The 139,876-nt window shown below is 46.7% G+C and overlaps 4 protein-coding genes, 2 long non-coding RNA genes, 7 other non-coding genes and 1 pseudogene across 25 annotated transcripts; 6 read left to right on the plus strand and 8 right to left on the minus strand.

Annotated features, from left to right (window-relative positions):
• The first annotated feature begins 4,526 nt into the window (after window positions 1-4,526).
• LOC136399852 (regulator of chromosome condensation-like) lies at window positions 4,527-29,060 on the plus strand. Of its 3 annotated transcripts, XM_066375610.1 has the most exons (11): window positions 15,243-15,414; window positions 17,339-18,238; window positions 20,005-20,086; window positions 22,082-22,269; window positions 22,448-22,627; window positions 23,638-23,734; window positions 23,849-23,971; window positions 24,655-24,810; window positions 25,054-25,173; window positions 25,506-25,658; window positions 27,000-29,060. In XM_066375610.1, the coding sequence occupies exons 2-11, from the start codon at window positions 17,882-17,884 to the stop codon at window positions 27,173-27,175; spliced, it is 1,632 nt and encodes a 543-aa protein (XP_066231707.1). In that variant the 5' UTR covers window positions 15,243-15,414; window positions 17,339-17,881; the 3' UTR covers window positions 27,176-29,060. The 3 variants fall into 3 exon arrangements, with proteins under 3 accessions (XP_066231706.1, XP_066231707.1, XP_066231705.1); XM_066375609.1 differs by lacking the exons at window positions 15,243-15,414; window positions 22,448-22,627 and adding an exon at window positions 4,527-4,602; XM_066375608.1 differs by lacking the exon at window positions 22,448-22,627 and having other exon boundaries at window positions 15,244-15,414.
• LOC136397575 (serine/threonine-protein phosphatase 2B catalytic subunit gamma isoform pseudogene) lies at window positions 12,111-13,924 on the minus strand (annotated as a pseudogene).
• On the plus strand, window positions 16,039-16,244 carry LOC136402043 (small nucleolar RNA SNORA73 family). The gene has a single exon (XR_010750941.1). It is a non-coding gene; the product is annotated as a small nucleolar RNA SNORA73 family (small nucleolar RNA).
• Window positions 17,063-17,268, plus strand: LOC136402045 (small nucleolar RNA SNORA73 family). The gene has a single exon (XR_010750943.1). It is a non-coding gene; the product is annotated as a small nucleolar RNA SNORA73 family (small nucleolar RNA).
• Window positions 28,189-31,344, minus strand: LOC136399857 (uncharacterized). Of its 2 annotated transcripts, XR_010750218.1 has the most exons (3): window positions 31,239-31,344; window positions 28,434-30,262; window positions 28,189-28,234 (listed from the first exon to the last, which is right to left on the minus strand). It is a non-coding gene; the product is annotated as an uncharacterized lncRNA (long non-coding RNA). The 2 variants fall into 2 exon arrangements; XR_010750217.1 differs by lacking the exon at window positions 28,189-28,234 and having other exon boundaries at window positions 29,531-30,262; window positions 31,178-31,344.
• A 51-nt stretch (window positions 31,345-31,395) lies between these two features.
• Window positions 31,396-54,197, plus strand: TRNAU1AP (tRNA selenocysteine 1 associated protein 1). Of its 3 annotated transcripts, none has more exons than XM_066375617.1 (9): window positions 31,396-31,492; window positions 32,027-32,124; window positions 38,286-38,385; window positions 38,998-39,050; window positions 41,120-41,251; window positions 42,273-42,392; window positions 47,294-47,456; window positions 47,672-47,705; window positions 53,931-54,197. In XM_066375617.1, exons 1-9 carry the CDS (start codon window positions 31,466-31,468, stop codon window positions 54,065-54,067), a joined length of 864 nt encoding a protein of 287 aa, XP_066231714.1. In that variant the 5' UTR covers window positions 31,396-31,465; the 3' UTR covers window positions 54,068-54,197. The 3 variants fall into 3 exon arrangements, with proteins under 3 accessions (XP_066231714.1, XP_066231716.1, XP_066231717.1); XM_066375619.1 differs by having other exon boundaries at window positions 47,297-47,456; XM_066375620.1 differs by lacking the exon at window positions 31,396-31,492 and adding an exon at window positions 31,503-31,651.
• Window positions 54,198-56,066: 1,869 nt separating this feature from the next.
• Window positions 56,067-58,844, minus strand: LOC136399872 (uncharacterized). Its single transcript, XR_010750223.1, has 5 exons — window positions 58,553-58,844; window positions 57,575-57,681; window positions 57,188-57,268; window positions 56,809-56,858; window positions 56,067-56,308 (listed from the first exon to the last, which is right to left on the minus strand). It is a non-coding gene; the product is annotated as an uncharacterized lncRNA (long non-coding RNA).
• Window positions 56,378-56,451, minus strand: LOC136401673 (small nucleolar RNA SNORD99). Its single transcript, XR_010750687.1, has one exon. It is a non-coding gene; the product is annotated as a small nucleolar RNA SNORD99 (small nucleolar RNA).
• LOC136401609 (small nucleolar RNA SNORA61) lies at window positions 57,028-57,160 on the minus strand. Its single transcript, XR_010750633.1, has one exon. It is a non-coding gene; the product is annotated as a small nucleolar RNA SNORA61 (small nucleolar RNA).
• LOC136401583 (small nucleolar RNA SNORA44) lies at window positions 57,396-57,526 on the minus strand. The gene has a single exon (XR_010750608.1). It is a non-coding gene; the product is annotated as a small nucleolar RNA SNORA44 (small nucleolar RNA).
• On the minus strand, window positions 58,043-58,177 carry LOC136401513 (small nucleolar RNA SNORA16B/SNORA16A family). The gene has a single exon (XR_010750546.1). It is a non-coding gene; the product is annotated as a small nucleolar RNA SNORA16B/SNORA16A family (small nucleolar RNA).
• Window positions 58,845-62,714: 3,870 nt separating the features above from the next.
• RAB42 (RAB42, member RAS oncogene family) lies at window positions 62,715-64,227 on the plus strand. Of its 2 annotated transcripts, none has more exons than XM_066372082.1 (2): window positions 62,715-62,993; window positions 63,696-64,227. In XM_066372082.1, the coding sequence occupies exons 1-2, from the start codon at window positions 62,719-62,721 to the stop codon at window positions 64,117-64,119; spliced, it is 699 nt and encodes a 232-aa protein (XP_066228179.1). In that variant the 5' UTR covers window positions 62,715-62,718; the 3' UTR covers window positions 64,120-64,227. The 2 variants fall into 2 exon arrangements, with proteins under 2 accessions (XP_066228179.1, XP_066228180.1); XM_066372083.1 differs by having other exon boundaries at window positions 62,884-62,993; window positions 63,785-64,227.
• A 21,319-nt stretch (window positions 64,228-85,546) lies between these two features.
• TAF12 (TATA-box binding protein associated factor 12) lies at window positions 85,547-113,664 on the minus strand. Of its 7 annotated transcripts, none has more exons than XM_066375660.1 (7): window positions 113,553-113,647; window positions 104,071-104,155; window positions 103,103-103,354; window positions 99,229-99,306; window positions 92,882-92,996; window positions 87,477-87,565; window positions 85,547-86,010 (listed from the first exon to the last, which is right to left on the minus strand). In XM_066375660.1, the coding sequence occupies exons 2-7, from the start codon at window positions 104,140-104,142 to the stop codon at window positions 85,975-85,977; spliced, it is 642 nt and encodes a 213-aa protein (XP_066231757.1). In that variant the 5' UTR covers window positions 104,143-104,155; window positions 113,553-113,647; the 3' UTR covers window positions 85,547-85,974. The 7 variants fall into 7 exon arrangements, with proteins under 7 accessions (XP_066231757.1, XP_066231759.1, XP_066231758.1 ...); XM_066375662.1 differs by lacking the exon at window positions 104,071-104,155 and adding an exon at window positions 112,769-112,886; XM_066375661.1 differs by lacking the exon at window positions 104,071-104,155 and having other exon boundaries at window positions 113,553-113,664.
• Window positions 113,665-122,991: 9,327 nt separating this feature from the next.
• LOC136401639 (U11 spliceosomal RNA) lies at window positions 122,992-123,125 on the plus strand. The gene has a single exon (XR_010750661.1). It is a non-coding gene; the product is annotated as a U11 spliceosomal RNA (small nuclear RNA).
• The last annotated feature ends 16,751 nt before the right edge of the window (window positions 123,126-139,876 follow it).

The following is a 139,876-nucleotide window of genomic DNA, read 5'->3' on the forward strand; positions in this document are numbered from 1 at the left end:
TTAGAGAGAGGTGAAGGAAGAGAGAAAAACATTGATTTGTTGTTTTCTGCATTCATTGATTTATGTATTCACTGGTTAATTCTTGTATGTGCCTTGACCAGGGATTGAACCTGCAGCCTTGGTGTATCCCGACAAATCTCCAACCAACAAAGCTAACCAACATGGGCCAAGGACCCCGTTCTTAAGAACAGCACTTGTGGATTGGGACTTAAAATGGGCTAGGAAGTGTGCTGAGCACTTGGTAGACAATAATGGCTTGTTTAATCCTCACATTAGCTCTCCTAAGTAGTAATTGCTGCCCCTCAGAACTACCACTGAGAGTTCAAGTCCCTTGACTTGATGTAAGTAAGTCCACAGGCTAGACTGGATCTAAATCAGCCTCTGAACCCAGGACTTCAATTCCCTTTTGTTGTATTGCATGTAAGAGTTATAAAACTCTCTTGGTGCCTTACCTTTATTAAAACAGTGTCAGGCATTGGCCCTGGCTGGCTGGCTCAGTGGTAGGTCCTTGGCTTGGCATGTGGAAGTCCCGGGTTTGATTCCCTATCAGGGCACACAGGAGAAGCACCCATCTGCTTCTCCACCCTTCCCTCTCTCCTTCCTCTCTGTCTCTCTCTTCCCCTCCCGCAACTAAGGCTCCATTGGAGCAAAGTTGGCCCAGGCACTGAGGATGGCTACATGGCCTCTGCCCCAGGCGCTAGAATGGCGCTAGCCACACCCCAGATGGGCAGAGCATCGCCCCCTATTGGGCTTGCCGGGTGGATCCTTGTTGGGCGCATACGGGAGTCTGTCTCTCTGCCTCCCCACTTCTCACTTCAGAAACAAACAAAACAAAAAATAGTGCCAGGCACATAGTAAGTCCTGTGTGTTTGCTATAATGACTATTGCACACTTTTTTATTCCCCCTAGTCAATAATTAATTGCCTTATTTTTCAAGTTTAGGTTTGTTGGTTTGAGTATAATTAATTTAACACCAATGTCCTCATCAGAATTATAAATCTTTTGTGTGTTCAAACACACGAGGTACTCACCATTTTATTTTCCTCCATCCTTCCTCAGCCTAGATTGATTACCACAAAACAAATATAGTATCCCATTGGTTCAGCTACAAATAATACAAAGTCAAAGTCATGTAAATGTTCAATACTGCTTTGACAGAAATTATATGAGAAGATGAAATGTGGCCCTTGCCAGATCCATTGGTTAGAGCATTGTACATAAGTACAGAGTTTGCTGGTTCAATCCACAGTTAGGGCACATACAGAAACATTAATGTTCCTGTACAGAGACCAGCTCGGCATTGGACAACAGGAAGGCGCTGCAGGACTTAAGAAAAAACACACCACATAAAGAAAAGATGGTTACAGGGGACTCCCAGCCTCTAGGGCTGAGAGCCCAGATCTCTGCAGCCTCGTTGTATTTGTTTCTTTTCAGCAAGCATGTTAGCAAGCAGAGACTCAGGAACAGAGAAGGATGATTAACTAAAACCTTGCAGGTATGCAGGAAACAGAAGGGGTCCCTAAACTTCTTACACAGGGGGCCAGTTCACTGTCCCTCAGACGGTTGGAGGGCCGCCACATACAGTGCTCCTCTCACTGACCACCAATGCAAGAGGTGCCCCTTCTGGAAGTGTGGCGGGGGCGGGATAAATGGCCTCATGGTGGGCCAATCGTAGCGCTGTTTGGTTGCACGGTAGAGACCAGGTTGACCAGCACTGCAAAAGTGGGCGGTTTTTATAAAAAGTTTGAAGACCCCTGCAAGTTAGTGCTTGTTGAGGTAGCGTTCTACCCTGCAGGACTTGGCATTCCAAAGTCTGCGCACCTAAGACTTGTTTCAGGGCAGTATTCCAACCTCCAGCCATTTTCCTACATTCTTGTATCCCTCTTAGTAAAATCAATAAATAATTAAAAAAAAAAAAAAGACAAAGAAGAAGTGTGTACATAGGAGGGGCAGGCAGTTGCTTAAAATATTTGAAACAGAGAAAGTTATTTAGAAATATGCAAGTAGATTCTAGGGGAAAGATTAGAAATCATTGTATTGCCCCATTAGAGTGACGGTTGGAGGTAACAAACTGCTCTTCGTCATAAATTTGGCAAATTTTTTTTTTCAGTAAATACATATTCTAAACATTGTAAGAATTGCTTAAAAACAAATGTACAGCCTGACCAGGCGGTGGCGTAGTGGATAGAGTGTCGGACTGGGATGCGGAGGACCCGGGTTCGAGACCCCGAGGTCCCCAGCTTGAGTGCGGGCTCATCTGGTTTGAGGAAAAGCCCACCAGCTTGAACCCAAGTTCGCTAGCTCCAGCAAGGGGTTGTTACTCGGTCTGCTGAAGGCACGTGGTCAAGGCACATATGAGAGGGCAATCAATGAACAACTAAGGTGTTGCAATGCGCAATGAAAAACTGATGATTGATGCTTCTCATCTCTCTCCGTTCCTGTCTGTCCCTGTCTATCCCTCTCTCTGACACACTCTCTGTCTCTGTAAAAAAAAAAAATTAAAAAAAAAAAACCCAAATGTACAGCCTGACCAGGTGGTGGTACAGTGGATAGAGCATCGGACTGGGATGCAGAAGGACCCAGGTTCGAGACCCTGAGATCTCCAGCTTGAGCGCAGGCTCATCTGGTTTCAGTAAAAAAAAAAAAAAGCTCACCAGCTTGGATCCAAGGTCGCTGGCTCGAGCAAGGGGTTAGTCTGTCTGCTGAAGGCCCCCGGTCAAGGCACATATGAGAAAGCAATCAATGAAAAAACAAGGTGTCACAATGAAAAACTAATGATTGATGCTTCTCATCTCTCTCCGTTCCTGTCTGTCCCTATCTATCCCTCTCTCTGACTCTCTCTCTCTGTCTCTGTAAAAAAAAAGAAAAACAAACAAACAAAAAAAAATGTACAGCCTGACCAGGCGGCAGCATAATGAATAGAGCATCTACTGGGATGCAGAGGACCCAGGTTCGAAACCGCAAGGTTGCCACTTGAGCGCGGGGTCACTGCCTTGAGTGTGGGATCATAGACATGATCCCATGGTCACTGGCTTGAAGCCCAAGGTTGCTGGCTTGAGCAAGGGGTCACTTGCTCTGCTGTAGTCTCCCCATTCTGGGCAATGCAAATATGAGAAAGCAATCAATGAACAAGCAATCAACGAACTAAGATGCTGCAAAGAACTGATGCTTCTCTCCGTTCCTGTCTGTCCCTTTCTATTCCTCTTTCAGTCTCTCTCTGTCTCTGTCAAAAAAAAAAAAAAGAAAGAAAGAAAAGAAACAAATAGTAATACAAAAATCCCTGTCTTTTGATGAAGTTTATATTCTAAATTAAAAAATATATATTTTTAAATTTTCCACGTTTTAAAAATAATTAAGCAAAGAGCACAGCAAATAGTACTAATATATATCACTATATATAGGGTTAGCAAATAGTACTAATATATATCACTATCAGTTATAATTTGAAGGTCTCACAACACCCTATGAGGTAAGTCCTGCTGTTATCCACATCAGTCTCAGCGGTTTAATAACTTGCCACAATAATTAATGAGAAGTGAACCAGATTGGTACTCCATTTGTTTGAAATCTGCAGCCAAGCACCCTGCCACTACACGACTATTGCAGTGAGTAGGACAAAGCTGGAAATTTGGCAACTCGGACTTGGATCTCAAGTTTTCAGACCAGTGAATGCTTGACAGCCAAACACTTCGAGCTTAGGGTGGGTAAGGTAAACTGGTGAGAAAGGGCCTCAGTGGCCCATCAGCCCAAGACCCAGAAAGGGAACCTGAAGCATTTGGTGTGAACTTCACTGTTAGAGACAACAGCCACCAAGACAAGCATCCCAGTCAGAAATGGGCACCAAAGTGAGGTGATGGCCTACGACACTGTCAAACTCAGGATTACCCAGTTATCGGAATCGTGTTTACCAGGGGCCGTCTATGTGTATGTATCAGTGTTCTGAGACGGGTTAAAGTTCCTAGTGGTTGGGAGTCGGGTAATGGCTGTGATACCCAGACCGGCCCAGCCTGTGGTGGAGCAGTGGTGCAAAGAGCGCTGATCTAGAAAGGCCAGGTCGCAGGTTCGAAACCTTTAACCATAAATAGAGTGAAGCAACTACTTGTCCCCCTTCCCCCGCCCCCGTTTAGAAGAAAAAAAATAACAGCCTACAAGACTTGGGGACTGAGACAACAGGGTTGCCTCAGTTTACACACTCGTTTACCGCCCTTCCCGTCGGTTCTATTCACGGGAATGAATGATGGAAAAATCCCATTCCAGCAACAGAAAGTTCTTATCTTGCGAACTGGGTGGCGGGGGCAGACCTGTGGCTTGTCCACAGAGTCAGTGGAAGTGGATCGTCAAAACCCACCGGCCTGCGCATGGCGAAGCCCACCCTGCACCACACCACGGGCTCCAATCCGGACTCGCGCTGAGGAATCCTGAACTTCTGCGACCTCCTGAATCGCCGGACTATCCCGAAGCAGCACAGGCGGAGCGTGCGCAGAAGACGTCGTAGGCGCATGCTCCGTGGCGGTCCCGGCCTGGCGGACTGGCGCCAGCGCGGCGCGGCGCGCTAGTTCAGGCCCGGCTGCGGCCATGGCGTCCAGCCTGTGGTTGGGAGACGTGAGTGAGGGTGGCCGTCGGGGTCCGACGAGGAGGAATCTTAGTGTCAGCAAGGTGGAAGGGTCTGAAGGGGAGGGATACCCGGATTCCAAAAGGATGGAAGTGACCAGGTAGGGGAGTTCCTTTGGGTGACACAGGAGGTGAGGGGGCCAGCATGCAGCGGTAGGGGCTGAGCCTCAGGGGGAGGGGTCTTGGTGCCCCGCCGGGCTCATAGATGGGAAAGAGAGGTTTTTGGGAACTTAGAATGGGAGGAATCTCGCCCTGGCCCGTTAGCTCAGTGGTAGAGCATCGGCCTGGCTTGCAGGAGTCCCGGGTTCGATTCCTGGCCAGGGTACACAGGAGAAGCGCCCATCTGCTTCTCCACCCCTCCCGTTCTCCTTCCTCTCTGTCTCTCTCTTCCCCTCCCGCAGCCAAGGCTCCATTGGAGCAAAGTTGGCCTGGGTGCTGAGGATGGCTCCATGGCCTCTGCCTCAGGCACTAGAATGGCTCTGGTTGTAACAGAGCAGCACCCCAGATGGGCAGAGCATCGCCCCTGGTGGGCATGCCAGGTGGATCCCAACCGGGCGCATGCGGGAGTCTGTCTGACTGCCTCCCCATTTCCAACTTCAGAAAAAATACAAAAAAAAAAAGTGGAGTTCCTGTCCTTCACAATCATAATGTATAGAAGAAATGAAAGCCTGATGTATTGTACTTCACGTTTCCCTGATGTACAGAATATTCCTGTAAAATAAGTAATAGCATAGTATATCAGTCTTCCTGCCAATATTAATTATTAAAGCATTTTAGAATTAAAAAAAACTATTCTGGTATGAAGTGTTTTTTATGTTCTACCTTATTCCAAAGATTTAAGCCTGCTTAAAAATGATACCTAGCCTGACCAGGCGCTGTTGCAGTGGATGGAGCGTCAGACTGGGATGCCGAGGACCCAGTTCGAGACCCCGAGGTCGCCAGCTTGAGCGCGTGCTCATCTGATTTGAGCAAAAGTACACCAGCTTGGACCCAAGGTCGCTGGCTCGAGCAAGGGGTTACTCGGTCTGCTGAAGGCCCATGGTCAAGGCACATATGAGAAAGCAATCAATGAACAACTAAGGTGTCGCAATGTGCAACGAAAAACTAATGATTGATACTTCTCATCTTTCTGTTCCTGTTTGTCCCTGTCTATCCCCTCTCTCTGACTCTCTCTCTCTGTAAAAAAAAAAAAAAAAAAAAAAGATACCTAAAATACTGCTAGGCAAGAACATTAAGTGTAGCCAGATGAAAGTCAGTCATGTTTGTGTCTGCCTGTGCACACAGGGAAAAGCAAAGTATGAACCCCATAGTATGTACCAGGTATTGTCCTCAGTCCTTCACGCTGTTATTCCCATTCCGACTCTGGGAGGTAAGTAGAAGTACACCCATATATTTTTTATTTATAGAGACAGAGCGAGAGTCAGAGAGAGGGACAGACGGGAACAGAGACACATGAGAAGCATCAATTATTAGTTTTTCATTGTGACACCTTAGTTGTTCATTGATTGCTTTCTCATATGTGCCTTGACCATGGGCCTTCAGCAGACTGAGTAACCCCTTGCTGAAGTCAGCGACCTTGGATCCAAGCTGGTGAGCTTTTTGCTCAAACCAGATGAGCCCGCGCTCAAGCTGGTGACCTTGGGGTCTCGAACTTGGGTCTTCCGCATCCCAGTCCAACACTCTATCCACTGTGCCACCGCCTGGTCAGGCCGCCCATTTTATCAGTAAAGAGCCTAAGAGGTGTAGTTGCTTCCCCAAGTCAAACCTAATTATGTAATCACTCGTATATACTATTCAAGGACAAGCAATCGTATCCCAGTCTTTCCTACAAGGATTACTCTGTATGGTCCACATATAATTAGACCTCAGGCTGATAGCACAATAAGACAGTTCATATCTCATATACTACTCTCTGTCTAGCAGCCCAGTTTTTTTCCAGGTAGCCACACCAGTGACTCACCTTCTGCTTGTCACTTGAGAGACTGGCCTTGATTAGTGCACCACCGTTTACCAATGGTTAAAGTGACCATGAGTCAGAATTCATGTCATTGGCTTTCAGCTGCTCTCAGATTTTCCTTCTATTAGTCCAAAGAGCCCTCAAATTGCCATAACTCTTTGAGGTTAAGCATTGTCTCCAGAAGGGCATTTTGCAGGTGTGCATTGCCCAGAGTTGGCTGAACCAATGAGTTTAGAGACCTTTGGATTTAGATTACTGTACCCCAGGATAGGGAGAACTGTAATAGAGTGAGTGGTTTGGAAAACCACTATCGAAAAGGAGAAGTCCTGTGGATGTGAAGTGGGAGAGAAGGAGACAGGAAGTGTACTTATAAAAGATGAGAATGTACAACAAAGAAAAGCCAAGCCCTGAAACCAAAACACAGCCAACCACGGTTTCAGTTCCAGCTCTAAGAAGCATGAAGGGAAGAGCAGACCCACCAGTAACCTGGACTGCTTGGTCCTTTGGTCCCTTTTGTAGATACCATTAATTTCTTCCCCCGAGAATTTTTGCCTCCTTCATAAAACATACAGGTCATCTCACAGGAACAAACACTCTCCCTCTATCTGATACTGAGGAAACACGTGTTTTGTTTTGTTTTTTTAACAGAGAGAGAGTCAGAGAGAGGGATAGATAGGGACAGACAGACAGGAACGGAGAGAGATGAAAAGCATCAATCATCACTTTTTCGTTAGGACACCTTAGTTGTTCATTGATTGCTTTCTCATATGTGCCTTGACCATAGGGCTGCAGCAGAGCAAGTGACTCCTTGCTTGAACCAGCGACCTTGGGTCCAAGCTGGTGAGCTTTGCTCAAACCAGATGAGCCCACGCTCAAGCTGGCGACCTCGGGGGTCTCGAACATGGGTCCTCCACATCTCAGTTCGATGCCCCGTCCACTGCACCACTGCCTGGTCAGGCAATGGTTTTTCTTAAAAAAGATTTTATTTACTCATTTTAGAGAGGGAAGAGAGAGAGAAGGGGGTAGGAGCAGGAAGCATCAACTCCCATATGTGCCTTGACTGGGCCAGCCCAGGGTTTCAAACTGGCGACCTCAGAGTTCCAGGTCAATGCTTTATTCACTGCGCCACCTCAGGTCAGGCAGGCCACACATGATTTATTTATTCTTTAATCCCTTTAATGCTTACCTCCTTCCTACCCCCCCAAAAAAAATCTTCCTGTGACCCCATTTTCTCTTCAATCTATGACCCTATCTCCTGCTTTTCCTACACTCCCTTCACATAATCTATTTTTAACATTAAACAACTTAAATTTCTGTACTATCCAAGCAATTGAGCTAACCGAGTGACAAGTGGAGGAGAAAGACCTGATGGAGATGTAACCTGAACAGGCTTCATGACTGGTTATGACCTCTGCTCTCTATGCCCTGTTTTCCTGCTGGCTTCTTCCCTGAGCGTCATTTAAATTATGGGTTTTCATGTCCTCTCATCACTTTCCTTGCTCTCCCAAGGTGACTTCAGGAATTCTGGGTTTTTGTTTTGTTTTGTTTTGTTTTTTACAGAGACAGAGTCAGAGAGGGATAGACAGACAGGAACGGAGAGATGAGAAGCATCAATCATTAGTTTTTCATTGCGCATTGTGACTTCTTAGTTGTTCATTGATTGCTTTCTCATATGTGCCTTGACCATGGGCCTTCAGCAGACTGAGTAACCCCTTGCTGGAGCCAGTGACCCTGGGTCCAAGCTGGTGAGCTTTTTGCTCAAGCCAGATGAGCCCGCACTCAAGCTGGCGACCTTGGGGTCTCGAACCTAGGTCCTTCCACATCCCAGTCCAATGCTCTATCCACTGTGCCACCACCTGGTCAGGCCTGTTTTTGTTTTTTTAGGGTTTTTTTTTAGCGAGAGAGAGAGAGAGAGAGAGAGAGAGACAGAAAGAGAGGAAGGGAGAGAGATGAGAAACATGAACCCATAGGTGCATCATTTTTGTTGTTAATTGATTGCTTCTCCTGTGTGCCCTGATGAGGTATCTGTAAAGCCAGTAGTCTTGGCCACCATCACAGCCGCCTGGCACATGCAGGTTCCCATTTGATTTGGATGGTAATGAAACTGCGGAGCCAAGAACTGGTAGGCCATTACCTTTTATTCTATTGATAGTTCGCACCCAGCAGACGAGTATACACAAACACACTAGGCTCCAAAACCCATTCATTCAGCACTCACAAAGCTACTAACACATCTGAGTGCTCCCATAATCAAAGGCCCCACTAGCTCAGCGGAGCTCACAAAGCCCCTCATCTCTGTTCCCCTTCAGCTCCCTGCCATCTTGCTGCTTGCCTCCTCTGCAACCACCTAGCTCCTCTTTTAAAAGTTTCAGCATGAAAGCCCCTCCTCCAGCACACAGTAGCATAACCAAGCCCCTTCCCAAGCAGAAAGGCAATTAGCCATATCACCTGGGCAATGGCTATTCACGTGGGCAGCGACCATTTTTAATGATAAAAGTGAGCAAATCCAAATAACACAAATTTTACAAACTTATTTGCCCTACAGTATTTAACCTAGAATGTCCACTTGCCAAGCCAATATTTTATCCACTGAGCAAAACAGCCAGGGCTAACATTTTACTTTTTTTTTTTTTAATTTATTCATTTTAGAGAGGAGAGGGAGAGAGAGAGAGAGAGAGAGAGGAGAGACAGAGAGAGAGAAGGGGGAGGAGCTGGAAGCATCAACTCCCATATGTGCCTTGACCAGGTAAGCCCAGGGTTTCGAACCAGTGACCTTAGCATTTCCAGGTCGATGCTTTATCCACTGCGCCACCACAGGTCAGGCATATTTTACATTTTTTGAAATCTCTTAGTGCCCTGGCCAGTGACACAATGGATAGAGCATTGTCCTGAAGCGCCAAGGTCACCAGCTCAGTCCCTGGGTCGCTGGTTTGAGCCCCAGTCAGAGCACATATGAGAAGCAATCAATGGCACAACTAAGTGAAACGACCAGTTAATACTTCTCTCTGTCTCTCTTCCTTCATCTCTCTCAAAAAAAGGAAAAATAAAAAATAAAAATCTCTTAAAATCTGGTTTAACAGAAGACAGCTCAACTCTAATATCCACTTCTGCATTTCGTCTGTTGCTATATTCTGTTTTGGCTTAAGGAATGAAGAAAATCCAGTCTCAGCCGTGGCCAGTGGCTCAGTGGATACAGTGTAGGCTCAGCATATGGACATCTCAGGTTCAATTCCCTGTCAGGGCACACAGGAGAAGTAGCCATATGGTTCTCTCGCCTTCCGTTTTACCCTTCTCTCCCTCTTCCCTTCTGGCAGCCAGTGGCTCAATTGGTTCAAGCATCTGCCTCCGGTGCTGATGCTTGGCTGGTCTGAGCACGTCAGCTTCAGGTACTAAAAATAGCTCAATTGTTTGAAGTATCAGCCCTAGACAGGGGTTGCTGGGTGGACCACAGTCAAGGAGCATGCAGGAGTCTATCTCACTATCACCCCTCCTCTCATATTAAAAAAAAAAAAATCCAGTCTCCACAGATATACAGTTGGGAATAATGTCTGCTGTACTTTCAAGTAAAATAGTATTCCATGAAAAATACGGCAATTTCACCTGACAATTCAATCGCGTAAGTTCTTTTCCTGGAGATAACCACTGTATTGTATTTTTGTTGTTGTTGTTCTTTTTTATTTTTTTATTTTTTTGTATTTTTCTGAAGCTGGAAACGGGGAGAGACAGTCAGACAGACTCCCGCATGCGCCCGACCGGGATCCACCCGGCATGCCCACCAGGGGCGACGCTCTGCCCACCAGGGGGCGATGCTCTGCCCCTCAGGGGGGTCGTTCTGCCGAGACCAGAGCCACTCTAGCGCCTGGGGCAGAGGCCAAGAAGCCATCCACAGCGCCCGGGCCATCTTTGCTCCAATGGAGCCTTGGCTGCGGAAGGGGAAGAGAGAGACAGAGAGGAAGGAGGGGGGGTGGAGAAGCAAATGGGTGCTTCTCCTATGTGCCCTGGCCGGGAATTGAACCCGGGTCCCCTGCACGCTAGGCCGACGCTCTACCGCTGAACCAACCGGCCAGGGCCTTTTTTTTTTTTTTTTTTTTACAGAGACAGAGAGAGTCAGAGAGAAGGATAGACAGGGACAGACAGACAGGAACGGAGAGATGAGAAGCATCAATCATTAGTTTTTCGGTGAGCATTGCAACACCTTAGTTGTTCATTGATTGCTATCGCATATGTGCCTTGACTGTGGGCCTTCAGTAGATCAAGTAACCCCTTGCTCGAGCCAGTGACTCTGGGCTCAAGCTGGTGAGCTTTTGCTCAAACCAGATGAGCCTGAGCTCAAGCTGGCGACCTTGGGAGTTTTGAACCTGGGTCTTCCGCATCCCAGTCCGACGCTCTATCCACTGCGCCACCACCTGGTCAGGTACCACTATGTTTTAGTATGCAGCAAAAGCACTTTGTGTATATTTCTCACTTTGTCACTCAATATTAAAAAGATGCATACTCAGCCTGACCAGACGGTGGCATAGTGAATAGAGCATCAGACTGGGATGCGGAGGACCCGGGTTCGAGACATTGAGGTCGCCGCCAGCTTGAGCTTGGGCTCATCTGGTTTGAGCAAAGCTCACTAGCTTAGACCCAAGGTCGCTGGCTTGAGCAAGGGGTTACTCAGTCTGCTGAAGGCCCACAGTCAAGGCGCATATGAGAAAACAATCAATGTACAACTAAGGTGTTGCAACGAAAAAGTGATGATTGATGCTTCTCAACTCTCTCCATTCCAGTCTGTCTGTCCCTATCTATCCCCCTCTCTGACTCTCTCTCTGTCTCTGTAAAAAAAAAAAAAAGCATACTCAAAAGTCAAGATAATATTAATGATTATTACTTCATCAAGGAATTCTTAGGTGAACATGACTTATTAAAAAACTAAGTTTATGGCCTGACCTGTGGTGGCGCAGTGGATCCAGCATCGACTTGGAACGCTGAGGTTGCTGGTTCAAAACCCTGGGCTTGCCTGGTCAAGGCACATATGGGAGGCAGTTGATGCTTTCTACTCCTCCCCCCTTCTCTCTCTCTTTCTCTGTCTCCTCTAAAATAAATAAAAAGTAAAAATAATTTTAAAAATTATTTAAAAAAACCCCACTAAGTTTAATTTTATTTTTTTGTATTTTTCTGAAGCTGGAAACGGGGAGGCAGTCAGACTCCCGCATGTGCCCGACCGGGATCCACCCAGCATGCCCACCATGGGGCGATGCTCTGCCCATCTGGGGCGTCACTCTGTTGCAACCAGAGCCATTCTAGCCCCTGAGGCAGAGGCCATAGAGCCAACCTCAGTGCCTGGGCCAACTTTGCTCTAGTGGAGCCTCAGCTGTGGGAGGGGAAGAGAGAGACAGAGAATAAGGAGAGGGGAGGAATGGAGAAGCAGATGGGCACTTCTCCTGTGTGCCCTGGCTGGGAATAGAACCCGGGACTCCTGCACGCCAGGCTGACGCTCTACCACTGATCTAACCGGCCAGGGCCAATTCCTAAAATATTAAGAAAATAAAAGGGAAAAACAAAACAGATGTACTTCTTATATATATGTTAAATATAAATTAAAAGAATTTATAAAATGGTCATCTTTCTAACAGAATGCAGAGTGTATTATGAATGCACCCCCAAGTTTAAGTTGTTTAAGTTGGTTTGTTTTGTTTTCCAATAATAAATAAATTAAATTTGTTCTTAAGTGTTGGATCCACCTGTGCCACCGCAGGGCTCTGAGTCACTGTTGGCTTTCCTTCCCTTGTTGCTCCTGTGCGTGGCATTTGGTTGTACAGAGACTGCCGTTTTCTGTGGCCTGTCGGAGTATTGGTTATCTTTTCGGGGTGGCATCCGCTCATTAATTCGGTCTAGACCTCGGGCTTCTTCAAAACTCCGGATCCTGTGCTGAAGGGAAAACCCTCTGATGGCTTCCCCGGCCTCTACCGCTTCTACTGTGGCTGTCTCAATAGTCTGCTTTCCTCCTGAGAGGACACCCAGAGGGAGTGTACCTGTAGGAGTCAGGCCCTTGAGAGTCAGCACACTCTCACTTTCTTCCCAAAGGATTGAAAAGGCCTGTGAGGTCTTCCCAATGGCTCTGATTTTATTCTTGATGATCTCCTTTCGAACTGTAGTGCCTCCTTCAATTTCTTCTTCGGAAATCAATTCATCATCAGAGCATATGTTGAGAATGTTAACCAGCATCTCTGTGACTTTTTCCCCAACAAAAGGCAAAGACCACGTGAAAACATCCATAAAGTTTGGAAGCCAGTAGGGATGTGGAGAAGAGTTAAACTGCCTGATATTCATGACATTGTTTTCGTATTTTAACACAGCAGCTTTATTGTTATAGACATCTAGGTAATTGGGAGCAGAGAAAATTGTAATGAGTGACGGAAAGCCTGTTGTTTGGCTCTTCCTGTACATTCGATACCCAGCATCTTGGGCTTCATGGGCTCTGATTATTGATAACAAATTATTATTCTGCAAAAATTCACAAACTGCAGGGTAACTGTAGAAGTAAGAGCACCCACGGACGGTGTTGTGAGTGTAGTGCTCCAGGGTCTTCTCACTGCCGTAGTCCTCTGAGGGGTCAGCCCACAGCATGTCACACAAGGGTCCAAAGGCCGGTGGCTCCTTAAACCTGTCTAATTTCCTAATGTCATCTAAAGAAGTGATTTCAGGTGACATACCTCCATGGACACACAGAAACCGCTGATTTAAGAGGGCAGCGAGAGGAAGACAGTCAAATGTGTCCATACATGCATCATACACCTGTTCAGAATATTTGATTTGACATTCCTGTTTGAAGGTGAAATATTCTGTAAGATGCCTGCATTCATGATTTCCCCGAAGCAGAAACAATGTTTTGGGATGATTAATCTTTAAACTCCATAAAAACAGTACACACTCTATACTGAAATAGCCTCTGTCCACATAGTCACCCAGAAAGAGGTAGCGTGTGTTACTAGGTGATCCTCCAACTTCAAACAAGTTCATCAGGTCAAAGAATTGTCCATGAATGTCACCACACACTGTGATTGGGGCGTCTACTTCTATCATTGTCTTCTCTTGTCTCAGGATGGTAGTCCCATCATTGATTATCTTTAAGGCTACTTCCTCTTCCACTCTCCCTTCCTTCACCAAATGGTTTTTCAAGACATCAATTTTAGGTTTCCCATTCTCAAACACTTCCTTCAAAGTAAGTCGTTGGGTTGGAGGAAATGGGACAGCTTTGATGACGCGATCAGTGGTGGAGAGGTGGAGGTTCCTCACGGACATGGTCCCCCCGGCCTCGTCCAGGCGCCTGGAGCCCTCCAGAGTATGCCCCCGCCTGCGTCCGGACGCTCTCGGCTCCCGGGGCCAGCCAGCCTGCCGCGCCCCAGCCCAGGCTCTTCAGGGCGGCCGCGGCAGCCCGGCCTCGAATCCCGCTGACAGGACGCAGGCCCACTGGCCGCTCCTTCCCGAGGAGCCCAGTCGCGAGTACTGGCGACCGCGGATCAGGGAAGCAACCGGGGCTGCCGCGGCTGCTCGCGGCCCGGCCCGCGTGTGCGCGCCTATCTTCAGAATTCTTTACTTGCCTAATACTGTTTTAACTGAATTTTATTGGAGTGACACTGATTAATAAAATGTTAGGTGTAAAATTCTATAATACATCGTCTGTATACTGTATTGTGTTCACTTCCCAAATCAAGTCTCCTTCCATCACCATTTATCCCCCCTTCACCTTCTTTATTTTTTCAAAAAAAATTTTTTTTGTGACAGAGAGAGACAGAGAGAGTCAGAGAGAGGGACAGATAGGAGAGAGATGAGAAGCATCAATTCTTCCTTGCAGCACCTTAGTTGTTCATTGATTGCTTTCTCACATATGCCTTGACTGTGGGGGCTCCAGCAGACCGAATGACGCCTTGCTGGAGCTAGAGACCTTGGGCTCAAGCTGGTGAGCTTTGCTCAGACCACCTACGCCCGCGCTCAACCTGGCGACCTTGGGGTCTGGAACCTGGGTTCTCCACGTCCAGGTCTGACGCGCTATCCCCTCCGCGTCCAGGTCTACGCCACCGCCTGGTCAGGCCCTCCCACTTCCTCCTCTCTCCTCCCTCCTCCCTTCATCCTCTTCTATTATACTTAACCCACTCACCTTCCTTCTTGCCTAATTCTGCATATAAGGGTGTGTGTGTGTGTGTGTGTGTTAAAATATACTTAACATAAACTTTACCAGAAAAAGATTCAAAAAAGCAGAAAAAAAATTTACCATTTCAATCATTTACCGATTTGTAAATATACAGTTCAGTAGTATTGTACATTCACATTGTTGTGCATAGGAGGCTTATAATTTTATCCAATTCGGGTAGAAGTTTGTCTTACTATTTACGCATTTATCGAACGTTTATTTCATACATGACAAGGTTGATTCAACAATCCCTTTGAGACTTTTCGTATTTTTCTAAATGTCTTATATTTTGTACATTTATACCAAAGTTATTTTTGGCGAGTTTATTTAACAGCACATTCTAAAGATTCGGTGAACAAAAGAAGTAAATATGTTATTAGAAACGACCGTATCCACCTGCTTACCTAAACTCGCTTCCGGTAACTTACATTTCCTCGTCAAAGCCGCGCGCGAAAGCTGTTGTGTCGCGAGATTCGTCTGGGCCAGGTAGGGGTGGGTTTAGCCGGCGGTAGATTCCTTAGCATTCTTAGCGAATTTCTGATTCCCTAACTGCGCATGGCGGAGCGCAGGCGCAGTAGATATATCCGCTGGCTTCAAAAGAGATATAGGTGTGCTTTGGGATCGTTTTATCTTTTCGGAGAAGAAACTTGCTCCGAAGTCGTCGTATAGGGTGAGTGATTTTATCCCCCTGATTTGTCAGTTCTAGGTCTGGTGCCCGGGCCTGTCAAGCAGCCTTTCCTGTGGAGATCATACGGCTTAGAAGGATTGCTTTCAGCGGTATTGTTCTAACTGCACTTAGCTACTGTGCTGGGGCTGGATCTATCAGGGGCTGTGAAGGTCTCGCGATTCGCGGGTGACGGCCTTAACCAGGGAGCGTTCGCAAAGACGCTAAAAACTCAGCCCTCTCTCGGCCTGACCTGTGGTGGCGCAGTGGATAAAGCGTCGACCTGGAAATGCTGAGGTCGCCGGTCGGAAACCTTGGGCTAGCCTGGTCAAGGCACATACGGGAGTTGATGCTTCCAGCTCCTCCCCCTTTCTCTCTCTCTCTCTCTCTCTCTGTCTCTCCTCTCTGAAATGAATAAATCATAAAAAATAAAGATAGGAAGATTAACTGCTATGTAAATGTCTGCATTTACCACTTCTTTGAGTTTCTAAATGTTTGTGGTGCCTGGCTGAAAGTTAATTTAGTCTTGAACTCGAGTTTTGTTGACTTTTGAGGGAACTAGGATATTCCTGTGAGCTCACTGTTGTCTCGATGAAATTTCTAGTACAATAGTTTGAATTAAATGAGTGACCAATGTGGATATCCCCTGGAGGTCACTCTCCTCGGGGCTCTGTCCAGGTGGCGAAGGGGAGCATAGGGCTCTGCCCCATGATGTACAGTCCCTTTCCACAACATTGGAGAGAAAGCTGGGCCCTGAGTCTGCGCCTGCATATTCCTACAGCTTCTCAGAGTCCTGTGGACAATGACTGAGGAGGTAAACCATGCAGGAAACATTCTTCTAGAGCACCCTATCTGGATATATACTGCTCACAAAATTTAGGGGATATTTCAAAATGAATATGAAGTAATAAAATATCCCCTAATTTTTGTTAGAAGAATTGAGACATTTCAAAATGAATATGAAGCAATAAAATGTCCCCTAATTTTTGTAAGCAGTTGAGAAAGGAAGTGAAAAGAAAGTTTAATCAGTTGTACTGTTCTGCTGAATTAAGCTCTGTACCTACCTTGTTTTGCAGCCTTCAGTCAAGATTATAAATACATAACTTGATTTGGGGTAAGTAAATCTATGAATTGTTTTTGGCTTTTCAGTGTTTTCTTGTCACCATTTTGCATGAAATATTTAATCATTGTGACTCAGGCCCCATTCCTGAGCTTGCTGTTCCTGGTTAATAGACTCAGACAGAAACTTTGCTACGTTTTTGTGGTCATGTTGGCAATATCTTAGGTGTATGTTCATGTTCTGGGAAGTTAACCTTTATTTTCCCTAGCAAAACTACTAAGATTTTCACATTTTAATTCTCATATGATAGGAGAAATTTCTACTTAGCAAATAAAAAAATCTTGTGATAGCTTGAATTGACTTCACTAGTCACAGAAAAACAGCGAAGATTAAGTAGTTAAACCGTGAAGTATTGGATCGTAATGATTGGTTTGGAGTTGATTAAATATATTTCCTAATCAACAGACACTCCCCACACTCTACATGTGTACTGTGGGTTGAAGAAAAGTGAGATATCTTTAAAAGGTTTTGAAGGGTAATGCTATTCAGCAGTATTATATTGAGTTCCTCCAGTTTGTGATGAATCAAGCACTCGCAACTTGGATACCCCTGGGTGGTCACTCTTCCTGGGGCTCTGTCCACGTGGCAAAAGGGAGCATAGGGCTCTGCCCCATGATGTACAGTCCCTTTCCACAACGTTGGAGAGAAAGCCGGGCCCTGAGTCTGCGCCTGCATATTCCTACAGCTTCTCAGAGTCCTATGGACAGTGACTGAGGAGACAAACCATGCAGGAGACATCTACTAACGTTTAAATCTTATAAATTTAAGATTCTAAATATGGGCCTAATCCTTTGTTCTGTTTTTATTCAGGAGAGAAGAGGATCGTCACCTTACTTTGAAGCAGTCGACAATGTTATTTGAGTCCTATTTGACAGAGTTGGTAATGGTGGTACTGTTTTTGGTGGATAATTAACTGCCCTTGGGAGTAAAAAATAGGAACAGGAGGACAGAAATGCAGATTCTCAGGCATAGCCCCAGAACCTCCCATTGACCAAGTGACCCACTAAATTATTTTTTTTTAAGTCTGATTTACTGATTTTAGAGCAGAGAGAGATAAATGCAGGGGGTGGGGGAGCAGGAAGCATCAACTCATAGTACATTGCTCACAAATGAAGGGATATTTCAAAATGAGTATGAAACGATAAAAAGAGAAACATTTGATTTTTTTATTAAACAAGAACATCAGAAAGCAAATCATAAGTCAAAGAAAGTTGTTCGATTGAGGAAATTAGTTGTAAAACCAACTTTTATTTCATTGGTGAAAATGCACTATACAAAAGACTGAAAGTATTGGAGTATCTGCACGATCCCTGATCTTGAAAGTGTACATCCTGCAATTTCTCAGCCCTTGCAATGCCCCTGCAACACGATTTGCCTGAATGCGAAGCCTGGAGAGCCATAGGATGTCTTGAAGCTGGTCAAACGCAGAGGGCAGTGGCAACAGCACTTGGAACATCCCAAAGTGTGATTAGTAGACTCTGGAAACGCTTTCAGGAGACTGGCACAGTACGAAGAAGACGAGGGCAGGGTCGCCCATCTGCCACAACAGCAAAAGATGACCACTTCTTGACCTTATTGGCAAGAATGAATAGGCACAGCAATGCAACAGAGCTGCAGGGACAATTTCTTGCTGCCACTAGACGACGGATATGCACCCAGACCATACGAAATCGGCTCAATGGTGTTAGACTGCAAGCAGGGCGACCAATGGTATGTAGTCTTATTTATTTATTTTTTTTGTATTTTCTGAAGCTGGAAACAGGGAGAGACAGTCAGACAGACTCCCGCATGCGCCCGACCGGGATCCACCCGGCACGCCCACCAGGGGGCGATGCTCTGCCCCGACCAGAGCACTCTAGCGCCTGGGGCAGAGGCCAAGGAGCCACCCCCAGCGCCCGGGCCATCTTTGCTCCAATGGAGCCTTGGCTGCGGGAGGGGAAGAGAGAGACAGAGAGGAAGGAGGGGGGGGGGTGGAGAAGCAAATGGGTGCCTCTACTATGTGCCCTGGCCGGGAATCGAACCCGGGTCCCCCGCACGCCAGGCTGATGCTCTACCACTGAGCCAACCGGCTATGTAGTCTTATGTAGTTAACTATTAGTTACAAAGTTAGAGGTGACTATCTCCAGTTGATGCAATCATGAGGGGTACTTAATGTTCTTTAGTATTTTAAATTTTTATAATACAAATATGTAATGCTCCTTGTTAAACATGTTAGATAATACAGGAACAATGGAAAAAGTAAAAGTTGTCCACAATCCCATTTTCCAGAGGTCAGCATTGTTAATAATGGATATATTTCCTCCTGCACATTTTCTACTTTTACATGTGGGCAAACATTTATATTTAAAAAGTGGGGTGGACTGTTTTTCAATCTATGTTTATTATTTTGGTGATAGTAAACATCTTTCTGTTAAAAAAATCTCTGAAACTATCACTTTTGGTGGCTTCATACTGTTCTATCATAAATATACGACATATTATCTAGCCAGTCCCCTACTGTTGAGCATGGGTTACTCCATTTTTTAAAGTGTTATAAAGAATACAGTAGAGCCTGACCAGTTGGTGGCACAGTAGATAGAGTGTCAGACTGGGATGTGGAGGACCCAGGTTCGAGACCCCGAGGTCACCACATTGAGCGCAGGCTCATCTGGTTTGAGCAAAGCTCACCGACTTGGACCCAAGGTCACTGGCTTGAGCAAGGGGTTACTCGGTCTGCTGAAGGCCCACAGTCAAGACACATATGGTGTCCCCGAAATACTGCCCCATGGGCCGCGTGTGGCCCCCTGAGGCCATTTATCCGGCCCCCGCCGCACTTCCAGAACGGGCACCTCTTTCATTGGTGGTCAGTGCGAGGAGCACTGTATGTGGTGGCCCTCCAACGGTCTGAGGGACAGTGAACTGGGCCCCTGTGTAAAAAGTTTGGGGACCCCTGAAAGGTGTCACAATGAAAAAGCGATGATTGATGCTTTTCATCTCTCTCCGTTCCTGTCTGTCTGTCCCTGTTTATCCCTCTCTGACTCTCTCTCTGTCTCTATAAAAAAAAAAGGAAAGAAAAAGAATACAGTAGAAAATATTTGTGGAACGTAATCCCTGGGTGTATTTTTTTGTTCTTGTGCTTAGATCAATTCTGAAAAGTGAAATTGCTAGGCAGTTCCTCTCTCTTGCCTGTTTTCAGAGTTTCTTTTCTTTAAAATTATTTTTATTATTTTTTATTGATTTTAGAGTGTGAGGAAGGAGGAGAGAGAGAGATAAACATTGATTGGTTGTTCCACTCATTTATGCATTCATTGGTTGATTCCTGTATATGTCCTGACTGGGGATGAAACCTGCCACCTTGGTATATTGGGAAGGTGCTCTAACCAATCGAATTACCTGGCCAGGGCTCGCCCTCTCTCTCTCTCTCTTTAAACATTACCTAATTACAGCAGGAAAATGATTTTCATTTCTGATACGGAGTATTTGCCTGGGTTTTTCAGGACAGGAAGATGCCACCAAAGCATACGGCTAAGAAAAGGTCACCCCCAGAAGATGCCCTCCCCAAAAGCAAGAAGGTAAAGGGTAAGTTGGCTTTTATCTTCATGGGTGTCCTCTTGAAGCCTGAAAAATCTGGGACTGGGCTTCTTCCCCCTAACGTTTGAAGCTGAGGGTCTTGGAAAGCCAGGAACACTACTCAGGTGGAGTGTTTCCTATAGGTGATTGATCCCACGTTCCAAGAATCATAAAGGCACAGAGACTTGTTTAAAAGTACTCAGGTAGGATTAGCAAAAATCTAGACCCAAAGGCTTGCCCCAGACAGTAAATAAAGGGTTAAGGTTTGGACTAATGACTTTCAGATGTGGGTTCAAGGCCTGGCTCTGCTACTTCTAGATGTATAGCTTTGGGCAAGTATCATAATCTCGCTGAGCTTGGATTACTCCTTTCTTATAATAAGAGGCGAGAACAGTACCAACTTCACTGGACTGTTGAGAGGAAAATGAGATAATGTCCTGGTAGCATTTGAGGGAGGTGGCTGTGGTTTCCTCTTTCCTGGAACCCTGAAGGGATACAGGGAGGAGAGATTCACCCTCTCTGGAAAGGGGGCCTGTGGGCCCACATTCAGACTTTTTCTGTCTTTTTCTTTTATTTATTTATTTATTTATTTAAATTTATTCTGTTTACATAGATTAACGTGTCCCACTGAGTACATCCCCCCACCTCTGTGTTCCCCTCAATCTCACCCTTGCCCACCTCCTCCCCTTCTCCCTCCCCCCATCCCTCTAGGATTTGCTTTCCTGCTCTCTATAATGCTGTGATGTGTATAATATAATTTCACCAATCTCTTTCCCTTCTCTGATCCCATCCTCTCAACACCTATTTCTTTGTCCGCTTTCCCTCTGGTCCCTTAGACAGTGTCTGTCTTTTGCAGTCCCTTGTAACCAGGCAGTGAGGGCCATTGCCTCCCACCGTGTTCCAGGCGACCACCAAGTACGAGGTGCCTGCGTGCTGAGCCCTCCTGACCAGAAAACCTGACCAGGTGGCTCCCTGCGGAATGTACCCTCTGCACACCTGTAGCCCACCCCGGGGAGGGGCTGGATACCATTGGCTGTCTGGAGCCATGGGCAGTTGCAGTTGGCCAGCAGATGGCATGTGTCAGCTCTTACTGCTATGCCTTCCTCTTCAGCTGTCCCTGGGTCTGTCCCCATAGGAATGGAGGGTGTCAGTGAGAATATATTCAGAAGTTCAGTCACTCCCTGAGGATGGAGGTTAGGGAACGTGCTCAGATCCATGTAGGCTCCCTTGGTTTCAGTGCAAACACTGTTACTTATTGGCTCTGTTAACCTCTGAGGCTCTGGCCCCTTTCCTGTAAAATGGGATCTTAAATATGGAGGGTTATAGTATAATTTGTAGGACTACAATGCAAATTAACATTAATAGAGTTAGCAGTCAGTAAAGGGTAGGCATTATTACTTGAGCCCTATCTGTTGGCTCCATGGTGCCTAATCAAGAACTGACTGCTCGCCTGACCAGTGGGTAGCACAGTAGATAAAGCTTCAGTGCAGACCTGGATGGGTAGCTCAGTTCATTAGAGCATCGTCCTGACATACAAAGGTTGCAGGTTCAATCCTCAGTCAGGGCACATATAGAAGCAGATTGATGTTTCTGCCTCTCTCTCTCCCCACCCTTCTCTCCCCCTTTCTTTCTTTCTAAAATAAATCAATAATTTAAAAAGAAAAAGAAAAAACAAGGAATTAATAGCTAATCAGGAAAACTTTTCTTGCGTACTCACTGTTCTGCGCACCGAGATCCATTTCACAGTATTGTCTCCTAGTTTCCATTTCCTTCCTCTCACATTAGTAATGTGCTCAATTTTTTATCTTTACACAAACCCTATGATATAGATACTTTTGTTATCCCCATTTCATAAATTAGGAAACTTGGGCTCAGAAAGGTCACTCTAATGGTCTGTGGTGAGCAGGGGCTTGAACTGAGGTCTGTGGGATCCCAGATCCTATGCAGTGATGGCTCCTTCTCCCGTCATCCTCCACACTCAGGGGCTATCTTCTTTACTCTTAGTCTCGCATAGGTCCCACAGAACAGAACCAGGCTTGGTGCTTACACTGGGCCAGGGTGACGTGGGCCAGCTGGGGCTGGGCAACAATGTGATGGAGAAGAAGAAGCCAGCCCTAGTACCCATTCCGGAAGACATTGTACAGGCCGAGGCTGGAGGTGTGCACACCGTGTGTCTAAGCAAAAGTGGCCAGGTAGGTTGCGGGGTGGCATGGGATAGGACAGGGTCTAGGGTTGGGGGCTTGGAGAAGGAGCTTTGCACCACATGCGTTTCTCGATGGAGGTGGAGCTGGCTAGCTGAGCAGGGGGTGGTCTGAACAAGAATGGACTGAAAGGCCGGAACTTGCACTAATGGGGGAATCCTGGGCACAGGTCTACTCCTTCGGCTGCAATGATGAGGGTGCCCTGGGAAGGGACACATCAGTGGAGGGGTCAGAGATGGTACCCGGGAAGGTGGAACTGCAAGAGAAGGTTGTACAAGTGTCAGCAGGAGACAGTCACACAGCGGCCCTCACCGAGGATGGCCGTGTCTTCCTCTGGGGCTCCTTCCAGGTAAGCTGGTGTGGAAGACCGCATGGGGGCTGCCAGGCAGAATTAACTGGTTGGGACCCCAAGGATAACCCATCTCCATGTCACTGCTGTACATACTAGTGGGGACATCAAGTCCCAGAGGTAGAGCTTGAGCCCAGACACAGGTCACTGGCATATTCATTCAGGACTGTCCATACCACTGGCTGTGTCCTTGAATCTGATGTTATCAAGTCTGTGTTTTGGGAAGGGGGTTGGTCAAGGATGTCTTTGGGCTGCTGCTGATCCAGAAAGCCTGTTGTGCTCACCCATCTCCCTGCCTTCAACCTCGCCTCTCTCCTTTCCAGCTGCTTCCATACTTCTCACGGGTATTGGAGGGTTTGGGGAGAAAATTGTCACATCTCAGAATTTCCAAGGAATGGGAATGAAGTTTAAAAAGTACATTTAGCTCTGGCCAGATAGCAGAGTTCGTTAGAGCATTGTCCCAAAGTGCTGTTTGCCGGTTCGATCCCCTCTCAGGGCACATACAGAAATGGTCCCTGTCTTTCTCTTTTCTTATCAGTCTGACTAAAATCAATACATAAAAATTTAAAAATATAAAAAATAAAAAGCAGATCAGCCTTAAAATTGTTTTTGGTACTTTGATATTTTGTTTAGAAATATAAAGAAATGATGAGGTGTTTCCTCATCAGAACTATTTTAAAATTTTTTATGGAGAATTTCAAACACAGAAATAATCAGAATAACTTATTGGATACCCCTCTATTATTCTTAAAAATTATTAACTTTTGGCCAAATTTGTTTTCTTTCTATTCCATGCACTCACCCTCTCCTTTGTTATTTTAATGCAACTCACAGAATGTGTGATTTCATTCATAAGTATTTCACAATGTGGCCTGATTCCTCCCCACCTCTCCATCCCCATCTGGCACCACTGCCCCTTACCAGACAGCTCTGTGGCTGCTGCAATCCTGGATCTGGCTTGTATGGGGCATACAGGATTAGCTGATAAGTGCTGTGCCCGTACCTTCCAGGACAATATTGGTGTGATTCGGCTTTTGGAACCCATGAAGAATAGCATGGTACCTGTGCAAGTGCAGCTGAGTGAGACTGTGGTGAAGGTGGCCTCAGGTGAGTCTGATATTATTTGCTGTGGGCAGGAGTTGGAGAACCTCATTTTGGTGCTGGCCCAGCCGTGGGCTTTACAAACAAGCCCTGTATCTCCTGCCTTCCTCTCACCCTCAGGAAACAACCACTTGGTGATGCTGACAACTGATGGTGACCTCTACACTTTGGGCTGTGGGGAGCAGGGCCAGCTGGGCCGTGTGCCTGAATTATTTGCCAGCACTGATAGCCGGCAGGGCCTTGGTAGGTGGCTTAGGTTCCTCTGCCAGGACAGTGTGGACTTAGGTGATAGGCAGGGAGGATTCTCTGTGCATGTTTAGGCTTATATCACAGAGACTTGTGGAGGTAGTTAAGAGCTTACTCTAAGCCTGACTTGTGGTGGTGCATGGATAAAGCCTTGACTTGGAACGCTCAGTTACCCATTTTGAAACACTGGGCTTGCTCAGTCAAGACACATATCGGATATAATACTTCCTATTCTGCTCCCCCTTCTCTCTCTTTCTTTTTCTCTCTCTCTCTCTCTCCCCCTCCCTTTCTAAAATGAATAAAGTCTTAAAAAAATAAATTAAAAAAGATAGTACTTTTATGCTAGAGCCAAGCTACCCTAGGTCGAATCCTGGTTCTCCACCTATTGTCTAAGGGACCCTGGACATACCCCGTGGGGTTGTCGTGAGGTTAAATGAGTTCAGAAGGAAGAATTGCTGGTACCTGGTAAGTTCCATGTAAATATGACCTGTTGGTGCTTGTGAGTCTGGTTGAGGCACTTATACTCTCTTGGCCTCACTTACCTCTTCTGTATAATAGGGAGAAGTGTTCCTGCTTAGTCTCCCAATGAGGGTTTTGGCCATGTGGGAGAAACCAACACTGGGCCAAGAGGAGGGGCTGTGTGTATCTACCACTGACCCTGGCTGCATCTCTGCCTGCAGAACGACTCCTGGTCCCCAAATGTGTGCTGTTGAAATCCAGGGGAACCCGGGGCCATGTGAGATTCCAGGATGCCTTCTGTTGCGCCTACTTCACCTTTGCCATCTCCATTGAGGGCCATGTTTATGGCTTTGGACTTTCAAACTACCATCAGCTTGGTGAGTCCATACCCAGCATCCAGCGTAGTCTGAAGTGACCTGGGTTACAATCCTGGCTCTACTGCTCATTGTACACCCTCAGTGGGGTCACCCATCAGAGAGTTTTTTCATCTGTAAAGTGCAAATATCTATATGCTGGTGGGGGGTAGGGTGGCCTCAGATTGACAGGTGGGGTGGTGGTGAAGAAGGACAACTCCTTGAACACTTGTACCGCTGACTACTCTATCTTGGCCTTCCCTCCAGGGACACCAGGGACAGAATCTTGCTTTGTACCTCAGAACCTGACATCCTTCAAGAACTCTACTAAGTCCTGGGTGGGCTTCTCTGGTGGCCAGCACCATACCGTCTGTGTGGATTCAGAAGGTGGGATCTTAGGATCGAAAGTCCCCTGTTCCCTTGGTTGAAGCCTGGCCTGACTACTGAAACCATGGCCTTGGGAACCTGAGTCTGCTCCATGGGTTGGGCCTAATGTGGGTCCATGAGGGTTATACCCATCCCCCAGAGTCCTGGTGCTCTTCCAAGTAGTTCAGTGGGGACCTATGGAGGTTCTCCCAGGCCTCCCCAAATCGGGAAGAGACACTGCAGACTTTGTTACCACCCTGGGAATGGGGCCCAGCTCCCATTGATACAGGAACTCACTGGCCGACCTGGAACACACCCTCTGCTATTCCTTCTCTCTCTCCGTGCTCCCACAGGAAAAGCATACAGCCTGGGCCGAGCTGAGTATGGCAGGCTGGGCCTTGGTGAGGGTGCTGAGGAGAATAGCATCCCCACCCTCATCTCCAGGCTGCCCGCCGTCTCCTCAGTGGCTTGTGGGGCTTCTGTGGGGTATGCTGTGACCAAGGACGGTGAGTAGGGCTGCCCACACTTGGTGTGGTTGGGGAGTGGGCGTTGTGATTCTTGCCAGACTGTCCAGCAGACTGATGTCTACCGTTAGATGCAGCTGTGATGCAGGGTGGTGTTGATAACATTCTTTTTATCCCGGTTGTCAAAAACTCTGGCTTCGATGAACTCCAAATGAATAAATGAATTATCTTTTTTTTTCTTTTTTTTTTTGTATTTTTCCGAAGCTAGAAACGGGAATAGACAGTCAGACAGACTCCTGCATTCACCCGACTGGGATCCACCCGGCACACCCACCAGGGGGCGATGCTCTGCCCCTCCAGGGCGTCGCTCTGTTGCGACCAGAGCCACTCTAGCGCCTGCGGCAGAGGCCAAGGAGCCATACCCAGCGCCCAGGCCATCTTTGCTCCAATGAAGCCTCGCTGCGGAAGGGGAAGAGAGAGACAGAGAGAAAGGAGAGGAGGAGGGGTGGAGAAGCAGATGGGCGCTTCTCCTGTGTGCCCTGGCCGGGAATAGAACCCGGGACTTCTGCACGCCAGGCCGATGCTCTACCACTGAGCCAACCGGCCAGGGCTCTTTTTGAATTATCTTAATAAAGGTGATTTCTTCTGTAGAGGAGAAAAGTAGCAAAGGGGTATATATAACTGACTCAGCCAGGCAGTAGGACTAGAACCCAGGTCTCCAGACTCCTCACTCAAGCTTTTCTTTACATTTCCCACCATGGTGACCCCTTTGTTTGCAACCTAGTATGTGCCAGCTTCCCAGGGAGTTATAATTAGGATTTTATTAGGAGAAGAAGTCTTAGAAGTCGGGGTTCTGGCGAGCACAGCAGGAGTGAGTGAGCAGGCAGTCACCGAGCCTGAGTGGGCCCGGGTCTCAGCCGTGGAGACCTTGAGCAGTCAGGCTGGGGGAGATGCTCGATCTGCCATTATCTGGGAAGAGTTCCTGAGGAAGTAGGGCTTGTACTACACCTTGGACGTTTATGATCAGCAGAGGGGGGCATCCTGGGCACAGCAATATCCAGAGCAGTCTGACGGGTGGTGGCCGGTACTGGGAATGGAGACTGGCGAAGGGGTTTGCAGAGGGTCAGTCATAATAGGGCCTTCAGTGCCATGCTTGGGAGTAAACACCGTTCTTTGGCAGTATGTAGGGACTGTGGTCCTGGTACGACTAAGCCCTTGGCCATCGTCTCCTTGGCTTTTCACATCTTCCCTGAACTCCCAGAGGCTGGAACGTTGCCAGGCTGGTTTAGGCCAAGGCTAAAATTCACCCTTATGTCCCAGGCTTCTTGGACTACGGAAGGGTGAGGCTGGGATCCTGACGACAGCTGCCCGTTTCTCTTGTAGGTCGTGTTTTTGCCTGGGGCATGGGCACCAACTATCAGCTGGGCACAGGGCAAGAGGAGGATGCCTGGAGTCCTGTGGAGATGACCGGCAAGCAGCTGGAGAACCGTGTGGTTTTATCTGTGTCCAGCGGGGGCCAGCACACAGTCTTATTGGTCAAGGACAAGGAACACAGCTGATGAAGCCTCTGAGGGCCTGACTCCCGGCCCCTCCACCTTCCCGCCCGGAACACGGAAGCCGTGATGACTACGGGTTCCAGCAGGCCTCCCGTAGCCCCATGTACTTTGTCATCTCCTGCCTTTTTTCCATTCACACAGCAGAATCAGTTTCCTCTGTTTATTCCTCCTTTCTGGAGCCATCCTGTGACCTACAGGATGAGGGGGTGATTGGAAAAGGGGAGCAGGTTTTGTCAGAAGCAATGTTGCTTGCCCCAGAGCTGTGTGATTAGAACTTGCCCCCTCATCCCTGCCTCCCATGGTCCTGGCCATCCCCGGTACGGCTACCAAAACCCAATACTTCCTCCCCTGGAGGGTGCGGTTCCCATACCTTGAGAAGCTGGGTCTCTATCGAGCCCTACTCTAGTCATGTGCCGCCCTTCCTGCCCTTCACAGTCCACAGGCAGACAAATGGTACAGTTGTCAAACCCAGCTGTCATGGACCTATGCCTGGGGGAAACTGGAGAAGGGGCAAGGCTACCAGCCGTGGGCAAGCCCAAGCCAAATATTTAGCCCCGAACAGGTGTTCATGTGGCAGAGAAAAACAATGACTTCCACTTGATCAAGAAAAAAGCCAATCAGCCTTTTTCCCAGAAGCACAATAATCTGTCCTGCACTGTCCATCCAGCCTGCCTCACCTGCAGCCAAGGGCCTGCAATCGGAAAGAAAGCTACACCGGCAGAGCAGGACCTGGTGGGGAGGTGAGAGGGAAAGGAGGGTTTTATAAACAAACAGCAATACTGAGAGTGAAGGGAGGGCAGAGAAGAGGGTTGGATGGGCAGAGGCCAGTCCCCACAAAGGGAAGCAGCAGCTTGTACTGTGTCTGAGAAAATAGCAAGCCGGTTTTTTTTTTTTTAATGAAAAGTATTTTAGAAGGAAGAGTGAAATCTTTTAACATTTTTAATAAATTTAGAGTTTTATAAAATAGGCTGCTTGTTTTCTACATACTCCCTACTTTTTTAAGGGAGAATCTGTGTTGTTGGGAAGGGCAGGATAAATCCACGCCTCTGAACTTGGTCACGACTAGGACTTAAGGCAGGGGTCTCAAACTTGCGGCCCACGGGCCGCATGCGGCCCGCCGAACAATTTTGTGCGGCCCGCAGACTAATCTACGAAGTTCAAAATATTTTGGATAAAATTAAGTAAGCCTAGGGGCCTACTTGTATTTGCCAAAGGGCTGTGATCTTGCTCTGCAGCCCACGTGCTGACTTGAGTTTGAGACCCCTGACTTAAGGTGATGTCCTGTTGTGTGCCTGTCAGTTGTTAATGTGACTGTTCTTTACAAATCAGATTTTTTTTTAATTTTTTTTTTTTGCTTAGGTGTTTATGTTTCAGGAATCATTGTATTTAAAAAAACAAAGGAAGAAGAACTATGCGCCCTGGCTAGATAGATCACTTGGTTAGAGATTTGTCCTGAATCGCAGAGGTTACAGGTTCAATCCCTGGTCAGGGAACTTACAGGACCAGACTTATGTTCCTGTCTCTCTCTCCCTTATTATTTCTCTAAATTTCAATTAACAAAGATTTTTAAAAATTATTCTGCATAATATGAGAATGGTTCTTTGAACATTTTTTTTTCTTTTTTCTTTTACTTTTTTGGAACCAAAGTGGGAGAGTAGGTTCTTTGAACATTCTAATCCCAAACCAAGATATTACATCTCTAGAAATATTAAAGTTGCCATTGTATCATTTTCAACAGCTGATGTAATTGAGTAAACATGATTAACTGCACAGTAACTTATGACACAAGCATTTGATCAAGCAAATCAGAGTTGACCTGTCCAATATAGTGGTCACTTAGCGACATGTGGCTATTGTATTTAAATCAATTAAAATTGGTCAAAACTAACTTTTTCTGTTGCACTAGCCATATTTCAAGTCCTCAGTAATTATATGTGGCTAGTACTTACGGTATTGGGCTACGCAAATAGGGAACTATATATAACATTTCTGGCCTGACCAAGCGGTGGCACAGTGGATAGAGTGGTGGACTGGGATGCCGAGGATCCATGTTCAAGATCCCGAGGTTGCCAGTTTGAACATGGGCTCGTGTGTTTTGAGCAAAGCTCACCAGTTTGGACCCAAGGTCGCTGGCTTGAGCAAGGGGTTACTCCGTCTGCTGAAGGCTCGCCGTCAAGGCATATATAAGAAAGCAATCAATGAACAAGTAAGGTGTCACGATGAAAAACTGATGAATGATGCTTCTCATCTCTCTCCATTCCTGTCTGTCTGTCCCTCCCTATCCCTCTCTCTGACTCTCTGTTTCTGTAAAAAAAGAAAAACAATTTCTGTAATTGCAGGAAGTTACAGTGGACAATGTTGATATGGAAAAGTTTTATTAGTGCCAGAAGGATTCTCCTTGGATGTCAGTGACTTGGAAAAATGAATGAGATGTAAAATAACTTAAAATGTATTGTGATTCTTTCCCCCAATTTGAACTTTTAGTTTTGATACATGTGCTATACAGATTAGAAATTGACTTCTTAGAAGGGAAAAATCACACTTTTGATTATACACTGCTCACAAAAATTAGGGGATGTTTTGCTTCATGTTCATTTTGAAATATCCCCTAAATTTTGTGAGCAGAATATTTTCTTTGTAAAGAAGCACTTACGTGTCTGCTATACTCCCCTTTCTCCTGTCAAGTCCAAATGGATTAGATTTATTCAAGTATTTCCCCTTTTGATAAAACAACAGGTTGAAAGTACCTTGTTCTTTTTTTTTTTTTTTTTTTAATTGATATTAGCCCTGGTGGGTTGGCTCTGCAGTAGAGCATCTCCCCAGCGTGTGGAAGTCCCAGGTTCGATTCCCGGCAAGGGCACACAGAAGTGCCCATCTGCTTCTCCACCCTTCCCCTTCTTTTTTTTCTCTCTTCCTTTTCCTCAGCCAAGGCTCCATTGGAGCAAAGTTGGTATGGGCGCCGAGGCTGGCTGCGTGGCTTCCATCTCAGGTGTTAGAATGGCTCCTGTTGCAACAGAGCAATGCCCCCTGGTGGGCATGCGGGGTGGATCGTGGTCGGGCACATGGGCAAGTCGGTCTGCCATCTTCTAACTTGGGAAAAATACAAAACAAAAAAAATAGTAAGCAAAGAGCACAGCACGGGTTAGCAAACAGCACTAAATATATCACTATCAGGTATAATTTGCAGACCTCACAACACCCTATGAGGTAAGCACTGCTGTTATCCACATCAGTCTCAGAGTGGTTCAATAGCTTGCACAATGAGAAGTGACTGGGATTGGTGCTCCATTTTTTTGAAATCTGCAGCCAAAGCACCCAGCCGCTACACGACTATTGCAGTGAGTAGGACAAAGCTGGAAATTTGGCAACCCGAACTCGGATCTCAAGTTTTCAGACCAATGAATGCTTGACTTAGCCAAACACCCCGAGCTTAGGGTGGGTAAACTGTTGAGAAAGGGCATCAGTGGCCCATCAGCCCAGTAGGAGCCCCAGAAAGGAACCTGAAGCATTTGGTGTGAACTTCAGTGTTAGAAACAATTGTCAAGACAAGCATCCCAGTTTGAGAAATGGGCACCAAAATGAGGTGCCTGAGACACTGTCAAACTCAGGATTATCCAGTCATCGAAATCGTGTTTACCAGGGGCCGTCTATGTGTTTATATGTCAGTGGTCTGAGACAGGTTAAAGTTCCTAGTGGTTGGGAGTAGGGTAATGGCTGTTATACCCAAACCGGCCCAGCCTGTGGTGCTGCAGTGGATAGAAATCCGATCTGGAAATGTCAGGTCACGGGTTCAAAACCGTTGACAATAAATAGCTAGAGTGAAGCAACTACTAGTCCCTCCTTCTCTGCCCCCCTAAAAACAAAAGACAAGACTTGGGTAGTAATTCCCTTCTACCCGTTTACCCTCCCCTTCCCGTCGGGTCTATTCACGGGAATGAATGATGGAAAAATCCCATTCCAGCAACAAAAAGTTCTTATCTTGCGAACTGGGTGGCTGGGGCAGACCTGTGGCTTGTCCACAGAGTTTCGGTCACACAGTCAGTGGAAGTGGATCGTCAAAACCCACTGGCCTGCGTATGGCGAAGCCCACCCTGCACCACACCACGGGCTCCAATTTGGACTCGCGCTGAGGAATCCTGAACATCTGCGACCTCCTGAATCGCCGGACTATCCCGAAGCAGCACAGGCGGAGCGTGCGCAGAAGACGTCGTAGGCGCATGCTCCGTGGCGGTCCCAGCCTGGCGGACTGGCGCCAGCGCGGCGCGGCGCGCAAGTTCAGGCCCGGCTGCGGCCATGGCGGCCAGCCTGTGGATGGGAGACGTGAGTGAGGGTGGCCGTCGGGGTCCGACGAGGAGGAATCTTAGTGTCAGCAAGGTGGAAGGGTCTGAAGGGGAGGGATACCCGGATCCCAAAAGGATGGAAGTGAACGAGAAGGGGAGTTCCTTTGGGTGACACAGGAGCGGGGGCCAGCATCCAGCGGTAGGGGCTGAGTCTGAGGGGGAGGGGTCCTGGGGCCCCGCCGGGCTCAGAGATGGGAAAGGGAGGTTTTGGGGAATTTAGAATGGGAGGAATCCCAAGGATTTTGGAAGGGCTCCTTGGTTCTAAGGCTGGAGGGGTGGGGCTCCTAAATCTAAGGGGGAGGTTCCCTAAAGGGAGCAAGTTTAAAGGGAAAGAATGCGAGGGATTGGAAACGCGGGCGTCGGGGTCCAGACCACTCTGCAGATGAAAGCCTGTCCAGACCCCTCACCCCCGCCTGCGGCGTAGCCAACCCTGGGCAGACGGGGGTGGGCTCTGGAGCCCGGAACGCGGAGTCTGCGTGCTGGCCTGAGTCGCTCTGCCCTTGTATTTACGCAGCTGGAGCCCTACATGGATGAGAACTTCATCTCCAGAGCCTTTGCCACCATGGGGGAGACGGTGATGAGCGTCAAAATTATCCGAAACCGCCTCACTGGGTACGTTCTCTGGTTCCGTCTTCTCAGGTCTCCGTTAATTATGCTGCAAGTATCATTCAGATGAATGTAAACATCGCCGAGAGTCAGGACTTTGCACCCCTAATAGTAGTTATAACAATGTTAAAAAAGCTAACATTTGGGGACTTATAGAGAGCAAGCATAGTGGCATATGCATTCTGGAACCAGTCTGTCTGAAAGCTGTGTCTGCAGTGTGATTTTTGGTAAGTTGCTTAACCTCTCCTCTCCCTCATTTAAGGGTAAAAATGTAGATGATTATATAACACCTACCTCGTAGCGTTATGGTGAGGATTAAATAAGTTAATTCACATTCACCATTTAGAATAATAGTGTCTGGCATATAGTAGATGCTCAATAAATATAAAAGCATTATGATCTGTTAGAGTATAAACATTTTGAAATCACTTTTTAAAATCACAAAAATTTCTGAACAAAGTATTATTAGAGAAGCTTAATAACTGTCTTAAAGTTACATACCTATTAGATGATAAGCCAGGACTGAAATTCAGTTCTGTCCTCAATACCATGAGTGCCCTTAACTCATATGCCATTCATTTAAAAATTTATTTAGCCTGACCTGTGGTGGTGCAGTGGGTAAAGTGATGACCTGTAACGCTGAGGTTGCAGGTTCGAAACCCTGGGCTTGCCTGGTCAGGGCACATATAGGAGTTGATGCTTTCTGCTCTTCCTTCCTTCTCTCTCTCTCTCTCTCTCTCTCTCTCTCCCTCCCTCCCTCCTTCCTTCCTTCTCTCCCCTCTCTAAATTGAATAAATAAAAAATATTTTAAAAAATGAAAATTTATTTAGCCCGGGGCGGTTAGCTCGGTTGGTTTGAGCGTCCTCCTGATAAGCAAAGGTGTGGGTTCGATCTCTGGTCAGGACACATAGAGAAACAGGTCGATGTTTCTGTGTCTCTCCCTTTCTCTCTGAAATCTATAAATAAATTAAAAAATTTTTTAAATGTTGAAACATTTAAAAAAAAATTATTCCTGCCTGTGGTGGCACAGTCAACCTGAAACACAGATGGCTGCTTGGCAACCCTGGGCTTGCCCAGTCAAGGCACATAAGACAAGCAATCAATGGACAACTAAAGTGAAGTAACTAGGAGTTGATACTTCTCACTCCCCCACTTGTAAAAATCAATAAATAAAATCTTTAAAAAAATAATAACTATTGAACTCTAGTTAACAATATTCATGTTAAAGTAATTAAGGGAATTTACCAATATCTGCAGCTTACACTGAAAGGATTAAGCAAGAAAAAACCTGCAGACACAGATAACGGTGTGGGGATTGCAAGAGGGAAAGGTGGGGAATGGGGGGGGCAATCATACAATGATGCAATATACAGATGATGTATTCTACACCTGAAACCTGTATAATTTATTAACTAATGTCACCGCAATAAATTAAATTTAAAATTTTTAAAAATAAAAATAAAACTGGCAAAAAAAAGATGATAAATGGGCTGAAGGATGGACTGTTAGGTAAAACAGTATAAATGTATTCACTGTAGGTGGTGCATGTGTGGCTGTTTGTTATACAATTATTTCAGTTTGTGTGTGTGTGTGTGTGTGACAGAGAGGGACAGATAGGGACAGACAGACAGGAAAGGAGAGAGATGAGAAGTATCGGTTATTTGTTGTGGCACCTTAGTTGTTCATTGACTGCTTTCTCACGTGCATTAACCGAGGGGCTGCAGCAGAGCAAGTGACCCCTTGCTCAAGCCAGCGACCTTGGGCTTCAAGCTAGCGACCTTTCGTCTCAAGCTAGTGACCATGGGGTCATGTCCATTATCCCGCACTCAAGCCAGCAACTTTAGCCTGACCTGTGGTGGCGCAGTGGATAAAGCGTTGACCTAGAATGCCTGAGGTCGCAGGTTCAAGCCAGCAACTTTGGGGTATCGAACCTGAGTCCTCTACCTCCCAATCCAATGCTCTGTCCATGTGCCACCGCCTGGTCAGGATATTTCAGGTTTTTTAAAATTTATTATTATTTTTTTTTTTTTCATTTTTCTGAAGCTGGAAACAGGGAGAGACAGTCAGACAGACTCCCGCATGAGCCCAACCGGGATCCACCGGCACGCCCACCATGGGGCTACGCTCTGCCCACCAGGGGGCGATGCTCTGCCCATCCTGGGCGTCGCCATGTTGCGACCAGAGCCACTCTAGCGCCTGAGGCAGAGGCCACAGAGCCATCCCCAGCACCCGGGCCATCTTTGCTCCAATGGAGCCTTGGCTGCGGGAGGGGAAGAGAGAGACAGAGAGGAAAGCGCGGCGGAGGGGTGGAGAAGCAAATGGGCGCTTCTCCTGTGTGCCCTGGCTGGGAATCGAACCCGGGTCTTCCGCACGCTAGTATTTCAGGTTTTTTTTATTTATATTTATTATTTTTTTTTATTTCAGTTTTTATGTTTAGGATTTTTCATAATAAAATGTTTGGTAAAGGGTATAGTCATACTATCCTGAATTCAAGTCCAGCCTTTGGTACATACCAGCTACGTGCTGTATGATTCTGTTATGTCTCAGTTTTCTCTAAATGGGTTGAATGCTTTCATTTGCCTCATAAAGTTATATGAGGATTAGATGAGATGGTGCATGTAAAATGGTTAGCACAGTGCCTGGCCCATAGTGAGTGTTTGGGGATGGGCACCATGTTCTTCAACTCTGTATCAGCCTGGCCTATGGAGGTGAAAAAAAAAATTTTTTTTTTACTTATTATTTTTTTTACAAAGACAGAGAGAGGGATAGATAGGGACAGATAGGAACGGAGAGAGATGAGAAGCATCAATCATTAATTTTTCATTGTGACACCTTAGTTGTTCATTGATTCCTTTCTCATATGTGCCTTGACCGTGGGCCTTCAGCAGACTGAGTAACCCCTTACTCGAGCCAGCGACCTTGGGTCCAAGCTGGTGAGCTTTTTTTTTTTTTTTTAATTTTTTTTTTTTAATTTTATTTATTCATTTTAGAGAGGAGAGAGAGAGCGAGGAGAGAGAGACAGGGGGGAGGAGCTGGAAGCATCAACTCCTATATGTGCCTTGACCAGGCAAGCCCAGGGTTTCGAACCGGCGACCTCAGCATTTCCAGGTTGACGCTTTATCCACTGTGCCACCACAGGTCAGGCCAAGCTGGTGAGCTTTTGCTTAAACCAGATGAGCCTGCGCTGGTGACCTCGGGGTCTTGAACCTAGGTCCTCCACATCCCAGTCCGACGATCTATCCACTGCGCCACTGCCTGGTCAGGCAAAAAAAATTTTTTTTTTTTTTTTGTATTTTTCTGAAACTGGAAAAACGGGGAGAGACAGTCAGACAGACTGTCTGACTCCTGCATGCGCCCGACCGGGATCCCCCCCCCCCCCCCGGCACGCCCACCAGGGGGCGATGCTCCGCCCCTCCGGGCCTCGCTCTTTTGCGACCGGAGCCACACTAGCTCCTGGGGCAGAGGCCAAGGAGCCATCCCCAGCGCCGGGCCATCTTTGCTCCAATGGAGCCTCGCTGCGGGAGGGGAGTAGAGAGACAGAGAGGAAGGAGAGGGGGAAGGGTGGAGAAGCAGATGGGCGCTTCTGTGTGCCCTGGCCGGGAATCGAACCCGGGACTTCTGCACGCCAGGCCGATGCTCTACCACTGAGCCAACCGGCCAGGGCCCCAAAAATTTTTTTAATATGAAAAATTTCAAACAAAAGTACAAGGAACAGTACAATGAACAGTCACACAGCCACCACCTAATTTCAACAATTGTTAACATGTTGCCACATTTTCTTTTTATAGTGTGTGTGTGTCTGTGTGTTGTGTATGTGTGTGTATGTATGGAGAGAGAGAGATACACAGACAGGAAGGGAGAGAGATAAGTATCAAGTTGTAGTTATGTCGCTTAGCTGTTGATTGATTGCTTCTCTTATGTGTCTTGACCCGGGGCCTCCAGCCAAGCCAGCAACATTTTGCTCAAGGTGGTGAGCCTGCGCCTAAGTAGGAGGAGCCCATGCTCAAGCCAGCGACCTAGGGGTTTCAAACTGAGGACTTCAGCATTTCAGGTTGACGCTCTGTCCACTATGCCACCAGCAGTCAGGCAGTGCCATATTTTCTTTATTTTTTTTTCATATTTTCTTTACTTACCTAAATCTATCTTTAGAAAGATAAATATAGATGATTTCTTTTTGCTTAATTATATCAAAGTAAATTTTAGGCATTGTAACAATTCACTTCTAAATATTTTCCGGTTGGCTCAGTGGTAGAGTGTCGGCCTGGTGTGCGGAAGTCCTGGGTTCGATTCCTGGCCAGGGCACACAGGAGAAGCGCCCATCTGCTTCTCCACCCCTCCCCCTCTCCTTCCTCTCTGTCTCTCTCTTCCCCTCCAGCAGCCAAGGCTCCATTGGAGCAAAGATGGCCCGGGCGCTGGGTATGGCTCCATGGCCTCTGCCTCAGGCGCTAGAGTGGCTCTGGTTGCAACAGAGCTACGCCCCAGATGGGCAGAGCATCGCCCCCTGGTGGGCATGCCAGGTGGATCCCAGTTGGGTGCATGCGGGAGTCTGTCTGACTGCCTCCCCTTTTCCAGCTTCAGAAAAATACCCCAAAAAATAATAATAAAATTAAAATAAATATTTAAGCATACATTGCCAGAAACTGGACCTTCTGTTATATAACCACAATGTTCATATCACAGTAACAAAATTAAGTGATATACCATATAATGGCCAGTCTATGCTTAAATATTTTAATGTATTGATTTTATTTTTTAAGTTTTTATTTTTTATTGATATTAGAAAGAAAGGAAAAGAGAGAGAGAGACAGAGAAACATCAGTTTATTGTTCCAATTATTTGTGCATTCATTGGTTGACTTTTTCTTGTTTTTTTGTTTGTTTTTTGACAGAGTCAGAGAGAGGGATAGATAGGGACAGACAGGAATGGAGAGAGATGAGAAGCATCAATTTTTATTATTTCTTTTCGTTGTGGAACTTTAGTTGTTCATTGATTGCTTTCTCATATGTGCCTTAACCGTGGGTCTTCAGCAGATCGAGTAACCAGAGACTTTGAGTCCAAGCTGGTGAGCTTTGCTCAAACCAGATGAGCCCGTGCTCAAGCTGGCGACCTTGGTGTCTCAAACCTGGGTCCTCTGCATCCTAGTTCGACGCTCTATCCAGTGCACCACCGCCTGGTCAGGCCATTGGTTGACTCTTGTATGTGCCCAGACCAGGATTGAACCCGCAATCTTTACATATAGGGATGATGCTGTAATCACCTGAGCTACCCAGTCAGAGTGCCAGTCTACATTTAACATTTTATAGTCGTTGCACAACCAAGCGGTTCACTGTCCCTCAGACCGTTGGGGGGCCGGACTATAAAAAAAAATATATGAACAAATCCCTATGCACACTGCACATATCTTAAAGTAAAAAAACAAAACGGGAACAAATACAATATTTAAAATAAAGAACAAGTAAATTTAAATCAACAAACTGACCAGTATTTCAATGGGAACTATGGGACTGCTGTGTAAAAAGTTTGGGGACCCCTGAACTAAGATGCCGCAACAAAGAATTTATGCTTCTCGTCTCTCTCCCTTCCTGTCTGTCTGTCCCTCTCTCTGTGTCACCAAAGAAAAAAAAATTATAGTTGTATCTAGACTATCTTTTTTAGCATTTTTGACTTGTTTTTTAATAAATTAGGATCCAATCAGAGATCAGATGCTTCACTGCATTCAGATTTTTAGTCTGTTTTCTCTTTTTAGTGTAGAAAAGCCCACTTCTTTCTTTTCTCATAAGCATTGACTTAAAGTTTTTAACTGTCTTATGTAGGTCCTACATTTTGGATTCTGGTCCTGTATTCTGGGTTTATTTCCTTGGGGTGGTATTTTATTTGTTTTGTCCTTAATATTTCCTGTAAACTAAAGGTTTGATTAGAGTATGCTAAACACTTTTGTCAAAGTACTTCATAGGTAAAACAATACATAAATGTTTACTAAGTCTGGGACTGGAACAGATTGATAGTCCTTATATTTGTAAGTTAGTTCTTAACTAGAATTTGACTGGGAACAAAAACAGTATGGGCTCTGATTAGAAAAACATTTTCCCTTCCTTCAGGCCAAGTCTGAGTTTCTCATCTGGGAACCGCATCTTTCACCATTCTCTTTCTGTTTTCTTTCTTTCCAGGATCCCAGCTGGCTACTGTTTTGTAGAATTTGCAGATTTGGCCACAGCTGAGAAGTGTTTGCATAAAATTAATGGGAAACCCCTTCCAGGAGCCACACCTGTAAGGACACTTAGATAATGATGATGTTGCTATTTTTATTGTTATCAGTAACTATCATTTATTGAATCCCTACTATATATTTACATTATTTAATTCTCTAACAACCCTGAAGAGTAGGCATTGTTATCTTTGACAGACTGGGAAACTGAAGCTCAGGAAGTGAAATAACTTGCCCAAGGAAAAACAGGTAGTAAGTGGCAAAGCCAGGAGACAAACTGAAGATTGGTTGACCCTGAAATCCATGCCCTTTCCACTCTGCACCGCTGCCTCCCTTAACGGAAGACTTGAAACTAGACCGCTTGCCTGACTGAGAAAGTAGAACAGGCTGGCGGTAGTGAGGACACATTTCAAGAGAGTTACATTCTGCTCTTCCCACAGTTACTTAGCTTACAGCTGCACCACGCTGGCACACCTGGGCTCATAGAACCATGGAGCTGGCAGTGCCCTTAGCGGTCATCCGTGCAACCCCCTCATTTTATACAGGAGAAAAAGCTGAGGCTTAGAGAGGGGGAGATGTTTTGGCCAAGGTAATTTATTTCAGTTTTTTTCAAATATTGTTTGACTTTTAAAACACCTTTCTCTGTTTTAGTTAGTTTGTTTTTATATTTCCAGGCCAAACGTTTTAAACTGAACTATGCCACATATGGGAAACAACCAGATAACAGGTAAGTACAAAATAGCCCCAAGGGAGCTTCAAGCCCCAGGGACTGTCTAGATAGAGACAAGATGCATCGCCTGACCAGGCGGTGGCACAGTGGATAGAGTGTCGGACTGGGATGTGGCACAGTGGATAGAGCGTCGGACTGGGATGTGGAAGGACCCAGGTTCGAGACCCCAAGGTCCCAGCTTGAGTGCAGGCTCATCTGGTTTGAGCAAAAGCTCTCCAGCTTGGACCCAAGGTTGCTGGCTCGAGCAAGGGGTTACTCAGTCTGCTGAAGGCCCACAGTCAAGGCACATATGAGAAAGCAATCAATGAACAACTAAGGTGTCGCAACGAAAAACTGATGATTGATGCTTCTCATCTCTCTTCATTCTGTCTGTCTATCCCTCTCTCTGACTCTCTCTCTGTCCCTGTAAAAAAAAAAAAAAAAAAAAGATGCATCACTGTGCAGGTCACTACCAAAAAGGAGGATGGGGCTTTGAGTTTGGCTCCACTTTGCCTCCCTCCTAAAGGATGACACCTTCCCATTCCCACTTCCAATTGAGATCCATATCTCCTCTATATCTGGTCTCTTTCTAGCCTCCCCCCTCCATTACTCCCTACGGTGTTGAGATTTTATTCTATAACAATTGACCTGTTGTGGCAATACAATCTCATTCAGGATTTCAGGTTACTGTTTGAAAACTTTAAAACAATGTATCAAAAGCTTTAAAAAGATTTGTAACCATTGACCCCATAATTCTGCTTCTCAGAATTTATTCATGAGGTGTGCAAGATTAGCCTTGAAAGTGTTCATTGCAATATTATGTATAGTGGGCAAAATTGGGGGAAAACCAAATCTAAAAATAGAAAAGTGGTTTCATTAATAGGAGTGCAATGTGTCCACCAATAAGTCGTGTTGTAGCAGAATAGTGACATGTCAGGATGTTTGCTGTGTTAAAAGTGAAGAAATGGCTAGAAACAAATCATATCCAAGTCTTGTAAATTCAAAAGAAGAAGCCAAAGGGGAAAAAGTATATATCACGCTGTTCATTGATTACCTTTAAGTGGTTGAGTTATTGGTAATTTTATTTTTCTTTGTTTTTTTGTTAATTCTGATTTTAGACAAGGAATATGTGTCATACTTGAAGTAAGAAAATAATGAATTGGCTTGGGTTTTTTTTGGGGGGGGGTTGTTTTTTTACAGAGACATATAAAGAGTGAGAGAGAGGGATAGATAGGGACAGACAGGAACGGAGAGAGATGAGAAGCATCAATCATCAGTTTTTTCGTTGTGACACCTTAGTTGTTCATTGACTGCTTTCTCATATGTGCCTTGACCGTGGGCCTTCAGCAGACCAAGTAACCAGTGACTTTGGGTCCAAGCTGGTGAGCTTTGCTCACACCAGATGAGCCCGTGCTCAAGCTGTCGACCTCGGGGTCTCGAACCTGGGTCCTTCTGCATCCCAGTCCGATGCTCTATCTACCGCGCCACCGCCTGGTCAGGCTGTTTTTTTTATTTTTTTAAGAATTGTTTTAGAACAGGGGTTGGCAAACTGTGGCCTGCTTTGTATCACCCGTGAACTAAAAATGGTTTTTACATTTTTAAAGAACTATGAAAACAGACAAAGGAAAAAACAGACTATAGGTACCCTGTCCTTTTACAGAAAAAGTTTGATGACCCCTGTTTCTAAAATTTGGGGGATTACATTTTAACTAGGTTTTAGGTTTTTAGTAGATAAAGTCCAGATCTCCTTCTCTCTTTCTTTTTACCATTTGAATAAAAAATATGCAATGACTACAGAACACCGTTTTATCTTTTGAGTACCTCTGACTTCAACCCCCACCTGTGCTCATGTAATTCTTTAAGCCAGACAGGCCCTGTGCAGTGGATGAAGGACTTGCCTGGGGCTGGGGACTACTTCCATACCTCTTCTGCCAGAACTACCAAATGAAACAAATTAAGGGACCGGCCTATGAACCCATCAGATGTGTCATTCCCTTAGAGGCCCGGAAGAAGGTTTACCTAGAATGAGCCAAAAGAGCTCGTGAAAACAAAGGTCTTTGTCTCTGAATCTTATTCTCTCCCCTCAGCCCTGAGTACTCCCTCTTTGTGGGGGACCTGACCCCAGATGTGGATGATGGCATGCTGTATGAATTCTTCGTCAAAGTCTACCCCTCCTGTCGGGGAGGCAAGGTGGTTTTGGACCAGACAGGCGTGTCTAAGTAAGGCCTTACCCGTTATTGATGCTCACCCTGTTTCAGCATTTTTCTCAGGTTGAGATGTTACAGACAGGCCATGTAGTATGGTAGTTAAGCGTGCAGGTTCTAGAACCAAACTGCCTGAGTTGAATCCTGGCTCCAGAACTGGCCAGGGATAGTGCAGGAGACACATCACTGAACCTCTTACCCTGTTTCCTTATCCGTGAAACGGGACTGCTTCATAGTGTCTGCTCACAGGGCAGTGTAAGGATTAAATCATGTGATAGAAGTAAAGCGATAGGAAATAACTTTATAGGTGTCTTCTATTTTATTTCTTATTGTTACTTCAAAAGTGGAAAAACCTCAAAAAGGGTTCATTCTTTGGGAGTCTGACAGATCTGGATTTGAATATTGTGTCTACTATTACTTTGGGCATATTAGTCAGCCTCTCTGAACTTGGATTCCCTCTTCAGTAAAATGTGGGTACTACATCAAACTGTTGGATGTTCAATGAGGTAACCCTGGAAAAATGCTCAGCACAGTGTCTGGGAAATAAGTGCTTATTAAATATTAGCTGTCGTTTGTTTATTCCCCGAAATATATGAGTTCAGGAGATCGGGAACCTTTTCTGCTTATGACTACGGAGTCCCAGTGCCTAGTGCAGTACCTGGCACGCAGGCAGACTCAGCAAATATTTGCTGAAAGAACTGTTACAATTGTTACTCCTGCTGTTGCCATGATGTTAATAATACTTTGTAGTAGATTGGAAGGAAGCTACTGTTTGGGCAGGAGGCCCCTCAGTGAAGGTACGGAGAGAATAGTGAGCTGAGAGGTGGGGATTCCTGCAGATCTCAGGGTCTCCAGTGCTTGGCGCTCGCGTTACTCTGTGGCACGCCTGCCATGGGGCTCTCGTCCCTGCCCACAGAGTTCAATGGACTCTCTCTAAAGGATCTCTAAAGGACCTTTCAGCCCCCTTTTCATTCTTAGACTTTACCCTCATCCCATTTGCAACCTATATATCGTGTGTGGTTTTTTTTCTCTGCAGGGGCTATGGTTTTGTGAAATTCACAGATGAACTGGAACAGAAGCGAGCCCTGACAGAGTGCCAGGGAGCAGTAGGACTGGGGTCTAAACCAGTGCGGCTGAGTGTGGCGATCCCTAAAGCGTGAGTTCCTCGTGGGCAGGGATGGTAGTGGGCCTCGAGACTGCCCCCCACTGGACACTCCTCCCATTTGTTGATAATCAGAGCACCCACATGCTGGAGGGGAGGCTACAGGGAGATTGAATTCAGGTCACAAAACAAGGAATGCCTGATATTCGCCAGGCTATTTGCTGGGTGTCGGACATGAACAAGCATAACCTTCCCCTCTAGGAGCTTATGGTTGGGGAGAGAGCTTTGACTGGGGGAGACAGACGCATTCAGACATTGCTAACAGCAGTGCTGGAAAAGCAGTTTGGTAACACATATATATATAACACCCCCGCCCTTTCCCCAGTAGTGCCACTGTTAGATATTTATCCAGAGAATTTAATAACAATTGAGCTGTAGGAAAAAATTATACCCAATTTTAGCCTTATTTATGTCAATGAAGCCTACAAACCTGTGAATGTTCCATGCTGTGGGAATGGCTAAAAATTAATGATGAACTCTATACAGCACTGGCCAGGTTGGTTAGATTATTGTCCTAATACTCAAATGTTGCAGGTTCAATTCCTGGTCAGGGCATATACAGGAACAGATTGATGTTCCTGTTTCTCTCTCTCTCTCTCTCTCTCTCTCTCTCTCTTTCTCTCTCTCTCCCCCTTCCTCTCTCTAAAATCAATAAAATAATCATTATAAAACAAAATATTAGCCTGATCCACGGTGGCACAGTGGATAGCGCAATTTACCTGGAATATTGAGGTCACCAGTTCAAAACTCCAGGCTTGTTCAATCAGGGCACATATAAGAAGCAAGGCAGTTACTATGAGTTGATGATTCTGGCTCCCTACTCTTGTCTCTTTCTCTATCCTATCTCTCAAATCAATAATTAAAATAAAATTAAACTACTTAAAGAAATATGCTCATAACCCTAAAATGACTGTAATTTCTGAGTTCATTCCAGGCTTCTCCATAGCTATCCATGATGAATAGATAAACATATACACACACTACATACTGGTCAGTTTACATGCTGTACATTTATCTCTATTCAGTTTACAATTACAATGCTCTTTCTCCCCTAGTTTATTGCTCAGTATACACACTTACTTTTCTTTTTTTCTTTTTTTTTCTTTTTTTTCTTTTTTTTTCTTTTTTCGAAGTTGGAAACGGGAAGGCAGTCAGACAGACTCCCGCATGCGCCCGACTGGGATCCACCTGGCATGCCCAGCAGGTGGTGATGCTCTGCCCATCTGGGGCATAGCTGTGTTGCAGCCAGAGCCATTCTAGCACCTGAGGCAGAGGCCATAGAGCCATCCTCAGCGCCCGGGCCAACTTTGCTCCAATGGAGCCTTGGCTGCAGGAGGGAAGAGAGAGACCGAGAGGGAGAAGGGTGGAGAAGCAGATGGGCGCTTCTCCTGTGTGCCCTGGCCGGGAATTGAACCCAGGACTCCTGCACGCCAGGCCGACGCTCTACCACTGAGCCAACCGGCCAGGCCCACACTCACTTTTCCATCTAGTTTTACAATCATCATTGTTATGGTTTTTTTAAAGATTTTATTTATTGCTTTTACAGAGAGAGGAGGGGGCAGCAAGAAGTATAGTTGCTTCACTTTAGTTCATTGCTTGCTTGTTGTATGTACCCTGACCTGGCAAGCCCAGGGTTTTGAACCATTGACCTCAGCATTCCAGGTCAATGTTTTGTCCACTGCACCACCACAGGTCAGGCATTATAGATTTTACAGCTGCAGGTAATTCTTTTGATTATATATTCTCACAAAGTCCATTCTGCAGAGGTTATATTCTGTTATATCTAGTTCTTCCTTGAACGTTGTTGTCAGTATTTAGTGGCTGTTTCTGGGGAGGTGCCCTTGAGCCTGACCAGGCGGTGGCGCAGTGGATAGAGCGTCGGACTGGGATGCCGAGGACCCAGGTTCGAGACCCCGAGGTATCCAGCTTGAGCGTGGGCTCATCTGGTTTGAGCAAAGCTCACCAGCTTGGGCCCAAGGTCGCTGGCTTGAGCAAGGAGTTACTCGGTCTGCTGAAGGACCACGGTCAAGGCACATATGAGAAAGCAATCAATGAACAACTGAAGTGCCACAACGAAAAACTGATGATTGATGCTTCTCATCTCTCTCTCTGTTCCTGTCTGTCTGTCCCTATCTATCCCTCTCTCTGTCTCTGTAAAAAAATAAATAATTTAAAAAAAAAGAAAGAGTTCCCCTTGAGAGCTAGACTGTAAGAGCTGAGTGTAGAGACACAGAACAGGAATGTACCGACCCGGGCCGGGAAGACTATACCTTCAATTACCTGACCATGGCAGGGGAGTTACAAAGGCAAAATATTGTCAGTTTTCAGCCTGGCACTGGGCAGGAGAGGGAGTCTCTGCTGTTTGACATCATTGAGCCTCTGCGTTGGGGTGATCAGATATGGAGTCTTAACTGCTCTGGCTGAGTCCTGTTCACAAAGCAGACATTGGACTTGCAAGGAACTTGGGAAGAGCTCATTTAGACTCTGAGCATTTTGTGGCTCCTGTGATGGGGATTTCTATGGTAGTTCAATCCTGCTTATGACTTGGTGTCCTCTTTGGTTTCACTGCAGAGATAGAATGCACCAATCATGAGGACATAGGACATCCTAAACCAGGCTTCCCCAAACTACGGCCCGCGGGCCACATGCTTCCCCCTGAGGCCATTTATCCGGCCCCTCACCACACTTCCAGAAGGGGCACCTCTTTCATTGGTGGTCAGTGAGAGGAGCACTGTATGTGGCGGCCCTCCAATGGTCTGAGGGACAGTGAACTGGTCCCCTGTGTAAAAAGTTTGGGGATCTCTGTTAAACTTTGTGTGTTAGAATTCTCCCTATAAACCAGCTGGTGTGGTGTCAGCCTTTGCCTCCTGTGTGTGTTTGGTGGGTACTTACGATAGACTGGCCCATCGGAGTACAGTGACTCTGGAAGAGCTGTCATGTCTTGAGTTATGTTCTTTGAGTCCTGTCAGCTAGGACTGTTGTTCATACCCCAGGCCTCTTTCAAAAGCCTACTCACACAAGCTTTTTTATGTTTTTGAGAGCAGTGGGTCCTTTCCAGAGTTGACATTGTGTTCGGTTAGCAGCTGGCGCAGCTGTGCAATCAGGATAAGAAAGCTTTCTGCTGACCCTGGGCCTCAGCCCTGGTTGGCAAATGCAGGATGTAGGAGACTGGTAGCATGTTTTTTTGTTTTTTTTATAGAGACAGAGAGAGAGTCAGAGAGAGGGATAGATAGAGACAGACAGACAGGCAGGAACAGAGAGAGATGAGAAGCATTAATCATCAGTTTTTCATTGCGACACCTTAGTTGTTCATTGATTGCTTTCTCATATGTGCCTTGACCACGGGCCTTTAACAGACCGAGTAACCCCTTGCTTGAGCCAGCGACCTTGGGTCCAAGCTGGTGAGCTTTGCTCAAACCAGATGAGTCCATGCTCAAGCTGGCAACCTCGGGGTCTTGAACCTGGGTCTTCCACATCCTAGTCTGATGCTCTATGCACTGTGCCACCGCCTGGTCAGGCTGGTAGCATGTCTTCACTTGATCTTAGCCAAAAGGCTGAGAAGCGATGGTAACATGTCTTGAATCTGTCAGGATAGGTGCTGTATGTCATGGTGTGGTGTCAGGAGCATGAGCCTTGGAGTTACACAGCTCTAGTAGTGGCTGTGGTCTTGGGTAAATCACTTAACCTTTAGAGACTTGTTGTTCTCATCTGTATAATGGGAAAATACATAATTACTCTATTCTAGGGGTTGTGCAGGACTTAAAACAGGAGACCAATTATGAAAAGTAATAGGTGCAGCTCCTGAGTACCGACTGTATAAATGGTAGCTATGACTCCAGTGATGATGATAAGTCTACGCAGTGGTCGGCAAACTCATTAGTCAACAGAGCCAAATATCAACAGTACAATGATTGAAATTTCTTTTGAGAGCCAAATTTTTTTAAACTTAAACTATATACGTAGGTACATTGTTAGTAACTTAGGGTACTCCTAAGCTGTCCTTTGCTAAAAACGTCCTCAATCTGGCCCTGGCCAGTTGGTTGAGTGGTAGAGCATCGGCCTGGCTTGCGGAAGTCCTGGATTCAATTCCCAGCCAGGGCACACAGGAGAAGCGCCCATCTGCTTCTCCACCCTTCCCCCTCTCCTTCCTCTCTGTCTCTCTCTTCCCCTCCCGCAGCCAAGGCTCCATTGGAGCAAAGATGGCCTGGGCGCTGGGGATGGCTGTGTGGCCTCTGCCTCAGGCGCTAGAGTGGCTCTGGTTGCAACAGAGCGACGCCCCAGATGGTCAGAGCATCGCCCCTTAGTGGGCGTGCCGGGTGGATCCCAGTCGGGCGCATGCGGAAGTCTGTCTGACTGCCTCCCCGTTTCCAGCTTCAGAAAAATACAAAAAAACAAACAAACAAAAAACGTCCTCAATCTGATTGAGCCACATGTGGCTCGCGAGCCGCAGTTTGCTGACCACTGGTCTACTGGAGTACATCCTAATTATGGGGAAAAGATGATGAGATATTTTGTAGTTTGAAATTAGATTCTTCAGTCCACTTGAGCCTTTGTGGCTGGTAAAAAAGGCCCCCAAGCTCTTGAGGAAAAGTCAGTGCTGACAGAGAGGCAGACTTAACCATTGAAAGCTTCTATCTTTAAATCATGGGCTCTGGAGCCAGACTGCCTGGGTTGAATCACTTATTGGCTATGTGACCTTGGACAAATTATGTAGCTTCTCTGTACTTCAGTTTCTTCACCTGTTACATAGGAACAATGTATACTTATTGCACAGGATTGCTGTGGAGATTAAATGAAGTTAATCTGTGTATGGCACTTAGCACAGTCCCTGTTCTGTTAATAAATGTTAGGGAAATGTTTGCTCAGATTTGTTTACTTTTGGTTCTTTCTTTAAGGAGTCGTGTGAAGCCAGTGGAATATAGTCAGATGTACAGTTACAGCTACAACCAGTATTACCAGCAGTACCAGAACTACTATGCTCAGTGGGGCTATGACCAGAACACAGGCAGCTACAGCTACAGTTATCCCCAGTATGGCTATACCCAGAGCACCATGCAGGTAACCACGGTGTGGCAAGTCTGTCTTGGGTTATGTCGTCCTTTAGCGACAAGGGTCGTTCTCCGGGATGGGATTAATAAGGATGGGAGCTTGAGCTTCAGGATAAAAATGGGGAAAGAGGGAGCAGTCTACTTCCTCTTGTTAAAAATAAGCCATCCTTGTCATGGGCCAGGATCTCACCGTCCTTCTGACCCACCTTTCTGGTCTCTTGGCAGACATATGAAGAAGTGGGAGATGATGCATTGGAAGGTAAGAAAGGAGTCTGTCACTCACTCCCCGTCAGCCATTGTGCCTGGCCCTGTGCTTCAGCTAGATGCTGAAGAATGAACTTTGTCTGGAAGAGCTTACATTCTTTTTTTTTTTCTTCCTCTTATGAGAGAGAGAGACAGGGAGAGAGATGAGAAGCATCAGCTCATAGTTGTATCATATATAATAATTAACAGTTACTGAGGTTTTACTACATGTAGGGCACTGTTCTAAGCACTTTATATGTATTAATTTATACTTTATAACAGTTTTGAGGTAAGTGCCACAGTTCCCTGATTTTATAGAATAGAAAACTGAGGTAGAGAAGTTAAATTACTTGTTCAAGATCAACATGGTTGCCAGTTGCAACTTAGTACAAGAGGCAAAGTCAGTCTTTCCCCAGACTTTATGCTTCTCTCTCTCTTTTTTTTTTTTTTTTTTTTTTTTGACAGAGACAGAGTCAGAGGGACAGACAGGAAGGGAGAGAGATGAGAAGCATCAATTCTTCATTGTGGCTCCTTAGTTGTTCATTGATTGCTTTCTCATATGTACCTTGACCATGGTGCTACAGCTGAGCCAGTGACCCCTTGTTCAAGCCAGCGAACTTGGGCTTTAATGCAGTGACCTTTGGGCTCAAGCTAGTGACCATGAGGTCATGTCCATGATCCCACACTCAAGCCAGTGACCCGCACTCAAGCTGGTGAGCCTGCACTCAAGCCGGATGAGCTGGCGCTCAAGCTGGTGACCTTGAGGTTTCAAACCTGAGTCCTCTGCTTCCCAGTCTGACGCTGCTCTATTCACTGCGCCACCACGTGGTCAGGCCAGACTTTATGCTCCTTACAACTGAGTTATAATGCCTCCCATTTTAACCTAATATAACCACACAGTGGGGGGACATGGGTAGCAGGGCACAGGAGGGATTGTTACCATTTTTCATCTAGTCCTTGGCTTCAGTAGGCCATCTTCAGAATGAGGAAGGGTGCTTTTATTGTGTGTCCATAGACATCAGCATGTGCAAAGGCCTGCCTTTGGTCGAGCCCTTTATTAACCTATTCCCATAGCTGTTACCTACACTGAGAGGAGGAATCAGGCTGGTCCTGCTCTCTGTTAACAGTTTCCCTATGGAACTTTTGTAAATGCTCAAAGCTTCAACTTTTATAATTTAGATTAAAATTACAAGAGATAGATCTCTGGTTGAAGGAATGAGCACAGTACTTATGTGAAAAGAGGAAGCACTAACTGATTTGAGAATGGAAACTTGAGTCTTAAGAGTAGGTGAGAGGCCCTGGCCGGTTGGCTCAGCGGTAGAGCGTCGGCCTGGCGTGTGGGGGACCCGGGTTCGATTCCCGGCCAGGGCACATAGGAGAAGCACCCATTTGCTTCTCCACCACCCCCCCTCCTTCCTCTCTGTCTCTCTCTTCCCCTCCTGCAGCCAAGGCTCCATTGGAGCAAAGATGGCCCGGGTGCTGGGGATGGCTCCATGGCCTCTGCCTCAGGCCGGGTGGATCCCGGTCGGGCGCATGCGGGAGTCTGTCTGACTGTCTCTCCCCGTTTCCAGCTTCAGAAAGAAAAAACAAATAAACAAACAAATAAAGAGTAGGTGAGAACCCTGGCCTGGTAGCTCAGTTGGTTAGAGCATCCTCCTGATATGCCAGGGCTGTGGGTTGTAGCCCCAGTCAGGGCACATAAAAGAATCAACCAGTGAGCCCTGGCTAGATTGCTTGGTTGGTTAGAGCATCATCCCAAAGTTTAAAGGTTGTGGGTTCAGCTGCTGATTAGGACACATACAGAAACAGATCGATGTTTCTATTTCTTTTTCTCTCTTTCTAAAATAAACAACTTTTAAGAAATCAACCTATGAATGCACAAATAAGTGAAATAACAAATTGATGTCTCTCTCCCTCTCTCCTTCTCCCCTTCCTCTCTAAAATTAATAAAACTTAAATAATAATAAAGTCAATGATTGCAGATGTTAATCACATAACAATATCTAGACTGGTAGTTGATCAAACAACATGGTGTCATAGCTTAGCTAAGTTCACATGTAAAATTCCACCATCAGCCCGACCAGGCAGTAGTTAGTATAATAGATAGCGCATCAGCCTGGGATGCAGAGGACCCAGGTTTGAAACTGAGGTCACTAGCTTGAGCATGGGGTCACACACATGACTCTGGTTGCTACCTTGAGCCCAAAGGTTGCTGGCTTGAAGTCCAAGGTCACTGGCTTGAGCAAGGGGTTGCTCAATCTGCTGTAGCACCCATTCCCCCCCAGTCAAGACACATGAGAAAGCAGTCAATGAACAACTAAGGTGTCAAAGAGTTGATGCTTCTCATCTCTCTTCGTTCCTGTCTGTTTGTCCCTATTGTCCCTCTCTCAGTCTCTCTAAAAAAAAAATTCATCATACTATTAATAATCACATACAAATTAGAATATATTATGTTTCTATAAAAGTTCTTACTATGTTTATATCATCTGAATCAATAATTTTATATGAAAGATTTTATCCCCAAAGATTATCATTGCTACATATAAATATCCAGTAGAGGATTTGTTAAATGGTAGTCTTGGCGTGCAGGAGTCCCGGGTTTGATTTCCAGCCAGGGCACACAGGAGAAGCGCCCATCTGCTTCTCCACCCCTCCCCCTCTCCTTCTTTTCTGTCTCTCCCCCTCCTGCAGCCAAGGCTTCATTGGAGCCAAGTTGGCCCGGGTGCTGAGGATGGCTCCATGGCCTCTGCCTCAGGCACTAGAATGGCTCTGGTTGCAGGGAAGCAACGCCCCAGGTGGGCAGAGCATTGCCCCCTGGTGGGCATGCCGGGTGGATCCCGGTCGGGTGCCTGCGGGAGTCTGTCTGACTGCCTCCCTGTTTCCAACTTCAGAAAAATACAAAAAAAAAAACAAAACCAAACAATAAATAAAATAAATAATGATAGTCTTGAGGTATAATATTTATATATAAATATAATATTTGCATAATGTGTTCGTTTTAGATGTACATGATTCAATATTTGTATATATTACAAAACTGTCACCACAATCTCATTAACACAGTTACCATAGTATTGTTTTTTCTTTTTCTTTTTTTTTTTTTTAACAGGGATAGAGAGAATAAGAGAGAGGGATAGATAGGGACAGACAGACAGGAACGAAGAGAGATGAGAAACATCAATCATCAGTTTTTCGTTGTGACACCTTAGTTGTTCAGTGATTGCTTTCTCATATGTGCCCTGACCGCAGGCCTTCAGCAGACCGAGTAACCCCTTGCTCGAGCCAGTGACCCTGGGTCCAAGGTGGTGAACTTTTTTTTGCTCAAGCCAGATGAGCCTGTGTTCAAGCTGGCGACCTCGGGGTCTTGAACCTGGGTCCTCTGCATCCCAGTCCAATGCTCTATCCACTGCACCACCGCCTGGGCAGGCATTACCATAATATTATAATTACAGTTGACCCAGCATCATCCGTAGAATTGTCTTTTTTTTTTTTTTTTTTTTTTACAGAGACAGAGCGATAGACAGGGACAGACAGACAGGAATGGAGAGATGAGAAGCATCAATCATTAGCTTTTCATTGAGCATTGCGACACCTTAGTTGTTCATTGATTGCTTTCTCATATGCGCCTTGACCTTGGTCCTTCAGCAGACTGAGTAACCACTCGCTTGAGCCAGGGACCTTGGGTCCAAGCTGATGAGCTTTTTGCTCAAACCAGATGAGCCTGTGCTCAAGCTGGCAACCTCGGGGTCTCAAACCTGGGTCCTTGGCATCCTAGTCCAACGCTCTATACACTGTGGCACCGCCTAGTCAGGCTGAATTGTCTTGATACCCTGGTCGAACAGCAGTTTGCTGTAAATGTATAGGTTTGGTTTGGGGTTCTTAATCCTAGTCCATTGATCTATATCAGGGGTCTCAAACTCGCGGCCCGCGGGCCGCATGTGGCCCGCCAAACAATTTTGTGCGGCCCGCAGACTAATCCACGAAGTTCAAAATATTTTGGATAAAATTAAGTAAGCCTAGGGGCCTACTTGTATTTTTCATTTCTCTAGCATCCTAGCTAGATATTAGCTTAGTTAACAGCAGTTGTGATGCGAACTACAGTTTCTGGTCGTTTTGTGACACTGAGTAAACTGCATGTACGATTGTGCTTGTTGTACTGATTTTTTTTTGTTTTCAACTGCAGTGAGAAAAGTGTTGCGTAACAGTTGCCTTTTGTAGACCTAGTGCGGCCCGCCGAACGGCTGTGATCTTGCTCTGTGGCCCACATGCTGAGTTGAGTTGGAGACCCCTGATCTATATGTCTATCCTTGGACTGCTGCCAGTCTTTCTTTTTTTTTTTTTACAAGGACAGAGAGAGAGAGTCAGAGAGAGGGATAGACAGGGACAGACAGACAGGAACAGAGAGAGATGAGAAACATCAATCATCAGTTTTTCCTTGCGACACCTTAATTGTTCATTGATTGCTTTCTCATATGTGCCTTGGCTGTGGGGCTGCAGCAGACTGAGTAACCCCTTGCTCAAGCCAGTGACCTTGGGTCCAAGCTGGTGAGCTTTGCTCAAACCAGATGATCCCGCGCTCAAGCTGGTGACTTTGGGATCTCGAACCTGGGTCTTCCACATCCCAGTTCAGCGCTCTATCCACTGCGCCACCGCCTGGTCAGGCACCAGTCTTTCTTACTGTAGCTTTGCAATAAGTTTTGAAATGGGGAAGAGAGAGTCCTGGAACTTTGTTCTTTAAGATTGTTTTGGCTATTCTGGTTGCCTTGCATTTCCATATAAATTTTATGATCAGCCTGTCATTTTCTACAAAAAAAAAAAAAGCAGCTACAGTTTCAATTAGAGGTCGCATCATTTATGGATCAATTTGGGGAATTTTGCCCTCTTAATAAAATTGTCTTCCAATCTAAGTACATGGGATGTCTTTTATTTAGGTCTTCTTTAATTTTCCAGTTAGTTTTAATAAATGGGTGTGTGTGTATGCAGTTTAAACCAACACAAAATTAGAAGTATAAAATACTATCTGTCATAGCGATTATTTTTTTAACTTTTATTGTGAAAGATACCACATACATGGAAAAATACATAAAGCAAATATGTAGTTTAACATAATTATAAAGCAGTTGTCTGTGATACCGGCATTCAGCCTCCCAATTACAACCCACAACTTCTTGTGGTAGCCATTTTCTTCTTTCTCTTTATAATTTTATCACCTAGGTATGTATCCTTAAACAATACGGTTTGCCTGTTTTGGGCATTTATATAATGCAGTCATACTTTCATTCAGCACTCATTCAAGATTCAAATTGGGTGCAGCCAAGGTTCATTTTCAGAGCTATGTACTTTTTTTTTTTTTAAGAACAGTACTTTGTTTCTGACCAGGCGGTGGCGCAGTGGATAGAGCGTTGGACTGGGACATGGAGGACCCAGGTTCGAGACCCTGAGGTCACCAGCTTGAGCGTGGTCTCATCTGGTTTGAGCAAGGCTCACTAGCTTGAGCCCAAGGTCGCTGGCTCAAGCAAGGGATCACTCAGTCTGCTGTAGCCCCTGGTCAAGGTGCATGTGAGAAAGCAATCAATGAACAAGTAAGGTGCCAAAAATAATAGTTGATGCTTCTCATTTCTGCCTTCCTGTCTCTCTGTCTCACTCTCTGTCACTGTCAAAAAAAAAAAATAATTCCTTTAAGAAAAAAATAGTACTTTGCGCCCTGGCTGGGTTGCTCCATGGATAGTGTTGTCTTAGCTCATTGAGACAAGATTCAATACCTGGTCAGAGTACGTAGAAGCAGTCAATGAGTGCACAACTAAAAATGGAACAACTAAGTGGAACAATGAGTTGGTGCTTCCCCCTCTTTCAAATCAATGGAAAAAAACTTTAAAAAAAGACTGGTACTTTGCATTTTATAATTTGGTTCAGATTTTCCAAGCCCAAAACTGAAATAACCACACCAGAAAATCCAGGACACATGACAGCTAGGTAGAGGTGTAGCTTTTAATAAATGTGGAGCAACAGCCACCATTATTTGAGTACTAACTATGTTACATTATCCTATTTTCATCCTCACAGGAACTCTGCAAGGCAGTCTATCAACCCGTTAGGAGGGAACTCTGACACAGATAGGGAACTCGCCCTAGGAAACAGGAAGTCCTGGGAGTAGGGAACTGAACCCACATCTTGTGATCTTGCAGCTGCTGAGTGCTTCTCCCCTCGGTGCTCCCTAAACACATCCTTGGTTCTGTTCCAGATCCCATGCCACAGCTGGATGTGACTGAGGCCAACAAGGAGTTCATGGAGCAGAGTGAGGAGCTGTACGATGCACTGATGGATTGCCACTGGCAGCCCCTGGACACAGTGTCTTCAGAGATTCCTGCCATGATGTAGCCAGGACAAAGACAAGCCAGAATGGACTGTGTGAGGGAGATTAAGAGACTCCTTTAAAAAAAATTCAGGAACTTTTACCTTTTTGGAAATGTTTTGTAAGATTTTAATAATCAAGTTTCTTGAGATTCTATTACTGCAACACTGCTGCCTTCATTTGATATAGCTGAGTTTGAAAACCCAGGCACTAACTGTTGAAGAGGGTTGAACCAAGTTCCCATTTTGTCTTCGAATAATAATCATCCAGTAAGTTATCTATTCTCTTGAAGATAAGGACAGTTTGGAATGAACCAAAGTAGATTTATAAGTATAGCCAGGGACCCTTCTTACGTGACAGACACCTAAATCCTTCATGTTTTCTGAGATCAGAATGTATTACCTGCTGTATGTCAAATATGGGCAATTTCCATCTGCCACTCAAGCACTTTTCCCCCCAACATTTGCTTCAAGTCTGGCCAAGGGGAAAGTTCCATAGCCCAGTATGTAATAGGAAGTGAGGGGTGGCAGCCAAGTTGCATTGCAGACCTCCTGCACATCACTTCTAACACCCAGGACCCTCTTCCTGAGGAGTCTGGGTCTATGCTAGATCAGGTGTTGGTTTTGTGCCAGAGGAACGGGGTGGGGGATGACAAGGGAAATACAACTTCAGTTAAAGTGCCTAATTGCAATCATGGAACTGATCATACTATCCTTTGTGAACTAAGACTTTTTCTAGTGACTGAGTGAGGGGCAAACAGACAGGGAGAGAAATGAGAATCGACTCAGTTGCGGCACCTTAGTCCTTTCTCATATATGCCTGACTGGGGGGCTCAAGCCAGCATCCTTGGGGTTCAAACCTGGGTCCTCAGTGTCCCAGGCTAACACTATCCACTGTGCCACTGCCTAGTCAGGCAAGGTCAGACTTTTTTTTTTTTAATAATTTTTATTTATTCATTTGGGGGGGGAAGAGAGAGAAAGAAGGGGAGGAGCAGGAAGCATCAACTCCCATATGTGCCTTGACCAGGCAAAGGTTTTGAACCAGCAACCTCAGTGTTTCCAGGTTGATGCTTTATCCATTGCACCACCACAGGTCAGGCCAGACTTTTTTTTTTAATTCATTTTAGAGAGGAGAGAACAGAAGGGGTAGGAGCAGGAAGCAACTCCCATATGTGCCTTGACCAGTCAGGCCCAGGGTTTTGAACTGGCAACCTTGGCGTTTCCAGGTCGATGCTTTATCCACTGCACTACCACAGGTCAGGCTAGACCTTTTTTTTTTTTAGATAGGGGGAAAGAGAGAGAGAAGGGGGGGAACAGGAAGCATCAACTCCCACATGTGCCTTGACCAGGCAAGCCCAGGGTTTTGAACCGGCAACCTCAGTGTTCTAGGTCGAGGCTATATCCACTACACCACCACAGGTCAGACTGGGTTAGGCTTTTTTGATGAAGAGGTTGAGACTATGATTTAGTTTGGGTCCATGAAGTATTTAGGGAGGGAAAAACCAGTAACATGAGGAATTTTTTTTTTTAAAGATATATTTCCACAGTCTTGGTCACATGCCAGGTAACAGCAGCTGCAAGATGACCAAGGTCATTGTTTCCACCTAAAATAACCCGTTGGGACCGTGGCCGGTTTGCTCAGTAGTAGAGTATCAGTCTGGCATACAGGAGTCCTGGGTTCCATTTCCGGCCAGGGCACACAGGGGAAGCGCCCATCTGCTTCTCCACCCCTCCCCCTCCTTCCTCTCTGTGTGACTCTTCCCCTCCCGCAGCCAAGTTGGCGGTCACTGAGGATGGCTCCATGGCCTCTGCTCTGCCTCAGTCGCTAGAATGGCTCTGGTTGCAACAGAGCATCGCCCCCTGGTGGGCATGCCAGGTGGATCCCGGTAGGGCACATGTGGGAGTCTGTCTAACCGCCTCCCCATTTCCAACTTCAGAAAAATACAAAATAAAATAAAATAAAATAAAATAAGCCGTTGGGACAATTTCCTAGGGCTGAGCCCAAAGAAAGTACCTGACAACTTCATTACATCAAGAGTTTATTAAGGGAACTTAGCACACAAGACGGTCCTCCATGCTGCAGGGCAGATTGAATAGGGGACCTGCCCCAGGTAAGGGGTGGGCAAAGACCAGCAGGCCATGGAGCATGGGGAGGGGTCTGAGAGGATTTACTGTTACTTAGTCTCTGTCCTAGCCTGGATCTCGCTCAACAATCAGTCTTGCCTTCACAAACTTGTCTTTTAGTTGCCTCTTCCTGTAGTCCTTCTCCTGAAAAAAGTATAAGCCAGTGTGTGAATATTGTTCCAATTAATCAATGCCACCCAGGATTTTCCTAAGAACTGGTCTCAGTCCCATATCCGCATTTATCATCCAAAGATGTCCACTCAGATTAGGTTTCATCCCAGACCAGTCACTCTGGAAGAAAAACGGCCTGAACTAGACAAGACAGCTTGTTTCTACCAAACCCATCTCCACTCCCCCTGGGGAAGGGCAAGACTCGGTGTTGGAGGTTATCCCAAAGGAGCAAGAGCTCAAGCTGCTCTCTATAGCAGAGCCACAGCACTCGGTCCTTGCTGCCCACAGTGCGGAGCTGTCCCTTGTTATATTCTACTCACAGCAGTATGTGATACTGGACGTTGGGTGGGCAAGCCTAACAGACCAAATCATACCGTAAACATTTATTTTTGTTCTCTGGCCATCAGCAGCTAACAAATACAGCACACAAGGCAGGCCACCTATAAATGATGTCAAGAAGTCATTCAACTTACCCAATTCTGTAGATCCTTAATCACAGATGAAGACAGCTTACTAGTAACAACTGAAAAAAAAGGGAAGACATGATCAAAGGGCAAGAAAGCCGCTGATAAATCCTTTCCAAATACAGAAATATTAGCCATCAATCACTATACCAACTGCCCAAAGATTCAAATACATCCTTCCTCCTTTTATCTCATTTTAGAGAGGATTCAAGTTCAAAGGGAATTCAACCTTGTTTGAAATCAGCCTATGTGCTAGAGAACAGACGACAAGCACTGTGAGGCCAGCTTCAGGATTATTCTTCCTCCTTTTACGACCACCAAGACCGGTATTCAGATCCGATGGGAAAGGGAACTGGAGGGTCAGGTTGTCTTCAACATTTAACTTTACCTTGTTCTAAAGCACAGGGACAGCAACAAACTCTCGTCAGCTTCTTCAGTATCAGACATTGCCAGGAAACATGGGGGCAACCTGCAGAAAATAAATAAATAAAAACGAAAGCTCTAAATGAAAAACTTGATCCAACACATCCATCTGCATGGAAGCTGACGGAAGTACCTGGACTCAGGTGGAAGGCTCCCGAGCCCAGGTCCTGAGATACTATAGGAAAGGCGAGTGGCAGCGGCAGGTATTACGATGACCTGAGCTGTCAAAGTCTCTCCAGATTGCTCTCGCATGCAGTTGGAGATCCTATGGCTACAACCAGCCACAGCCCTTGGGAACATGCTGTACCGACCCCCAGGTAGCTCCCAAATTAAATCTGCATGAGAAACCTACCAGACCAGGTCCTGAGGCAGTTGTGTTCCATCACTGTCACGACTCCGGAGTTCTCACTCACCAGAAAGTAGCAACTTGAGCCATCCTGCAGTCTTCATGTGGCACAGCTAAGATGAGAACAAAATTGCCCTAAAGGATCTTACTTGGTGTCCAGAATCATAAATTTTAGGACGACCCTGCTACTGATGGGCAATGACCCAAAGCATCACCAAGACCTGTACCCCTTGCCACAGGATTTCTCCACACAGATGTCGAACCCCCTTCCCACTGCCCCTCCATGCTATCTGGGCTTCAACAAGCTACTTGTCAAAAACCTCTTTCTGTTCATTCTACATGCAGGACCCTATCAGCAGTTTTCATGGCGCGCACACACACAGAATTTGCTGCTCTATCAACATTTCTAATGGCCTCTGGAACGTCCATTTTAGTCAAGGTCTATTTGTATGAGAAACGCAAGGTACTTGGCAGTGCTGTCTTTTCCCGAAATGTTGCAGATCAGTTACAGCAAACAGAACGGCGACCGTCAAGGAAAACTGTCACTCTGGGCTCCTTTTTGACCGCAGCAGCTATGTGGAAGCAGCTGCAGCTTCGATAAGGGCCACGGGGCATTATGTCACAGGACAGCCCAAACCGCTGCTCAGCCCCAAGACTCAACCTAGGTCCTGTGCATCATTATTGCCTACTGAAATTCATTCTTCTGGAGACCAAAAGGGAAAAAAAAAACCAAAACTCCCAGACACCCTACAGATTCCAATTACCACTTAATACCTGAAGGACTCTAAAACAGCCTCCAGAACACCTTGCTCTTACATCTATCCAGGTGACTTCTGTAACACGTGTTGTGAAGCCAGTCGATTAAGGTTAAGTCACCCAGCAGGTAGTAAAGGTAGGGTCAGAAATTCAAGGTCTGGCTGACACAACACGGCCTCCCCCAAATTAAGCCACTTCAGGTGCTGTGCACCTACCCCGCCGCCTTACCGGTCACCCCGGAGCGAAGGGCTGCGCGGACCGAGGAAGGCGAAGGGCGCGGCCCTCCCGGGCGCTGGGCCTTCTCCCTGCGCACGCGGCCGACATGCCCTTCCGGACCTCGGCCTCAAAAGGCGCGGAGGCCCGGCTTCTCCGTGCCGCACTCAACATCCTGCAGCCTCGAGAAGCAGCCCAGGCGAGTGCAGGGATTGTGGGAGTGAGTACTACTGGAGGATCAGTGTGGATGGCAGCGGATACACTTTCTATGAAAGAGCTCGGAAAGCGGCGTTTCGCAGAAAGGACAGCAGGGCGTCCGTCGGGAGTATATATAAGCTCCGCCTCTCGCGGCCGCGCCCGACGATTGGAGCAGCGCACCGCGCAGTCCGCTGGGAGTTGCAGTCCGTTTGCATTCCTTGCGGGCGGTGCGCTCTGTCCGGCTCCCAGTTCGAGGTACGTGTGGTTGGGACCGTCTCACATGGGAGGAATCAGCTCGTTCGCTTTAGTTCAACCCTCATTGAACGTCCTGCACGGGGCATAGGGCCTACAAATGAACCAAACTCTGCGTGCCCTCGAGTTCACTCTGGGAAGATTTTCAAAGCTGGGAAAAGGAATGTCTCTCAGGCGCCGTGCTCATGAGGAGGAGCTGCGCCCGCGTGGGTTTTGGGGAGGGGCCCTGGGAGGTCTTGTGGAGGTGTCTTGGGAGGGCTTCCTAGGAAGAAGCAATTGATCGCTCATATGATGACTGCAGACTGCATTTCAAGCGATTTCATGTTTCCCTGCCTTAGCCCAGCCCCCCTTTCCTCCGTGACCTCCCCAGCTCCCAGTGTCCTTGTAGACCCAGTTTTAGCATCACCTCCTCCCAGAAGTCTTCTCTGACCCTGCTTCTCCTTGAGTCCTGCTCTATTGTGTTATCTGACTAAATGAATGAATGAATAGCGCCTAGCCCCTTTCATTCATTAATTCTACCATAAATATTTATTGAATTTCTACTTTGTGTCAAACACTGATGATACAACCATTGGTCCCTGCCCTTACGGGGCTCAAACCTAGGAAGGAGACAGACATCACAGTGGACAAAAAGGGCATATGAGCCTGACCAGGCTGTGGTGGCACAGTGGATAGAGCGTCGGACTGGGATGTGGAGGACCCAGGTTTGAGACCCCGAGGTCGCCAGCTTGAGTGTGGGCTCATCTGGTTTGAGCAAGGCTCACTAGCTTGAGCCCAAGGTCGCTGGCTCGAGCAAGGGGTCACTCGGTCTGCTGTAGCCCGTGGTCAAGGCACATATGAGAAAGCAATCAATGAACAACTAAGGAACCACAGCAAAGAATTGATGCTTCTCATCTCTCTGCCTTCCTGTCTGTCTGTCCCTGTCTGTCCCTCTCTCTGATTCTCTCTGTCTCTGTCACAAAAAAGGGGGGGGGCATGTGACCTCATTGACTACACATTGAGGGCCTTCCTGAGGATAGGGATCTAACTGGAGGCCTGAGGTAGATGTTCGTTAGCAGAAGAGGAGTGTTCCTGGCCAAAGGCTGAGAAGATGCTCAGGATGGCTGGAGCTCAGAGCACCAGTGGTAGGTAAAAAAGGGGCTGGGGGCACCCTGGCCAGATAGCTCTGTTTGGTTGGAGCTTCCCTCTGAAGCACAGAGGTTGCGGGTTCAATCCCTGGTAAGGCACATGCAGAAACAGACCAATGTTCCTATCTTTGTCTCTCTTCCTCTCTCTCTCTAAAATCAATTTAAAAAATAATAAAGTAATTAAAAAATAAAAATTAGGCCCTGGCCCGTTGGTTCAGCAGTAGAGCATTGGCCTGGCATGTGGAAGTCCTGGGTTTGATTCCTGGTCAGGACACACAAGAGAAGCACCCATTGCTTTTCCACCCCTCCCCCTCTCCTTTCTCTCTATCTCTCTCTTCACATACAGCAGCCAAGGCTCCATTGGAGCAAAGTTGGCTGGGGCGCTGAGGATGGCTCCATGGCCTCCACCTCAGGTGCTAGAATGGCTCCAGTTGCAACAGAGCAACGCCCCAGATGGGCAGAGCATCGCCCCCTGGTGGGCATGCTGGGTGGGTCCTGGTCGGGTGCATGCGGGAGTCTGTCTCTCTGCTTCCCTGCCTCTCACTTCAGAAAAATACAAAAAAAATAAAAATTAAATAAAATTTTTTTAAAAAAGAAGGGGCTGGGGGCATCTGCAAGGACATGGCATAAAAAAATATTTTCCAGTCTAAAAGAGCAAAGTGGGGAGGACATCCTGATGGAGGAATAGGTGAGGCAGGTAGGAGTGAGGCAGACCCTCTAGGTTTGGACAGAGCCAGTGGAGATGATCCCTCCAACCCACACCCTTCCTGAGGCACCTCATGGTTCCTAGATTCTCAGGCTTCTCTCCTACTTTGCAGGTAGGCAGCAAGCAGAGATGGGGTCCTCTGGGCTCTACTATGCAGGTGACCAATGCCCAGAATTACTGGCAGATCTGACAATATGGCTTCTCATTGACATGTTTAGAGTTAGATAGAAGAAAACCCGGGCCTTCTCAGATCCCCAAACTGTCCAGCCAGAAACAAAAATACTCAAACAGGCCTGACCTGTGGTGGCGCAGTAGATAAAGCATTGACCTGGAAATGCTGAGGTCGCCGGTTCGAAACCCTGGGCTTGCCTGGTCAAGGCACATATGGGAGTTGATGCTTCCAGCTCCTCCCCCCCTTCTCTCTCTCTGTCTCTCCTCTCTCTATCTCCCTCTCCTCTCTAAAATGAATTTTAAAAAAAATAAAAAAAACACTCAAACACAGCTTCGTCCTGCAGTAGACTTGGAAGCTAGTCTCAGTCTTCATGCCAAGTGAGCTTAGGCTGGTTATTTAACTGCTCTGAGCCTCAGTTTCCTCATCTATAAAAATGGATGGGATAGCAACACCTACTCACAAGGTTGTGTGAGGAGGAAACACGATGATGTGATTTTGCAACAATGAGGATGCCCCTCATCCTGCCAATTTGCCAAAACAAGTTAAATTGGTAAAATCGACCTGTTTGGGACCAGCCAGAACTCCAGCCTTGACGCTCTGGGTTGCCGGAAGGCCAGACTGGAAAGGGTGGCGTGGATCTTGGAAGTATGTGTCTGCATTACCCTTGCCCCTAACCCAAGTGGGACCTGACCACTGTGTCCTGGTCCTCTTGAGACTTACTTTGCAGTCCCCTTTTGCAACATATATAGGGGGTAATAAAGAGTGAGACACACCCAGATGCGAGTCCCAGCTCTGCTGTGTGAACCTGACCCTCTGGCCTCGTGTTAGTGGTCCAGTCCACAGGCCAACTGCACTGACTCTGCAGTCACGGTTGTCTGTGTCTGTTCTACCTTCTACCAAACTGTGTCTCGTCCTCCCCCTGGGCCTGGGGACCCTGCACAGGCAGGCAGGAGGAAGCAGTGGGGGCTGTTGAATATTGAACTTGAACATTGAGCAGGAGGCTCCACGCCAGGGTTAGTGGGGCTCCCAGAAAGGGGCACTCAGGCAGGTAAGGAGCATCTGTAAACCATCACCTTTCTAGAGTGGTGTCTCCAGGTCCAGCGGCAGGGACCCAACTGTGGACTAACAGAGTAGGGCTAGGGAGAGAAGCCATCCCAACAGATGAATGAATGACATGGCCCCTCGAGCACTGTTAGTCTCAGGCCAGTGCATGTTTGGTTTTTGTTCCTCCTCCGTCCTCCTGCAGACATCTGATTCAATCTTTTCATCCAGTGAATCAAGGGTTACTTTTTTTAAAATTTACTTTTTTAGATTTTATTTATTCATTTTTATTAGAGAGAGAGGGAGAGAGAGAGAGAACAGGGGGAGGAGCAGGAAGCATCAACTCCCATATGTGCCTTGACCGGGCAAGCCCAGGGTTTTGAACCGGCGACCTCAGCATTCCAGGTCGACGCTTTATCCACTGCGCCACCACAGGTCAGGCCTCAAGGGTTACTATTAGCCACATTTTACAGAGGAGAAAAATGAGGCTCAGAGAGTAAGTGACTTGCCCAGGTGCTTCCACTTGCTAGTTTACTCAGGGTCAGGTCTCCTGAGGAAAATTCTCCAGGCTCCAGAGCCCCTTTGTCCAGTGACCAGTCCCCAGTGGCTTTGTTGGGAGGGGCGGGGGCGGGGGTGGGGACACCCTTCCCGGTCGCGGGGCAGGCAGGGCGGGGCCGGACAAACAATGACCGCCAGACGGACAAAAGCCGAGACTCGGGCCTTGGAGGCTGTGGGCTGCCGCTACCAGTTTCGGATCGCGCTGCTTGGGGACGCGGCGGTGGGCAAGACGTCGCTGCTGCGGCGCTACGTGGAGGGCGTTCCGGGGAGTCTGGAGCCCGAGCGGGAGCCCCAGCCGGAGCCCACCGTGGGCGTCGAGTTCTACAGCCGCGCGCTGCAGCTGCGGGCCGGGCCCTGGGTCAAGCTGCAGCTCTGGGACACCGCGGGCCTGGAGCGCTTCAGGTGCGGCGTGGAGCAGGGTGCTGTGGCTGCAAGGTGGGCGGAGGAAGGACGAGAAGGGGGAGGCATGCCGGTCCACCGGGCCGTGGAGATCCCTCAGAGGGGTGAGCCTCAGTGGCCCAAATAGAGGTGTGTGTATCCTTGCCCTGGGTCTGAGGTCCTTCACTCTTGAGTCATTCAACCTACAAATATAGCTGGTGGGTCAAGCCCCTGAACCTGATGCTTAAGACTCGGTGTTCCCGTCTACCCTCACCCCCCACCCCCACCCCTGCTCCGAGGTCCATTCAAGTCTTGGGAACAGGGAAGGGACCAACATCGAAACCTGGAGAAACGAATGATGTGAGTGCTGAGGGGCCCACAGGAACACAGAGAGAGAAAGGAGAGATTTGTGTTGGCCTTGAAGGATGCGTGGGGGAGTTTGCCAGGCAGAGAAGGGGAAAACAGACCTTAGTCAAGACACATCAGGCTCCTCCCGGAATGAGAAATGGTCCTGAGAGTGTACTCTCTGAGAAACACGCTGTCTCCTTGGCGGGAGATAGAGACCAGGAACAGGGCACAAGGCAGTGTGAAATGAGCTATGATGGGGGTAAGGGGGTCAGGGGGCAGGGGTGGGGTAGCGGGTAGGGGAGGCAGTCCGTGGATGCTGGGATGTCCTGCCTCTGGAGGAAGGCATAAGCTTCTCCCAACTTACTCCCCAATCCCCAGGTGCATCACCAGATCTTTTTATCGGAATGTGGTGGGTGTCCTGCTGGTTTTTGATGTGTCAAACAGGAAGTCCTTTGAACACATTCCAGACTGGCACCAGGAGTTCATGGCCACTCAGGGCCCCTACAAGGCAGTTTTCCTGTTGATTGGCCACAAGAGTGACCTGCAGAGTACGCGTTGTGTCTCAGCCCAGGAGGCAGAGGAGCTGGCTGCCTCTCTGGGCATGGCCTTCATTGAGACCTCAGCCAAAAATAACTACAATGTGGACCTGGCCTTCGACACACTCGTTGATGCCATCCAGCAGGCCCTGCAGCAGGGAGACATCAAGTTGGAGGAAGACTGGGGGGGCATTCGGCTCATCAACAAAACTCAGATCCCTGCGCTTCCCAGCCCAGAGCGGCATGCAGGCCCTTGCCAGTGCTGACTCTGGGAGGGAAAGGGTTAAAGCAGTGCCAGCCTGGGGGGGTGTGGTGGTGGTATGGAGGGAGTGTCTCTCCCAAGGGCAAATGGCACAATGTACCCAAACGGTTTATATAAACAGTTTTCTGGCACAGTCCCGGCTCTTGGATTTTGAGGTCTTAGAGCTCAGCTCCTTTCCACCAGAAAGGTCTAGAAGCAGGTGTATAGCTTCCTGTTCTTGAGCTGGTTTCCTCATAAAAGACCCTACCTCAAGGGGGTGGGGGGGCATACGAATGGGATAATGGATGGGATTTGCTCAGCCAGAACCATCACATGCTGAGAACAGAATGACAAGAACTGTCCTCACCAATCTCTCCTGGCTGGGATGTGGCCAGTTCCAGCCAGCGTTCCTGGGTTGGGACGCTGAGACGCTGAGTCTGCACTCAGCTGCACAGGTGAGGAGGGCGCAGGAAATTTCAGGGGGAGCCTGGCTCCGAGCCTCCTGAGGGCCTCAGGCTTGGATGAGTCTAGCAAGGGGTTAACATGTGGTTGTTGCTGCCCAACGCCCCTGGTCCAAGGGGCTGGATCTGGATCTGGGAGGCAAGGCTGAAGAACCCATAGCCATCTCCTTACCCTCATCCCACCCCAGACCCCCCAGCTGCTGGGAGTCTTGAGGAATGAGAAGCCGACTCTCTGGGAACTCCCCACCCCTCAGAGGCAGCGCACATCCAGTGCCTATCTAAGGGTGGGAGGGTATGCAAAGGCCCAGCCTCTTCTCCCAACCAAACAACTCTGTAGATCAAACACTGCTTTATCACTTATTATGAAGTTCATTGAAGCCACTGTTGTGACATCACAGATAAATCCTCCCTCTGCTCAATCCTGCTTCCTTCCTTTCCTCTGTCAAATGGGTCTTGATCTCAGTAATGCCCTAATAGAGTTGACCCTTGAACAGCATGGTTTTGAACTATTTGAATTGTGCAGGTTCGCTTATATGTGGATTTTTCCAAATGGCCCACGCAGTTCAAATCTGTTATTCAAGTGAACTCCACGGCTGGGAATCTGTATTTGTGGCCGGAGGGGGGGCAGTGTAGTTACACACAGGTTTTCTACTGTGCAGGAGGTCAGCACCCTAACCCCAGAGTTGTTCAAGGGTCAACTGTAAATATCTACACACGAATTGCCATCTCAGAATCTGCCTCTTGGGGAACCTAATTTGCAACAGAAATTGCTAGGCAGAGGATGTCTTGGAGCAAAGAATGTTTCAGGCCCTGGCCGGTTGGCTCAGTGGTAGAGCGTCGGCACACAGGAGAAGCATCCATCTACTTCTCTACCCCTCCCCCTCTCCTTCCTCTCTGTCTCTCTCTTCCCCTCCTGCAGCCAAGGATCCATTGGAGCAAAGTTGGCCCAGGTGCTGAGGATGGCTCTGTGGCCTCTGCCTCAGGCGCTAGAGTGGCTCTGGTCGCAACAGAGCGACGCCCCGGATGGACAGAGCATCGCCCCCTGGTGGGCATGCCGGGTGGATCCCGGTTGGGCGCATGCGGGAGACTGTCTGACTGCCTCCCCATTTCCAACTTCAGAAAAATACAAAAAAACAACAACAAAAAACAAAGAATGTTTCATGGAAGAGATGGTGTTTATGTTGGGAAGAATCTCAACAGATGTACTAGCCATTTAGCTCAGTCAGAGTGCGTCCTGAAACACTAAGGTTGTGGGTTTGATTCTCAGTCAGGGCACAATATAAGAAGCAACCGATGAATGTTTCTCTTTCTTTCTCTCCCTCTCTCTCTCTCTCAAATCAATAAGTCAATAAAAAAAGTAAAAGTAAAACATTTCATTGGCCTGACCTGTGGTGGCACAGTGGATAAAGTGTTGACCTGGAACGCTGAGGTCACCGGTTTGAAACCCTGGTCTTGCCTGGTCAAGGCACATATGGGAGTTGATGCTTCCTGCTCCCCCCACCTTTTCTCTTTCCCCCTTCTTTCTAAAATGAATAAATAAATAAAAAATCTTAAAAAAAGACATCTTTAAAAAATAAAATTTTTAAAAATAGTGAAACATTAAAAAAAATCTCAACTGGTACAGAGGGTGTGTCTTGAAGATATCATTATGCCAGTGGGCGCGGGAAGGCTATGGGCAGTTGCCACCGCAGAAAGAGTACAACTACTTAATTTACTTTGTGACTTGAAGCCAGTTACTTCACCTCTGAGTCTTTCTCTGTAACAGATGACTGCTGCCTGACCTGTGGTGGCGCAGTGGATAAAACGTCGACCTGGAATGCTGAGGTCCCCGGTTCGAAACCCTGGACTTGCCTGGTCAAGACACATATGGGAGTTGATGCTTCCTGCTCCTCCTTTCTCTCTCTCTCTCTCTCTAAAATGAATAAATAATAATAAAAAAAAAAAACACAAAAAAAACAGGTGACTGGTGGCACAGTGGAAAGAGCGTTGGACTGGGATGCAGAGGACCCAGGTTCGAGACCCCGAGGTCGCCAGCTTGAGCGCGGGCTCATCTGGTTTGAGCAAAAGCTCACCAGCCTGGACCCAAGGTCGCTGGCTCCAGCAAGGGGTTACTCGGTCTGCTGAAGGCCCGCGGTCAAGGCACATATGAGAAAGCAATCAATGAACAACTAAGGTGTTGCAACGTGCAATGAAGGACTGGTGATTGATGCTTCTCATCTCTCTCCGTTCCTGTCTGTCTGTCTCTGTCTATCCTTCTCTCAGACTCACTCTCTGTCTCTGTAAAAAAAACAAAACAAAAAAAAAAACCCAGGTGACTGATAACCCTTCCACCAAGGGTCTTGGGAGGAGGTTTTCAATCAGAGTGAGTTTCCTAGCTTCCCCCACGGCAGCAGGACAGGTGGGGTCTCCGTGCACTGCCTTCTCCCTGCTGCCCGCTTTATTTTTATGTATGTATTTATTGTTGCCTCCTTTTTTAATTTTTTTATTTAATTATTGACTTTAGAGAGAAGCCTGACCTGTGGTGGTGTGGTGGATAAAGCATTGACCTGGAACGCTGAGGGTGCCAGTTCTAAACCCTGGGCTTGTATGGTCAAGGCACATATGAGAAGCAACTACTGCATGTTGATGCCTCCTGCTCCTTCCCCTTTTCTCTCTCTCTCTCTCTCAAAAAAAATTAATAAGTTAAAAGATTTTAGAGAGAGAAGAAGGGAGAGAGAGAGAGAGATAAACATCCATCCATTCCTGTATGTGCCCTGACTGGGGATGGAACCTGCGACCTTTGGGCATCGGGATGACACTCCAACCAACTGAGCTATCCTGCCAGGGCTCCTCTTTATTTATTTTTTTCCCCTTTTTTTAAAAAAAAAATTTATTTATTTTTTTGTGGCAGAGACAGAGAGTCAGAGAGAGGGACAGATAGACAGGAAGGGAGAGAGACGAGAAACATCAATTCTTCGTTGCGGCTCCTTAGTTGTTCAATGATTGATTTCTCATATGTGCCTTGACCATGGGGCTTCAGCAGAGCGAGTAACCCCTTGCTTGAGTCAGCGACCTTGGGTCCAAGCTGGTGAGCCTTGCTCAAACCAGATGAGCCTGCACTCAAGCTGGCGACCTCGGGGTCTTGAACTTGGGTCCTCCACATCCCAGTCCGATACTTTTTTATTTTAGAGGAGTGAGAGGAGGGGAGGTAGAGACAGACTCCCACATGCACCCAGACCAGGATCCACCCGGCAAGCCCACTAGGGGGCGATGCTCTGCCCATCTGGGGCCCTTGCTCCATTGCAACCCAGGACTCCTCTTTTTAAAACATCTTCACGGCCCTGGCCGGTTGGCTCAGCGGTAGAGCGTCGGCCTAGCGTGCGGAGGACCCGGGTTCGATTCCCGGCCAGGGCACACAGGAGAAGTGCCCTTTTGCTTCTCCACCCCTCCACCACGCTTTCCTCTCTGTCTCTCTCTTCCCCTCCCGCAGCCAAGGCTCCATTGGAGCAAAGATGGCCCGGGCGCTGGGGATGGCTCTGTGGCCTCTGCCTCAGGCGCTAGAGTGGCTCTGGTCGCAACATGGCGACGCCCAGGATGGGCAGAGCATCGCCCCCTCGTGGGCGTGCCGGGTGGATCCCGGTCGGGCGCATGCGGGAGTCTGTCTGACTGTCTCTCCCTGTTTCCAGCTTCAGAAAAAAATGAAGAAAAAAAACCAAAAAAAAACCATCTTCACTCATACTTATGACAATCTTGCAAGGTTAGCACAATTATTCCCATTTCACAGATGGGAAAACTTGGGCCAGGAGAGAAAAATAATTTGCATATTATTATTCCTTCACCATATTTAAAAAAAAATTTTTTTTAATTCATTTTTAGAGAGAGAGGAAAGAGAGAAGGGGGAAGGAGTGTAACATCCACCGGGTACAAGAACAAATGTCGGAGACTTTCAGGAGTATAGATGAAACTTTATTGGCCAGTTTTACCTGCGCAGGGGCAAATTCCCGAAGGTGTCCAGAGACACTGTGCTCACAAGGAGTGCAGATGGGAATCGCACCTAGCGCTCACAGCTAAATTTTTTTATAAGCTAACAAGCAAGCCTATACAGAAGCAGATGTGGCGGTAACCTATTTGCTAAGGGGGCTGCACATAGCATAGTAACAGGGGCTGGGGTCTAGCTCATTGGCGAATTCCAAACCTAAACTTCTGATAAGGGTCTTTTAACCAATAGAATGCAAACATTTGTCTTTTTTTCTTTTTTTTTTCTTCTCTCTCATCCTCCCAGAGTCCCTATCTGTCTCTGCTTCTTGAACAACCTTGGGCGTGTTATTCCTAACAGAACAGGAGCAGGACCTGCCTGTAACCCTTAAATTCCCTGTTCCATTAGTGCCCTGCTTATTTTCTGATCTTCTCTTGGTCCTTACAAGGAGCAGGAAGCATCAACTCTCATATGTGCCTTGACCGGGCTTTTCTTTGAACCAGCAACCTCAGTGTTCCAGGTCGATGCTTTATCCCCTGCGCCAACAGAGGTCAGGCCACTATTTTTTTAAATGAGCATTTGCTCTGTTCTGGGTGCTGGGACACAGAGTTACCTTCTTGGTGCTGATGGTCTACTGCAAGAGAGAGAAAAAAACAAGTGAACAAGTGAGCCAAACTATTTTTTATTTTTTTGGCAGAGACAGAGTCAGAGAGAAAGGCAGTTAGGGACAGACAGACAGGAAGGGAGAAATGAGAAACATCAATTCTTTGCTGTGGCTCCTTAGTTATTCATTGATTGATTTCTCATATGTGCCTTGATTGGGGGGCTACAGCAGGCCGAGTGACACCTTGCTCGAGCCAGCGACCTAGGGCTCAAGCTGGTGAGCCTTGCTCAAACCAGATGAGCCCGCGCTCAAGCTGGCAACCTTAGAGTCTCAAACCTGGGTCCTCCGCATCCCAGTCTGACGCTCTATCCACTGCACCACCGCCTGGTCATCCCCAAACTATTTTTACTTGTGGTAAGTGCTATAAAGACCACAGGTAAGGGAGATGGATTGAGTGATGAGGGTCACAGGTGGTTGGGGAGGGCCTCTGTGGGGAAAACAGCTGTGATAGGCTTGCTCACTGGTTTCCCAGCTGCAAGCACTTTGCACAATTAGTGCATGAGCACGTGGCAGAAAGCCATATGTGTGTCTCTATGAAAATCTATGGGTGCTGCTTCTCCCAGATCACTCTCCTACCACTGTGAGGTGCTGCCTGGGTGCCATTCCTGATTCCCTCATCTGCCACCGCGAGGGGTGGGGTTCCTGATACCTTGCCGTCCACTGTGAAAAGCAGTTTCCTTTGTTTATCCCTCGCCCATCTCTACTAGCCTCCAATAAATGGGTAATGGTCCAACCCTTTCCGGCTCTGCAGTTCCTTTACCATCTGCCCGAATTCTATGTGAACCTGCCCGAATTCTATGTGAACCTTCCCGGCCTCGAATACCAGCATTACGGCCTCTCTGAGATGACCTAGAAGAGAAAGAGCCAAGCTAAGAGCAGGGACATCTGGACAGAAGGAACAGCTGCCAGCACCGACTGGGCACTTCTTATGGGCTGTACAAGGTAGGTACTTTATAATTTCCCATTTTGCTGATACAGAGACTGAGGCCTAGAGAGGTTAAGGAGCCAGTAAATAGCAGGGAGAGCCCGAGGCAAGTTAAGAGCTGGGCCTTCTCTAGGATTACCGGCCATGTGAGCAGCTGGAATGAAGTAAAGCAGCAGGGAGTGTGACCTTCACTTTAGTCTGTGGTTTGCCGCAGGCCAGCACAGCTCCCAGTAAGGATGCGGAATTAAGGAAACATACTCATCAAGAAAAAATGGGACCGGGAAGACTCTTCAAATGCTGACAGCAATATCAGAGTGCCCCACAGCCCAAGTTTGCTTTATTATATAGCCATATGCAAATCAAGGAAGTCCTTGTTACAAAGTGACACATCTGAGGCTAAAGCAGGAACTCTCCCAAGGCAAAAACAGGAATCCCCCCACCATGCATAAGTGAAATCAACTGTAATGCCAGGAGGCAGGGCCAGGGCCAGCATCAGAGCAACCACCCGGCCAGTGCAGGTTCGCATTGGATTCAGACAGTCGGTAAAGAAACAGCGGAGCCAAAAACTGATGGGCCATAGCCTTTAATCCTACCTTGCACCCGGCGGGCAAGTAAAAAATACACACTGGGCTCCAAAACCCAGTCACACTCAGTGCTCACAAAGCCACTGACTTATCCGAGTTTCCTAGAATCAAAGGTTTCTAGCTCACCAGCCTTCTTCTCCTCAGTTCCCCATCTCCTTCCTTATCCCAGATACAAACTCTACACAAACTGGCATCTCACCCAGCACTCCGCCATCTTGGCTGCTTCTCCTGGCCTACTCCACGTGGCCTTTCTCTGCTCTCCTCTCTAATGATAATCTCAGGAACCAAGAGCCCGAGTCCCGTTCTGCCTCCCTTTTATAGTGTAGAAATCCAAACCCTTAATCCAATATACATAATAGGGAAGTCTCTAATACAAAGTCACTTCTCTGAGGCATGATAGGATTGTACCACCTCACACCAAAAAGGGTGGAACAGGCTTAATCCCAAAACCAAGCCTCAGGCTACAACAATTCTCAACACACATTAATATCACCTGGGCAATGGCCTCACGTGGGCGGCGCCTATTTTTAACAAAGTGAGCATAATACATTTTATCTGCCCAACATCAATCAACATCTGAACAAAGACTAAGAGGAAGAAGAGCATATAAATTGCTTCCAGCAACTTAAGGAAGCAAGTGAAGTGGGTGCAAATACTCAGCTTCATAGCCAATATGGAGGTGGAGGCGGGGAGGACTCAGCCTTTTTGCTAAACCTCAGCTTTTTGCCATTTACGGTCCACAACAGTGGTTCCTAACCCCCAGGATCGGAATTCCCCACACAGGAGCACAGGTTTGAACTGGACCTTGTTTGGGAGATAAGTGGCTTGTAAAGCCAGTAGCCACGGCCACCTATCACATAGAGGGGCTCACACACTGTGAGGTATTTCTACTGCCAGCTGCTTATTTTTTTATTTTATTTTTTTGTATTTTTCTTTTTCTTTTTTTTACATAGGCAGAGATAGACAGGGACAGACAGGAAAGGAGAGAGAGATGAGAAGCATCAATCATTAGTTTTTCGTTGCACGTTGCGACTTCTTAGTTGTTCATTCATTGCTTTCTCATATGTGCCTTGACCGCGGGCCTTCAGCAGACCGAGTGTTGGGCAGATAAAATGTATTATGCTCACTTTGTTAAAGATGGCTCCGCTGCCCACGTGAGGCCGTCGCCCAGGTGATATTAAGGTGTGTTGAGAATCCTTGTAGCCTGGGGCTTGGTTTTGGGATTAAGCCTTTCCCACCCTTTTTGATGTAGCGTGGTACAATCCAATCATGCCTCAGAGGGTGACTTTGTATTAGAGACTTCCCTGTTTTGTATATTGGATTAGAGGTTGTGAAGCTACAATATAAAGTGGGGGCAGAACAGAGTTTAGACTCTTGGTTCCTGAGGTTAGCATGAGAGAGCAGAGAGAATAGAGCCAGCAGCAGGAGGAGGCCACATGGAGAAGGCCGGGAAAAGCAGCCAAGATGGTGGAGTGCTGAGTGAGATGCCAGTTTGTACAGAGTTTGTATCTGGGATAAGGAAGGAGATGGGGAACAGAGGTGAATAAGTCTGGTGAGCTAGAAACCTTTGATTCTAGGAAACTCGGATAAGTCAGTAGCTTTGTGAGCACTGAATGTGACTGGGTTTTGGAGCCCAGTGTGTATTTTTACTTGCCCGCCGGGTGCAAGCTAGGATTAAAGACTATGGCCCACCAGTTTTTGGCTCCATGGTTTCTTTACCGACTGTCCAAATCCAATGCAAACCTGCATGGGCCAGGCGGTGGCTGTGATAGTGGCCCTAGCCCTGGCTACTGGCTTTACACCGAGTAACCCCTTGCTGGAGCCAGCGACCTTGGGTCCAAGCTGGTGAGCTTTTTGCTCAAGCCAGATGAGCCCGTGTTCAAGCTGGTGACCTCGGGGTCTCGAACCTGGGTCCTTCCGCATCCCAGTCCGACGCTCTATCCACTGCGCCACCACCTGGTCAGGCTATTTTTTTGTATTTTTCTGAAGCTGGAAACTGGGAGGTAGTCAGACAGACTCCCGCATCCCCAGCGCCCGGGCCATCTTTGCTCCAATGGAGCCTTGGCTGCGGGAGGGGAAGAGAGAGGCAGAGAGGAAGGAGAGGGGGAGGGGTGGAGAAGCAGATGGGTGCTTCTCCTGTGTGCCCTGGCCGGAAATCGAACCCGGGACTTCTGCACGCCAGGCCAAGGCTCTACCACTGAGCCAACCGGCCAGGGCCCCAGCTGCTTATTTAAACCCCGCAGCAACACTGCGTGGTTGGGTTGATCTTGTCCATTTCACAGACAGGGACCTAAAAGTCCAGGACAGGAAAATGACGTAGTGGAATCCGCCAGCCAGGCCAGGTTACTGCTCCAATAGCCTTCTCCACCGCTTTAGGCTGGGCCTGGAGCATCCTACCAGGCCCTGGGGCTCTGATCCCACCATCACAAGCCCCCTTAATGTGGCAAAACCTCTGGTGACTATAAGCGCTTTAATGGGTATGGTTCTGGATGTGGCAGGAAGCAGCCCTGCCCAGGCCACTGGCTAGAGAAAAGGGAAGAACAGCCATGAAGGGAGGGGTGGGCTGACCTGAGAGAGCTGGAGCCGCACCTCCCGCCACTGTCCTGAAGCAGGCCCTTCCTCCTGCAGCAGGCCCCGGTTTGCCATCATTGCCATAGATTAAGCCTCCTGATGTCTAGTGTAGACTGTGCCACTCCTCTTGAGGCTTTCGGGCCTCTAGGGTCTCCCCTGTGGTTCAGCATACAGATTGTCCCAGAAGGATCATCTGAAATTACAGATCCGGCCTGGCCACGCCCCTCCTAGAATCATTCCCTGGCTCCCACCACTTATAAGAGAAAATGCAAACCCTTCTATTCTAGCCCCTCCACTTTCTGATCTGGCGCCTGCTGCATCTCCACCCACTTTGTCCTCCCTGGGTTTTGCACGTGCTGATTCCTTTGCCTGGGCACCCCCAGTCCTCTCCCCTCTCCTTGTGTTATCTGATCTCTCAACCATCATATTATTACAGCTGACAAAAATAGGGCAGGCTTTGTGGTCAAAGCTGGGTTTATCTGGGTGGGTCTCGATACACCAAAGTTGTGGGTTTAATCTCTGATTAAGGTACATACAAGAATCAACCAAGCAATGCATATGTGGAGCAATAAATTGATGTCTGTCTGTCTGTCTGTCTCTGTCTCTGAAATCAATAACAAACACTTTGGCCTGATGGCTCAGTTGGTTAGAGCGTCATCCTGATCCACAGAGGTTGCCGGTTTGATCCCTGGTCAGGGTACATAAAGAAACTGATGTTTCTGTCTCCCGTCTTCTGTCTCTAAAATCAATCAATTAAAACAATTAAAAAAGAAATAAACAAAACCTGGGTTTGAATTTCAGATTCATTATTAGTTGTGGGAACCTGGACAACTCAATCTTCCCAAGCTTCAGTAGGCTCATCTGTAAAATGGGGAAAATTATATCTAATTCATACAGTTTTTGAAAGGATTAGATGAGAAATCAAAGGCAGTGCTTGTCACACAGTAGGAATTCACAAAACGGAAGTCTCTCCTTAAGGATTTTTCTGTTAATCACTGTGACAGAACAGAGACTGCCCATGCAACCACTTTGGGGAAATAACAAGGATTCTAGGTTCTAACAAAGTTCTAAAAGGTCCTGACTCCCTTCTGTAGATGTGAAGTGGGCTCTGCTGCCTTACTAAGGGTGAAGTTTCAGAACCTTCCCTTTGGGTCTATTCCTGGGCTATTCTGAGCAAGCAAAGGCACCACGCTGGCCGAACCCTCCAGCTAGAGCAGCTGTGACAAGGTTGGGCTTCCTCGCCTCCAGGCCTTTCTATGAGCTGCCTCCTCTGCCGGAAACATGCCGTCTACCCACCTCTTCTATATTTGGTTTGAAAACCTTGCACACCAGCCTGACTGGGCAGTGGCGCAGTGGATAGAGCTTCGGACTAGGATGCGGAGGACGCAGGTTCGAGACCCCGAGGTCGCCAGCTTGAGTGCGGGCTCATCTGGTTTAAACAAGGCTCACGAGCTTGAGCCCAAGGTCGCTGGCACAAGCAAGGGGTCACTCGGTCTGCTGAAGGCCCACGGTCAAGGCACATATGATAAAGAATCAATGAACAACTAAGGTGCCCCAACGAGGAATTGATGCTTCTCATCTCTCTCCCTTCCTGTCTGTCCCTATCTGTCCCTCTTTCTGACTCTCTGTCTCTGTCACAAAATAAATAAATACTGTAAATAAAATTAAAATGCTTTTAAAAAAAAGAAAACCTTGCACTCCAGGCCTGAATCCATCCCCTTCATCCCTTTGAAGGAAGAGAGCCAAAGTCTGACATCCATGGAAACCTTTTTTTTTTTTTTTTAACAGAGACAGAGAGAGCTTCAGAGAGAGGGATAGACAGGGACAGACAGACAGGAACAGAGAGATGAGAAGCATCAATCATTAGTTTTTTGTTGCACATTGCGACACCTTAGTTGTTCATTGATTACTTTCTCATATGTGCCTTGACTACGGGCCTTCAGCAGACTGAGTAACCCCTTGCTCAAGCCAGCGACCTTGGGTCCAAGCTAGTGAGCCTTTGCTCAAACCAGATGAGCCCGTGCTCAAGCTGGTGACCTCGGGGTCTCGAACCTGCGTCCTCCACATCCCAGTCCGATGCTCTGTGCACTGCGCCACCACCTGGTCAGGCTGGGAACCTTTATTTATTTATTTATTTATTTATTATTATTATTTTTTTACAGAGACAAGAGAGAATCAGAGAGAGGGATAGATAGGGACAGACAGACAGGAACAGAGAGAGATGAGAAGCATCAATCATTAGTTTTTCGTTGTGGCACTTCAGTTGTTCATTGATTGCTTTCTCATATGTGCCTTGACCGTGGGCCTTCAGCAGACTGAGTAACCCCTTGCTTAAGCCAGCAACCTTGGGTCCAAGCTGGTGAGCTTTACTCAAACCAGATGAGTCCACGCTCAAGCTGGCAACCTTGGAGTCTCGAACCTGGGTCCTTCCACATCTCAATCCGACGTTCTATCCACTGCACCACCACCTGGTCAGGCCATAGGCACCTTTAGACCCTGTGTGCTCTGGGAGCCACCCAGCCCTCGTAGGCAAACTGTGGCTCGCAAGCCAAATGCAGCTCTTTGGCCCCTTGAGTGTGGCTCTTCCACAAAATACCATGAGTGGGCGCTACCTCGATAAGGAATGTACCTACCTATATAGTTTAAGTTTAAAAAATTTGGCTCTCGGCCCTGGCCAGTTGGCTCAGTGGTAGAGCATTAGCCTGGCGTGCAGGAGTCCCGGGTTTGATTCCCAGCCAGGGCACACAGAAGCACCCACCTGCTTCTCCACCCCTCCCCCTCTCCTTCCTCTCTGTCTCTCTCTTCCCCTCCCGCAGCCCGGTGCTGAGGATGGCTCCATGGCCTCTGCCTCAGGCGCTAGAATGGCTCTGGTTGCAACAGAGCAACACCCCAGATGGGCAGAGCGTTGCCCCCTGGTGGGCATGCCGGGTGGATCCCGGTCGGGTGCATGCGGGAGTCTGTCTGACTGCCTCCCTGTTTCCAACTTCAGAAAAATACTAAAAAAGAAAAAAAATTGGCTCTCAAAAGAAATTTAATCGTTGTAATGTTGATATTTGGCTCTGTTGACTAATGAGTTTGCCGACCACTAGGGGATGAAAACGAAAGATCCACCTTGCCCACCATGCGCAGGCTGAATGGGAGGGATCCTCTTTCTTCTACCACTGAGCCTCAGTCCCTTCGTGGTAAAATGAGAATTCACAGGCATGTTAGAGGATCAAGTATGATGACATGTGTTAAGTGTCCAATAAATGTTAAGTTCCTCTGCTAACAATCCCCTTTTATCTTTCCTGTTATTCCCTTGCCTGGAATATCCTCCATCTCAGTCAAAATTCTGTTCATCCTTCAAGGCTTGGCCAAACCTAATATATCAGTTCCTTCCCTGAGACTTCAGGGCGCTCGAGTGGCTCTCTGGAGATCTGAAGCCCTGTTGTCTATATCTTCAAGGCCAGGGCTGATTCCCTTGGGAAGGCCGCCTTGGGAACACTAAACTTTTTAAAACTATTATGGAAATTTTCAAACATCCCCAAGAATAAAGAAGCTAGTAAAAATTATAAAACAGGATAAAGAACTCCTTGTGTCCATAACTCAGCTTCAACAAATACCAACGGGAATGGCCCGCCTTGTTTGACTTTCCCTCTCACTGAAGGAATGTTTCTTCTTAGGATCCTGGCCCTGGCAGGCAGCAGGTTCTGTCTGTCGTTAGCAGGGGTGGGTGGGTCTTTCCAGGGTGCCTGGTTGGGACACTGCCTGTGGAAGTCCCCGATGGGAATGGCAAGCTTTGCATTGCACATACTTAATTCCTGCAGATAGAGGTCTGGCGCTGGGACTCCAGCCAGCAGAGAGGAAGAAGGAATATCCTAACATAGGGAGGTGTGGCCTGTTGCCCAGTCTTTCAGCTACCACTTGGGGACCACTCAGGCTGGATATAGGACAAGGGCCTCTATTTTGGGGAAGCCCTACTTCTGTCTTGATGGAACCCAGCTCTGCAAGGTGGTTTCAAATGGCACTATGATGAGTCCTTACAGAGGTGTTGTGGCAGCTTTCCTAAAGGCTGGGCATAGGCGTGTCCTGAGGAGCCTAGACCAGGAAGCTCTTTGTCACCTTTGGGTTCTGGTTCCACTTCTGTCATTGCAAGTCTGAACTAGCCCCAGGGCTGCGTGATTTGTGCCTCTGGCCTTGCTTCTCCTGTGGCCTCCAGAGCCTGCGGATGCCCTCTGGCTGTAGCAGTCCCACATCAACGTGAGGAGACTGCTCTGTAGGCGAATCATCCCTGCTGACAGTACACGGAGGGCATCTCAGTCAATGGCGTCCCCAGAGGGTGCAGGCAGACTCTCTGTGCACTTTGTGGAGGTAGAGCATGGGGTCCAGGTGAAGCTTCAGTTCTGGGACGCAGCTGGCCAGGAAAGGTTCTGGTGAGTATGGCAGGGGCGGGCCATGATCCTGTTTTCTACACCACCCTCTCCCGATGGGGAGAGCCCATCTACTAGGAAGGTAAGGGACAGGAGGAGGGTCCTTGGATACCATGTAGAACAGGGGTGGTCAACCTTTTTATACCTACCGCCCACTTTTTTTTTTTTTTTTTAAACAGGGACAGAGAGAGAGGGATAGATAGGGACAGACAGACAGGAATGGAAAGAGATGAGAAGCATCAATCATCAGTTTTTCGTTGCAACACCTTAGTTGTTCATTGATTGCTTTCTCATATGTGCCTTGACCGTGGGCCTTCAGCAGACCGAGTAACCCCTTGCTCGAGCCAGCGACCTTGGGTCCAAGCTGGTGAGCTTTTGCTCAAACCAGATGAGCCCATGCTCCAGCTGGCGACCTCGGGGTCTCGAACCTGGGTCCTCCACATCCCAGTCTGACACTCTATTCATTGTGCCACTGCCTGGTCAGGCCCTACTGCCCACTTTTGTATCTCTATTAGTAGTAAAATTTTCTAACTGCTCACCAGTTCCACAGTAATGGTGATTTATAAAGTAGGGAAGTAACTTTACTTTATAAAATTTATAAAGCAGAGTTACAGCAAGTTAAAGCATATAATAGCCTGACCAGGCGGTGGCTCAGTGGATAGAGCATCGGACTGGGATGCAGAGGACCCAGGTTTTCTTTTTTTTTAATTTTTTTAATTTTAATTTTTATTTATTCATTTTAGAAAGGAGAGAGAGAGGGAGAGAGAGAGAGAGAGAGAGAGAGAGAGAGAAGAGAGAGAGACACAGAAAGAGAGAAGGGGGAGGAGCAGGAAGCATCAACTCCCATATGTGCCTTGACCAGGCAAGCCCAGGGTTTCAAACCAGCAACCTCAGCATTTCCAGGTCGATGCTTTATCCACTGTGCCACCAAGGGTCAGGCCGAGGACCCAGGTTTGAGACCCCAAGGTCGCCAGCTTGAGCGTGGGCTCATCTGGTTTGAGCAAAAGCCCACCAGCTTGAACCCAAGGTTGCTGGCTCCAGCAAGGGGCTACTTGGTCTGCTGAAGGCCCACGGTCAAGGCACATATGAGAGGGCAATCAATGAACAACTAAGGTGTTGCAACGCGCGATGAAAAACTAATGATTGATGCTTCTCATCTCTCTCCGTTCCTGTCTGTCTGTTCCTCTCTTTGACTCACTCTCTGTCTCTGTAAAAAACAAACAAAAAAACCCACATATAATAATAATTACTTACCAAGTACTTTATGTCGGATTTTCACTAAGTTTGGCAGAATAAATCTTTATAAAACAAGTTACTATAGTTAAATCTATCTTTTTATTTATACTTTGGTTGCTCTGCTACTGCCCACCATGAAAGCTGGAACGCCCACTAGTGGGCGGTAGGGACCAGGTTGACCACCACTGATGTAAAAGGTAGACTCTGGACCAAGGGCACAGGTCTGAGTCTTGGCCTCCCCAGTGACCTAAGACAGGTCATATGATTCCTCTGGACCTGCATGTTCTTACCTATAAGATAAGGAGCTGCATTGTGTGATTCTAAGGGCCTTTTCTTTTTTTTTTACTTTTTTTTTTAATTTTAAAGACTTTATTAATTCACTTTTAGAGAGAGAGTAGAGAGAAAGAGAGAGGGGAAGGGGAAGAGCAGGAAGCATCAACTCCCATATGTGCCTTGACCAGGGAAGCCCAGGGTTTTGAACTGGCAACCTCAGCATTCCAGCGATGCTTTATCCACTGCGCCACCATAGGTCAGGCGGGCCTTTTCCTTTTTTTAAAAAAATTTTTTTATTTACTGATTTTAAAGAGAGGAGAGAGCGAGAGAGTTGGGGAAGGAGCAGGAAGCATCAGCTCATAGTAGTTGCTTCTCATATGTGCCTTGACCGAGCAAGCTCAGGGTTTCAAATTGGCAAACTCAGTCTTCCAGGGTGGTGCTTTATCCACTGCACCACCATAGGCCAGGCAAGAGGCCTTTTCTTTTGTAACTAAATTTTAAGACCTGAGTCCTAAAACCAACGGTCCTTATGACTTTAATTACATTAGTGAGAGAGATAGAAAGAGACAGTGGGATAGATAGGGACAGACAGACAAGACAGGAAGGAAGAGATGAGAAGCTTCAATTCTTCGTTGCAGCTCCTTAGTTGTTCATTGATTGCTTTCTCATATGTGCCTTGACCAGGGCTCTAGCTGAGCCAGTGACCCCTTTCTCAAGTCAGCAATCTTTGGCTCAAGCCAATGACCTTGGGCTTCAAGCCAGTGACCATGGGATCATGTCTATGATCCCACGCTCAAGTCAGTGAACCCGTGCTCAAGCCCAATGAGCCTGCACTCAAACCGGAGATCTCGGGGTTCTGAACCTGAGTCCTCTGCATCCTAGCCCAACGCTCTACCCACTGCGTCACCTCCTGGTCAGGCTAATTAAATTTAGCTTTAAATCCTAGTTCTAGAAATCATCTCTCTCTCTCTCTCTCCCCCCCTCTGTGTGTGTGTATATATATATATTTATATGCCTCTCAGAGATCTAACCTTTCCCCTGGATAATCAGTAACCCTCAAAACCAGCAACCCACAGGGAAGCAAAAGACTCTAGACCTAAAGAAACAATTCATTACCCTTACCTCACCTCTGACCAATCAGCTCCTAACACAACCCCAAACCCCTAACCCACGGTGTCTTGTGATTTTGTTCTATTTAACCTGTAATCTACATGCCATCCGGGAGTTTGGGCTTTTGAGCTTCCTGTTCTCTTGGATGACCATTCATGGTAAAAGCCAGTGTTTCTGCACTGCAGTTCTCAGTGTTGTGTTTGGCTCTGCCAGTGCCAGGTGGACAAACTGTTTTATAACAGTGCAGCTGTGCCCTCCCTTCCCTGCCTCACCTCATGAAGGCCCAGGGGACCCTCTCCAGGAAGGCTTCCTGTTCTCACATCTCCCCTCCTTGTCCTCAAACTCACCCTGTTGTTGCAACCAACCCTTCCTTCCCCCTGCGTTTTGGTTAGTGCTTGCTCAGGATAACCTCCCAAGCTTTCCTTACTCCTTCCCCTTTAGCCCAAATTCATTGCAGCAACTTCCTGGCTGGTTGCCCTTCTGTCTGCTTCCACTCTCCACACTGGCAGTCAAAGCGAGGCTTTTTCTTTTTTTTTTTTTTTTTTGTATTTTTCTGAAGTGAGAAGCAGGGAGGCAGAGAGAGACAGACTCCTGCATGCGCCCGACCAGGATCCACCCGGCACGCCCACCAGGGGGCGATGCTCTGCCCATCTGGGGCGTCACTCTGTTGCAACCAGTCAATCTAGCGCCTGAAGCAGAGGCCACAGAGCCATCTTCAGCGCCCGGGCAACCTTTGCTCCAATGGAGCCTCGGCTGCGGGAGGGGAAGAGAGAGACAGAGAGGAAGGAGAGGGGGAGGGGTGGAGAAGCAGATGGGTGCTTCTCCTGTGTGCCCTGGCCGGGAATCAAACCCGGGACTCCTGCACGCCAGGCCGACGCTCTACCACTGAACCAACCAGCCAGGGCCAGAATCTTTCTTATAGCATAAAATGACCCATTGAGCCTGACCTGTGGTGGTGCAATGGATAAAGCGTCGACCTGGAAATGCTGAGGTCGCCGGTTCGAAACCCTGGGCTTGCCTGGTTAAAGCACATATGGGAGTTGATGCTTCCAGCTCCTCCCCCCTCCTGTCTCTCTCCTCTCTAAAAATGAATAAATAAATTTTAAAAAAATGACCCATTGAGACAGATTGCTCAGGCTGAAGAGGGGTGGGAAGCTGACCTTCCCACACTACACTTTCTACCTCCTGCAAGACCACACATACACGGCAGCCTCTGAAGGATGGGCACTAGACCACACCACTAAGCCTGAGCCCTGTCCACACCCCAGGTTTACTTTGTGCTTATCTCTGGCCATTCTTTCCCAATGTTGTACCTTGTATTTCAGCCATACAGTATTTTTTGTGTGTGTGTGTGGCAGAGACAGAGAGTCAGAGAGAGGGACAGATAGGGACAGACAGACAGAAAGGGAGAGAGATGAGAAACATCAATTCTTCATTAAGGTTCCTTAGTTGTTCATTGATTGATTTATCATATGTGCCTTGACTGGGGGCTACAGCAGACCAAGTGACCCCTTGCTTGAGCCAGTGACCTTGGGCTCAAGATGGTGAGCCTTGCTCAAACCAGATGAGCCCACGCTCAAGCTGGCAACCTCAGGGTCCCAAACCTGAGTCTATCCACACTCTATCCACTGCACCACCGCCTGGTCAGGCTCAGCCATACAGTATTGACACATTGACTTCTTTACATCTCTGAGCCTTTGCATATGTTGTTCTTGTTCCTTAATCACTCCCATCTCTGTCTCTTCGGGACTTAGGGAGACTATTTAGGGCACAGTTAAGAGTACTAGCTCTGGTCTGACCAAGCAGTTGTGCAGTGGATAGAGCGTCAAACTGGGACGCGGAGGACCCAGGTTCGAGACCCTGAGGTCACCAGATTGAGCGCGGGCTCATCTGGTTTGAGCAAAAGCTCACCAGCTTGAGCCTAAGTTTGTTGGCTCGAGCAAGGGGTCACTCGGTCTGCTATAGCCCCCCCCCCCACCCCGGTCAAGGCACATATGAGAAAACAATCAATGAACAACTAAGCTGCTGCAACAAAGAACTGATGCTTCTCATCTCTCTCCCTTCCTGTCTGTCCCTCTGTCTCTCTGTCTGTCTCTCTCTCTCACACACACACACACACACACGCACAAAGAGTACAAGCTCTGCAGTCAGATGGACTTGGCTGAAACCTCAGCATCATCACAACTGTGTGATCCTGGGTAAATTACTTAAACTCTTTAATCTTAGTTTTCTCATTGGAAAATGGGGTTAAATGAGATATTGCAGATAGAGTGCTTGACAGATACTAGGTACATTCTTTTTTCTCCAAGTTTCTTGGGAGAATACAAGGAGCTTATCCATAGAATGTGTTTAGCACAGCACATAACACCTTGTAAGCACTCTACAACCCTTCTAGCACTGCAGCACACGAGGCCATCAGCCCTGCTACCCCTGCAGCAGCCCTTCAGCATGTGTTAAGTGTGCTCAGCACTCTGCTAAGTTCTGGGGATCAAAATCAAGTGGATGGGCCCTGGCCGGTTGGCTCAGCGGTAGAGCGTCGGCCTGGCATGCGGAGGACCCGGGTTCGATTCCCGGCCAGGGCACATAGGAGAAGCGCCCATTTGCTTCTCCACCCCCCACCCCCTCGTTCCTCTCTGTCTCTCTCTTCCCCTCCCGCAGCCAAGGCTCCATTGGAGCAAAGATGGCCCGGGCGCTGGGGATGGCTCCTTGGCCTCTGCCCCAGGAGCTAGAGTGGCTCTGGTCGGCGCAGAGCAACGCCCCGGAGGGGCAGAGCATGGCCCCCTGGTGGGGAGAGTGTCGCCCCTGGTGGGCGTGCCGGGTGGATCCCGGTCGGGCGCATGCGGGAGTCTGTCTGACTGTCTCTCCCCATTTCCAGCTTCAGAAAAATACAAAAAAAAAAAAAAAAAATCAAGTGGATGTGGTTACTTAGCTTAGTGAGGTAGAGAGCATCATGCCCAGGGTGGGACTGAGCCACACCAGAGGGGGACACACCTAGTCAGAGAATCCCTTACAGCTCACTTGGTGAAACCCCTCTTCTGTACCTCCACATCCAGTCACTAGGGCCTGTGAGGACACTACTTTAAACCACTTTTCCGATTTACCTGCCTCTCCACTTGACTACCACCACGCCTTTTCTGATAAATCTCTGCTTTCACAATTGCCCTCTCTTCCTCCTTTAGTCTATCTGTGCTCCCCCGCCTGGCCAGTGATCTTTTCAAAATGCAAATCTAGCCTGACCAGGTGGTGGCGCAGTGGATAGAGCGTCGGACTGGGAAGCGGAAGGACCCAGGTTCGAGACCTCGAGGTCGCCAGTTTGAGCGCAGGCTCATCTGGTTTGAGCGAAACACACCAGCTTGGACTCAAGGTCGCTGGCTCGAGCAAGGGGTTACTCGGTCTGCTGAAGGCCCATGGTCAAAGCACATATGAGAAAGCAATCAATGAACAACTAAGGTGTTGCAATGCGCAATGAGAAACTAATGATTGATGCTTCTCATCTCTTTGTTCCTGTCTATCCCTCCCTCTGTCTCTGTAAAAAAAAATAAAAATAAAAAAATAAATCCTTTAAAAAAATGCAGATCTAACCATGTCCTGCTCCTGCTTAAAATTCTGCAACAGCCCGACCTGTGGTGGCGCAGTGGATAATGCACTGACCTTAAACACTGAGGTTACTTGTCTGAAATGCTGGGCTTGCCCAGTCAAGACATTTATAAGAAGCAACTACTATGAGTTGATGCTTCCTGCTCCTCCCGCCTCTCTCTAAAATCAATAAATAAAACCTAAAAAAAATCCTTCAATGGTTCATGCTATTTTGGGGTAAAGCCCACTATGCTGGGGCCTACAAGGACTTGCATGACCTGACCTAACTCGCCTCACTATACGGCCTCAGGGCTGGCACACACAGTCCTCTGTCCCAGAAGGAGAGCCACACCTCTTCACTTAGGTCCCTCCAATTATGGCTCAACTGGGCAGACCCCTCCCCAACCCTGGGAACCTCTCCTCTCCTCTGTAGCCCGTCACAGTGGTAGTGTTGTATGTGTCCAACCACATGATTGCTCCCTCTTTATTCATCATGGTAACTGGCTGCCAGGCCCGGGCGCAGCTCATAAATGCTTGCCGAATGAACAAGTCCCTTCCCCATGCAGACAGGACAGGACTCAGAGAGATGAACTACTTACCTGACATACAGCTGATCAAGGATTTGAAGTCTCTTGACTCTACCCCAGCTCTTTCCATTACACTGCCCGAATTCCCTCATCCCCTTCTGTCCTCAATGGAGGATTCAAAACTAATTCTGGCTCCTTCTCAGCTGCTGAGGTCAGTGACTTGCTCCTACTATCAGAACTTGGCAGGAGGCCTTTTGCTGTCTGATGTTACCAACAGAATGTCCTCTGAGAGTGTCACCCAGTGGCATCAGGAGGTCCTGGAGAAAGTGAAACCCTTCAACCTCTTCTTCCTGGTGGTAGGTCTCAAGAGCGACCTGGTGGTTGAGTGACAGATGCCGCCAGAGAAAGGGGAGAAGCTCGCTGTGTACTATGATGAGACCTCAGCCAAGAGCAACAGTAACACAGCACAGCCTTGCGCTGCTCTCTCAAGAGACCCAGGAGGCTGTGAAGGGGGGTCACGAGGCCAACTAGGTGGGAGGGAGTGAGAAGCAGGTGTCGTCGCAGGCCAACCTCAGGAGACAGACTACCAGAGCAGGGCACGGTGGGTGTGCCTGTGCTGGTGAGCCCAGGGCGGAACAGCCGCGACCCTGAAGCCCATTAAGCCTTCGTGACCCACGGGACTATGCTGGGCACAGGACAGGACAATGGTAGGTGTCAGTGAAGGTCGTGACCCTGAGGTCTCAGGAGGCCTGATTTCCTCTGCACAATGGTGAAAATACCAGGATCAGGGATACCAACAAGAGCAAACAGGCCTTTCCCCAAGGCTACCGCAGTCCCCTCTTTGGGCCCAGGATGAACACAACTCTCTCTAGCAATTCCAGACGAGGTCAAAAAAGGCTTTGCCAAAACCAAGATACCACTTCAGTTTGGGGTTCATGAGAGGTCGCCCTAACCAATTCTATGGCAGAGAAACTGGATTCAAATTTCTACTGATGGTGTAAGCCTTCCTTGGAGTAAAGGAATGGAAAATCGCTGGGTTTTCCTAACCCCAGAAATGAATAACACTGCTGCCACCTGCTGACTAGGGTGCTGCCTCCAGCCTTGCTGCTCCTCCTGGCTCCCTCTGGGATCTCAAAGGCTGTAAGCCATGCACCCTGTGTCTTTCAATAACTTCTTTATTCTGGAAAAGCAAATGAACGTCATATAAACACTGACATTACAAAGTACAGGGAAAAGGGGAAGGAGAAGGAAACAAAAATCTCTATAAATCCTGCTAATACTGTCTCACCAAACAAGACCATACTGCTCTGTCCCATATTCAATCACTTATATAATAAACCACAAATAAAATCTTCTCTGGAAGATACATTGCTCCACTTTGAGATGGCAGGGGGAGGGGCCAACGTGGGGCAGGAGGCTTTATTCTTTTGGCAGATCCTCTCAGTCATTATAGATATTGCTGCACTGTTAATAAAAAATATATGCTTCTCTGTAAAGCATTAAAAAAAAAATCCAAGGATGAGATGGCTGAGGTCTCAGCTCAAGTATCTCCAAATACATTGTTGTCCATTCCCTGTCCTTTCCATGTGTTATTTCTTGGTTGTTTTCCGGATCAATGCCATTCTCTGAAAGGAAAGAGAAACAAGCAATACACAGGTTAGCGTCAGGAATTTCGTGGGATGTCCACTGTGGCCAGCGGGCAGCGCGGTCTACATCACAGGCTGGAGCCTGCTGAACCTGCAGGCGCAGGCGCGGGGCAGCTCAGCAAGCGCCATCAATCCTGAGGACATTCTGCGGGCGCCAGGGACGTGTAGACAGGTCAGTGGATCCATCGGTCGCCAAAACAAACTGCTCAAGGCTAGCAGGATGGCAGAAGGTGCCAGTTCTTGCCTTTTTGAGACTTAGGGGAAAGGCCGTTTAGGCACGCATTTTCTAGGTTTCCCACCCCCACCAAATCTCTTCTCTGGTGATGGAGAAAATAGAAGAGGGGCCCTTTTTCCAGCCTGTGGCCATTTCATACTTGATGATCTGCAACGAAGGAAACTGACACCAGCAACTTCTCCCACAACCTACCTGGAAAACAGGCAGATCACAGACTTCAGGTTTTTCTATTATCAGTCATGGCCAAATGACTGATTTGCCTTGCTCACTCTTTTTGACCAAGAGATTGTCCCAACATTATGGTATTTGTTGATAAATACACATACACACACACATGTAAATAGGGCTAAAAAGTGGATAATTTGGGAGCAGAGACAAAATGACCATCTGTTGTTTGGAGGGACTCCCTTCTGAAGAAGTGTTCCTTCGATTCAGGCTATTGACGGCTTCCTCGTAGGGCTCCCTCTGTGAGCCCTGGAAACACACCCACTCAGACATCCTGTGCTATGAAAAAGCAAGGGCTGCCCAGGCAGGATGGCCCAGTAGTGCCTGTCAAGCTTAGAATAAGCTCACTTTTCAAAGCACAGTAGCTAGTTAAATTAAGACAGAAAAGATGCCAGCCTTGCCAAAGGAGGCCACCACTGTCCCTAGACTGACCAATGATGGGGGCAACTTGCTCTACAGCAGGAGCGGTGCTAGGTTCTCACACTGACTCCTCAGTCCCAGGGTAAGAGTGACAGAGAACAAAAGTTAAGCTACAACAGGGCCAGAATGCCTGGCAGGGCAGTCTGGGTGCTACCTCCCAGCACAAGTACAACGTGTTTCTGCTTTCCTTGACCAGTCCTCAGTTATAGGGCCATCTGTGATATTCAAATTGCCAACAGTAGAGGAAGACTTCCTTAAGGAGATGGGCAGGGGTGAGTCCCACTCATGATGTGCCATCCATTTTAGACGAACCTAGATGCAACAGCTTTATGTGCTACCCACAGAGTTAAGAGAAAAAACAGACCTGTCTGTGGCAACAGCCCAGCGCCAAGGAAATATCTGATCGGTCTCCCATGGAGCCCGCTGTCCCTGCCCCCTCTGACCCTGGTCCTGAGAGAAGCACGCTGTGACGGGGAGTGGTAACTGCGGAGATGTGGCTGTGAGCCCTCCCTCTGAGACACAGCTCAAGGGATCAGCGTGGCTGCCCCGGACACCCACGGCTCACCTGTTTGTGAGCTTCTGTGGTGCAGGCTTTTTTGTAGGGTCGGATTTCTTCAGAGCCAAATCCTGGGATCCACATGTTCCACTGGCGCTCTGCAAGGAAGAGGCCAGCACAGAGATAAGGGGACTAGGAGGGAGGGGCGGGGTGCAATGTGACCCTCCGACAAGGGCCAGGGAGGAGCTAAGCAATCAGCTACACTAGGTAACACTAACCCTGCAGCGGGACTCTAGGGGATACAATAGGGGAATCCCATGTCGTGTCTCCAAGGTTTTAAAGGACACCATGTGACCTTTTAGCCAAGACAAAAGGGGTAAATGAGTCAAGGCCGTGGGTGCTGAGTCCTAAGGTTTCCATGCAGCCCCACAGAAGAGGAAAGCCACGTTTCCTCAGGCACCTTACTCCTATGCTCAAAGTAACCCACCAAGCCCAGAGGAAGAGTAGGAACAGAAAGGCACTTCTAGTGCTCTGGAGTTAAGAGCCAGCTCCTGGCTCTGCCTCTTCACTGTGGAGCTGTCTGACGTTGGGTCTGTTACTTCATCTTTTCCATGATAGTAACAATAGTGACAACCACCTGACAGGGTGGTGGAGAGCATTCACTGACATAGTGCCATCCCAGAGCTGGGATAAATAGCCACAGATCCGTGTCCTTGTGCACCTCCCTGTAAGACTGTCACTAGAAGTTCCCAGGGGGCAGAGATCTGTTTACTTTGTCAGTGACTGGCATAACTACACCGCCACCTTAACCCACAAATACCAAATATAAAAACTGTCGCCCTGGCTGGATAGCTCAGTTGGTTAGAACATCATCCTGAAGGACAGAGGTTGCCAGTTTGAAACCCTGGGCTTGCCTGGTCAAAGCGCATACTAGAAGGAACTACTACGAGCTGATGCTTCCTGCTCCCCTCGCCTTTCTCTTTCTCTCTCCTCTAAAATCAATAAATAAAAATCTTATAAAAGAAAAATTTTAATGGCTCTGCCCGGTTTGCTCAGTGGACAGAGCGTCAGCCGGGTATGTGAAATCCCGGGATTAATCCCCGGTCAGGGCACACAGGAGAAGTGACCATCTGCATCTCTTCCCCACCCCCTTCCCCTTCTCTCTCTCTTCCTAGTGGCTTCTCAGCAGCCAGTGGCTCGACTGGTCCAAGTGTCAGCCTCATGCTGAGGATAGCTTAGTAGATTTGAGCAGCGGCCCCAGATGGGGGTTGCCGCCGGAGGATCCCAGGCGGGGTGCATGCGGGAGTTTGTCTATACCTCCTCCACTCACTTAAAAAACCCCGCAACTTATAGCCTACTGTTAACTATAAGCCTTACCAATAACATAAAGAGTAGATTAACATAATACTATATGTCATATGTGGGTTTTTTTTGACAGAGACAGAGAGAGAATCAGAGAGAGGGATAGATAGGGACAGACAGACAGGAAAGGAGAGATGAGAAGCATCAATTCTTCGTTGTAGCTCCTTAGTTGTTCATTAATTGCTTTCTCATACGTGCCTTGACTCGGGGGCTACAGCAGAGCGAGTGACCCCTTGCTCAAGCCAGTAACCTTGGGCTTCAAGCCAATGACCTTTGGGCTCAAGCCAGTGACCTCGGGGTCATGTCTATGATTCTCAAGCCAGCCACCCTGCGCTCAAGCTGGTGAGCCCGCGCTCAAGCCGGTGAGCCCGCGCTCAAGCCAGGGACTTCGGCTTTCAAACCTGGGTCCTCCACTGCCAGTCCAACATTCTATCCACTACGCCACCACCTAGTCAGGCTGTTATATATATTTTATAATGTATTCTTACAATAAAGTAGAGAAAAGAAAATCATAAGGAATAAAAAAAATACATTTCTAGGACTGCACGTACTTACTGAAAAAAAATCCATATATCAATATAAGTAGACTTCACAGTTCACACCTATGTTGTTCAAGGGTCAACTCTACTTACACAAAATTATTTAGAGAATAAGTGTCTATTTAAAAAAAGTTACAGTCTGACTAGGCAGTGGTGCAGTGGTTTGAGTGTTTGACTGGAATGCGGAGGACCCAGGTTTGAGACCCCGAGGTCGCCAGCTTAAGCGTGGGCTCATCTGGTTTGAGCAAAGCTCTCCAGCTTGAACCCAAGGTCGCTGGCTCGAGCAAGGAATCACTTGGTCTGCTGTAGCCACCCCCCAAGGCACATATGAGAAAGCAATCAATGAACAACTAAGAGGCTGCAATGAAGCCTGACCAGGCAGTGGTGCAGTGGATAGAGCGTCAGACTGGGATGTGGAGGACGCAGGTTCGAGACCCCGAGGTCGCCAGCTTGAGTGCAGGCTCATCTGGTTTGAGCAAGGTTCACCAGCTTGAGCCCAAGGTCGCTGGCTCAAGCAAAGGGTCACTTGGTCTGCTGTAGCCCCCCCCCGCCCCCCAGTCAGGGCACATATGAGAAATCAATCAACGAACAACTAAAGAGCCGCAACAAAGAATTGATGTTTCTCGTCTCTCTCTCTTCCTGTCTGTCTGTCCCTCTCTCTGACTCTCTCTGTCTCTGCCACAAAAAAATTAAAATTAGCCCTGGCTGGTTGGCTCAGTGGTAGAGCGTCAGCCTGGCGTGCAGAAGTCCCGGGTTCGATTCCCGGCCAGGGCACACAGGAGAAGCGTCCATCTGCTTCTCCACCCCTCCCCCTCTCCTTCCTCCCTGTCTCTCTCTTCCCCTCCCGCAGCCAAGGCTCCATTGGAGCAAAGATGGCCTGGGCGCTGGGGATGGCTCCTCGGCCTCTGCCCCAGGCGCTAGAGTGGCTCTGGTCGCAACAGAGCGACGCCCCGGAGGGGCAGAGCGTCGCCCCCTGGTGGGCATGCCGGGTGGATCCCGGTCGGGCGCATGCAGGAGTCTGTCTGTCTCTCCTCGTTTCTAGCTTCAGAAAAATACAAAAATACAAAAAAAAAAAAAAATTAAAATTAAATAAATCAGAGGCTGCAATGAAGAATTGATGCTTCACATCTGTCTCCCTTCCTGTCTGTCCCTATCTGTCCCTCTTTCTGTCTCTGTCAACCAAAAAGCAAACAAAAATAAAAAAAATTAAAAAAAATATAAAAAGAGTTACAAAGGGACTCCTTTATCACACTTCTCTGAGTACTGAAAACAGTTGTTTGGCAAATGTGTTTTGCCCCAGGCAGAAACTTATTCAAATTGAATTGAGTTATTAGTGGTTCCACAGCTTCTGTGTCTAATGCACAGTAAATATTGAGTGAACGAATGATTCATGTTTGGTTCCAGAATAATTTTATATAGAGTTCTCTTCCAATAATTTTTTTGAAAATAAAAATATCTGAAGTCTTCTAAGAATTTGGAAGTGGCACTAAGTTTATTCGCTAGGAATTAAACTTTACAATCTAAAAAAGTGGATCGGGACATGAATTTGCAAAGTCACTTTAGAGAAAGAGAGTAGCTACTAGGCACAAACGCACCCATGTGAGGATCTGTAGCAATATATTTTACAAATGCGTGTAATTATAGTTCATACAGTACTAATATAACAACAATAATCATTTAGTGAATAAGACATATAGTAAAATGCCTGGCACAGAGCAGCACTGTGCAAACATTTTTCTGTACATTATCTCTTTTTTTTTCTTTTTTTCTTTTAACATTCACATGGATCACAGCAGAGAAACTATCAAAATATAGAAAACCATGTCAGAAGCAAACCCTGGCATTCCAGTCTGTGCAGAAGAGAGTCGTCAACAATTTACAGATCCCCTTCTCTAAAATGAATAAATGAAATCTTAAAAAAAAATAAAATAAAAGCCCTGACCTATAGTGGTGCAGTGGATAAAGCATAGACCTGGAACATTGAGGTTACTGGTTCGAAACCCCAGGCTTGCCCACTGAAGGCACATATGGGAGCTGATGCTTCCTGCTCCTATCCCTTTCTCTCTCTCTCCCTGCCAAATAAATAAATAAAATCTTAAAAAAAAAAATTTACAGCCACAGCCTGACTGGTACCAGTGGCACAGTGGATAGAGCACAGACCCAGGGCACTGAAGACCCCAGTTCAAAACCCCGAGGTATGGCCCTGGCCGGTTGGCTCAGTGGTAGAGCGTCGGCCTGGCATGCAGAAGTCCCGGGTTTGATTCCCGGCCAGGGCACACAGGAGAAGCGCCCATCTGCTTCTCCACCCCTCCCCCTCTCCTTCCTCTCTGTCTCTCTCTTCCCCTCCCGCAGCCGAGGCTCCATTGGAGCAAAGATGGCCCGAGCGCTGGGGATGGCTCCTCGGCCTCTGCCCCAGGCGCTAGAGTGGCTCTGGTCGCAACAGAGCGACGCCCCGGAGGGGCAGAGCATCGCCCCCTGGTGGGCAGAGCGTCGCCCCCTGGTGGGCGTGCCGGGTGGATCCCGGTCGGGCGCATGCGGGCGTCTGTCTGACTGTCTCTCCCCGTTTCCGGCTTCAGAATCATACAAAAGAAAAAACAAACAAACCCTGAGGTTGCCAGCTTGAGCGCAGGGTGGTGGCTTGACTGTGGGATTGCTGGCTTGAAGCCCAATGTCACTGGCTTGGCCTGAAGCTCACTGCCCCATCAAGGCACATATGAGAAGCAATTAATGAACAATTAAAGTGAAGCAACTATGAGATGATGCTTCTCATCTCTCCCCCACCCTTCTCAAAAAAAGAGGGCCTGACCGGTTGGCTCCGTGGTACAACATTGGCCCATCGTGAGGATGTCCCAAGTTCGATTCCCGGTCAGGGCACACAGGAGAAGCGCCCATCTGGTTCTCCACCCCCCCTCACTTCTCCCTCTCTCTTCTCCTCTCCTCCCGCAGCCACAGCTCAATTAGAGTGAGTTCGCCTCAGGTGCTGAGGATGGCTCCAAGGCCTCCACCTCCTGTACTAAAATGGCTCTGGTTGCAACAGAGCAAGGGCCCCAGATGGGCAGAACATCACCCCCTAGTGGGGCTTGCCGGCTGGATCCCAGTCAGGGCGCATACAGGAGTCTGTCTCTGCCTCCCCTCCTCTCACTAAAAATAATAATAATAATGATAATAATAATAGTAATAATAATAATAATAATAATAAGAGAAATAATAAGTAAAGAAAAGTGGCAAACCCAGCGCCTGGGAATGCATCAATCTCAGAGCCTGAGAGGCATAAAAGTTCTTCTGACTATGCCTTTCTTTTCTTTTCTTTTTTTTTTTTTAATTTTTTTAATTTTTTTCATTTTAGAGAGGAGAGGGAGAGGCAGAGAGAGAGAAGTAGGGGAGGAGCTGGAAGCATCAACTCCCATATGTGCCTTGACCAGGCAAGCCCAGGGTTTCGAACCGGTGACCTCAGCATTTCCAGGTCGACGCTTTATCCACTGCGCCACCACAGGTCAGGCCTGACTATGCCTTTCTTGACGGTCCCACAGGAGCACTAGTACGGAGACCTTGGGGAGAAGCGCGATCACATACCTAGGTGCAGCTGGACGTCCTTCACCTCCAGGGTGCTGGACTTGCGATGCCGAGCAAGCTGGCAGGCGGCTGTCACCACGCTCTCGATAAAATCGTCAGCAATCTGCAGCAGCATCTGGGGAAGACAGAAGCAAGGGAGAGTAACCATGTCACTGGCAGGGCAGGCTCCTGTTGCTGTGACAACTGCATCTGCCCGACCACATGCTTAGTCACGTAGCTTTCTATAGTATTAGAAGGCTTATACTCAGCATTTGGCCCAAGGTGAGAGGAGGAGTGAGGATGGCAATAGGAACACAGTAACTCATTAACCAGGCAGAGTGCAACTCACACCCTTCTGAGGATGAGCTTTCCCACTTTCTCCCCTACCCACAGGCACCAATCAGCCCTAACCCGCATGCTCAGACTGCCTTCTGAATTAGGTGGGAAAACAAAGGTGAATTGTTATAATTACGCACTTAACAGTCTCTTAAACCATTTTTATGTCTGTTACCTTAACCAGTCCTTGTAGTAATCCTGTGAATAAAATAGGGTATGAATTTTATCCTCATTCTAGAGCAGAGAATGCTAAGAATCAAGGAGACCACCTTGCTCACAGCCATGTAACTACTAAACAGTGGAACCAGGATTTAACTTCAAGGTTCTGAATCCAAATCCTGAGTTCTTTCTACTTCATTATAAATTATTCCTGGACTGTGTGATGAGTAAAATCAGAATTCTGAAGCTAAAAATCTACATGAAGAAACTGAAATTAAAAAAAAATATATTGATTTTTAGAGAGTGAGAAAGGAAGAAACATGGATTGGCTGTTCCATTTATTTATGCATTCATTCCTGCATGTGCCCTGACTGGACCCTCAACCTCAGTGTATTGGGACAATGCTCCAATCATCTGACCTACCCAGCCAGGGCAAAAAATGGAATTTTTTTTTTTTTTTTTTTTAGAGAGGAGAGGGAGAGACAGAGAGAGAAGTGGGGGAGGAGCTGGAAGCATCAACTCCCATATGTGCCTTGACCAGGCAAGCCCAGGGTTTCAAACTGGCGACCTCAGCATTTCCAAGTCTACGCTTTACCCAGTGCGCCACCACAGGTCAGACGGAATTTTTATGTCAATACATTCCCCATGGCTTCCTCTGCTGATGAAATATTAAAATAAAATAAAATTACTACTATAGATATTCTGTGTTCTGCTGGACCATTAATAGATTGTTATCTTTCCTATGAAACCAAATGAATACCATCTGAAGAAAATACTTCTGACTAAACATGGCAGATCAACTCCAAAATTGACCTCCTCTTCTTCCCTAAGTCCACTAAAATAATAGTAAAGAAAAAAAGACAGAAATCTTCAAAGACAACAAGAACAGGAGAGAAAACCTTAATGGAAAAAGAGATTCCAATAAACTTTTTTTTTAGTGAGAGGTGAGGCAGAGAGACAGACTCCCACATGTGGTCCGACCGGGATCCACCTGGCAAGCCCACTAGAGGTGTATGCTCTGCCCATCTGGGGCCCCTGCTCTGTTGCAACCAGAGGCAGCACCCGGGCCCAACTTGCTCTAATTGATCCTTGGCTGCGGGAGGGGGAGGAAAAGAGACAGAGAGAGAGAGAGAGAGAGAGAGAGAGAAGTTAGAAGGGAAGAGGTAGAGAAGCAGATGAGCGCTTCTCTTGTGTGCCTTGACCGGAAATTGAACCTGGGATGTCCACATGCCAGGCCGACACTCTACCACTGAGCCAACTGGCCAGGGCCTTGAGATTCCAATAAACTTTTAAAGTAAATGTTTGCTACAGAGATAACAGAAGAAGAGGGGGAAGTGAACTAGCAGATGGACAGAAGGTACAAGACAAGTGCCTACAGAGGGGACACCAATGAGAACTGAACTGATATTCTCTTTACAGCCCCTCAGAAACCCAGGATTAGGAGGTGCCATTTATCATAAAAGACTGGGCTGAGGTCTAGGAACTGAAAGTTGGAGAATTGTTACATATCTATATAGACAGAGTGGTTCACTGACTCCTACATTTCAAAAGCAGCCAAGTCACTTTTCCCTGCACTTAGTTGAGCCAGAACACAGTGGCATATTCCCATGAAGAGATGTGGTTCTGCATTTGAATATGCCAGACACAGCAGAGGGAGGGGAAAGACACAGCCCCTTTCTTTTGCTTTGTCTCTAAAATGTTAGAAGCTAAGGAAAAACCCTCTGGATAGAAGACTAGAGGATTTTTCTTTGGAGATACCAAATGACTCCAGAGAAAAGACTTACAGATACTGATATTCGGGGAGTCCTTCAATGAAAGGTCAAACTGTAGACCACTATTCTTAAGTGGAGCCCTGGTATTCTGGAGCCAGCTGAGAGGAGCTCATGGAAGCCAATTATATATGCCTTTTTCCCAATTTTGCATTCAGAAACAATATGTTGTTAACTTAAAAAGGGCACACTGGGAATTTTACACCCCAGAAATCAGAAAATGCTGGAAGTCAGGTCTTTTTTTCTCCATAGAGCTGACTGTTAAACATTCACCAGCACATTATTGGACAAAGCCTGTCAATAAGTTCTGCTTCAAATTAGCTTTTTTTTTTTTTTTTTTACAGAGACAGAGAGAGTCAGAGAGAGGGATAGACAGGGACAGACAGACAGGAACGGAGAAAGATGAGAAGCATCAATCATCAGTTTTTTTTGTTGTTGTTGCGACACCTTAGTTGTTCATTGATTGCTTTCTCATATGTGCCTTGACCGTGGGCCTTCCACAGACCGAGTAACCCCTTGCTCAAGCCAGCGACCTTGGGTCCAAGCTGGTGAGCTTTGCTCAAGCCAGATGAGCCCGCGCTCAAGCTGGCGACCTCAGGGTCTCGAACCTGGGTCCTCCGCATCCCAGTCCGACGCTCTACCCACTGCGCCACCGCCTGGTCAGGCTAAATTAGCTTTTTAATGGCTCATTCTTTAAAAAAAAGGATAGCTAGAACACATAATACAGTGTACAGAGGATGTATTGTGGAATTGTGCACCTGAAGCCTGTATAATTTTGTTAACCAGTGTCACTCCAATAAATTCAATAAAAAGGGGATAAATGGATAGCTAGGATCAACAGACGTTTGAAGAAGGTCTCTAACACAAACAAGAAAATACAGTAAACAAAGCAAAAAAGGAAAAAGCAGTCCCAGAGTACACAAAGACAATGTAGGGAAAAGAAGAAAATGTCAAAAATATAATTAATATCCTCAGAAAGATAAGAGAAGATATTACAATTATAAAGTAAGAATAGAATGGCTTAGGAAAACAGAAAAAGAACCAATCAGTCAACAACAAGAAGCAGCTCATGGAAATTAAAATTTTATAGTAAAAAAAAGTTAAAAGGATTAGAAGATAAACTAAGGAAAAGCTCCCCAACAAACAGAACTTAGAATTACAAAGAAATGAAAAATAGGAGTGAAAAGACCCAAACACCTAAAAGGATCAATGCAGAAGATTCAATATCCCATCAATTATCATCGCAGAAAGAAAGAACAAAACTAAAGAAATTATCAAAAGGCCCTGGCCGGTTGGCTCAGCGGTAGAGCGTCGGCCTGGCGTGCGGGGGACCCGGGTTCGATTCCAGGCCAGGGCACATAGGAGAAGCGCCCATTTGCTTCTCCACCCCCCACCCCTCCTTCCTCTCTGTCTCTCTCTTCCCCTCCCGCAGCCAAAGCTCCATTGGAGCAAACATGGCCCGGGCGCTGGGGATGGCTCCTTGGCCTCTGCCCCAGGTGCTAGGGTGGCTCTGGTCGCAGCAGAGCGACGCCCCGGAGGGGCAGAGCATTGCCCCCTGGTGGGCAGAGCATCGTCCCTGGTGGGCAGAGCATCGTCCCTGGTGGGCGTGCCGGGTGGATCCCGGTCGGGCGCATGCGGGAGTCTGTCTGACTGTCTCTCCCCATTTCCAGCTTCAGAAAAATACAAAAAAAAAAAAAAAAAGAAATTATCAAAAAACGAATATAAGAAAATGAAACCCTCTGCCTGACCTGGCGGTGGTGCAGTGGATAGAGCATCAGACTGAGACACGGAGGACCCAGGTTCGAAGCCCCAAGATTGCTGGCTTGAGCACACTCATCTGGTTTGAGCAAAGCTCACCAGCTTGAACCCAAGGTCACTGGCTTGAGCAAGGGTCACTCAGTCTGCTGTAGCCCCTGGTCAAGGCACATATGAGAAAGCAATCAATGAACAACTAAGGTGCTACAACGAAGAGTTGATGGATCTCATCTCTCTCCCTTCCTGTCTGTACCTATCTGTCTCTCTCTCTGTCTCTGTTACACACACACAAAAATAAAAAAAATTAAAAAAAAAATTCATGCCTGACCAGGTGGTGGCGCAGTGGATAGAGTGTCGGACTGGGATGCCGAGAACCCAGGTTCGAGACCCCAAGGTCACCAGCTTGAGCGTGGGCTCATCTGGTTTGAGCAAAAGCTCACCAGCTTGGACCCAAGGTCACTGGCTCAAGCAAGGGGTTATTCGGTCTGCTAAAGGCCTGTGGTCAAGGCACAATGAGAAAGCAATCAATGAACAACTAAGGTGTCGCAATGTGCCACAAAAAACTAATGATTGATGCTTCTCATCTTTCTCCGTTCCTGTCTGTCTGTCCCTGTCTATCCCTCTCTCTGACTCTGTAAAAAAATAAAATAAAATAAAATAAAATAAAATAAATAAAAAATTCATACAAGTGCAAAAAAGTGGGAAATGCAAGTAAAAAACCTACAACCATTGTATAAGACACATCGAGTTTTTAGACCCCCAAATTTTTGAAACAGAGTGTGCCTTATACATGGGGAAATATGGTATACGGTCAGCATAATGTAAATACTAGTTTCTGAGTTATTAAATAATTGTGACAAAACTATATTGGAAAAATGAGGGAAAGGGTGTACGGCTTGTACGTAAATGGTTTAACAAAATTCTCCTCTACCGCCTGACCTGTGGTGGCGCAGTGGATAAAGTGTCGACCTGGAAATGCTGAGGTCGCCGATTCAAAACCCTGACTTGCCTGGTCAAGGCACATATGGGAGTTGATGCTTCCAGCTCCTCCTCACCTTCTCTCTCTGTCTCTCTCTCCTCTCTCTCTCCCTCTCTGTCTCTGTCTTTCCCTTTCTCCTCTCTAAAATGAATAAAAAAATTTAAAAAAAAATCTCCTCTACTATAGCAGGAAGTCAACAGACTATTATAAAATTAATCAATTAGACGTCTGTTTAGCCTGATCAGTGTTAGTGCAGTGGATAGAGCATCAACCTGGAATGCTTACATCCCAGGTTCAAAACCCCAAGGTCACCAGCTTGAGCACAGGCTCATCCAACTTGAGTGCTGGCTCACCAGCTTGAGCGCGGGATCATCAACATGATCCTAAGGTCAGTGGCTTGAGCAAGGGATCACTGGCTTAGCTTGAGCCCCCCTCTTCCCTCCTCCCCCACTCCGTCAAGGCACATATAAGAAGCATCAACAAACAACTAAAGTGATGCAACTACAAGTTGATGCTTCTCATCTCTCTCATCCTGTCTCTCTTTCTTTCTCTCTCTTAAAAAAAGAATATCTGGGCCCTGGCCGGTTGGCTCAGCGGTAGAGCGTCGGCCTGGCGTGCGGGGGACCCGGGTTCAATTCCCGGCCAGGGCACATAGGAGAAGCGCCCATTTGCTTCTCCACCCCCCCCTTCCTCTCTGTCTCTCTCTTCCCCTCCCGCAGCCAAGGCTCCATTGGAGCAAAGATGGCCCGGGCGCTGGGGATGGCTCCTTGGCCTCTGCCCCAGGTGCTAGAGTGGCTCTGGTCGCAGCATAGCGACCCCCCTGGTGGCATGCCGGGTGGATCCCGGTCGGGCGCATGCGGGAGTCTGTCTGACTGTCTCTCCCCCTTCCAGCTTCAGAAAAATACAAAAAAAAAAAAAAAAAAAAAAGAATATCTGTTTAAGTATATTACTTAGAAATACAGAGGAATATTCTAGGAACAACTAAAATTGTGCTTATGAGCACAGACTATGCCCTTTTGACAGGCAAAAGTAGCAGAGCTGTTAGGTCTAAAGTGACTTGTATCAACTATTCCATGGGACGCTCACAATAACCCTATAGATAATGTCATTCTCTACCAACATAGGAGGATGCTGAGTCTCAGAAAGCTTAAGTGACATGTCCATAACTACAAAGCTGTGTTGCTTCACTTTAGTTGTTCATTGCTTGCTTTTTTAATATGCCTTGACTAGGCAAGCCCAGGGTTTGGAACCGGCAACCTCAGAGTTCCAGGTCGATGCTCTATCTACTGCGCCACCACAGGCTAGGCTTAACCACTATTCTATACTAGCTCTCAGGGACACAGTCTCTGGGGTACCCGACCCTACCTTACCTCTTCCACGTCTTCATCCAATTGCTCATTAGGATCCACTTCTCTTACTAAGTCTTGTAATTTCTTCTTGGTCAATACCTAAAGTTAATTGGGGAAGATTTTTCAGCCAAGTGTCAAGGAAACAAACAAAAAAACCTCATTACCCTATGATGTAGAAAGGTTGTCAATTTTTTTTCTTTTATGATTTTTTTTGTGTATGTGTGACAGAGATAGAATGAAACAGAGAGAGGGACAGATAGGGACAGACAGGAAGGGAGAGAGATGAGAAGCATCAATTCTTCGTTGTGGTACCTTAGTTGTTCATTAATTGCTTTCTCATATTTGCCCTGACTAGGGAGGTACAGCAGAGTGAGTGACCCCTTGCTCAAGCCAGCGACCTTGGGCTGAAGCCGGTGAGCCTTGCTCAAACCAGATGAGCCCACGCTCAAGCCAGCAACCTCGGGGTTTCGAACCTGGGTCCTTTGTGTTCCAGTCCAACGCTCTATCCACTTTGCCACTGCCTGGTCACGTGAAAGGTTGTCAATTTCTTGGCTAGTTTCTGCTTTCCAAAGAGTTAACAGTCTGGCCTACATGGTAGTATCGCTACAAATCTACACTCTCAAGACAGAGGTAGCCTAGGGAAGGGCAGAAAAAGCAGTTTGAAAGAGAGCTCAGCGTCAGTCAGTCATTATAGCCTCATCTCTTTTTCTCACTGTGTCTCTCTTTCCCTCTACATTAAATAATTTGCACTTTTCTGACCACCACAAATTGTACAGTGCCTCTGCTAATTTGGACATGCCTTTCCACCCTTCTTCCTACCTGCTCAGCTCATGGTACTTCTTTTTTTTTTTTTTTTTTGTATTTTCTGAAGCTGGAAACGGAGAGGGAGAGACAGTCAGACAGACTCCCGCATGCGCCTGACCAGGATCCACCCGGCACGCCCACCAGGGGGCGACGCTCTGCCCACCAGGGGGCGATGCTCTGCCCCTCCGGGGCGTCGCTCTGTTGCAACCAGAGCCACTCTAGCGCCTGGGGCAGAGGCCAAGGAGCCATCCCCAGCGCCCGGGCCATCCTTGCTCCAATGGAGCCTCCCTGCGGGAGGGGAAGAGAGAGACAGAGAGGAGGGAGAGGGGGAGGGGTGGAGAAGCAGATGGGCGCTTCTCCTGTGTGTGCCCTGGCTGGGAATCGAACCCGGGACTTCTGCACGCCAGGCCGACGCTCTACCACTGAGCCAACCGGCCAGGGCCTCATGGTACTTCTTTTCTGACTCTTTCCCTAGCCCAGCCAGATGAAAGCAACCATTTCCTCCTTTGGCCTTTACTGTACCTCCTATCATTGTGCCCATTTATAAAATGACCTGATTCTGACTTAATAGGCTGAAAGCTCCCTGAGGGCAGGGAACATGTATTCTTCTTTGTATAACTAAATATTTGTATAAGTATGTACAACTGTGATCTCTTTCAGAGAGAAAATATCATTTCACATCACAAATATATGCCATTAAAAAATGATCAGGCCCTGGCCGGTTGGCTTAGTGGTAGAGCGTCGGCCTGGCGTGCAGGAGTCCCAGGTTCAATTCCCGGCCAGGGCACACGGGAGAAGCGCCCATCTGCTTCTCCACCCCTCCCCCTCTCCTTCCTCTCTGTCTCTCTCTTCCCCTCCCGCAGCCAAGGCTCCATTGGAGCAAAGTTGGCCCAGGCGCTGAGGATGGCTCTGTGGCCTCTGCCTCAGGCGCTAGAATGGCTCTGGTTGCAACAGAGCGACACCCAGATGGGCAGAGCATCGCCCCCTGGTGGGCATGCCAGGTGGATCCTGGTTGGGCACATGCAGGAGTCTGACTGCCTCCCCGTTTCCAACTTCAGAAAAATACAAAAAAAAAAAAAAAATGATCAGAGACATATGTATACTAAAATGATAACTATTATTTATTTTGGGGTGATGGTAGAATTATTGGCTATTAATTCTTTCTGGTTTTCAAATATTTCTGTGATAAACATGTATAACTTTGGAAATAAGAAAAAAATACAATAATTTTAAAAAATAAGTATTTGTTACTGATGTCTCTGGCCTATCCATTCTTTTCCATTCTACCATTATCACTTAATTCAAGCCTTTGCCATGTCTTGATTTACTGCAGAAGGCTCAGACGTAATCTTCCTCCTTTCTATCCCTTTCCTACCTTCCTTGTCCCTTTACTGCCAAGTTAATCCTCTTACGACATACTATTTTTATTATTGACCCAAAGTTCCAATGGAAACTGGTTAGTATATCCCCAGTATGTTTTGTTATCATCCTACCCACATAACTTTACTTCCTGTTCTCCAATAAACTCCACATTCAACATAGATTTGTCTCCTATTGGCCTAACCCAGTGGTAGTCAACCTGGTTCCTACCGCCCACTAGTGGGCGTTCCAGCTTTCATGGTGGATGGTAGCGGAGCAACCAAAGTATAAATAAAAAGATAATTTTAAATATATTAAGTTATTTTATAAATATTTATTCTGGCCTGACCAGGCAGTGGCGCAGTGAATAAAGCGTTGGACTGGGATGCGGAGGATCCAGGTTCGAGACCCCGAGGTCGCCAGCTTGAGTGCGGGCTCATCTGGTTTGAGCAAATCTCACCAGCTTGTACCCAAGGTCGCTGGCTCGAGCAAGGGGTCACTCAGTCTGCTGTAGCCCCACGGTCAAGGCACATATGAGAAAGCAATCAATGAACAACTAAGGTGTCACAACAAAAAACTGATAATTGATGCTTCTCATCTCTCTCCCTTCCTATCTGTCTGTCCCTAACTATCCCTCTCTCTGACTCTCTCTCTGTCTCTGTAAAAAAAATTTTAAAAATCAATAATATAAGATTTATTCTGCCAAACTTAGCGAAAATCCGACATAAAGTACTTGGTAAGTAATTATTATTATATGCTTTAACTTGCTGTAACTCTGCTTTATAAATTTTATAAAGTAAAGTTACTTCCCTATTTTATAAATCATCATTACTGTGGAACTGGTGAGTGGTTAGAAAATTTTACTACTAACAGAGATACAAAAGTAGGTATAAAAAGGTTGACTAGTAGGTATAAAAAGGTTGACTACCCCTGGGCTAACTAACCCTTCCCATTCACATCTGCCTGCCTTCCCCCATTTCTCTTGAAATGTTGTCCTCTCATCCTATCTACTTAGTCTGAGGCCCAAGTCAAGAGATTATATTTATTTATTTATTTTTATTTTTTATTTATTCATTTTAGAGAGGAGAGGGAGAGACAGAGAGAAAGAGAAGGGGGGAGGAGCTGGAAGCATCAACTCCCATATGTGCCTTGGACCAGGCAAGCCTAGGGTTTCGAACCGGCGACCTCAGCATTTCCAGGTCGACGCTTTATCCCATTGCGCCACCACAGGTCAGCTATATTTATTTCTTATTTCTTGTGGCTGTGGAGGACAGAATCAGGATCGTGAGTAGAAAGAGGGTGGCAGATTTTAGAATCACTTAAGAAAATTACTAATGGCAGCAGCTGGAGGAACTAGAAGGAGAAAAGATTGGAGACAAGAGTACTTGTATTACAAGAATAATGAATATTGAATCCATTAACTATTTTATTTAACTATATTATTGAATAATTATATAGCATATATATTTATATTCAAATACATAAAAATCTGTCATGGACAAGGTGTTGTATTTCATGTGTGTGTATGAATGCACATAGACACATACACAAATATTACAAGTAAAACTTTACATGGTGCTTCAATACAGACCTTTAGAAGTCCAAGGCAGGAAAAGACCGTTTTCAGCTGAGAGGAAGAGGCAGCACCTGAGATGGACATCTCTCAAAGCATCACTGGTTCAAATAACAAATGAGAGGTGACTACAGATAGCAAAAAGTAAGAGGATGATACCTGATTGTTTTCAGGGCTGAGACGACCTCCTGACCCGGGAGTGCCTGGTATCTTGACCACTGTAGTGCTATTGGCCATGGAGCCTTGTGGAGGGGTGCTGGCTGGTTCCGGTTTTATGGATGAGAAATTGGAGAGGTTGATTAGGGCTGAGGGGCCAAACTGGTTCATAATCTGCCGAGCTTTGGACTTCAGCTCATAGAGCTTATCGAGATCCTGTTTCTTTCTGGAGGTATGAGGACCAAGGCCAATCAACTGTGGAAGGAAAAAAAAAATTAGCTCAAGAGGCACCAGTAATAAAGGATGAGTTTTGAAAGTAAAACCACGTGAGGTCAATCAGACTTTGAAAGGCCTTCAGTATATCAGGAATAGGGACCATTTGACACCTGCACATTAAAACTGGAGGGAATAAAGAATATTCATTGCTCTCACCTGATATTTAGAAACCATCTCTGCTCCAAAAGCTAAATGAAACAGTCCACAAAATTGAAATAAGAAAATAAATAAAATGAGGAATCTTATGTACAAAGACAAACTAGAATGAGCAAGACATTTTTGAAGACTTTGCAAAATAGAATACATGGTTAAGCACTACATGCGTTGTTTTTGAGCATCAAATAATGTTAAATTCAAATAAATCATGGCACAGTCACATACTTACAACCCAATCACAAAGCATCAGAAAACAGATTAGTTCATTTTGGCATTTCAAAACATGCTTAACTCTATGTCAGGGCTATGCCTAATAAATACAACTTTTTGCAATCGTGAAAATCTTTTTTGTCATCAAGAGCAAATATTCTCTGAGTGTTAGCAGTCTTTAAGTACATGCAGAGTCCCTAGCCTGGAGTAGCCGAGACTCCTAAATTTTAGAGCCATGAGCTTGAATCTGTGACGTCAGCTTTGGTGTTACCAAGATCAGAAGCACATTCACCAGCTCCTCCCATAGTGGCCTCAAAGAGCTTACTTACAGCTATCTGAGTGTCTAGATCTTTAAGTACATCAGCAACAGCTGTGAGCCCGGTGAAATGAGAGGCAGCCATTTTCAAAAGCCACCTGTAAATGAACAACTGGCATCAAGCACCACCCTTGCCACAGAACCATTTCATTTCCACAGCCTGGCACATATTCGCCGACCAGGATCCAGGAAAACTGAATGCGGAGAAACATTTCCTTATCCCTACTGGGCACCAAAAAAAAATCTCCATCTCTTTCATATACATCTTTTAAAATTAATGATTATAGCCTGACCAGGTGGTGGTGCAGTGGATAGAGCATCGGACTGGGATGCTGAGGACCCAGGTTCGAGACCCCAAGGTCGCCAGCTTGAGTGCAGGCTCATCTAGTTTGAGCAAAAAGCTCACCAGCTTGGACCCAAGGTCTCTGGCTCAAGCAAGGGGTTACTCGGTCTGCTGAAGGCCCACGGTCAAGGCACATATGAGAAAGCAATCAATGAACAACTAAGGTGTCACAATGCGCAACGAAAAACTAATGATTGATGCTTCTCATCTCTCTGTTCCTGTCTGTCTGTCCCTGTCTATCACTCACTCTGACTCTGTCTCTGTTAAAAAAAAAAAAATTTTTTTAAAATGCTTTTTATAAAAAAGATTTATTAATCTTTAGAGAGAGAAACAGAGACAGGAATATCGAGCTATTCATGTATGTGCCGACCAGGCATTGAACCAGCAACCTCTGCACCTCTTTGGGATGATGGACTTAATTTTTTTAAATTTAATTATTGATTTTTATTTATTTATTTATTTATTTATTTGTATTTTTCTGAAGTTGGAAACGGGGAGGCAGTCAGACAGACTCCCGCATGCACCCGACCGGGATCCACCTGGCACGCCCATCTGGGGCGTTGCTCTGTTGCAACCAGGGCCATTCTAGCACCTGAGGCAGAGGCCATGGAGCCATCCTCAGCGCCTGGGCCAACTTTGCTCCAATAGAGCACTGGCTGCGGGAGGAAAAGAGAGAGACAGAGAGGAAGGAGAGGGGGAGGGGTGGAGAAGCAGATGGGCGCTTCTCCTGTGTGCACTGGCCAGGAATCGAACCCGGTACTCCTGCACGCCAGGCCAACGCTCTACCACTGAGCCAACTGGCCAGGGCCTATTTTATTTTTTAAAAGATTTTATTTATTGATTTTAGACAGAGGAAGAGAGAAAGGTGGGGAGGGAATGGGAAGCATCAACTTACTTACTTTCCTATGTGCCTCAACCCAGCAAACCTGGGATTTTGATCCAGCAATCTCAGCATTCCAGGTCAATGCTCTATCAACTGTGTCACCACAGGTCAGGCTGTTGATTGATTTTTAGAGACAGAAAGAGGAAGGGAGAGATAGGGCAGGGGGAAAGGTAACATCCATTTGTTGTTCTACTCAGTCACGCATTCATGGGTTGCTTCCTATGTGTGCCCTGACCAGGGATTGAACCACAACCTTGTCATTTTGGGATGACGCTCTTAACCAACTAAGCAATTGGCCAGGGCTGTGACTTTCTAAATAAACTTTTCTTTATGTTTTGAAAAAAAATAAAAATTTAAAATGGGCAAAAGATCTAAAGAGATCCTTCACCAAAGAAGATATACAGTCCTGGCCAGATATCTCAGTTGGTTAGAGCATTGTCCCGAAGCACAGAGGTTGCCCATTTGATCCCCGGTCAGGGAACAAATATGAATAGCTCAATGTTCCTGTCTCTCTCTAGCTCTCTCCCTTCATCTCTCTAAAAAAATCAGTAAAATAAACATTTAAAAAAGATATAAGCAGCCTGACCTGTGGTGGCGCAGTGGATAAAGCATTGACCTGGAAATGCCGAGGTCGCCGGTTCGAAACCCTGGGCTTGCCTGGTCAAGGCACATATGGGAGTTGATGCTTCCAGCTCCTCCCCCTTTCTCTCTCTCCCTCTCTCTCTCCTCTCTAAAAATTAATAAATAAAATTAAAAAAAATTTAAAAAAAAAAAGATATAAGCAGATGGCAAATAAAAACATTTTAAAAAGATATAAGCAGATGGCAAATAAACACATGAAATGATAATATCATTAGTCATTAGAGAAATACAAATTAAAACAATAATGAGACACCACGAAATCCCTACTGGAATAGCTAAAATTAAAAATAAATAGGCCCTGGCCGGTTGGCTCAGTGGTAGAGCGTCTGCCTGGCGTGTAGGAGTCCCGGGTTCGATTCCTGGCCAGGGCACACAGAAGCGCTCATCTGCTTCTCCACCCCTCCCCTTATCCTTCCTCTCTGTCTCTCTCTTCCTCTCCCGCAATCAAGGCTCCATTGGAGCAAAGTTGGCCTGGGCGCTGAGGATGGCTCCGTGGCCTCTGCCTCAGGTGCTAGAATGGCCCTGGTTGCAACAAAGCAACGCCCCAGATGGGTAGAGCATCGCCCCCTGGTGGGCATGCTGGGTGGATCCCGGTCGGGCGCATACGGGAATCTGTCTGACTGCCTTTCTGTTTCCAACTTCAGAAAAATACCAAATAAACAAACAAACAAACAAGTGCTGGAGAGGATGTGGAGCAACTGAAACCTGCATACATTCCTGGTGTGAATGTAAAATGGTGTAGTCTTTTTGGAAATGTTTGGCAGTTTCTTATAAAGTTAATTATATACTTATATGACCCCACAATCCCACTCCTAGGTATTTACCCTTGAGAAAAAAAACTTATATTTACACAAAAATCGGTATGTGAATGTTCATAGCAACATTACTCATAATTGCCAAAAACTGAAACAATTCAGATAGATGTCCTTCAACTGGTGAATGGATAAACAAACTAGGGTTATCTATACACTGAAAAACAACTCAGCCTGACCAGGAGGTGGCACGGTGGATAGAGCATCGGACCGGGACCCGGAGGACCCAGGCTCGAAACCCCAAGGTCGCCAGCTTGAGCGCGGGCTCATCCAGTTTGAGCAAGGCTCACCAGCTTGGACCCAAGGTCACTGGCTCGAGCAAGGGGTCACTCGCTCTGCTGTAGCCCCCCCCCCCCCCCCCCCCCCCCCGTCAAGGCACATATGAGAAAGCAATCAATGAACAACTAGGGAGCAGCAACAAAGAATTGATGCTTCTCATCTCTCTCCCTTCCTGTCTGTCTATCTGTATCTGTCTCTCTCTGTCTCTATCACAAGAAAGGAAGGAAGGAAGGAAAGAAGGAAGGAAGGAAGGAAGGAAGGGAGGGAGGGAGGGAGGAAGGAAGGAAGGAAGGAAGGAAGGAAGGAAGGAAGGAAGGAAGGAAGAAAGAAAAAATAAAGAAAACAACTCAGCAATAGAAAGGAAGAACTACTGATACATGCAACAAAATGGATACTCTCAAATGTGTTCCTCTAGATGCAAGGCTCAAAAGGTTACTGTATGGTTCCATTTATGACATTCTGAAAAAGGCAAAGCTATATGGATGGAAAACAGATCAGTTGTTGCCAGGGGTTTGAGTGGGGAAGGTTTGGCTGCAAAAACGCAATACAAGGGAAATTTTGGCGGAGGGTGGAACTGTTAGGTAATTTGAGTGTTATGGTGCCTACATGACAGTATGCACTTGCTACATCTCATAGCACCGTATATACCCTGTATGGTATAGAAAAACAAAGTATCACATTCTGATCAGAATGGTCAATGACTCCCTATTCAATTCACCTGTTTACTGAAAACATACATCAAACCCAACTGTGGATGTCTTTCTGAAGTTGGAAACGGGGAGCCAACTTTTCTCCAGTTGAGCCTTGGCTGCGGGAGGGGACAAGAGAGAGAGAGAGGAAGGAGAGGGGGAGGGGTGGAGAAGCAGATGGGCGCTTCTCCTGTGTGCCCTGGCCGGGGATCGAACCCAGGACTCCCACACACCAGGCCGACGCTCTACCACTGAGCCAACCAGCCAGGGCCCCAACTGTGGATGTCACTGACCAAGCACAGTGGAATGAAGTGGCCTTAAATAACCTGAATTCCATTATGCAATGTACCATGGTTGCCTTTGGGCTACTCAAATTTCTAACCCTCACTTCTTTAAAATTCCAAGATAGGGATATATTGCTCTGTAAAAACAGAGGCATTAACTATTGGACCGTTTGAGAGAACAATTATAATAGTAAATTCTTACTACCTACCCTGTGGAAATCATATGCTATAAGATTCACAAAGTCCAGAAAGTCCATACTGCAGTAATCTACAGTTGAAAATATTCAATAATTTTATCAAAACTATATTATATGGCTGCAAGTTTAATTAAGTAGCCAAGCCTATCTTCCCTCCCCCAACCCATCACATTTAAGCTGTGGTTGCTAGGCTGAGGATGACAAGCCCTGCTTTTGCTTTTAGCAACTTTGTTTCTCAAACAGAAATCTAGCTGTGCCGCTATTATTGTATTAAAAGGATCTGATTTTTCAGAGGGTAGGAAACCAGTGGAGAACCTGCAGTAGTTACAAGACCTAGCCTTCTCTGGGCAGATGTTCCATTAAGATTTTTTTTTTTAAATGAAGAAAATAGGAGAATAGAACACCAGATTGCCTTTTTTTTTTTTTTTTCCTGAAGCTAGAAACGGGGAGAGACAGTCAGACAGACTCCCGCATGCGCCCGACCGGGATCCACCCGGCACACCCACCAGGGGCGATGCTCTGCCCCTCTGGGGCGTCGCTCTGTCGAGACCAGAGCCACTCTAGCGCCTGGGGCAGAGGCTAAGGAGCCATCCCCAGAGCCTGGGCCATCTTTGCTCCAATGGAGCCTCGGCTGCGGGAGGGGAAGAGAGAGACAAAAGAGAAGGGGAGGAGTGGAGAAGCAGATGGGCACTTCGCCTGTGTGCCCTGGCCGGGAATCGAACCTGGGACTTCTGCACGCCAGGCCGACGCTCTACCACTGAGCCAACCGGCCAGGGCCCAGATTGCCTTTAACATTCTTTTACCTTTGAACTAGGAATTCTTTTTTTTTTTTTTTTTTAATTTTTTTTTTTTTTTTCATTTTTCTGAAGCTGGAAATGGGGAGAGACAGTCAGACAGACTCCCGCATGCGCCCGACCGGGATCCACCCGGCACGCCCACCATGGGGCGACGCTCTGCCCACCAGGGGGCGATGCTCTGCCCATCCTGGGCGTCGCCATATTGCGACCAGAGCCACTCTAGCGCCTGGGGCAGAGGCCACAGAGCCATCCCCAGCGCCCGGGCCATCTTTGCTCCAATGGAGCCTTGGCTGCGGGAGGGGAAGAGAGAGACAGAGAGGAAAGTGCGGCGGAGGGGTGGAGAAGCAAATGGGCGCTTCTCCTGTGTGCCCTGGCCGGGAATCGAACCGGGGTCCTCCGCACGCTAGGCCGACGCTCTACCGCTGAGCCAACCGGCCAGGGCCTGAACTAGGAATTCTTTAAACAAAACATGAAGACAAGAGGACTAGCAACCTGATGGCATAAAAGCCCTATATTGTGGTGCATGATGACTTCATGACCAGTTTTCTACCTGGTTGTCTCTTTTCTGGCTTCTAGATGTAACCAAATGAGCTCAAATTTCCCAGCCTCAATGAACCAAAGAATCAATTAATTGCAGTCTGTGAGACTTGAGAGCAAGAAAAATAGGAGATTTTTTCCTACTAGTTTTTGGACCAGTGGTTTTGATTTAATACAGGGTAGCACAGTACAGTGGTCAAGGGCATGGACTCTGGTGACAGTGTCTGGGTTCAAGTACTAATTCTGCCACTTATTTATGTCTTAGAACAAGTTACTTAATCTCTTTATGACTTAATTTCCTCATCTGTAAAATAGAGTTAATTATAAAGTACCTCATGGGATTGTGGCAATTCACTAAGTTTAAGTATCTAAAGCATTTGAAGAGTGTGTGGTACACCATAAACACAGGGGAGAATATGTTTTAAACATGTTTGCTAATATATATGCTGTCCTCTTCTAAATGTTATAAAAATCACTGTGTTAAGCTTGGCCGGTGGTGCTGCAGTGAATAGAGCACTGACCTAGGACACTGAGATCCCAGGTTTGAAATGCCAAGGTCACCAGCTTGAGCGTGGGCTCATCCAACTTGAGGGCATGGTCGCTGGCTTGAGCCCAAAGGTAGCTGGCTTGAAGCCTAAAGTCGCTGGCTTGAACAAGGGGTCACTGCTCCCACATCTGCAGTCAAGGCACTTATGAAAAGCAATCAACTATGAGTTGATGCTTCTCATCACTCTCCCTTCTTGTTTGTCTGTCTCTTATCTCTCTTTCTCTCTAAAAAAAAAAAAAGAGGTTTCACCCATCCTGATATGGTTTGATAGCATCCTATAACCATTCTTATGACTACAGACATTAGAAAAAGGAATTGGATTGGAATAAAACCGTAGAGGTGAATGGTCAGCAGGAGACTGATAAAGGTACTCTGAAGCAGTGAGAAGACCCTATTCAGGAGGGCTGGGTACCATCCTACTTCCATCACTAAGTTGAACGAGCTCCCTGTGACTAGTGTTTCCTCAGTGGAACCAGGCAAATAATAAAGTTCCTTCCAGCTCTAACAATTAGTGTAAGATTTTAAATTAAGCTCATAAGTACAGAGTTCAAAGTTTGTCTTTTGCCTCCAAAACACTTGTTTCACAGTGCAGACTATAAACACTGCTGGTAGGTTGCCTCCGAAGTATTTTGGAGCTTTCCACAAAGACCTTGGGTCAAAAGTAGTATGTTCTCTGTTTATATCCGCTCTAACACAATGATTTTCTGATCAGGTACTTTGAAATCTTATTATAACAACTCAGGTGATGCTAGAGTCACCAATGAGTAAAATGAGTACATTCTGTAAATGCAGATGAGGATATTAATCCAGTAATAAATTATCTTTAAACCATTAAGTACTTTGAAATGGTGGCATGGGCATACTTACTAACCTCATACTTTGGTGTAAGTTTTTATCACTTGCATATAGTAAAGGCACTTGCAAATAACATAGGCTAACTCATTGGGAAAAAATAGTTTCAACTAAGTTAGCCCAACTTCCCCAATCATCTAGTTCATGGTACAATTGTAAAGTTAATCCAATTTAAGCTCTTGTTTCAAACTGGCCTTTCTTGGCCTCCTAAAATGTTCTATTCATTTCCTGTTTTTCTATCTTGAATGTCTATGCTTCTTTGAAATCACAGAAATTTAAAAAGAGTCTGACCAGGTGGTGGCGCAGTGGATAGAGTGTTGGACTGGAATGCGGAGGACCCAGATTCGAGACCCCGAGGTCGCCAGCTTGAGTGCGGGCTCATCTGGTTTGAGCAAAAGCTCACCAGCTTGAACCCAAGGTTGCTGGCTCGAGCAAGGGATTACTTGGTCTGCTGAAGGCACACGGTCAAGGCACACATGAGAAAGCAATCAATGAACAACTAAAAAACTAATGATTGATGCTTCTCATCTCTCTCCGTTCCTGTCTGTCCCTATCTATCCTTCTCTCTGACTCTGTAAAAAATAACAAAAAATCCCCAAAAGATTAAAAAAAAAAACATAATAAAAATAAAAATACAGGCCTGACCTGTGGTGGCTCAGGGGATAAAGCGTCAACCTGAAAATGCTGAGGTCGCCGGTTCGAAACCCTGGGCTTGCCTGGTCGAGGCACATATGGGAGTTGATGCTTCCAGCTTCTCCCCCCTTCTCTCTCTCTGTCTCTCTCTCTCCCTCTCTCTCTCCTCTCTAAAAATGAATAATAAAAAAAATAAAAATAAAAATACAGGAATTTAGATCTCCTCAAATACCACACTATATTAGTAACCTACTAAGTTATAGTACTTGGTGTGGAGTCTGAAGGAGGTGGGGTGCTTTCATTCAATGATATGTTTTGTATAACTATTACTTCAATTTTGCTGAGGGGCAAACAGACATAATGAAGAATCCACTTAGAAAAGTAGAAAAAACTTTTAATCAAACACACAACTGGGTTTGACTGGGGCTGGGCCACTTAGTACCATGTGATTTCTGGCAATCCTCCTTAACTCCTCTGAACCAATTTCATTATCTGTACAATGGAACTAACAATATCTAACTTGTGGGGCTGTAAGTTGTAATTAAATGATATAATACTTGAAAGTCCTTATCATAGTGTCTGGTTAGCCTGAGTAGGTTTCAGTACAAGACATTATTGAAGAGATGAGACTGGTCCAAGTCTCCCTGCCAACCTTATCTAAAAGCAGCCATTTCCAGTGAATGCTTATGCTAAAAATACAAGATACAGCTTACTTATCTGCAACTTTCTAAATGACTTACTTACATCTTTGGGGGTAGGGATGGGCTTCATTTAAAGGTTTCCTAACTGGTAGTGACATCCACTGTATCAATGTCGATACAGCACCAAGACTAAAAATAAAGTAGTAGAATCTGTAAAAATCCATTAGCTTTGAAGTTAGAGCAGTTGCTATAAGCATGTTTCCAAGGGATATTAACCAAGCATCTCCTAATTGCTATGTGCAGCAGGATACTGCACCAAAATCATGACCTAATCAACAACATCACTTCACTATGATCCTAAGCCCTCTTTACACCTGAAACAGGAATTTACAAAAGATTCTCTTTCCGGCCCTTCCATCTCTGACATTCTTTTATATGAGATGCAGAGATACGTACTCAATCAGGGTTAAGTGGAGTGGAATTTAAAGCACTTGTCAAGTATGTAACCGAGTTCAAACTGCTTCAACTCCACATCAGAGCTTTGTAAGAATGAAGCAGAAAACGAAGATGCTTGCCTGTGGGCTTCCTAGATTAAGAATCTGACACAAGAAAAGCCTGCCAGAAGCCAAGTAGGCAGAGCGAAGGAGTCGTCTTTCCCGGAATACATCCTTTACCACTCTGGGTTCAGAGAATCTACGAAAAAAAGGGCATCACTGTATTTTTTCCAAACTCTTTCCCTTTCCCTTAGAGGTTGATGGCCCCTGATATTCTCCGCTTTCAAGAGTTCGGGTCCTCACAGCCGTGTTCCCTCAAGTACTTCGGAGTCTCCAAGCCCCGATCCTGTCCCCACAGAAGCCCGTCTTCACTGTCCGCTCCTATTCCTCCAAACCCAAATGTTCTCTTACTCTTTCTGCCCCTCAAAGGTCTAAGTCTTCGCTGCTCTGTTTCTGAATCCTTAGGAGCCCGGGTCTTCACTGTCCCGCTTCTGCCTCTTCGGAGCCCAAGTCCTCACATCTCCGCTTTTACCTCTCAGGAGCCCGTGTCTTCACGCTCCGTTCCGTTTCGACCCTTCTTCTCTTAAGAGAGCGGGTGCCCACAATCCTGTCCCTCTCAGACCGCTTTCCCTTAGATGCCGGAGAACTCACATTTGTCCCCGTTCCTTAAGTCCCGTCTTGGAACCCGGGTCCCTACAGCCGTGTCTTCTCCGAGCCCGATCCCCTAGTCCCGTCCCAAGAGCCTGACTCCTCACAGTCCCATCTCCTCCACAATCTGCCTCTTCAAACACTGACCCACAGTGGGTCTGGATCCTGACTCCCTCCTCCCGCTCTTCTTCCTCAACTGCCAAGGCCCAAGACTCACAGGCAGCAGGTTTATCTCCCCATGATATGCGGAGACTGCCCCAGTGAAGCGATCCTCTCGGCAGCCGGTCCGACTGCTCGGCCCTCCCCGAGTACTTCCGGCACCGCTCCCCGCCTCCAACCCGGAAACGCGCGGCTCTTCCGGCCGGCTGGCGCGGGCCTCAGTTGCGCAGGCGTAGATACCCTTCTGACACATGTTCGCGGTCCCTGGTTGTTGCTAAGCTTGGGCTCTGAAGTGTTTTCCTGCTGGCTTTGACTGGATGCGTGGGCGGGCTCGGTGCCTTGTAACCCAGCTTTACGAACCCTACCCTACCTGTTTCTTCTCGACTTCACCTGTAGTATATGTCGCTACCGTGACCGGTAATTGACGCCCGTTTCTGGTTTAGAGGTCGCCATTTTTGGTTGGTGCTTTTGTCGTGAGAGCATGATGGGGATAATTACCTGGGACAGCAGCACCCCATACGTATTTTGTTGAATCCTAACAGGGGACGTGGCAGCACAAGAAACTAGGGACTAGAGAGACCGGTTGTGCCTGTGAATTGGCAATTAATAATAATTGAGCGCTTACTCAGGAACTTCGTCAAGCCCTTCACCTCTGATAAGTCATTTGATGATTTAAAGGAAACCTGTGAGAGATAAAGCAAGGTCCTAGCTAATATATATTTTTTTATTTTTATTTTTTGCATTTTTCTGAAGCTGGAAACAGGGAGAGACAGTCAGACAGACTCCCGCATGCGCCCGACCGGGATCCACCTGGCACGCCCACCAGGGGGCGATGCTCTGCCCATCTGGGGCGTCGCTCTGCCCACCAGGGGGCGATGCTCTGCCCATCTGGGGCATCGCCATGTTGTGACCAGAGCCACTCTAGCGCCTGAGGCAGAGGCCACAGAGCCATCCCCAGCGCCCGGGCCATCTTTGCTCCAATGGAGCCTTGGCTGCGGGAGGGGAAGAGAGAGACAGAGAGGAAAGCGCTGTGGAGGGGTGGAGAAGCAAATGGGCCCTTCTCCTGTGTGCCCTGCCCGGGAATCGAACCCGGGTCCTCCGCACGCTAGGCCGACGTTCTACCGTTGAGCCAACCGGCCAGGGCGCTAATAAAATTTGAGTCTCAACTGAACTCGGACTTTTTCAAACCCTGAACCTGCCCTCTAATAATTAAACTGATTCCGTTATTTCATCAGTCAAATGCTTGGTGAGAACTGCTTCATTTCCCAAATGCTAGGCATGCAAACAAGACCTGGTTCCAGCCTAAGCCCCTTCTGGAACCCAGGTCCCCACACTAAGATGGAGAAACAAACACAAAGGAATGTAAAAAGGGCTATCATAGGCCAGAACAGGTGACTTAACTGCCAGCAGAAATGGGGAAGAGCTGCTTCCCACCAAATTCCCTATTCACCCTTATACTGCCACCAATCCAAGTTCACAGAATAGAGGTCCCCTCCCATTAGGCTCCAAGCCATCTTCCTAGACTTACTTTCTTGCCACTGCTGTCTTCATTCTCCTCATAATCTGGTGTATCTTTTTTATTTTTTTTTATGTTTGCACTCCTATCCATGTTTTTAAGACTCAATGTAAAAGTACATTCATTCAACAAATAGACTGCTTATTGTGTGCCAGGCTATTTGGTAGGTGCTGGGTATCTATTGGTATATAGATAAGACAGGCAATATACTTACCCTTAGTTTACAATCTGAAGTGAGAAACAAGACTACTAGCAAGTATACAAAAATGTAAAAGGAAAAAACACCAGAATAAATTAGATTTATCTAGTATGGGTGGTGGAAGACCCTGAGCTAGGAAACAGCTTATTCAAGGACCAAGTGTGGTAAGATGCCAAAGAACTGTAAAACTTAGTATTGGCAACACCACTTTAAATTTTTATTTATTTATTTATTTTTTACAGAGACAGAGAGTGAGTCAGAGAGAGGGATAGACAGGGACAGACAGACAGGAACGAAGAGAGATGAGAAGCATCGATCATTAGTTTTTCATTGCGCGTTGCAACACCTTAGTTGTTCATTGATTGCTCTCTCACATGTGCCTTGACCGCCGGCCTTCAGCAGACCGAGTAACCCCTTGCTGGAGCCAGCGACCCTGGGTTCAAGCTGGTGGGTTTTTTCCTCAAACCAGATGAGCCCGCACTCAAGCTGGCGACCTCGGGGTTCCGAACGCGGGTCCTCTGCATTGCAGTCCAATGCTCTATCCACTGCGCCACCGTCTGGTCAGGCGGCAACACCACTTTAAAGAGGAAAAGTTAGGCATTGAAAGAATAAAGGTTATCTGAAGAACTTTCTTTCCCTTTCAATAAGACAATATTTACGTCGACCTGGAAATGCTGAGGTCGCCGGTTCGAAACCCTGGGCTTGCCTGGTGAAGGCACATATGGGAGTTGATGCTTCCAGCTCCTCCATCCCTTCTTTCTCTCTCTCTCTGTCTCTGTCTCTCTCTCTCTCCTCTCTAAAAATTGAATAAATAAATAATAAAAAAAAGAGACAATATTTACATATCCTACACTGATTTTAACTCTTCCTCCCTTCCTGGAATCCTGAGAGTAACATATACCTCTAGGCAAAGGAATGGGAGGTAGACACTAAAAGATTTGTTAGTGTCTGATATGTAAAATGATATCACTATTGTGTTACCTTGTAAGTTTGCTTTTTTAAATTAAATTTAATGCAGTGACATTGATAAATCAGGGTACATATGTTGAGAGAAAACATCTCCAGATTATTTTGACATTTGATTTTGCTGTATACCCCTCACCCAAAGTCAAATTGTCTTCATCACCTTCTATCTGGTTTTCTTTGTGCCCCTCCCCTCTCCTCCCCTCCCCCCACCCCTCACTCTCCTTTAGCCCCATTCCTCCCACCCGCCACCCTCCCCCGTTACCATCACATTTTTTTAATTTTTATTTATTTATTTATTTTAAGATTTTATTTTATTCATTTTAGAGAGAGGAGACGGGGGGGGGGGAGAAGGGGGGAAGAGCAGGAAGCATCAACTCCCATATGTGCCTTGACTAGGCAAGCCTGGGGTTTTGAACCGGCAACCTCAGCATTCCAGGTCGACGCTTTACCCACTGCGCCACCATAGGTCAGAGACAGAGACAGAGACAGAGAGTGAGTCAGAGAGAGGGATAGACAGGGATAGACAGACAGACAGGAATGGAGAGAGATGAGAAGCATCAATCATTAGTTTTTCATTGCGCATTGCAACACCTTAGTTGTTCATTGATTGCTTTCTCATATGTGCCTTGACCACGGGCCTTCAGCAGACCGAGTAGCCCCTTGCTGGAGCCAGCGACCTTGGGTTTAAACTGGTGGGCTTTTCCTCAAACCAGATGAGCCCACACTCAAGCTGGCGACCTCGGGGTCCCGAACCCGGGTCCTCTGCATCCCAGTCCGACGCTCTATCCACTGCGCCACCGCCTGGTCAGGCACATTCTTGTCCATGTCTCTGAGTCTCATTTTTATGTCCCATCTATGTATAGATTCATATAGTTCTTAGTTTTTTCTGATTTACTTATTTCATTCCGTATAATGTTATCAAGGTCCATCCATGTTATTGTAAATGATCCAATGTTATCATTTCTTATAGCTGAATAATATTCCATAGTATATATGTACCAAAGCTTTTTAATCCTACTCTGTAAGTTTTAATGTGTAGGAATGTTTTTTACAGATCCTATAGACAAATGGTATAAGCTTGTTAATGATTGATAATTGTGTCATGTTTCCCCTTCCTTTCCCCCCTAACCTGTATGTGATCAAGTGTATATAACTAGCCTCAGAGCTATATTTGAGGCTATACGATTTGGGTTAGCTATACCCCATGCAAGTCATATGCAGCCGGCTTACTAATAAATCTCATCCTGAAAATTCTTCTGTATCCTGCCTTGGTGTCTCTACATAACCCGTTTAAGTAAGGTACGCTACTTTACAACACAAGAGGACCAAGTTGGCTGGAACTTAATAGGTAATGGGGAGAATGGCAGCCAATGAGGTTGGACAGGCAGGCAGGGGTCAGCTCAGGTGAGACCTTGTAAGCTATTGTGTGGACAAAGGATCTTTTTTTTTTTTTATGTGAAATGGGAAGGCATTGGGGGGTTGAGCAGGGGTCAAATGATTTGTTTTTAGAAGATGATTGGTGGAGGCCCCAACAGACACAATTGACAGTGCCCATATCTAGGTTTCTACCAGTTTATACTACAAATCTACTTCCTATTATAGTGTATAAACTGTTTACATGACTCCTCTTGCAACTTTTACTTTGTAGAAGTCAAGGAGCTCCACATATTATTATTATATATTAAGGAAAGTAAAATACCTCTCTCTCTCTCTCTCTCTCTCTCTCTCTCTCTATATATATATATATATATATATATATTTTTTTTTTTTTTTTTTTTTTTTTTTTTTTTAAAGAGAGAAAGTTTATTTAGAAAGTCATGCCTGGCCTGACCAGGCGGTGGTGCAGTGGATAGAGCATCGGACTGGGATGCGGAGGACCCAGGTTCGAGACCCCGAGGTCACCAGCTTGAGTGCGGGCTCATCTGGTTTGAGCACAGCTCACCAGCTTAAACCCAAGGTCGAAGGTCACTGGCTTGAGCAAGAGGTCATCAATCTGCTGTAGCCCCCGCCCTCAGTCAAGGCACATATGAGAAAGCAATCAATGAACAGCTAAGGTGCCCCAACAAAGAGTTGGTGCATCTCATCTCTCTCCCTTCCTGTCTCAGTCCCTGTCTGTCTCTCTCTCTCTGTCTCTGTCTCTGTCACAGAAAAAAAAAAAGTCACAGAGGTAGAAGTAAGCCCTAGAATAGAAGAAATGGGCTCTGGAAACAAGTTACAGAGACAAAAGCAGGGCCCTTGGAGCTTAGGAGAGAGACACAAGGAAAACATGCCTGAGGGAAAGGGCTGGGGAAAGGCACTGGCATGCTCCATAGAGAAAGCCCCAGTCTATATTGTTTATTTTTAAAATATATAATGTTGCCTGACCTGTGGTGGCACAGTGGATAAAGTGTCGGCCTGGAACGCTGAGGTTGCGGGTTCGAAACCTTGCACTTGTCTAGTCAAGGCACATATGGGAGTTGATGCTTCCTGCTCCTCCCCCCTTCTCTCTCTCACTCTCTTTCCTATCTAAAATGAATAAATTTTAAAAAAAAACTTAAAAAATTTTTGAAAAAATAAAATAAAATATATAATGTAAAATGATACACACAGATATATTGTATAAGTACATAGAAAATGGTCTGGCAAATAAACACTAAACTGTTAATAATGATTTGGGAAAGCATTCTTACAATTCTGTACTGTTTTGATATCTTTATAATTACCACATACCTATTGTTTTTATATTAAAATGATGTATATGTGAATAATTCCATTAATACAGTTTTTTTCTATTACAGTTGACATTTAATATTATATTAGTTTTAGGTATACAGTGTAATGGTTAGACATTTATATATAACTTATGAAGTGATACCTCTATATGCCTAATACCCACCTGACCCCCTAGTTATTATAATTTTTTTTTTTTGTATTTTTCTGAAGCTGGAAACAGGGAGAGACAGTCAGACAGACTCCCGCATGCGCCCGACCGGGATCCACCCAGCACGCCCACCAGGGGCGATGCTCTGCCCCTCCGGGGCGTCGCTCTGCCACGACCAGAGCCACTCCAGCGCCTGGGGCAGAGGCCACAGAGCCATCCCCAGCGCCCGGGCCATCTCTGCTCCAATGGAACCTTGGCTGCGGGAGGGGAAGAGAGAGACAGAGAGGAAGGGGGGGGTGGAGAAGCAAATGGGCGCTTCTCCTATGTGCCCTGGCCGGGAATCGAACCCGGGTCCCCCGCACGCCAGGCCGACGCTTTACCGCTGAGCCAACCGGCCAGGGCCTTATAATATTATTGACTATATTTCCTATGCTGTACTTTACATCCCTGTGAATATTTTGTAACTGCCAGTTTGCACTTCTTAATTCCTTCACCTTTTTCATCCAGTCCCCCAACCCTCCTCCCCTCTGGCAACCATCAATCTGTTCTCCATATGTATAAGTTTATGTTTTGTTTGTTTTTTGATTCCATGTACAAGTGAAATCATGTGCTATTTGTCTTTCTCTGTCTGACTTATTTCACTTAGCCTGATACCCTCTAAGTCCATCCATGTTGTTGCAAATGGTAAGACTTCATTCTTTGAATAATTCCATTTTTATGCTATTATAGAAGAGACGAAACTACAGGGCCAGAGAAAGCAGTGAGTGTTCAGATTGGTAATAGGGGACTGGATGCTAGAAAAGAGAACAAAGGAACTTTTTGGGTGATGTAAATGTGTTATTTTGATTTGATTATGGTAACAGACAAATGTCTATGAGTTTGTTAAAAATCACAGAACAGTGTGATAAAAAAGGTGGACTTACTGTATAAAATTATACCTTAATAAACCTAACTTTTAAAAATGAAATATATGGGGTATGACCTGTGGTGGCGCAGTGGATAAAGTTTCGACCTATAATGTTGAGGTCACCAGTTGGAAACCCCAGTCTTGCCTGGTCAAGGTCCATATGAGAAGCAATTACTACAAGTTGATGCTTCCCGCTTCTCCTCTACTGCCTTTCTCTCTCTAAAATCAATAAATAAAATCTTTTTTATTTTTTTTATTTTTATTTTTTTTTCTTTTTCATTTTTTTGAAGCTGGAAACAGGGAGAGACAGTCAGACAGACTCCCGCATGCGCCCGACCGGGATCCACCCGGCAATATTTTTTTTTTTTTTTTTTTCTTTTTCATTTTTTTGAAGCTGGAAACAGGGAGAGACAGTCAGACAGACTCCCGCATGCGCCCGACCGGGATCCACCCGGCACGCCCACCAGGGGGCGATGCTCTGCCCACCTGGGGGCGATGCTCTGCCCATCCTGGGCGTAGCCATGTTGCGACCAGAGCCACTCTAGCACCTGAGGCAGAGGCCACAGAGCCATCCCCAGCGCCCGGGCCATCTTTGCTCCAATGGAGCCTTGGCTGCGGGAGGGGAAGAGAGAGACAGAGAGGAAAGTGTGGCGGAGGGGTGGAGAAGCAAATGGGCGCTTCTCCTGTGTGCCCTGGCCGGGAATCGAACCCGGGTCCTCCGCACGCTAGGCCGACGCTCTACCGCTGAGCCAACCGGCCAGGGCTTTTTTATTTTTTTTTTACAGAGAGAGTCAGAAAGAGGGATAGCTAGGGACAGACAGGAACAGAGAGAGATGAGAAGCATCATTCATCAGTTTTTTGTTGCGACATCTTAGTTGTTCATTGATTGCTTTCTCATATGTGCCTGGACCGTGGGGCTACAGCAGACTGAGTAACCCCTTGCTCGAGCCAGCGACTTTGGGTCCAAGCTGGTGAGCTTTGCTTCTATCAGATGAGCCTGCGCTCAAGCTGGTAACCCCAGGGTCTCGAACCTGGGTCCTCTGCATCCCAGTCCGACTCTCTATCCACTGTACCACCGCCTGGTCAGGCTAAAATCTTTTTTTAAAAAAGAAATATATGGAGAAAATACAGAACAAGGACTATATCTTAAAATATATATATATATTTTTTAAGAGACAGAGAGAGAGTCAGAGTGAGGAATAGACAGGGACAGACAGACAGGAACGGAGAGAGATGAGAAGCATCAATCATTAGTTTTTTGTTGCGCATTGCGACATCTTAGTTGTTCATTGATTGCTTTCTCATATGTGCCTTGACCACAGGCCTTCAGCAGACTGAGTAACCAACCCCTCACTTGAGCCAGAGACCTTGGGTCCAAGCCGGTGAGCTTTTTGCTCAAACCAGATGAGCCTGCGCTCAAGCTGGCAACCTCAGGGTCTCGAACCTGGGTCCTCAGCATCCCAGTCCGACGCTCTATCCACTGCGCCACCGCCTGGTCAGGCTTAAAATATTTTTAATTACACAATAATTATTATGCTTTTTAAATAATTAGAACATTTTGCCTGACCTGTGGTGGTGCAGTGGATAAAGCGTCGACCTGGAAATGCTGAGGTCGCCGGTTCAAAACCCTGGGCTTGACTGGTCAAGGTACATATGGGAGTTGATGCTTCCTGCTCCTCCCTTCTTTCTCTCTCCTCTCTCTCTCCCCCTCTTTCTCTCCTTTCTAAAAAAGAAAGAAAGAAAGAAAGAAAACAAAATAAAATAAATAATTAGAACATTTTTAAAAATTTGATTTATTGATTTTAGGGAGAAGAGAGAAAGACAGGGGCCCCATCCTGATCCCTTCTTTCCTTTGTAGGGGTGATCATTGATGTGTATTCTTCCAGATCTTTTTTTTTTACATTTTTATTTATTGATTTTAGAGAGAGAAGAAGGGAGAGAGAGAGAGAGAGAGAGAGAGAGACAGGAACATCAGTCTGTTCCTGTATGTGCCCTGACTGGGGATCGAACCAGGCAACTCTGTGCTTCGGGATGATGCTCTGAGTTATTTGGCCAAGGCTCTCCTAGATAATTTTGTTTTTTAGTTTTTCATTTCTTCCAAAAAACAACTTTTTTTCTTTTTTTTTTAGCGAGCAGAGACAGACAGACAGCATCAACTGGTAGTTGCCTAGCTTCAATTGTTCATGGCTTCTCATACATGCCTTGACCCCTGGGATCCAGCCCAGCCAGTGACTCTGCTCAGACCTGCTACCCTGCCCAACCTGGTGAGTCTGGATCCTCAGTGTCCCAGGTCTACGCTCTGTGCACTGTGCCACCACCTAGTCAGGTCAGAACTTAAAAAAAAAAAGTTAATACAGCCCTCGCTGGGTTGCTCAGTTGGTTCCAGCGTCCTCCCTGTACACCAAGTATCATGCTGTACCTTATTATCTTTTTTATTCTGCACTTCTTATCAGTGTTTTTGATGTCTAACTCACTCCTGGACAGATAGCATTCCACTTTATGAACACGCTACACAGTCTGATAATCCGATGTGATGATAAAAGTTAGGCGGCTCCATTTTTCGCTCTTACAACGACCCCATGCCTTCCAGTGCTCGCAGGCTGGGGCCGCTTCAAGGAGTGGCATAAATTTGTGCATTTTCAATTTTAATAGGGTTGGATTTGTCTTTCCTCAGATAGGCATTCATATCCCCCTAGAAGCCAGTTTTCCCATGCAGCGACAGGAGCAACCCCCGGCCCACTGCAGCGGAAAAAACTCGGTTCCTTCCCTCAACCATTCTTCCCCGCCTCTCCCTCTGCGCCCCGCCGGTCCCTTCCCAGCAAGCACTGCGCTATTTGCATATCAACTCATGTTTTTTGCCTTTGCTTCTATATAAAAATCAAAAAACAAATCAAAGTTTCCTTGTGAAGATTTTCCTCCCTCAGAAGGTTTTGAAATTTCCTCCTCAACTTCTGGAGCATAGAATAGTAATTTGGGCACACTTTTTTATCACTCTTACCGAATTAAGGATTCACCAACACTGCCAGCCTGTTTTCGGCGCGAATCAAGCAAAAAGGGCTTCTGTCGTGAGTGGCACACGTAGGGCAGCTCGATTGCTCTACGTGCGGAATCGACATCAAGAGATTTCGGAAGCATAATTTTTTGATTTTTGGGCAGCTGGTGATCGTTGGTCCTAGCGCCCGTGTAATTGATTGTTGAAAGAAAGGATGAGAGAAAGAAGCCATGGGATATAGGTGGCGTTCATAGGTGTGTTTGCGTTAAGTATTGAAGTATCTTTAATGTTTTGTAGCGGAGAATGAGTAGGTGGTTGACACACATCTGCTAGATTAAGGGCTCATTCCCAACGATGCGGAGGGTGTCTATAAGACAAAGTACGATATTTTGATTTCTTTGCCTTGCTAACCATTTAAAAATGTGAAAACCATTTGTAGGTTCTCGGGCAACAACAACCAGAGAGGTGTAGTTTACTGGCCTCTGGCCTATAAATTCAAGGAAAAGAAGATTCCAGTCAAACCAGCTGGGGGATCACCGCGCAAGGGAATACTGTGTGTTTATTCAAGTGTTGAAAAACCCCGACCAGGTGGTGGCGCAGTGGACAGAGTGGCGTATGGGGACGCAGAGGACCCAAGTTTGAAACCTGAGGTCGCTGGCTTGAGCATGGGATCATGGATATGACCCCATGGCCACTGGCTTGAGTCCAAAGTCACTGGCTTGAGTAAGGGGTCACTCGCTCTGTTGTAGCCCCCAGTCAAGGCACATATGGGAAAGCAATCAATGAACAACTAAGGTGCCACAACGAAGTATGATGAAAAATAAAGTCAGACTCAGAAGGCCGCATATTGTATGATTTCTTTTATAGGAAGTGTCCAGAAACGGCACATGTATAGAAATGGAAAGGAGAATTAGTGGTTGCCTGGGGCTGGAGGTGGGAGCAGGGATTGACTACAAATGGGCATCAGGGATCTTTCCGAGAAGGAAGTGTTCTAAAACTAGATTACAGTTAAAGTTGTACACTGAAAATGGGTGAATTTTACAGTATGTGAATAACTTTAACAAAGCTAGGGTTTTTTTTTGCATTGGCCAGTTAGCTCAGTTGGCTAGAGTGTCATCCTGATATGCCAAGGTTGTGGGTTCAATCCTTGGTCAGGGCACATACAAGAATCAACCAATGAGCCTGATCAGGCGGTGGCGCAGTGGATAGAGCGTCAGACTGGGATGTGGAGGACCCAAGTTTGAGATCCCGAGGTTGCTCTCTTGAGCGCGGGCTCATCTGGTTTGAGCAAAGCTCACCTGCTTGAGCCCAAGGTCGCTGGCTCAAGCAAGGGGTCACTCGGTCTGCTATAGCCTCCCAGTCAAGGCACATATGAGAAAGCAATCAGTGAACAACTAAGGTGTAGCAAGGAAGAATTTATGTTTCTCATCTCTCTCCGTTCCTGTTTGTCCCTATCTGTCCCTGTCTCTCTCACACACACAAAAAAATCAACCAATGAATGAATGAATAGGTAGAACAACAAGTTGATGTTTCTCTCTTCTCCCCCTTCTGCTCACTAAAATCAATTTTTTTTCTTTTTCTTTTTCTTTTTTTTTTTTGTATTTTTTCTGAAGTTGGAAAGGGGGAGGCAGTCAGACAGACTCCCACATGCGCCTGACCGGGATACACCCGGCATGCCCACCAGGGGGCGATGCTCTGCCCATCTGGGGCGTTGCTCTGTTGCAACCAGAGCCATTCTAGCACCTGAGGCAGAGGCCATGGAGCCATCTCCAGCGCCTGGGCCAACTTTGCTCCAATGGAGCCTTGGCTGCGGGAAGGGAAGAGAGAGACAGAGAGGAAGGAGAGGGGGAGGGGTGGAGAAGCAGATGGGCGCTTCTCCTATGTTCCCTGGCCGGGAATCAAACCCGGGACTCCTGCATGCCAGGCCGATGCTCTACCACTGAGCCAACCAGCCAGGGCTCACTAAAATCAATTTTTAAAATAAAATTTAATAATTAAAAATAAAGCTTTTTTTTTTTTTTTTAATCAAGAGCTTAAAGGAGAAAAGGTCACCCAGCTAGGAGCCTGAGAATCTAAATTCTTTTTTTTCCTTTATTTATTCATTTTAGAGAGTGGGGGGAGAGAGTGAGAGGCAGACAGAAAGAAAGGGGGTAGGAGCAAGAAGCATCAACTCCCATATGTACCTTGACCAGGCAAGCCAGAGGTTTTGAACTAGTGACTTCAGCATTCCAGGTCTATGCTTTATCTACCATAGGTCAGACATGGTAACTCTTTTTTTTTTTTTTTTTTAAGTGAGAGGTAGGGAGGCAGAGAGACAGACTTCTGTATGGGCCCTGACCGGGATCCACCCAGCAACCCCTGTCTGGGGCTGATGCTCTGTTGCTTGGCAACTGAGCTAGTTTTAGCACCTGAGGCCAGGCCATGGAGCCATCTTCAGCATCCAGGGCCAACTTGCTTGAACCATTTGAGCCAAGGCTGCAGGAAGTGTGTGTGGGGGGGTGGAGAAGTAGCTGGTCACCTCTTCTGTGTGCCCTGACTGGGAATTAAACCCAGGACATCCACACTCCAGGCCGATGCTCTACCACTGAGCCAATCAGCCAGGGCTCCCCCCAAAATTTAAGAAAATTCCACTTACAATAACATCAAAAAGAATACAGTACTGCTTGACCAGGTGGTTGCACAGTGGATAGAACATTGACCTGGGATGCTGAGGACCCATGTTCAAAACTCCGAGGTCACAGGCTTGAGTGCAGGCTCACAAGCTTGAGTGCAGGGTCACACGCTGAGCGTGGGGTCATAGACATGACCTCATGGTTGCTGGCTTAAGCAAGGGGTCATTGGTTTGGCTGGAGCCTTCTCCCCCCTGCCCATTCCAGTCAAGGTACATATGAGAAACAATGAATAACTAAGGTGCTGCAACTATAAGTCGATGATTCTCATCTCTTTCTCTTCTCTCTCTTAAAAAATAGAAAAAGGGGCCTGACCTGTGGTGGCGCAGTGGATAAAGTGTTGACCTGGAAATGCTGAGGTTGCTTCCAGCTCCTCCTCTCTGTCTCTGTCTCTGTCTCTATCTCTCTCTCTCTCTCCTCTCTAAAATGAATAAATAAAAATAAAAATTAAAAAAAAAAAAAGAAAAAGGAAAAGAAGAAAATACTATTCTGGCCAGGGCCTGAACACTTTTTTTTTTTACAGAAATTTAAGAAACCCATTCTAAAATTCATATGGAATCTCAAGGGACCCTGAATAGCCAAACACTCTTGAAAAAGAACAAAGTTGGAAGAATATACTTCCTGATTTCCAAACTTACTAGAAAACTACAGTAAGTAAAATAGTGTGGTGGTGGTATACAGACAGAGGCGTAGCTTATGGAATGGAATGAAAAGTCCAGAAATAAATCCTGACATCAAATGATTTTTGGTATGAGTGACAAGACCATTCGATGGGGAAAGGAGAGCCTTTTCTGTAAATGGTGCTGGGAAAACTGGATATTGACATACAAAAGAATTAAGTTGAACTCTTACCATCAAAACGAATCAAAGATCCAAACATAAGAGCTAAAATTACCCAGCTCTTAGAAAAAAAACAGGAAAATGATTCATGACAATGAACTTGTTAATGATTTTTTAATTTTTACTCTTTAGATTTTATTTATTCATTTTTAGAGAGAAGAGAAAGAGAGAGAGAGAATGAGAACAAGGGAGGACCAGGAAGTATCAACTCCCGTATGTGCCTTGACCAGGCTAGTGTGGGGTTTTGAACCACATGACCTCAGTGTTCCAGGTCGACGCTTTATCCACTGAACCACTACAAGTCAGGCTCTTAATGATTTCTTGAATATGACACCAAAAGCACAGGTAACAAAAAAATAAGTAAACTGGACTTCATAAAAATGTAAAACTTTTGTGTATCCAAGGCCACTATCAGGAGAGAGAAACGGCAACCCTCAGACTTGGAGAAAATATTTGCAAATCACTCTGATAAGAGTTTTTTTGTTTGTTTTTGTTTGTTTGTTGCCTGATCAGGCGGTGGCGCAGTGGATAGAGCATTGGACTGGGATGTGGAGGACCCAGGTTCGAGGCCCCGAGGTCACCAGCTAGAGTGCGGGCTCATCTGGCTTGAGCAAAATAAAAAAAGCTCACCAGCTTGGACCCAAGGTCGCTGGCTTGAGCATGGGGTTACTCGGTCTGCTGAAGGCCCGCAGTCAAGGCACATATGAGAAAGCAATCAATGAACAACTAAGTGTCGCAATGAAAAATTGATGATTGATGCTTCTCATCTCTCTCCGTTCCTGTCTGTCTGTCCCTATTTTTCCCTCTTTCTGACTCTATCTCTCTGTAAAAAAAAAAAAAAAAAAAAAAAGTTGTTTTTTTTTAATTAAGTGAGAGTTGGTAGGCAGAGACTGGAACCACCTGGCAAGCCCACTAGAGGGCAATGCTCTGCCCATCTGAGGCTGCTGCTCTATTGCTTGGCAACTTAGTTCTTTTTAGCGCCTGAGGCAGAGGCCATGGAGCCATCCTCAGTGCCTGGGGCCAACTTGCTCCAATGGAGCCATGGCTATAAGAGAGGGAGAGAGAGAAAGAGAGAGAGAGAGAGAGAGAGAGAAGTAGAAGGGGAGGGGTAAAGAAGCAGATGGTCACTTCTCCTGTGTGTCCTGACCAGGAATCAAACCTGGGACTTCCACTAGCCAGGCCGATGCTCCACCACTGAGCAAGCTGGCCAGGGCCCCCATAAGATGTTAATATCCAATAAATATAAGGAAAAAGCCCTGACCAGGTGACTGGGTTTATTAGAGCATCATCCTGAAATGCAGAAGTTGAGAGTTCGATACCTGGTCAAGGCACATACAGGAACAGATATTCCTGTCTCTCTCCTGCTCTCTCCCTTGCTCTAAAATCAATAAAATAAACATCAAAAAAAGAGATTTAAAAAAAAAAAAAGATTAATATCCAGAATTTACAAAGAACTACAATTCAACAATAAAAAAGCAAACTCAATTCAAAAATGGACAAAGGACTCAGATACACATTTCTCTAAAGATATACAAATGGCCTGACCTGTGGTGGCACAGTGGATAAAGTGTCGACCTAGAAATGCTGAGGTCGCCGGTTCGAAACCCTGGGCTTGCCTGGTCAAGGCACATATGGGAGTTGATGCTTCCAGCTCCTCCCCCCGTCTCTCTCTCCTTTCTCTCTCTCTCTCTCTCCTCTCTAAAATGAATTAAAAAAATTTATTAAAAAAAATAGAAAAAAAATAAAGATATACAAATGGATTATAAACATGAAAAGATGCTCAACATATTAATCATTAGGAAAATGTGAGTCAAAACCACAATGAGCCTGACCTGGTGGTGGCTCAGTGGATAGAGCGTTGGCCTGGGATGTGGAAGGACCCAGGTTCGAGACCCCAAGGTAGCCAGCTTGAGCGCAGGCTCATCTGGCTTGAGCAAAAAGCTCACCAGCCTGGACCCAGGGTCACTGGCTCCAGCAAGGGGTTACTCAGTCTGCTGAAGGCCCGCGGTCAAGGCACATATGAGAAAGCAATCAATGAACAACTAAGAAGTCGCAACGCGCAATGAAAAACTGATTGATGCTTCTCATGTCTCCGTTCCTGTCTGTCTATCCCTCTCTCTGACTCTGTCTCTGTAAAAAAAAAAAAAAAAAAAAAAATAATAATAATAATAAAAAACCCACAATGAGATACCACTTCACACCTATCAGCATGGCTACTATAAAAAAACCGAGAGTCTGACCTGCGGTGGCGCAGTGGGTAAAAGCATCAACCTGGAACACTGAGGTCGCGCGTTTGAAACCCCGGGCTTCCCTGGTCAAGGTACATATGGGAGTTGATGCTTTCTGCTCCTCCCTTCCTTCTCTCTCTGTCTATCTGTCTCTCTCCTCTCTCTAAAATGAATAAATAAAATCTTAAAAAAAAAAGACTGTTGCCTGACCTGTGGTGGCACAGTGGATAAAGTGTCAACCTGGAAATGCTGAGGTTGCCGGTTCGAAACTCTGGGCTTGCCTGGTCAAGGCACATATGGGAGTTGATGCTTCCAGCTTCTCCCCCCTTCTCTCTCTCCTCTCTAAAATGAATAAATAAATAAAATTAAAAAAAAAAAAAGACTGTTGCACTCACAGCAACAGAAGAAAAAAACAAAACAAAACAAAAAACCCCCGAGAGCCTGACCAGGCAGTGATGCAGTGGATGGAGCATCAGACTGGGATGTGGAGGACCCAGGTTTGAGACCCTGAGGTCGCCAGCTTGAGCACGGGCTCATCTGGTTTGAGCAGAAGCTCACCAGCTTGGACCCAATGTCGCTGGCTCGAGCAAATGGTTACTCGGTCTGCTGAAGGCCCGCGGTCAAGGCATATATGAGAAAGCAATCAATGAACAACTAAGGTGTCGCAACAAAATACTGATGATTAATGCTTCTCATCTCTCTCTGTTCCTGGTCTGTCTGTCCTTATCTATCCCTCTCTCTGACTCTCTCTGTCTCTGTAAGAAAAAGAAAAAAAACCCCAGAAAGTTGCAAGTGTTGGTAAAATGTGGAGAAATTGGAACCCTTGTGCACTGTTGGAAGGAATGCAAAGTGATGCAGCCACTGTTGAAAACATGGCAATTCCTGAAAAAATTGGAAATAGAATTGCCATATGACCCAATATTTCCACTTCTGGGTACATACCAAAAAACTGAAAGCAGAGTCTCAAAGAGATTTTTTTTTAAAAAAGATTTTATTTATTCATTTTAGAGAGAGGAGACAGAGAGAGAGAGAAGGGAGGGAGGAGCAGAAAGCATCAACTCTCATATGTGCCTTGAGCAGGGAAGCCTGGGGTTTCGAACCAGTGACCTCAGTGTTCCAGGTTAAGGCTTTTACCCACTGTGCCACGGCAGGTCAGGCTTAAAGAGATATTTGTATACCCATATTCACAGCAGCCAGAATTCTTCTGTTTTGTTTGTTTGCTTTCTAAGATTTTTTTATTAATCTCAGAGAAGAGAGAGAGAAAGGGGGTGGGGGGAGAGCAGAAAACATCAGTTTGCAGTAGGTGCTTCTCGTATGTGCCCTGACCAGGCAACCCAGAGATTTGAACTGGTGACCTCAGCATTCCAGGTCAACGCTTCATCCACTCTGCCACCACAGGTCAGGCACAACATGATTCATTGTAGCCAAAAGGTGTAAACATCCAAATGTCCATGAAAGGATGAATGGATAAACAAAATGAATGAATATCCACACAATGAAATATTATTTGGCCATAAAAAGGAATGAAATTCAGATACATGCTACAACATGGATGAACCTTGAAGACATGCTAAGTGAAATAAGCCAGACTCAAAAGGACAAATAAATATCATATGATTCCACTTACTGGTAGTACAAAACAGTCAAATTCATAGAGACAGGAACTAGAAGAATGGTTAACTGGTGCTAGAGGGAGAGGTTATGGAAAGTTATTCTTTAATGAATACAGAGTTTTAGATGAGGGTGATGAAAAAGTTCTGGAAATGGGTGGTGGTGATGGTGACACAATATGAATGTATGTAATGCCACTGAGCACACACTTGAACATGGTTAAAATGATAAATTTTTATGTATATTTTACCACAATTTAGACAATTAAAAGTAAATAAAGTGGCCTGACCAGTGGTGGCGCAGTGGATAAAGCATCGACCTGGAAATGCTGAGGTCGCCGGTTCGAAACCCTGGGCTTGCCTGGTCAAGGCACATATGGGAGTTGATGCTTCCAGCTCCTCCCCACCTTCTCTCTCTGTCTCTCTCTCTTCTCTCTCTCCCTCTGTCTCTGTCTCTCCCTTTCTCTCTCCTCTCTAAAATGAATTAAAAAAAAGTAAATAAAGTAATTTAAAGAAAAGATGGCAGAGAGCAAGGTTTGGGGCATGCCTATGATGTTGCTGGCACTGGGGTGGAAGCTGGTTACCAACTCAAGAGATTGAGGACCAGAGAGGTGCTGTAGCCACTGGAGGCAGCTGACTGGGCTCCGCTGTATAAGGCAGCTGGGTGGTGCCAGCAGAATATTAATGGATATCAGTTGGCATTTGAATGCTTCCTACATTCCATACATTATTCTAAGTCTTTTTGTGTATTCTATATTCTAAACCCTCATTTACACTTCACAACCCCCTGTGCGTGAGGTATCACTACCATCTCTCTTTCACAGATGAAGAAACTGAGGCCAAGACAAAGACTGATCAAAGGTCACAGAGCCAGGCCATTGCCAGTTGGCTCAGTGGTAGAACGTTGGCCTGGCATGTGGAAGTCCTGGGTTTGATTCCCGGTCAGGGCACATAGGAGAAGCACCCATCTGCTTCTCCACCCGTTCCCCTCTCCTTTCTCTGTCTCTCTCTTCCCCTCCTGCAGCCGAGGTTCCATTGGAGCAAAAGTTGGTCCGTGCGCTGAGAATGGCTCCATGGCCTCCACCTCAGGCACTAGAATGGCTCCTGTAGCAACGGAGCAATGCCCAGATGGGCGGAGCATCACCCCCCTGGTGGGCATGCCGGTTGGATCCTGGTTGGGCAAAGGCAGAAGTCTGTCTCTCTGTCACCCCGCTTCTCACTTCAGAAAAAAAACCAAAAAAAAAAAAAAAGGTCACAGAACCAGCAGAACTTGAATCTTGGCCTCCTGACTCCAAAACCAGAAAGCCAGCCCTTTATTTTGGTCTTGATGGTGGACATGGGTGAGGGTGGGGCTGGAGTAGGGGGGAGATGATTCACTTAACTGCATCTAGATTCATCCTAGACTTTTTTTTGTTGCTCCCACTGACAGAACTTCCTCCTTTCTCTTTGTTTCCTTTTCTGATTCACTTCCCATCTGTTAGTGGCTTCTGGCTCCTGAGAATGTGATGCGGAGAGGAGTAGGAGTAAGCTATGGGGGATGGGGAGGTAGAACCACAAGTGCAGGCAGTCCTTAATAAACAAATTTCTTTTTTGATTGCTCTCCATCCACCAGGCAACGTTTAGGGGCTGAAGTCCAGCCGTGAATAAAATAGACCTCATACCTGATCTAGAGTGTATGTGTGTGTGTGTGGTGGGTAGAGAGGATAAGGTAGAAAGAGAGGGGAGATGGGGGAGGACAGGGGAGTGGCTATAGACAAGGAACAAGTCAGGTCAAGTGTCAGTAAGGATTATAAAGGAAATGTGAGAGAGTGACTGGGAGAGGACACCCTGGAGACAGTGAGAACAGAAAAGACCTGGCTCAGGAGCTGAGATCCAGAGCATGAGAAAGTGCCAGCTGAAGATCTGGAAGAAGAGCATTCTGGGATTCCCTGGGGAAGTGGCGAGGGCAAAGGCCATGAAATCCATGGTTTGGAGGAACTTGGCGAAGGCTAGAAAGGCTGGGGCCCAGACTGACAGAAAGATAAGGAGTCAAGAGAAGATCCCGGCGCCAGCTCATGTAGGGTCTTGTAGACCAGTGGTTTTCAATCGCTGGTCCATGAAGGAGTTAACCACCCTGTATCTGTTAAAAACCGCTGTTGTAGACCATGATGAGGAGTTCAAGGCTAATTCTAAGAGAGGCCATTGGAAGAATCAAGAGTGACGACTATGGAGGTCAGTGTGACAAGAAGAGGGGAGACTGGCTGTAATGTAGGGAATTCTGGCTGTAATGTAGCAGAGGCAGGTAACGATGGTGGTTCAGACCAAGTCGAAATTCAGAGAGGAGGTGCTATTAGAGGATTCTTGGGAGATGACTGAGCAGTGACGATGACAGTCTCTGAGGTGGAAAAGACAAGAGGAGAAGCAGGTCTGGTGGTGGTGGTGGTGGTGGGGGGTCATCTAAGGAAATGTAGGGATAGAAATTATGAATTCAGTTGGGGATGTGTTCAGTTTGCAGGGTCAGTGGCTGGCCAGGTAGCTGACAACACTGTTCCAGGACAGAAGTAGATACCTGGTATTAGAGACCCGAAGCTGCCACCTGGGGACCCATCGGCTCTACTTATTCACAAATGGGTAATGTAGACCCCAGAGATGCTTCAAGTTGTTTTTTTTTTAACTGGTTATCAACATTTACAAATCCAAAGATATCAAACAGACTCAGTATTTTACTTCCTCTTCCAAATGAGATGCTCTGGCCATGCTGCTGCCCCTCCAGATGGGGGACATGAAGATAGTGGCTGGTCTGACCCCAGCAGGACTACTGCCGATTCCACTCCGGGCCTGGTCCTGGCAGTACTGGAGTTCTAAACTCTGTCATGGGCAGAAGGTGGCACCCTAGATGAGGAAAAAACTGACCTGGCACAGAGCCTGGACTTTGAACAGACCCATTGGGAGTGGCAGCTCTGCAGCATCTCAGCCATGTGACCCAGGGTGTGTCACTTAATTTCACTGAGATAATCTTGCCTCTTCCGGAAAATGGGGATAACACTCCCTGCTCGGAAAGCAAATTCCGAACGTGGAATTTCATCTATGAGAAGCTTCCTAGCACAGTGGCAGACACAGAGGAGGACTCAAGTAATGTTAGGTTCTTTCCCCTTTATTCCAATGAGCAGCTGGTCTCAGGAAATCAGAATGGTTAGGCCTTAGTACTGGATTTACCACTTACCAACTAGGCGAGCTCAGTTTTCCTATCTGTAAGTACTTATTTTGTGGGGATTAAATAAGATAATTCAAGTGTTTGAAATGGCATGGCACTCAGTAAGCGTTAGCCATTATTATTGCTATTGTTGTTGCTATTACTTAGCATGGAATAAATATGCTCAAGAGCCAGCAGAGGTCCTGGCCATGTAACTCAGTTGATTAGAATGTCAATCTAATATGCTGTCGGTCAAATAAGTTTGTAAATATGATACATAGGTTTGCTTGCTTATAGTTTGCATTGGGTGTGGGGGACAGGCTGTAAGCAGACAGGCTTGTCATACCCTAAGGCTTAGTTTTAAGACTAAGCCTTTCCCACCCCAAGTGACTTTGTATCAGAGACTTCCTTGTTTGTATATTGGATTAAAGGTTTTGATTTCTACACTATAAAATGGGGCAGACTGGGAGCTTGCTTTCTCTTGGTTCATGAGATTAACATTAGAGAGGAAAGCAGAGAAAGGCCACATGGAGGAGAGGAGAGGCAGCCAAGATGGTGGAGTGCTGAAGGAGAAGCCAATTTGTGCAGAGAGAAGGAGATAGGGAACAGAGGTGAATAAGGCTAGTGAGCTAGAAACCTTTGATCCTAGGAAACTCGGATAAGTCAATAGCTTTGTGAGCACTGAATAAGTGGGTTTTGGAGCCCAGTGTGTGTTTTTACTTGCCTGCCGGGTGCAAAGTAGGATTAAAGGTAATGGCCCACCAGTTATTGGCTCCGTTATTTCATTACCTTGTGTCTGAATCTAATGCGAACCTGCATGGGCCAGGCGGCTGTGATGGTGGCCGTGGCTACTGGCTTTACATATGCCAAGGTTACAAGTCTGATCGCCGGTCAGGGCACACACAAGAATCAACCCATGGCCTTGGCCAGGTGGCTCAGTGGATAAAGCATCATCCCAGCACACCAAAGTTGTGGGTTCAATCCCCGATCAGGGTATGTATGAGAAGCAATCAATGAGTACACAACTAAATGGAACAATTTAGTGAAACAATGAATTGATGCTTCTCTTTCTCCCCCCCCCTTCAGTCTAACGCTCTCCCAACTGAGCTATTTTGGCATATCTCCCCCACTTAAGTCAATGGAAAAAAATATTTTTAATGATATGGTTTCATATAATGTCCAAATAAATTCAATTAAAAAAATAATGAACCGGCCCTGGCCAGTTGGCTCAGTGGTAGAGCATCGGCCTGGCGTGCAGAAATCCCGGGTTCGATTCCCAGCCAGGGCACACAGGAGAGGTGCCCATCTGCTTCTCCACCCTTCCCCCTCTCCTTCCTCTCTGTCTCTCTCTTCCCCTCCCACAGCCAAGGCTCCATTGGAGCAAAGTTGGCCCAGGCGCTGAGGATGGCTCGATGACCTCTGCCTCAGGCGCTAGAATGGCTCCGGTTGCAACAGAGCAATGCCCCAGATGGGCAGAACATCGCCCCCTGGTGGGCATGCTGGGTGGATCCTGGTCGGGCGCATGTGGGAGTCTGTCTGCCTGCCTCCTCATTTCCAACTTCGGAAAAATACAAAAAAATAATAATAATAAATAAATAAATAATGAACCAATGAATGCATGAATGTAACAATAAATCGATGTTTCTCTTGCCCTAAAAGTGATAAAACCAATCAATCAATAAAGAGCCAGCAGAGCCATGGTTCTTTTTTTTTTTTTCCTGTATTTTTCTGAAGCCGGAAACGGGGAGAGACAGTCAGACAGACTCCTGCATGCGCCCAACCGGGATCCACCCGGCACGCCCACCAGGGGGCAACGCTCTGCCCACCAGGGGGTGATGCTCTGCCCCTCTGGGGCGTTGCTCTGCCGCGACCAGAGCCACTCTAGTGCCTGGGGCAGAGGCCGAGGAGCCATCCCCAGCGCCCGGGCCATCTTTGCTCCAGTGGAGCCTCGGCTGCGGGAGGGGAGTAGAGAGACAGAGAGGAAGGAGAAGGGGAGGGGTGGAGAAGGAGATGGGCGCTTCTCCTGTGTGCCCTGGCCGGGAATCGAACCCGGGACTTCTGCACGCCAGGCCGACGCTCTACCACTGAGCCAACCGGCCAGGGCCGAGCCATGGTTCTTATATAGCCATCAGAGTCACCTAGGGTCATTTTATTTTAGAGAGGGTTGGGGGAGAGAGAACCATCTATTTGTTGTTCTTGTTCTACCCATTTATGCATCATTGGTTGATTCCTGTATGTGCCCTGACCAGGATTGAACCTGTAACCTAGGGTCATTTTATTTTTTATTTTTTTAAAATTTTTATTTATTTTTTTATTTTTTACAGAGACAGTGAGTCAGAGAGAGGGATATACAGGGACAGACAGGAACAAAAAGAGATGAGAAGCATCAATCATTAGTTTTTCATTGCGCATTGCAACACCTTAGTTGTTCATTGATTGCTTTCTCATATGTGCCTTGACCGCGGGCCTTCAGCAGACCGAGTAACCCCTTGCTGGAGCCAGTGACCTTGGGTCCAAGCTGGTAGGCTTTTTGCTCAAACCAGATGAGCCCGCGCTCAAGCTGGCGACCTCGGGGTGTTGAACCTGGGTCCTCTGCATCCCAGTCTGACGTTCTATCCACTGCGCCACCGCCTGGTCAGGCAACCTAGGGTCATTTTAGAAAATATTAATGTCTAGGCTCCACACTCAAATATCCTGCTTGAATTCATCTGGGATGGGACCCTGGTATGGGTGCTTTATAAAATCTTCCCAAGTGATTCTATGTGTAGCCATGTAGCCATGGATAGAAGATCCACAGTGAAGGGGTCATAAGGAACATGGGCTCTTAAGTGCAACTGCCTATGATCAAATCCAACCAAACCAATCAACAGACGCATGAACTTGTGAAAGTTCTTAACCTCTCATGATGAACTGGGTTAATAACAGGACCTGGGAAGTTGTTAAAAGTCTAAAGTGCTTAGAGCAATGCCTGGCAGCTAGCAAGCTGTCAATAGGACTTGGCGTCACCACCCTTCATTTTCCCTGCTGTTTCCAAACTGATTGTAGCTACTGCAAGCCTATGCCCAGCTCAGACCCAGAATCCACCCAAGGGGCCTGGATGACTTGAACAACTCATACTGGGGCCTCTCCTAACCCTGCCAGCTGCCCCCAAAATTATTATTATTATTATTATTTTGTATTTTTCTGAAGCTGGAAACAGGGAGAGACAGTCAGACAGACTCCCACATGCGCCCAACCAGGATCCACCCGGCACGCCCACCAGGGGGTGACACTCTGCCCATCCGGGGTGTCGCTCTGTTGCGACCAGAGCCACTCTAAGTGCCTGAGGCAGAGGCCATAGAGCCATCCCCAGCGCCCGGGCCATCTTTGCTCCAATGGAGCCTCAGCTGCAGGAGGGGAAGAGAGAGACAGAGAGGAAGGAGAGGGGGAGGGGTGGAGAAGCAGATGGGCGCTTCTCCTGTGTGCCCTGGCCGGGAATCGAACCCGGGACTTCTGCACGCCAGGCCAACGCTCTACCACTGAGCCAACCGGCCAGGGCCCCAAAATTATTTTTGGCCCTTCTACTGTTCAGCTTTTTTATTCACCCAAAATGAACAGAATTATCTTCCAAACAAAATTTGTCTGCTTAGATATCAGAGACTCTAGGAATGTGAGAGGGGAGGATAAAACCAGATTGATCATTCAACTGTCTCTCATACTTAAAAAAGAAAGAAAGAGCCTGAGCTGTGGTGGCGCAGTGGATAAGGCGTCGACCTGGAATGCTGAGGTCGCCGGTTCAAAACTCTGGGCTTGCCTGGTCAAGGCACATATGGGAGTTGATGCTTCCAGCTCCTCCCCCTGTTCTCTCTCTCTCTTTCTCTTTCTCTCTAATAAAAATGAATAAATAAAAAAAAATCTAAGAAAAAATTTTAAAAAAAGAAAGAAGGAGGAGGGGAAAAGAAAAAAGAATTCCATTCAATGCTTAGGACACAGTGTTTAATAGGAAAAAAAGTATAACACAGAAATTGTACTTTCCAGATAATTCATCCAGGCCCTGGCCATGTAGCTCAGTTGTTTAGATCGTCATCCTGATACACCAAGGTTGCTGGTTTGATTCGTGGTCAGGACACATACAAGAGTCAACCCATGAATGTATGAATGAGTGGAGCGACGGATCAATGTTTCTCTCTCTCTCTCCCTTCCTCTCTCTCTCTAAAAATCAATCAATAAAAAATTTTAAAAATAATTAAATAAAGAAAAAAATGCATAGAAAAAGACTGAAAGGAAATATGCCAGATGTTAAATGTTTTTTTTTCTCTGCTTGTCCATCCTTTTATGCACTTTATAATGTTCTGTAAACATGTAATTAACAGAAAAAACAATTAAATGAAAAAATAAAATAAAAAGGAAAGCCTTCACATGACTTTTTCTCCTTTTAAAATAATCATCCGGCCCTGGCCGGTTGGCTCAGCGGTAGAGCGTCGGCCTAGCGTGCGGAGGACCCGGGTTCGATTCCCGGCCAGGGCACACAGGAGAAGCGCCCATTTGCTTCTCCACCCCTCCGCCACGCTTTCCCTCTCTGTCTCTCTCTTCCCCTCCCGCAGCCAAGGCTCCATTGGAGCAAAGATGGCCCGGGCGCTGGGGATGGCTCTGTGGCCTCTGCCCCAGGCGCTAGAGTGGCTCTGGTCGCAACATGGCGACACCCAGGATGGGCAGAGCATCGCCCCCTGGTGGGCAGAGCATCGCCCCTGGTGGGCGTGCCGGGTGGATCCCGGTCGGGCGCATGCGGGAGTCTGTCTGACTGTCTCTCCCTGTTTCTAGCTTCAGAAAAAAAAAAAAAAAAAAAAAAAAATCATCTTATTGTTTTGTCTTAGTTCCTTCTTTCAAAAATTTTAAAAGATTGTCTTTACTCACTGTTTCTGCTACTTCACTTCCCACTCACTACTTGGTCCACCACAATCTGGCCTCCTCCCCAACCTTAGGAATGACCTCACTCTGGAAGGATCAAGGATGACCTCTTAGTTGCCAAATTCAGTGGCTTGTTTTTCCTTGCCAGAGCTTTGCAGTATCTGACATTGTTGGTACCATCCCCTCCTTTTGGAAGCTCCCTGAGTGCTGTCTAGGTTTCCTCTCTCCCTTCTGTTCAGGAACCTGGTCATTCCAACCACTTTTGGTTGGTTCCTGCAGTTTCCTCAAGGGTTAAAGTTCCCTATGTTTGGACCTCTCTCTAGCCCTTTCCCTCTGCATACTCTTCCTGGGTGATGACATCCACTCTTGCCCTCTGTGGTACCATCCTAAATCCCAGTGCTGGCTTCTTGCTGGGGACAAGTCAACCCAGCTTCCTTCTGAACACCTTCATTTGGCTGTCACTCAAATACCTAAGAGTTAACAAGTCTAAAGAGACTCATTATTTCTACTTTCCCTCAATCCCTAACCAGCTCTTCCTGCTTTGTTCCTTCAATGGGGGTCATGCTTGTCCCTTTCTCTTCTTTACTCCCTACATTCAGTTAGTCACTAACACCTATTGCTTCTATTTTGGAACTGTGTCTAGAGCACATCAACACTACCAATGTTTTCTGGCATGTATGAGGCCCTTTCTCTCTCTTGCCTGGATGATCATAGCAATTTCCCCCACAGCTTTCTTTTCCTGGTCTTTCTCCTCTCTATTCCAGATCTTATCATTTTTCTGATCATTCATTCATTTGATCAACAAATAGCCTGACCAGGCAGTGGTGCACTGGATAGTGCATTGGAATGGGATGCAGACGACCCAGGTTCGAAACCCCAAGGTCGCCAGCTTGAGTGTGGGATCATAGACATGATGTCATGGTTGCTGGCTTGAGCCCAAAGGTGGCTGGCTTGATACCCAAAGTCCTTGGCTTGAGCTCAAGGTCGCTGGCTTGAGCAAGGGGTCACTTAGTCTGCTGTAGCCCCCAGTCAAGGCACATGAGAAAGTAATCAATGAACAACTAAAGAGACTAAGGAGCCGCAATGAAGAATTGATGCTTCTCATCTCCTTTCCTGTCTGTCTCTGTCCTTATCTGTCCCTTTTTCTGTCTGTCATAAAAAAGACAAAAAAACAAACAAACAAATATTCACTGCTCATCAAATTCTGCTCCAAATACTATGTGGAGTAGATGATAAAGATACAAAATAAGTAAATAAATCATCTAGGGGATTTCAAACTGTGGGAATTGCTATGGAGGTAAGCAGGGTGATTGAGAGAAAGTAACTAGAACATGGGGAGAGGAGTTTTCTCAGATGTGGTCTTTGCCCTGAACTAGTCCCCAAATGAACACAATAGGTATGCTGGTGGAACCAGGGACAGCAATGATAGAGAAGAATGTGGCTGGCGACCCTACTTTTGGTTGAATGTCAGGGAAGGCAGAGTGAGTGAGGGGCAGAGAAGAAGGCAGGAAGGAGACCATGCATGGGGCACTAGAG

This window comes from Saccopteryx leptura, chromosome 3 (genome assembly GCF_036850995.1).
Source record: "Saccopteryx leptura isolate mSacLep1 chromosome 3, mSacLep1_pri_phased_curated, whole genome shotgun sequence".
NCBI lineage: Eukaryota > Metazoa > Chordata > Mammalia > Chiroptera > Emballonuridae > Saccopteryx > Saccopteryx leptura.

Excerpts from the sequence above, each read along its gene's own strand:
- TRNAU1AP (XM_066375617.1), top strand. The coding sequence starts at position 31,466 with ATGGCGGCCAGCCTGTGGATGGGAGAC. Across the intron at positions 39,051-41,119 it reads GGGAAACAACCAGATAACAG|CCCTGAGTACTCCCTCTTTG; the intron begins GTAAGTACAAAA and ends CTCTCCCCTCAG. Across the intron at positions 47,457-47,671 it reads ATACCCAGAGCACCATGCAG|ACATATGAAGAAGTGGGAGA; the intron begins GTAACCACGGTG and ends GTCTCTTGGCAG.
- LOC136399852 (XM_066375610.1), top strand. The coding sequence starts at position 17,882 with ATGCCCCTGCAACACGATTTGCCTGAATGCGAAGCCTGGAGAGCCATA. Across the intron at positions 22,270-22,447 it reads GTCTAAGCAAAAGTGGCCAG|GTCTACTCCTTCGGCTGCAA; the intron begins GTAGGTTGCGGG and ends TCCTGGGCACAG. Across the intron at positions 23,972-24,654 it reads TGATAGCCGGCAGGGCCTTG|AACGACTCCTGGTCCCCAAA; the intron begins GTAGGTGGCTTA and ends CTCTGCCTGCAG.
- TAF12 (XM_066375660.1), bottom strand. The coding sequence starts at position 104,142 with ATGGCTGCCTCTCATTTCACCGGGCTCACAGCTGTTGCTGATGTACTT. Across the intron at positions 103,355-104,070 it reads ATCTAGACACTCAGATAGCT|TTGATTGGCCTTGGTCCTCA; the intron begins GTAAGTAAGCTC and ends TTCCTTCCACAG. Across the intron at positions 92,997-99,228 it reads TGGATGAAGACGTGGAAGAG|ATGCTGCTGCAGATTGCTGA; the intron begins GTAAGGTAGGGT and ends TGTCTTCCCCAG.
- RAB42 (XM_066372082.1), top strand. The coding sequence starts at position 62,719 with ATGACCGCCAGACGGACAAAAGCCGAGACTCGGGCCTTGGAGGCTGTG. Across the intron at positions 62,994-63,695 it reads GCGGGCCTGGAGCGCTTCAG|GTGCATCACCAGATCTTTTT; the intron begins GTGCGGCGTGGA and ends CCCAATCCCCAG.